We start from the raw sequence: 144,179 nt of genomic DNA on the forward strand, positions 1-144,179 counted from the left end.
ATCATCTCCTCCATACCTTGTGAAACACTTAAGTGGGACACTTAGAGGGTTCCTGGCATCTTCAGATAGGTATTGTTACAGTTTTCTTTAATTTGTAGAATAGCAATCGATGCCAAAATGTCAGGACTGGTAGCTTTGCGGTTTCCTCTGAAACGTTCCAGTTCAGTTCAGGGTGGTTGATGTAGGGATCCTGTGGGGGTCCGGGTATGTCAAGCTTGGCATTAGGATGCTTTGCTCTTTCTAGCATGATAACTTTGTAGTATATCATTCAAAGAAAGTGTCTCCATCAAAGCAAGCAGCCCATCCTTGACCTCGGTGCACTGGCCATTGTGACTCTGCCAAACCCATCCATTGGTTACTTTACCCCTTGCTACGACAAACAGCTAACAAAAGCAGCTTAAAGACCAGAGGGTTTTCTTTCTCTTAGCTCACAGCCTGCCAGGATCAAGGACACTGTGGAGGGGAAGTTAGTTACCTGGCAGCCAAGAGGGCTCATTGCATCTTCTCTTAGGAAACAATGGAGGGGGAAACACTGAAACTCAGCTTGCTGTTTTCTTTTTATTTATTATTCCATTTCATTTTATTTCAAGTACCAACCTATGGGATAGCACTGCCTGTATTCCAAGAGGGCCTTCCCTTCTTAGTTAAGCCTCTCTGGAGCCCCCTTTGCAGATGTGCTGTGTCTTCTGGGTCATTCTGTGTTGACAGAAACTTGACAGCCAGACACAGTGCTTCTAAATGGAAATATTCTACCCCGCCCCTTAAAGGGACATTTACTAGCTCATTCCAGCTAGTGAAATACATGCTAGTAAAATACATGCTAGTAAATGAAGTGGAAACTTAAGGGTTCTTTGGAAAGTCAGTTGGAAGGTGTTTTGCTGGGGCAAACACATGAAGGAATGTTTTGTTAAAGTGGACACAGGTGTGAAAGGCTAGGTAGACTCGTGGAGGAACGTTTTGCTGAAGCAGACACAGGAGAGATTTGTCAGGACTCAATAGAGAGAAAGAAACGCACCTCACCCCACCCCACCCCCAAAAAGTTCTGGTGGTGTGCTGCAGTTTGTTGCTGCTTCAGCAGACTCGAGCTGATTGGATGCATGCGCTGAGGCCAGGCACATGGAGGACATGTGACGTTTGGAGGGCATAAATAGAACCCCATGGAGTGATGGAGACAGAGCTCGGCTCGCTGGTACAACTAGCTTTGCAACGCATGTGGGTCTCCCATCTTAGATGATCCTCACTTCCCTGAGAGGCACAGCTGAGAACTTCTCCTGGTGTTCCTGCTGACTTGAGCCAAGGCTGAGGCCTGGCTGTCTCGGCTAGGTCATGTCACCACCTGTTGCTAAGCCACCTTTACAGAACTAGACTGCTGGTGTATCAGTGAGGTGTTTGCAAGTGGATCAAGCTACCACTGCCTACTAACCCATGAACTGAACTTCTGATTTCCAGACAACACAAATGATTCTAAACAGATCCACTTCCCCTGGTGGGTGGTGGGTTCCAAGGAAGGTTAAAACGTTTAAGTTACAAGTAAAATACATCCAAAAGCCTCTGTAGCATCCGCTAGTTCCTACATTGCTCAAAAGTCTGAAGTCTCTTCTTTGACTCAAGATAAATTTGTAACTTTGGGCCTCTATAAAAACTGGTAAACAAGTTACATGCTCCTGACATAAATGACACAGAATAATATTGCTGTTTCAAACGGGAGGGACAGGAGCATGGCAAAGAAGGATTGGGCCAATATGAGACCAACATGCAGCTGGGCAGACACTGAGTGTTGCAGCTCCGAGGCCTGGATGCAGCTGCCTTGGGCTCAGCTGCCCTGGACACAGCTGCCTTGGGCTCAGCTGCCCTGGACACAGCTGCCTTGGGCACAGCTGCCTTGGGCTCAGCTGCTTTGGGCACAGCTGCCTTGGGCTCAGCTGCTTTGGGCACAGCTGTCCTGGGCTCAGCTGCTTTGGGCACAGCTGTCCTGGGCTCAGCTGCTTTGGGCACAGCTGTCCTGGGCTCAGCTGCTTTGGGCACAGCTGTCCTGGGCTCAGCTGCTTTGGGCACAGCTGTCCTGGGCTCAGCTGCTTTGGGCACAGCTGTCCTGGGCTCAGCTGCTTTGGGCACAGCTGCCTTTCCCTCCAGCTCCCCACCTGTAGCAAACCTGGCCTTTCCCTTGAGGTCTCCACGCTGTGTGTGCAGCTTTCCATGGTGGACATACCAAGTTTGGGCATCTCCAGCATCCCAGGGTCTCTGCTCTGATTTAGGGTTCAGTGGTTTCTTAGGGCTTCCTGTAGGGAATCCAATCCTTCTGCCCATTCCCAAGCCTTGGTAACTTTCTGGAACTTGGGTGCAAACCTCTATATCCCATAACTTTTGCATTTCCCATGCCACAAAAATTGTCTCCAGGCAGATGCTGCTGCTGGGGTCTGTTGCCAGCTGGACATGCCATCTGGTATCTTTCTCCCACAGCGGCCGTGGCTTTCATGCACCGCAGCAGATGAACCTTGGAAAACACTTCCTTGAATAGATGTTTCTGAGTGGGGAAAGCCTTCCAGCAATGGCATCAGTTCAGTCTCTCCTTAAATAAGCTTGCATTTTTTACCAGCTGGCACATTCCTCTTGTTTTGGTATTTATTTTTATGTGTGTGAGTGTTTTGCCTGCTTATACGTGTATGCACTCTTTGTGTGCCTGGTGCCCAAGGAGGCCAACAGAGGGCATTGGATTTCTTAGAACTGGAGTTACAGACAGTTGTGAGCCATCACGTGGGTTCTGGGAATTGGACCCAGACTGGAAGAGCACCCAGTGTTCTTAACCACTGGTCCATCTCTCCAGCTCTTCCAGTTTCTCTTTAGAAGCTGTTTTGTCTGTATCCTTGTTGGAGTCTTTAAGCTCATCTCCACTCTTTGTATTTTCCAAACAGCACATCCCCCCACCTCCCCAATCTTTCTGTTCTCTTTCACTGTAGATCTGAGTGGTGAGCAATAGCCTTCCCACAGCCTGAATGTTGTACCATTTTATAACATTTCCTCCCCCAAACAACCCAGTCCCCCCGCCCTCACACTCTATTTTCTCCAGAGACAGGGTTGCTCTGTTTATCCCTGCCTGTCCTGGAACTCACTCTGTAGACCTGCCTGCCTCTGCATCTCAGTGCTGGGATTAAAGGAGTGTATTACCAGCACCCCACTCCATTGCTTTTAAATTTAGCTTCCCGAATATTTTTCAGCCAGGTTCTCTGCCTCTTTGTACTCCTCCCTGAAGTGCCGATAGTCCACATTTCTCTTAGTCCCTGGTCTTTGGAAGTCTCCTTCACATGGTTCATTAAACCCCAAGCTTCAAATTCTTCCACGTTTCCCCCACAACTGGGTCCAAAGGTCTATGGACCACATGATCGCACCCCCAGTCCTCCAGCACCTGGAGGAGCCTTAGTGACTTTCCCCATTTCTGCTGCAAAGCACCAGAAGAAAGCATTGAAAGAAGGGATGGGGGGTGTGTTTAAGATCACAGTTTGAGGCTGCAGTCCATGTAGGTGTGACTGTGCCAATGGCTTTGGCTGTGGAGGCAGCAATGTGAGTGGCCGGTCACATTGCATCAGTCAGGGAGCAGTGTTAATGCACAGCTCACTTTCCTCTTCCTGGCCAGAATCCCAGCCCATGGGACGATGCTGCTCACATTCAGGATGGATTTGCTGTCAGTCAATCCTTTCTGGAAGCGAGAATCTTGTGCATATCCCACTCCAACCAGTGACTCACTATTCTCAGACAGTATGAACAAGACAAATATCCACAGGTGATGGACTTTCATCAGGACAGCCTCCAGCGGGATGGAATCATCCAGAGATTCACTTGGAAAAGAATGTCATTTCTGCCGGATCCCGTTCGCTACAGACCTCACAGACTCGGCCTGTGCGAGGAGACCTTTGAGGGATCGTCTGTCCACAGCAATGGGAGGTTGGACCAATCAGTTCCTTTTAAAAGCCACTAGTCAGTGTCTGTTCAAGCTGCCTTAGCAGAACCCACAGACTGGGGAGCTCAAAAGACAAGGGCTTTGCCAGTGTTAGAGGTGCACACCTTTAATCCCAGTGCTCAAGAGGCAGAGGCAGCAAGGTTTCTGTGAGTTCAAGGCTAGCTGGGACTAGTGAGACACTGTCCGGGACTGTCGGACAGTCCCCCCAACCCATACGATCTATGGGTAAAGCCTTCTCTCAGCCCTCATCCTAGAGTTCATGTTTTTAATTTTCTTTATCAATCTTGTGGGAACTTGCTCAATACAACTCATTTTTAAAGTGACCACCTTTGGACTTTGCTTGTTTCTGTTTGTGACTTATTTTTCTATTTCTTATTGTGATTTTATTTTTACACTTATTTTTATACATTAAGTATGTGTGCCTCTCTGTGTGTAGTGTGTGTGTATGTGGTTGTGGTATGTGTATGTATGTATATATATATATATACATATATATATATATATGTCTGTGTATGTGTGTATGTACATGTGTATATGTATGTGTGTATGTCTGTGGTGTATGTCTGTGGTATGTGTATGTGTGTCTGTGATGTGTGTGTATGTATGTGTCTGTATATGTGTGTGTGGTATGTGGTGTGTGTGTGTGTGGTATGTGTATGTATGTGTGTATGTATGTGTGTTGTGTGTGTGAGGTGTGTGTATGAGTGTACGTACATATGTATGTATGTGTATGTGTTGTGTGTATGTGTATATGTGGTATGTGTGTGTGTGGAGGGGGGTGCACGTCCTCACATTGGACCTTCTAATCTGTTACCAGTGATGGTGTCTGAATGAGCCCTAACCAATAATTTTCTTGTGTTATTTTAAAAAACTATTCTGTCCATGATTGGTCACCCATTCAGGACATCTGATAGCCACGTGACTGAAGCTAACGTTTCATCAGTGAAAGCGAGCACTCTCCAGTAGTCACTGGCCTGCCTCCCACGAGTCCTCCTGCTCTGTTCCCACGACCCTGATATGCCAGCAGAGGGGCATGTGTGGCATTCCTGGGTGTCTACCTTCCCTGCCCTGTGCTGGAGTCCACATGGAGTTAGATCTGAGCCTTAGTGAGTCTCCCCACCCCTGGATGGAGAGACACAGCCCAGGGCCCAGGCTTCTTTTCTGAGCTCTTGCCTGTGCCCTCAGCTTGCATGCAGTTCCTTGGCCCAGCTCTTAGATAAAGGGAGACTCTGCTGTGTGTGTGGTGACTGTCCAGTCACAGCGTCCTTCTGTGACCATCCTGCCCCTTCCACTCACATGCCCAAAGGGATCAATGTATTCCCACTTATGCACCCTTGCCAACCTCCCCATCCTCCTCACTCCTCACACCAGGGGGTCGGTCCCATCTGAATTCAGATGGTGGTTCAGGGAGTACAGGTGACAACTTTCTTACTCATATCACAGCAGTGATGGGTCCCACACAGTGGTGGGACCACTTAGCTATGTCGGTGAAGCATGGGCTCCTTCCTCTTGGGTGCTGCTAAAAGATACACTTGGGTGAAGCCAGCCGTCTGATAACATGTCAAGGAAGCAAGGGAACACTGGCAACCACAAAGGGGACAATATCTCTAGGTGGACGGCACACTGTCAGACAGTGCCTGAGCCTAGCCACTTGGTTCATTGTCAGCCATTTAGCCTCCCCTTGTCCCTGTTGTCTTCCACATGTGGAGGCCGGGCCTGGCACACAACAGCATGATCCTCCCTATCCTCCATCCCCATGGTGTCTAATTCTCTGGCACTGCCCCAGGTTGTGAGCCTCACTTGACCACAACATGTGCAGCCCGGGGACAATCAAGCTAAAGAGTCCTGAGACAATTGCTGCTGTGTGAATCCTCTGGTTGTGGTGATGTCACACTAGGGGACAAAGCACACCCGAGGCACAATGACTTTGGACAAAGGGCCCTTTGATCATGCCCGCTCCTGTGTCAGGTCTGTGGAGAAGCAGCAACAGTGGACATGTCATCTAAAGAGACCCTTGGATGCGAGCTTACCCAAGATCACATGCACAAATGCTGAAAACCACAGAAACGTGGGTGCTGCGGACAGTAGCATCCACCATGGTGTTCTCAGATTTTTCAGCCCCGAGGGCTCTGGGGGCATGTGTTTTCTGCAGGTGGTGCCTTGTCAGACCTTTTAGAGGTATGTCTAGGCTGACACATCAGCAGCCCCTCGGCTATGCCATGCTGTTGCCCCTCAAACGATGGGCATGTGTAGGGACTTAAGAGTGTTATAGTTGCAGGTGGGGGAATGGTGTGGGCTCTCACACCAGCTTAGGAAGAAATCAGACTCTGGGGCCCAGGGGAAACAGACATCATCCTGTCCATCACACTTCCTCGTGTGTGGCTCCACCCAGATCTCACAGAGATCTGGTTGGGAAAACCAGTGAGGAGCTGAGGAAAGGTGAAGTTTTGAATTGTAAGACAACGGACTGGAAGCAGGTGTACTGGTGGTTTTAAGTCAGCTTGACACAAGCTGGAGTCATTAGAGAGGAGGGAGCCTCGGTTGAGGAAATACCGGCCCGAGACCCAGCTATAGGGCATTTTCTTAATAAGTGATCGATGGAGGAGGGCCCAGCCTATTGTAGGTGGCTCCATCCCTGGGCTAGTGGTCCTGGGTTCTATAAGAAAGCAGGCTGAGCAAGTCACGAGGAGCAAGCCAGTAAGCAGTACCTCTGCATGGTCTCTGCATCAGCTCCTGCCTCCAGGGTCCTGCCCTGGTTTGAGGTCCTATCCTGACTTCCTTTAATGATGAACAGCGATATGGAGGTGTAAGCTGAATAAACCCTTTCCTCCCCAACTTGCTTTTTGGCCAGAGAAACCCTAAGACAAGTTGGTACCAGGATAGTGGAGTATTGCTGTGATAGACCTAACATGTTGTTTTGGTAGAGAACTGGGAAAGGACTTTGGAACTTGGGGCTAGAAAAGTCATTGAGTGTTGAGAGCTTGGGGAAGTGTTCTGCAGGAACTTGGAAGATAAGAATATTGAGAGTAAAACACAATGGAGGTCTGGCTTGTGAAGTTTCAGACGAAGTAAAAACTTTACCAGGCCTTTTGTGTGAAGAACCTGCAGTTCTGGTTAGCTGGGGCTGGAGAATCAACTGTGATTAGCAAGATACCAGAACCACGAAAGTGAAACCTTTGCTTTGCTGGGATACTCGATGTTGGTCAGCTAGTGCTGAGAAATTAGCAGCGATTAAGAGAACAGCATCATTGAGGGGAAATCTTCTGGGAAGACAAAAAATTTAAAGTTGTCTTCCCCTCAGCCCCCCCCCCCTTTTTTAAGATAACATTTCTGTGTAGCCCTGACTGTCCTAGAACTCGATCTATGGACCAGGCTGGCCTTGAATCCTGGAGATCTGCTGGGATTAATGGTGTGTGTGCTGCCAACCTCCCAGCTGAGACTTTGAACACTTAAAAGAGATTTGGGGTTGTTAAAGAGATTGAATGTTGTAAAGAGACTGAACTTTTTAATGTGTTTGAATTTTTGAGACTTGTAGAACTTTTAAATTTATTTTTATACTATTATATTAATATTAATACTCCATCTTAGGGATAAGTGAGAAAGGGAAAGTTCTAATTAAAAAGTGATGTGTTTGTATGTCAACTTGACAAAGGGTCAGTTGTACTGGCTAGTTTTATGTCAGCTTGAGGCATCTGAGAGGAGGGAGCCTCAATTGAAGAAATGCCTTCATAAGATCCAACTGTAGAGCATTTTCTTAAGTAGTGATTGATGGGGGAGGGTACAGCCTGTTGTGGGTGATACTGTCCCTGGGCTGGTGGTCCTGGGTTCTATAAGAAAGCAGGCTGAGCAAGCCATGGGGAGCAAGCCATGGGGAGCAAGCCCGTAAGCAGCACTTTTCCAGGTAAGAATTCCAGGTTCCTGCTTTGTTTGAGTTCCTGTCCTGACTTCCTTCAATAATGAACAGTAATATGGAAGTGTAAGACAAATAAGCTCTTTCTTCTCTGAGTTGCTTTTTGGTCATGGTGTTTCATTGCAACAAGAGGAACCCTAAAATAGCAGTAGAGGGGTAAAAGAGCTTTGTATAGAGCACTCACCTGGCATGCATAATGCACCTGTTCCACTCCAGTACCGCCTCAGCCAGGTTTGAAGGCACACACCTGCAATCCCAGGATTCAGGGAATGGAGAGAGATCAGAGGATCAAGAACATGGTTGTCTGCATGCAGGGGCGGAGGCTCTCCTAGGAAGCATTGAACCTTGCCCCCAAAATAAAAATAGGGTGGAGAGCAAAGTGACGGTGGTATGTGACTTTAATTCCAGCACTCAGGAGGCAGAGACAGGCCTGGATCTCTTGAGTTTGAGACCAGACTGGTGAGCTAGTTCCAGGACAGCCAAAAAAAATCTACACCCACACACACACACAGAGTCTTGAAAAACAAACAAACAAAAAACCAAAACGACAGGCTGGAGAGTTGACTGTGCTTAGGAGTGCTTAGGACCCAAGTCTGGTTTCTAGCACCCTGGAGCCACTGAGTGCCTGTAACTCCTGCTCCAGGGTATCGGTGTCATTTTCTGGTCTCTGCAGGCACCCTCACATACAGACACATAAGTAACAACCATTTTTTTCTTTTTAAAATCTTAAGACAAAGAACACAGTAGGCCTGCTCTGTGTTTCTGAACAACGAAGTTATTGTGGGGAGGGCTGGAGCTACCTAGCTCTCTCGTACCAGCTGTCCTCGTTAGGCTTAATGACGCTGTGATGAAACACTGTGACCAACATCATCTGGGGGAGGAAAGGGTTAACTTGGCTTACACTTTCACATCAGTGTTCATCACTGAAGGAAGTCAGGACAGGAACTCAAACAAGGCAGGAACCTGGAGGCAGGCGCTGATGCAGAGGCTATAGAGGGGTGCTGCTTACTGGCTTGCTCTTCATGACTTTCTCAGCTTGCTTTCTATAGAACCCAGGACAACAAGCCTAGGGAATGGCACCACCCACAATGGGCTGGGCCTTTTCTCTTCAATCACTAAGAGAATGTCCAACAGACTTGTTTACTTACAGCCCAATTTTCTGAAGGGGTTTCTCAACTGAGGCTCCCTCCTCTTAGATGACTCTAGCTTGTGTCAAGTTGACATAAGACTAGCCAGCCAGCCCATCAGCCATCTCCAAGCCTGCCTGGTCTGAGGGTCTTCACATGGATTCTCAGGGGCATGCAGCAAGGTGACCACCGGCAGCTTGTGTGCTCAGTGGTGAGTGACTAGTGTTGTAGAGGGCAGAGGGGAAGGGGAGGAACTGGCCAGGTAGTGCAAGGGAACAGAAGGGATTGTAGGGTCCACTCTTTCCTTACCCGGTGACAGCTGTAAATGAGGCAGGGGCTGAAGAGCTGGATGAAGCCCTCGCCTAGGAGGCCCACAGGGCTTATATTCCTGTGGTCGGAGGCAGCAGTTAGTAAACAATGTGCAAATGGCATAGATTAGATGACATGTGCAGTGGGGGAAGAAACAGCAGATCAGGTTTCATTAGAGCCAGTGTTGGGCAGTGTGTGCGCCCAACTTGCCAGCAAAACAGACACCACAACAGGATCCTTCTGCACATGTTTATTGGGAGAGCATGATTGCAGAGGCAAAAAGACCCCGAGCCCCAGAACTGGCGCTGCTTATATAAGAGAGGCGTGTCTCATACCCAATTGGTTATGCTTTCAGTATCTCATTTACATGTCCACACCCGATTGGTCATACATTTAGTACCTCATTTACATACCTTGGGCCAGGCAGTGACTTGGCAAAAAACTCTACTGCACATGCGCACATTGATTGTTTACCCAAACTTATGGGTGGTGGTCAGCGGTAGCCAGCGCCACCTTGTAATGGCATATGTGGCTTCCCACAGGGCAGGACAAAATTAAATTAGGAACTCCCAAGTATTGTCACTGGGAAGGTGACTGAGCAAAGACTGCAGAAAGTGTCCCAATAAACACCTGTGGAGTCTGGCCAGGCAGAGGACAAGGGACCAGAGGACCTGAGCCACAAACCAGTCTAGAAGAGGCCTGGGAGAGGTAAGAGGAGGCAGATTAGTCCTTTAGGACTCTGCCTTCAGATAGGTTAAGACAGAAATGCATGGGGCCACTTGCCCTCTCTAGGGTGTAGACATGGTTAGGAGGCAGAGCCAGAGGAGTCAGGGTGTGACTCAGTGAGCACCAGCCCAGCATGGGACTGCCCAGAAGAGGAGCCAAAGATGACCCTGGCACCCTAGTCAGGTAGCATGAGGGTGTGTGTGTGTGTGTGTGTGTGTGTGTAGGTGTTTTGCTTATATGTGTGTATACCATGTGCATGCCTGGTGCCTGGGAGGCCAGGAAGCCAGAAGGAGGCGTTGGATGCCCTGGAAGTGGACTTACAGGCAGTTGTGAGCCACCATGTCGATGCTGGGAACTGAATGCTGGTCCTTCACAAGAGCAACAAGTGTTCTGACCCGCTGAGCCATCTCTCCAGCCCCAGGAGTGTTCCTAATAACATGAGCCTACTCTGGGTCCTGGGAGACTACCAAGCACTATCTTCTCAGTGCATGGCTGCGGAAAAGCTCCCCAAGAAGAGGGTCCTCAAAGACCTAGAAAGCTGGGATCATTGCAAGCACATCGCGCTGAATGAAGACTCGGAATGGTAGCGCCCAGGAACATAGCTGTAACAGCTCTGCCTGACAGACAGCTGAGTTCACAGTGGTTGCTTCCTCTGTTTCCACGTGAAAGAATAAGCCGTGTTGCTTGCATTTCCACAGTTAGCCTAAGTAGGTATGGAAGGGATGTTAGCAGTAGGCAATGCTCAGCAGCTTTCTGCAGTACGCCAGGTTGGGGGTGGGGTTGCAGATATGAACTATTGCCAAGCAGTTGAGAGCCAGCGTCTGATCCCAACATGAAAAGGAACACTGCTTAGGAAAAAAAGGATCCAAAAAGAGCAAGAAAGCTGTAGCTGGGAAAATTCAAGTCTCTCCAGAGGCAGAGAGAATGTGCCACAGGGCCGAAGACTGAGCCCAGGGCAGGCAGGACACACCAAGTCTCCTCCTGCACTCTTGTTGCTAGGGCTGCCTTGTTGTGACAACAGAGTGTCCTGAAGCCTGTGGTGAGTCTGCCTGAATGTGACTGTGGGACCCACAAGGTCCCAGCCTCATTGGGTGAGCACGGCTGAGATCCTTGGTATAGAGGTGGGTGGGATATGGAGGGAGGACCAGGCAGGAGGAGCTGGAGCACATACCTGCTCTCAGGGCATCTGGGCAGCAACTGCATGAGCCCAGAAAGACTCTGTGCTCTGATGAGTCTCTCTAGGGACTGGGGGTGGCAGGTCTGGGAGGTAAGGACATTGACAATAGCCCTGACTTTAGTGAGATGTAGAAGGCTTGGTACCTGGTGGGGAAAGGGGTCATTTGCAAAATTAAATCTAGCTACTGGTGTCAGATTGCCAACCCCTCTAATTTTCATGAAGACTCAGAAAAATCAGGGGGTGGGGTTATCGCCCATTTGACAGGGTGGGTTACTTAACTTGCATGAAACCCTTGATTTGATTCGCAGCACAGCATAAACTCCAAGGTCCCAAACCTGCCTTCCAAGTGCTGGGAGGATGCAGGCAGGGAGGATGCAAGCAGGGCAGATGCAGGCAGAGGAACATAATTGTCATGCTTGGCTGTATAAGGAATTAGAGGGCAGCCTGGGCTATATAAGACAGTATCAAAAATATTGTTTATTACATTCCTAGATTCTCTGGGTAGTTATGTGTGTGTCCCCACTCCCATTCTAATGACAAAGAGCGACAGTGTCAAGCCACTTTCCTTTCTTCCTATCTGTTCTGTGTGAGGGATGGACATGCTCTGCTCAGTCCTGGCTGGCTAAAAAAGCCAATGAACCCACCAACCTAGGCCAGCAGGCAGTGCGTCTGGTTCTAGGAGGGTGGCCGAGGCATGTCACTTGGCTCCGTAGTGAGTCTACCATATGAGGCACTTCCTAAGACACTGCCATTATAAGCTGTCTGAAGATATCCACCCAGGTAGCCTGTAGTCCCTGTTCTTCCTTCTCCACCCCTCGTGAAGACACAGTCTGGAGGAAATGTCCAAGTTTGGAGTATAAGGGGAGGGGTCAGAAAGTTCCAGAGAAAAACTAGTTCTCAATAAACCTGAAGAAAGATGCTGTCTGACTTCCTGCGTAGTTGAACCATCTCTAAAGCAGTGGTAAGGACTCAGGTAAACGAGGCTGATAAGGCGTCTGGATAGAATAACGCCCTTCCGCTTGCAGATAGGGGGCCCGAGGGTAGAACCGTGGACATTGACTCGGGACCTTAACAATTCCATTGGCAAATGATGCTTTAGGATCTACAGGGAGAAAGAGTGTCTTAAGGTGCTGGGTTCTCCTGAGAAGTTGTACTTTGTAGCCTGGTGGGTTTGCGCTCAGTAATTAAAGTCACATGGCGATAGATGAGGTGCCCGAGTCCAAGGGCTGTTGCCCTGAGGGCTCCCCATCTCCTGTAGCTGCTCTCTTCAGTCAGGTGACTTCATTCCCTCCCCACAGCCATAGGCTGGGCCGAGGCCTGCCTGTGCTAAGTGTGTTCTGTCTTCGCAGAGCACACCCACAGGCCTCCACACTTACCACAGGGGCTTGAATCCGCCGCTCCTGAGTAGCCGCCTAGCACAAGGCCCTTGCTGACAGGTAATTGCTTTGATGAGCAGCCAGAGAGGATAAGAAACTCTATCTAAGCGGAAGGGACAAGTGTGTCCATGACTGGAGCCTGCGGAGAATCCTAGTTGTTCTAGCTCTTGGCCACAGAGGTGACATACTCAAGTAAATGTTAACACAGCTAAAACTCCTTATAGTCAAGTGCGTGCGTGTGTGTGTGTGTGTGTGTAAGAACCAAACTTGACTTCATGGTCCAAAAGAGTTTCAGCAAAACTGAGAAATCAAAATCCTGTTCTAGTTAGGCCCCTCCTTGTCGGGGCACACGCCTTCCAGTGGTGTGGTGAGTTCAGATGGAGGAGGAGGAGGAAGAGGAGGAGGGGGAAGCAGAGGAGGAATCAGAAGAAGAGGGATGAGGGAGAGAAACCTGAGGAGGGGAAAGGTGAGGGAGACTTGGAACTCCATTTGCCACCTCCAATCCTGGAGCCAGCTTCCCTCAGAAGGTGAGGCTCTGTTGCTCTGGCATGGCTGATGTGGCTTGGTGGCTCCACCAGTGAAAAAGCCACGAGGCATCTGCGTTTGTTCTTGGGGCTCCTCTTCCCATACTGCTCTGTCCAGGGTTCCTTTGAGATAGGAAAGCCTTAGGGACTCCTGTGTATCTGCTGCCCAGAATGCCTCTCATGGGACTACTTGACCCCTTCCTTCCTCTGTTCTGGAACATTCATATCTGAGGGTGCAGAGACCCAGAGTCTGTGGCACCTTTGGCCTTGTGGAAAGGAGCACGCAAGGGGGCAGCAGCCTGGCCTCAGATCTGGTGAATGGGAGTTTTCACAGAGGTACCCAGCCATGGCTCACAACCATCTATAACTCCAGTCTCTCTCTTCTGACCTCCTCAGGCACCAGGCATGCATTTGGTACACAAACTCACATGTAGGCAAAGCACCCATACACACCCAAAAAAAATAATTTTTAAAAAGAAGAGACCCAGGGAGATAGCAAACAAACAACTAGCAGCCCTCCTAGTTATTAACATTTGCAACACACAATCATGGGGAGAAATGTCCGTGGCGCGCCTTAGAGCAGCAGCCCCACCCTGGCTTCTGCAGGGGCAAGAGAGTTGAAATTAAAAGGCACAGTAGAGCACACACCTTTGGAGGCAGCAAACAAACATGGTGGCTGTCTGTGTAGAGGGTGGTTTTGATGTTAAGGCACTGTTTTCTAATTGGTTTGTGATCAATCAAGATGTCAGGAGCCAATTGCTTAAAGCGGGGTAGATTTTAAAAAAATTATCCGCTCCATCTGTGGAGCTTGTGCTGTGAACTCCTCGGTGTGGATTTCGCAGTTGGAGCAGGCAGCAGACTTTAATGGCACTCCAAACCTGTATACCAATTATAGACAAATGGGAGGAACTGAGTGACCGCCTATGCTTGCTTTTTTTCTGTCTTTGGCTCAGCCATCGCTCAGATTTAGGAGGCATGTTGGTCTGGTTTCCACTGTCTGTTTCCAAGAGTCACATGACGTTTGGTCCCAGTAGAGGCCACCACACCCAGCCACCTCACTGCTCCATGGTCACAACACCAAGGATACTGGCCCACTGTTCCCACGGGATGTTGCTCCCTGACCCCCCTCCCACCTCCCTCTTCCTCTGAGGTTCTGCCGTCATCACCGGGGCACCCCCAACCAAGAGAGCTGGTGCCCAGGGGTCAGTAGAGGGCGCAGAGACAAACCATTCTGGAGACATCTTCAGGGACCACTGCTTTATTGTACACAAGCAACCACTCCAAGTGGGAGCTTATCAGCTGTGATCGATTAGCATAGTGCCTTGGGTTGGAGGGAAAGTAAGCTCTCAGACCACCAGGGTCTGTATGCTGATGAAGCACATTAAAGATGTGTGGTGTGCAGACTCACGTGAAGGCCAGCTACCAGCCACTAGCACTACTTAAGACTTCAGCGTTCTGACTTCAGGAGCAGGAGGCACTATGCTTCTTATTTCAAAGCACAGTGTGCCAAGTAGGCTGCCTGCCTGGTCATGCCCGCATCTTTTGCTACAACATTCTACTAGACGACCCTGCACCAGGGCCTGACCTTTTAGGCTGTTCTGGCCAAAGCTCTTTCTCCTCTTTGTTGCCAACTCAAATCCTGCAGGAGTCAGCTCAAGGCTTTCTGTGCCCATCTGAGGTTTTCCCTCATTCCGTTTCTTTCCATTGCTCCTCCAGACCCCAGGATAGCGACCAGTGCTCTTCTCTTACATCCTACCTGCCTTTTGCAAAAGCATAGGGAAAACTGGTCACAAAAAGAATAACCAAGAGCAAGAAAGGGCAGAGTGTTTGCTGAACTAGTCAAGGAGGCAACAGGTGAGTCCCAGACAGGGCAGCATGAGTGAGGGGCCCTGAGGGTTTAGAGCAGTTGAGGCAGATACTGGGTCTTGTTGCCTGGGGTCCACAGGGCATCACACTCTCTGATACGTGGTAATTCTTTGCTCTTCTTGAGACTTGCCATTTTGTTTCAGGCCATCAACAGGTCACTGGGAGTCAGGCTCAGACATCTGTGTAAGATGTTACTGTAGCAGTGAAATAGGAGCTGCCTGATGCTCCAAGAGGGTTGTGCCCGCCCAAGAGCTCTGGATTCACCAACAACACACACACACACACACACACACACCAGCTAATTTGGATAGCTCAATGGTTGGGCACTTCTGAACCGCCTCATAGCTAGCACGCACTCCCCTCTGGTATTTCCAGCTTAACACCTTCTAAATCTATTACTTCTGGGCAGCCTTCCCCAGCCCCCTGAGACCGCTTTCCCTTCCCACCTACATTGTTGGATACTTTCTCTCCTGCAGCACTTTTCTTTTCTTTTCTATTGCTATAATCACTTTTCTTTTTTATTCATGCACAGAATTCTTCAAAAACTTGTGTGTTTTGTATACGATGTTCAAAGACAAAATAAATAATATAAAATGTGCACAGGCTAAGTGCACAGGGCAAATCAAACAGAAATCAAATGTATGCAAACTTGTGGCAGTCATTGCAACATCTCATCATATATTACAAAAATCATTGCCTTCCCCAAATCTGGAAAAATCCCCAAATCCAAAATGTTCCTAAACAACTTGAGACAAGATATGCGCACACCATCTCCCTCAGGTATGAACACAGGTGGAATAGATGTGCCATCTGGACTCTGACATAGCTCAGTGGGTAAAGTCACTTGCAGCCAAGTTTCGAAGCCTGAGTTGGATCCAACCCCCAGATCCTCATGGTGGAAGGAGTCAGTCCTTCAGGTTGTCCTCTACACATGTGCACATGTACACATGCACACATCCAATGCACATTATATAATACAGCCGTATGTATATACACACATGCACCTCTAAAACACAAAAGCATCCAATTTTTCCTCACACTAAACTGGATTTGCACTGTGCATTCTTCATTGATCAGGGACATGGGCAGAATGGAAAGGTTTCCCTGTGATGGACAGCCTGTACAGACAACATTCACACGCCACGACTGGTATTCATGTTATCCATACATGTCAGCTCCACCAATCTGTCATTCTTTTAGTGTCCATGGCAACAGAAGCTGCATCTCTCAACAGTGAGTGCAGAAACTCTTCAAGTGGTCCACCTAGATCCTCGGATTCAAAAGCCCTACAGCATCTGCACCACTACAGCAAGTCTGCTGGCACTGTGCCCGAGCCCACATCTGGCATTTGGTGTCCTTAGACCAGGAATGCCAGCCAGGCTCATAGCACATGCTTAGAAATCCAGGTGCCATCACTGAGAACTGACATTAGCAACAGCTGCCATAGCAGTCAACTTCAGACTGTGGGACAGGCTATGTGCTGGAGACCTGTGTCCTGTGTCCCGCCCTTGCTTTAGGTGGTTTGGAGCAGCACTGTGGGGACTTCTGTGGTGGTCCACAGGCAGGAGCTCCCTGTCCTGGCATTGTGTAAGTGAAGACAGATGCTGGTGAAGTGAAGACAGATGCTGCAATGGGGATGGGAAGAGAACCATCCTTTCATGGCCTTCACCCAGAAGTGACCTCAGCATGTCAATCTACCATATATGCTGTCCAAACAGGAAAGGGAACTACCGAAAAACCAGAGCCCCGTGGAAGGACAGCCTTTAATCAAGGCTCAGAAAACCTGGTCTCAGCAGATGCACCAGCCAGGTGTAAAACATTCTAGAAAACACAGAGGGACAAAACACCAACAATCTAGCCTTTTGCCTTTTGCACCAGGGCAGGTTACTTGGTCCAGCGGACTCTGGGAATGTCATAGTGCTCGGTGAGTGTGTCCAGGTGTCACTGGAAGTCCTTCACTCTCTGCTTGTGGGTTTTTGACGCCTTCTTCAGGGTTCTTTCCTTTTGCCGCTCCTCCTGCATCTTTTCGAAGCCTGCCTGCACCAGCATGCGTTTGTCCAGGCAGCGCCTCTTCTCCTCCTCGCTCTTCTTGCATGTCCCCATGGCCTCCAGCATCTTGGCCTTGTCTTTGTCCTCATCCTCTTTCCTCCTCCTCCTCCCCTTCGTCACGTCAAGCTCTGCCACGGCCTTTCAACTTCAGGGGACCCTTCTGGACCTGCTTGTACACTTCCTTAGCACTCGCTGCCATAATCATTTTTCAAAGTGTCCCGTTTTCTTCCTGTGACTTCTACTAGCAGGTTGAAAGAGCCACACAGTTCCTGAATCTGTAGTCCAACTATCCCAACAACCAGCCGCTGTAGATGGGAAGTGCAAGAATCTAGTAGTTACTTGTTCTCAGGAGGCTGGTCTTCTGCAGAAGTAGGTTCCAACAGATGTACTGGCGAGTAAATTCGAGCAGGTGAGAAGATTATCCTGCAACCCTTAAATCTGATCTCTCTCCCTCCAAGTCATAGCACTTCTCCCCTCCTCTTCTGTCCCTTGCCCTCAAAATCTAAAATCCCGCCTCTGTCTCCCTGCCCAGCCACTGGCTGTGTGGCAATTCTTTGTTATCAATCAAAGCCAGCTGGGGGCAGGGACCCTCAGCGTCTGGAAGCTCAGGTTTTGGGAGCCAAATTAAGACCAAGCCTTAGAAGCAATCCCCAATCCATCACAGGTTATTAGGGGTCAAGACACAGCATCCGTGGCTTTGTTAAGTGTCAAAGTTTGCTTTTTTAAAGTTTCTGGTCTCTTGTATTTATGCTACCCACAGTGTCAAGTTACTGTTTAGCCATGGTTGGGGATTCTGTCTACTCTTACACCCTTGGGATCAGTAACGAACGCCAGATACTTGTGTTCACCACAGACCTGACATGCATAGAGATGACAGAAGCATGGAGGTCCCTCTAGAGGCCAAGGTCGGGAGAGAAGCAGGCTGCAGGGTTATGGGAGCCCAGAGCAAAACTGGTTCCTGTATCAAAGACCTGTGCATATTGTTGTTTATGCTTGTTTTATTTTTGTTTTTTCAGGTTTTTTTTAAATTTCTTTACTGGTATGTGTGTGTGTGTGTGTGTGTGTGTGTGAGAGAGAGAGAGAGAGAGACAGAGAGATGGGGGAGGAGGAGGAGGAAGAGGAGGAGAATGCAGATGATGCAGATGATGTAGATGTAGCAAGTATGGAGGTTAGGGGAAAGCTTGAAGTCGTTCCTTCTCTCTTCACCATGTGGGTCCCTAGGATAGAACTCAGGACATCAGGTTGTTAAGCCTGAGTGAAGAACATGGAGGCAGGGAAGGGGGAGGGGAATTAATGAAGGTTTCCAGGGGCAGAAAATGGCCCTCTATCAACTTTGACAGCTGAATGTCTGTATCTGGAGCCTAGGGATCCAAGATAACCCTTATGCCCCATCAAATGGAACATTTTGTTCTGCATCTTTACAGCCTTCTGTTCTCACTGCCTTTATTATTATTGCCCTATTGCCCTATTTCATTGACCTCGAGAGTTCTCACCTTACTGCTGTCTTATATTCTCACCCATCTCATCCACATTCCAGGGACATTACCCCCCCACACACACACACACCTCTCAATCAGGGTCTCTTGGAAGCTTCCAGGAACTATCTGCAGCAGGGTGGGGGCCAGGGAGGGGCTTCACTTGACTTAAGTCAGAACATTTAGGAATGGTGCCTTGGACTTCATTACTTTTAGCCAAGCTGGGGTTGGAAAAGGGGGCACAACAGGCCTGATAAAGAGTTACCCCACCTTCCTCAAAGGGTGGTGGCCTGGCCAGAAATAGCCGACCCCAGGGGAGCTGGACAATCGAAGACAGAGAATGCTTCTGCTCTCAAGGATGATCTTCACCTTGTGAGCTGTAGTTCTGCAGAGCTGTAAGGCCACGATTTCATTCCTGGGGAGTATGATCTCCAAACTCTTTGAGCCCTCCTCCTCTTCCTCCTCCTGCCCTTCCTCCTCCTCCCCTTCCTTTCTCCTTTTCCTCCTCCCCTTCCTCCTCTTCTCCTTTTCCTCCTTCTCCCCCCACCCCCCCACCTAACCTGGCTCCAGCTCCAGTCCTAAACCCTAGCTGTACTCGACTACAGTCCAGCACAGTGCAGCCTTGCCATCTGGCAGCATTTGCAATCTCACAGATGCATCCTCTTCTTTCTTTTCCCACTTACAGAACGCGATGGGTAGTCGCAGCTTTCTGAATGTGAAGTTTCAGCCACAGGTCCATGTGTTTGAACACTTGCTCCCCAGCTAGGGGCGCTGTTGGAGGAGGTTATGAAAGCTTTAGGCTTTGGGGAGGGCATGGTTGGTGGAGGTGGGTCATTGAAGGCAGGTCTTTGAGGGGCAGGCCCCCCCCCCCCGCTCTTCAGATCTCCTGTCTGTCGCTGAGATGTGGGGAGCCTCAAGTTCCACTGCCACTGACTCTAGCTGCTCCATCATGATGGCCCCTCTGAACCACGAGTCAAAATTAGGTGCTTCTATCAGGTATTTGACTGCAGCAAGGAAAGAGTTTGGTCCTGGACTGTCCCACGAGTCACTGACTAGGCTCACCGGTCACTCATGTCCCCTTCCCAGCCCATGTTCATGCTGCAGACTCTGATGCTGGTCCAGGGCCTGTGTCACAGGCTGTGGGTCATCCTCAGTGACATAAGCTCGCAGGACTTGGGATGACACCTTACTGCCGAAAGCTCTGTCTCTCCTTCCTGCCTCAAGTTACTGGTTTCCAGAGTCCCTCAGCCAGGAAGCATTCTGTCCCACGGAGAGTGCCGCTCCTGTACGGTCTACTGGGAGGTTCCAAATGTTTGATTGTGCTCGTTGGGGACTTTTGAAACTGGATTCCTGAACAGAGGCTAACCCCTTTGCCCTTGGTACTGCAGTGCCTCATACCGATGTGGCCAGCACTTATTGGCCCTTTGTCACCAGGCATGTAGCATTCATTCCGTGTGGGCAGCCCAGCTCCTGGGGTCACCTAGATTGTGCCTTCAGTTTCCAGGAGAGGCTATGGGTTGCTTATGGACAGCTCTGGGGGTGGAATGCAGAACTGTGTGCCTGTTAGTCAGAAATCACCCACTAAGTAGATTTCAAGGCCAGCTAAGTCTTTCACATGTCATTTCGTATAGTATTTATATGTTAAATTTATTTTATTTTAACCACATTTTAAATTTAGATGAAACAAGAAGCTTATAAAACACGCGTCAACTCTTCTTGGTATTAGCTATAGCAGAACGTTTCTCTGTTCAGTTTTCTGTGAACATTCCTAGTTCTGCCCATTTCTGTGCTTGCCTTTGTGAGACCACATGGAAAAGCATCTAAGTGAATGAAGCTCAGTCTGCCTCTCAGTGCGCATGTGTGTGCCGGTTTGTGCATATGTGTATGTGCATATGTATATGTGCATGTGTACATGCGTGTATATGCATGTGTGTGTGACTATGCATGTGTCTCTGTGTGCATATGCATGTAGACAGACTCTGGCTACTTTGTGGGTTCTTTTATCTTCCACCCTTCTCCACCCCTCTTCTTCCATACTCTCAACCCCCGAACACTAGGTAGGAGAGAAAAAAGGATAGAGAGGAAAGGGGGCGATGATACCATTAGACGACTTCCTGCTCATGTGTGAGTGCCTTGTGTGCACATGCATTTGTGTGGCTGTGTGTATGTGAGTGTGTACATGTGTGTGCCTATGTCTCTGTGTGCCTGTGTATGTGTTAGTGCAAATGCTTGTGTGGGGGATATCTTGATTCTTTCATACTTGCCTTTAAGATCAGAAAAACCTGCTCCTCTGTCTTATTATGTTTTACTGTGTGTATCTGTCTGTGTGTAAGTTCATGCGCATGAGTGCAGGGCCTGAGAGGCTAGAAGAGGCCATCAGATCCTCTGGAGCTGGGGTTGCAGGAGAGCATCAGCAGTCCTATGTGGGGGATGGGTCCTCTGCAAGACAGCAAGATGCACCTTAACTACTGAGCCATTTCTCCCTGTAAGAGGAGGCTTCAGCAGTCCCCTTCCCTCTCTTGCTTTCTGCTATTCAAGGATCCAGCCCGGCTGTGGACATCACCACATACTAGTGGCTCATTCTATTCTTGTATCCCAGGCCTCAGAACTGTTATGCGACAGACTTCTGTCCTTTGAGAACCAGCCAGTCTGTGTGATGCTGCTGTAGCCCCACAAATGGACCAAGAGAATCAGCGTGCACATGTATTGGATCTTTTCCTGGGGCCTTATCTCTTTTTGTTTTTCACTTAACTCTACCTGTCTTATTTTCCTTTGTAATTTTTCCAATGAAATGATTAATTTTTAAGACAGGTGTGGTAGTGTATGCTTTTAATCACAGCACTGGGGAGGGAGAGGCAGAGGCAGAGGCAGGTGGATATCTGAGATGGAGTCCAGTCTGGTCTGAAGCATGAGTTCCAGGACAACCAGACAACCAGAGCTGCAGAGAGAAACCCTGTTTCAGAAACAAACAAAGATTAGTTTCCAACAGCGCCCCTTTGTTCCCTCTGGACACTGATGTTAATGTGTGCAAGTGTGGGCTTGCCTGTTGGATGACCCATGCTTGGGTAAAGCTCCCAGCTTCAACTCTGTCTCAGAATCTGTTTGGGAATACACTTGGCTTGCTTTGGAGGAGTGAGCACACAGTCCTTGCTGCCCCACCAGACCTATAAGTACCACTGAACATGTTCATACCTGCCTGATTTGTGTACGGATGGATCCCTCTGCTTTCCCTCTGCATAACTTTTACTCAACAGATGTTTACTGTGTTCTTTCTAGTGGCAAGCACGTGAAAGAATCTGAGCTAACCCAGTCCCACTGTTTGGCTACACACAGTAGTGTTAACATCTGGATAAAACTTAAGTGTGTGTGTGTGTGTGTGTGTGTGTGTGTGAGTGTGAGTGTGAAATAGAAGTCTGCTAACTCACAGAGTGGGTGAGGGATCCAGGGAGCTTGCTCAGTGGTTAAGGCTGCTATTCCAGGGGAATCTCAATTCGATTCCAGCACCCACATGGCAGTTCGCAACTGCCTGTAACTCCACCTCCAGGGCACCTGACACCCTCACGCTGACACACATGCAGGCAAAATGCCAATGCACATACAATAAAAGTAAATCATTAAAATACTTTGTTTATGTGTATCAGTGTTTTTCCCTGCCTATCTGTGCACCACATTGTACGGATGTGGTGACCAATCTGGCTCAGAGTGACTTGGGTGGCCATTGCATTTCCAGAGCCCTTGTTCATTGTGTTAAACCCATCTAAGCCTGGAAGCAAGCTGTCACACTGAAACACCCTGTAAGAGAAGGGCTCAAGGAAGGGCGGAAGGAAGGATGCAGAACCCACAGGTCTGGATGCAGGCACAGCTGCAGCTCGCATTTTGCTTAAACATTTTCATTGCTGTTTTTGCTTTAAGAACCTGAGTTCTCTTCCCTCGGTGACTGAAACATCAGCATGCAAATGTGTCATGGGCGCGAGGCAGGGAATGGATGAAAGTCAGACCCTGATCCAAAAGCCAATCCCCCTTTCTGCTCTAGCCCCTGCAGCTGTCTCCGGTGTTCTCGAGGGGTGGCCTTTGTTCTCCTCGGAGCCCTTGAGTCACGGGGATCTTCTTCCTTTCTCTCTGTTCACTATTGCTGACTTGCAGGGAACTGGTTTGCATCTACTGCTGGGCCCTGGTCCAATTTCTGCTGTCACTGAGAAAGCCGGATGGTGTCCGCCCCCCCAACCCCCACCCGGGGTCTCTAGACCGGCCTCTGACACAAAGCAGAAGACCTGCCAGAGCAGGCTGCTAGGGCTAGGCCTGTGTAGCCCTGCTTGAGATACCTTTCCTCCTACCTGCCCTGTGGAGGTGGTGGTGACAACTGGAGGTTTGTGAGGGCTGGAGATTTGTGGAGACGGGGGGGGGGGGGGGGGGGGGCGGGGAAGGTGAGAGGGGGTGGTGGAGGAGGAGGGGACAAGGCAGCCAGTTTTCACAGCCAAACGAAGCAGCTTAGCTTAACGAGATAATGGTGACAGGCTGGGAAGATGTTGCTATGGCAACACAGCAGCAGGTCTCTCTTGGGATGCCGCGTCACATAGCATACACACTACAGATGACGTCGTCCGGTATCTTTTGGCCTCCTCGGGTCTGGCATATTTTCCCTCCTGCTCAGACTCACCTAAGATACTGAATTCTGCTTCAGGAGAAAATCCCGCCAGACACCTGGTGGGTGATCCGTCCTTGGTATGGCTATCTCACCATGGTGACACTACCTGATGCAGCCTCTGCTAAGCCCAGCAGGCTCTGCTCTTCAGATGCTAGCTTTGTTTCCAGAGCTAATTAACACCAGGCTACACCAGTGTGCTGTGAAGTTCCCCAAAGCTTCCTGGGCCCAACCACCTGCTCTTCCACCTCTTCCTGGTTTCCCTCCTTTCCTCAAGCAGGATACTGTTCAGACCTTGCCTGCGACCCAGCCCTCAATGCAAATGTATGCTACATAGTAATCATGTGTGTGTGTGTACTTGGAACAAAAGATGAATGAGACAATATTTACCCTCACTGTGTAAATGAAACTCTTTCCCATATTACACAGAACAGAGTACATTATTTTCTCTATCACATATGCTATTTGGACGGCCATACCTACTTGATTACACGACCCCAGTGGTTTCGTATTTGGGATGCCCTGTTCAAGTCATGTGCCTGACAAGTGATGGCTCAGACCCCTCTCTCCTCCCTCCCCATTCCAAGGCTGAATGGGAGGGGCTAGCTGATGTCATTCTTCCAGGGGGTATACCAAGATGATGCAGACAGGAAGTCCTCCTTCCCTCCCATTGTCCATAGGTTCGTAAGATCCTTACCTTCATTGTTTGGCCAGTGATCAAAAGAGGAGGACTTTGTAAGCCCGAATAACTCATTAAAAAGAACACAGCCAAACTCGTTTGTTAATATAGATCCATTTCTCTCTCTCTCTCTCTCTCTCTCTCTCTCTCTCTCTCTCTCTCTCTCTCTCTCTCTCTCTCTCTCCTTTCCTCCTCATCTCTGTCCCTTTCTTTTTATTAGAAGAATACTGGATATCCAACATAGGGCTTCATTTGTGCAAAGCAGAGGCTCTACCACAGCCTAGCATAAAAGTCTTGGAAGAAATTCAAGATAAAGCGTGTGGAAAGGATTAATATGTATCTACTTCTGATTCTTAGGTTAAGTCTTGTTTGGGACCAGGATACTAAATCAACACCTATTTCCCCCAAATCCACTAAGCTACTAGACTTTATCATCATGATGCAGTGATAATTGGGGGTGGGGTGGTGTGGTATACATTCAGCATCTGGGCTCTGGGCTCAGCCGAGTTGCTTCAAGTCGAAAGCTAACCTGGGCTACATAATGAAACCCTGTCTCGCTCGACCTAACAAACACATGGATGACAAAGGTTCAGTGGTGACTGCAGCAAATATTTTTAAAAGTTCAAATAAAAAGTTAGGAAGAGTTAAACCACACTTTGGAGAGAAGCAGAAATTTGATCTTGAGTTTGACAGTATACCTGTTTGATCATGAGTTAGTAGATCAGCTGGTATGGCTACAATCTCAGGCTTAGCATCTGTGTGAGTCACATAAAAACTCGGCCCTCAGGCACTGTGGTGCACATACATGCAGACAAAATACCCATCACATAAAATAAATCTAGCATTTTTGGTTTTGAGCCTAACCTTTAGTGGCTGAGCCATCTTTCCAGCCCCAAATAAATAAACAAACCAAAACCCCAAAACACTTAGTTGGCTGTTTTTGCTACTGGCTTCTGCCAGTCATAATTAGGATTTCTATTGCTTTGATGAAACACCATAACCAAAAAGGAAGTTGGTAGGGAATTATTTGGAATAACTCGGTATTCATCATGAAGGAAGTCAGGACAGGAGCTCAAACAGGGCAGGAACCTGGAGGCAGGAGCTGCTGCAGGGGCCATGGAGGGTGTTGCGTACTGGTTAACCTGCTTTCTTACAGAACACAGAACCACCAGCTCAGGGATGGCACCACCCACACTAGACTGGGCTCTCCCCACACTGATCACTAATTAAGAAAATGTCTTAAAGCTGGATCTTAGGGAGGCGATTTCTCAGTTAAGGTTTGCTCCTTACTCTAGCTTGTGTCTGGCTGACAGACGAGCCAGCCTGCACACTGCCCCTCCCCCACCGGATGCCCCAGCCTCACTCGCTCATGTGGCAGGCCCCATCTCAGTGATCCTGAGAGGCAGGAAGATGCTTTAGGGTTCCATCACTATGACAAAATACCCGTGGAAATAAGAAAGGAAAGATTTATCTGGGCTCCCAGTTTCATAGTGGAGCAGGGTATGTGGACAGCTGAACTTGTGCCGGGTCAGATGGCAGCAGAAGGGCCTGCCTGCAGAATGGAAGCCTCCCTTCTCAGCTGCTGCCATTCTTTTGCCACTCTCTTTGCTGGCAGCCCGTGCTCCTGGTGGCTCCTCATGCATGCGTGTGTCTGTGTAGCCACGTTTCCTCTCACAAGGACAGTGGGTTAGATCAGGGCCCATTCTGTGATCTCATTTAACTCAGTGGGCCTCTTTCAAGGACCTGTCTCCAAATGCAACCATATTCTGAGGTGCCGAGGTTGGGGCTTGAACTTGTGACTACTGGGGACCGCGACTCAGCCTGAGAATTCTCTAAAGCCAGGGCATAGATAAAGCTGCAGGTATTGGGATGCCGTGCTCCTTTTGGGGCAAGCAAAATGCTCACAGCTTGATTATGGTGATAACCGCACATCTCTGGAAAAACCCCACCGAAGCCCACTGAGTCACAGGCTTTCAGGGGGGGAGTTTTGAGTATATGAATCACATACCTCAATTTTTAAAACTATTTTTAATTATGTATATATATATATATATATATATATATATATATATATATATATATATATATATGTCTGTCTCTGTATGTTCTTGTGCATGCATTTGGAGGCCAGAAGGCATTAGATACCTCTGGAACTGGTGGTTGTGAGCTGGGTCCTCTGTAAGAGCATGCACTCTCGTAATCTCGGAGGTGTCTATCCAGTTCCTATTTCAACCTTCTATATAAGAAAGCATCCTGCAAAGGTCAAGAAGGGATTATATAGGTGGCTATGGGGAAAGAGAAGGGAAGGGAGGGTGGAATCCGAAGCCCTGTGATAGCCGTCTGCGATGACTGCCAGTCTCCCACATCAGCCCTAAGAATGCTCTGCCCCCATTGCCAGCATCTTTGACAAACCACCTGCCAGGGCTTTTTTCCACCACCCAACACCCCTCAGTCCCGTTGCTCAGCTACAGAAACCAGAGCATGGTTTGCTGCTGGGAATCACAAAGCCAAGAAACAGAAGGAGCACGCTTGGTGGGAGGGGGCTGGGCTGGAGGCGGAGCATGTGGCCAGCCAGAGCCAGGGAGCGGCAGTGGTCCTGTAGCCCCTCCCTGCCTAGAGGATGCGGCTGCTGGGCTTAGAAAAGCAACTTCCTTTCCAGGGGCGTCTGGGAGACTCAGAATTGTCTTGCCTGCTTCCTCACCTTCTGTAACTGTTCCTGTGGTGTGCCCACTTTGAGCCTCAGCCAGTTTGCAGCATCAAGGAGCTGCTGCTTCAGTGTACTTTGTGAAAGGGCTCTCTGTCCGTGTTTCCCAACTGCTTCCAGAACTGGCTTGTGCATCTTTTTGTTTTGGGGTACACACAGGCACAGGCAAGCTGACTGTCCAGCACGTCACAGTATAAAAAAATGTCTAACTCTGTTTTTAAAATGCTGTAATTCAAAATTTGACGCACATTTTTGTTGTTGTTGTTCCTGTGGACAGGATGGCCCAGATCTTGAGAGACCATTTTAAAACGCCAAAGAAACACAGGGGGCGTCACACCCAAGTGAAGGACAAAGAGAAGGCAGCACAACAGACCTTGCCGGAACAGGTAGCCACTATTTGTGTCGTTGTGATCAGAGGGAGCCAGTCTTGTCTTTGATCTTTTCTCTATTTAACGGCTCAGTACATATTCTGACCACAAAGCTACAATGAGCGGCGGGACATACCACTGCACACTTAGAACCGCAGTCAGTAGCTCCAGACAATTAAAACTGTAAGAACGTAAAATTACAACAAAGTTGTTTTTTTGTTTCTTAAAGTCAGTCTCAGTCTGTCATTCGAGGTCGCATGGTGAATGAAAATCGCCCAAAAGAATTATATGGAAAGTCTATGAACAAAGGCTCCTTGTTCTACGGCGCCCTCTGGTGGGGCTGAGAGGAAAAAGCATTTCTGAAGCGAGGGACACACGAGGCTTAAAACAGGACCCAAATGCTTCCCTGGCGTCCATTCCCGTCACTGACACCAAGGATCAAACTCTGCAAACCCTCCTGTGTTCTGTGAATCGTTTCTTTTTTATTTATTTATTTTTTTGGTTTTTCTTTTCGGGATAGGATTTTTTCTGTGTAGCTCGACTACCCTGAAACTCCCTTTGTAGACCAGGCTGGCCAAGAACTTACATTCACCTGCCTCAGTGCCACCCCCACCTGGCTTGCCTGCCTGCCTGCCTGCCTGCCTGCCTGCCTGCCTGCCTGCCTGCCTGCCTTCTGCCTTCCTTCCTTCCTATTTTAATTATTTTACCCTTGAGTTTCAAAATCCAGAAACTTGAGGTCTCGAGGGGAGATTGTGTATCTACCTCAGGTAGATACTGAGACCAAGGTTCTGAGTAGGAGGACCCTTCCCACTCCTCTGGATCGCCAGGTAATGAAGGGAGAGCAGGCCAGGCAGTTAGTTTTGGAGACTTGGTGGAGGGAACTTGGTTCCTTTGAAGGAGGCCAGTGGCCACTAAGGTGGGTGGTGGATGGGAGACACTGGGCAGCATCAGAAGTGGCTACTGCATGTATCGGGCAGCAATCAGGCTGCAGGGCACAGGGACACGGCTAAGTATGTGGGCAAGACCAGAGTGTAGAGACTCTTTCCTGGGACCTCGATTCTGCCGTTTGGGCCCAAGCAGTACCAATTCACCCCTCTGTTTGGTGGGTGAATGGGCTGAGGCTGTGCTAGGGACTCTGTGAGCTTAGGGCCTGTGCACCAGCGTAGACAGAAGAATGAGGGCTGGCAAAGACAGGGAAAGAATTGGAACCATGAAGCCATCTCAAGAGACTTAGTGCTCTAGGACAGGGAGTGGTCTTATTTGGGAAGGAATTCATTTGACCCATTTGGTACTCACCTGATACATCAAGGCATTTGAGACTCGTGGGGCACAATCACCAACTGTCCCAGATTTCTGTATCTCACGGCTGACTAGATTTCTAATTAAGCACAATGAAGAAAAACACCCCCTTCATTATTGTTCACAGATTAAAGGATACTAATGAGAGATCCATGGACTTCTAAAACAACCAAACCCCCATGGTTCAGTACCAGAAAACGCGTAGATTTAGTCTTCAATGCCACACACCCATCTCACAACTCCTGAAGGCCCACACACAGGCACACATACACAAACTGGAACACACAAAGACCAAGAAGACATTTTTTAAAAGATGGCCAAGCTGGGTGGTGGTGACATTTGATCCGAGCATTTGGTGGGGGAGAGGCAGGCAGATCTCTATAAGTTCAAGGCCAGCCTGGTCTACAGATTGAGTTCTAGGACTGCAAGGGATACACAGAGAAACCTTGTTTTGAAAAACCCAATAAGATTTAAAAAAAAAAAAAAAAAAGATGGCGAGACAGAAGCCAAGCTTCACGGTGTAGGGTGGAACCATGGGAGCTTCAGCGTGAACAGTCCCTGTTTAAAAAAAAAACACTTTGTACACTGGGGAGAGAGACAAGTGCTTTCTGCACAAGGATAAGCAGCCAGGTGTGAGCGCACACCTAACCTGTGATTGTAGCATTGGGAACGAGGGATGGCAGGATCCCTGGGGTTCACTGTCCTGCCAGCCTTGCCTGCTTGGTGTGTTCCAGGCTGTCCTGAGGGACAACACCCGGGGTTGACTGTGGCCTTCACATATACACACTGTGCACACACACACACACCCATACCACATCCACTCTTACACACTTATTTAATAGAGAGAGAAACAGGGCTGGAAAGATGGCTTGGTGGTTAAGAGCACTTGCTGTTCTCCCAGAGGACCTGGGCTTGAGTCCCAGCATCCTCCTGGTGGCTCATGACCATCCTTGACTCAAGTTCCAGGGGATCTGGCACTCTCTTTGGGTCTCTGCCACAACTGGAACACAAGTGGTGAATATATACACATGCTGGCTAAACGCCTTTCCATCATTATGGCTTCTATGGCTGTGTTGAAGCACAGTGGCCCAAACAGGGGCCATGAAAGAGTTGATTTATCTTACATCCTGCACTCCACCATCTACGGAAGCCATTGGCATGAAATTAGGGCTGGAATCTAGAGGCAGGAACTGGAGCGCATGCTACAGAGGAGCCTGGCTTGTTATGTTTTATAAAATGTGGTATGAAGGAGCAGGAGGGGAGGGGGTGCCTTGGTGGGCCCATGCAGATGGGCCTAGTATAAAAGGAAGTTTATTTGAGACCTGGGAAGGGGTATGGAGAAGGGAGTAGAGGCAGAGAAAGAAAGAGAGGAATAAAGGGGGAAGAGAGAGAGAGTAGATGGAAGGGAGGAGGAAAACAGAGGGAGGGGTAAGGGAAGGAGAGCCGGAGAGGGAGAGAGATTGACCCCATGAGCAGTCCTTATATGACTGGCTTACTGGCTTGTACCTCCAGATGCTAGGTAACTGTTAGGCAGAGCCTAGAGGAAATGCTAACACTGCTTACTGGCTTGATTCCCCATGGCTCAGCTCACTCAGTTTGCCTTAGAATACCCAGGACAACTGTCTTAGTTAGGGTTTTACTGCTGTGAACAGACACCATGACCAAGGCAAGTCTTATAAAAATCAACATTTAATTGGGGCTGGCTTACAGGTTCAGAGGTTCAGTCCATTATCATCAAGGTGGGAGCATGGCAGTATCCAGGCAGGCATGGCACAGGAGGAGCTGAGAGTTCTATGTCTTCATCCAAAGGCTGCTAGTGGAAGACTGACTTCCAGGCAACTAGGGTGAGGATCTTATACCCACACCCACAGTGACACACCCATTCCAACCAGGTCACACCTATTCCAACAAGGCCACACCTTCAGATGGTGCCACTCCCTGGTCCAAGGATATACAAACCATCACATTCCACTCCCTGGTCCCCATAGACTTGTTCAAAAACATGAGTCTATGGGGGCCATACTTAAACATAGCATAATGCAAAATGCATTTAGTGCAACTTTCAAAGTCCTCATAGTCTATAGCAGTTGCAACAATGTTAAAAGTCCAAAGTTCAAGGTCTCTTCTGAGATTCATTCAACTTAATTAACTATAATCCCCAAAGCAAGGCAGGAAACCAGCTGGGCAAACTCCAAACTCTGCATCTCCATGGTTGATGTATGTCAAAGTGGTCTTCAGATCTCCACTCCTTTTTCATCTTTTTTGACTGCAACAAACTGCTTCCTCCTGGGCTGGTTGCACTCCCTGTTAGCAGCTTTCCTCAGCATGTATCCCATGGCTCTGGCATCTTTAACATCTTTGAGTCTCCAAGGCAATTTCAATGTTACAGCTTCTTCTTTCAGTGTCTGGGATTCCACTTGATCTTTGGACTCCTCCTAAGGGCTAGCATCACTTCTCCATCTCTGTCCTCTGTAGCACTCTATGCTCAGGTTGATCCACTCCATTATGGCTGCTGTTCTTGGTGATCAGCCCATGGTACTGACATCTCCAATACACTGTGGTGTTCCACTCCAACTAGGCTTCACCAATAGCCTCTCATAGGCTCTCTTCAGGGTGCCAAGCCTCAAATCCTTTGCATGACCCCTTCAATCCTGGGCCATCAACTACAGCTGAGGCTTCACCTTCTCCAATGGGCTTCCCTGGCCTCTCACAGTGCTAAGCCTCAGCTTCTCTCCATGATCCCTTCATTCCTTCATAAGCAGTACCACCTGAGTGACTCTTACACATTGCCAAGTCCAGCTGCAGCATGAGGTACAACCTTGGGTATTTCTGAAACAGCTTCTTTGTGTCCCAGAAAACAATTTCCAGAAGATTTCACCTCAGTGATGCTGGTCTCTTCTTAATCACCGCTAATTCCTTAGCTCCAGCTAACCAGCATCAATTTTCCCAGTAGTTCCTTCCATTCTTAACTCTAGAGCCAGAGCCACATGGCTGAAGCTGCCGAGTTCTGCTGCTTACAGGAACTAGAACATGATCCCCTTGTATTATTACATTATCACTAGCTTTATGTTTTCTAAATCCTTCACTGCCTAAGCTTGGCTATCCTGGTTCTTGCTCTGTAGATTGACCTTGAATGTAGAGATCAGCATGCTTGTCTCATGGGATTAAAGGTGTGTACCACCATGCCTGGATCTAATTTAGCTGGGTAGGATCTTGCCCCAAGGTCCCACTCCCTTAATCTTTATCTCCTAGAACACAAGATTTTGCTCCATTTCACTTCCTGGTACCCCTTTAATCCTCGAACAATATATTTTATATTTTTCCTTTCTAAGCTTGCTATGCTTGTTCAAACTTCTCTTCATAAGACTTAACCAGAGAACAAAGTCTCTGCTGGGCTTTTTTGAAACTTCTTTTGTCAATGCAATTAATCCAAGTCTCTTCACCTTAGCCTCAGGCAAACTTTTCAGACAAGGGCAAAAAGTAGCCACATTCTTCACCAAAATACCACAAAACCAGTCTTTATGCCACATTCTGAAATTCTTCTCCTTTGAAATCTCTTGGGCCAGGTCAACACAGTTCAAATTACTCCCAGCAACAAAGTCTTCCATATTCCTACTAGGATGACCCATTAAGCCCCATTTAAAGCATTCCACTGCTTTCCAAATCCAAAGTCCCAAAATCCACACTCTTTCAAATAAAAGCATGGTCAGGCCTATCACAGCAATACCTCACTCCCAGTACCAACTTCTGTCTTAGTTAGGGTTTTACTGCTGTGAACAGACACCATGACAAGGCAAGACTTATAAAAATCAACATTTAATTGGGGCTGGCTTACAGGTTCAGAGGTTCAGTCCATTATCATCAAGGTGGGAGCATGGCAGTATCCAGGCAGGCATGGTGCAGGAGGAGCTGAGAGTTCTATGTCTTCATCCAAAGGCTGCTAGTGGAAGACTGACTTCCAGGCAACTAGGGTGAGGATCTTATACCCACACCCACAGTGACACACCCATTCCAACCAGGTCACACTTATTCCAACAAGGCCACACCTTCAGATGGTGCCACTCCCTGGTCCAAGGATATACAAACCATCACAACAACCAGCCAGGGCCGGCTCCACCCACATTAGTCATTAAGCAAGAAAATGTACCACAGGCTTGCCCACAGGCCAATCTAGTGTTTTCTCAGTTGAGATTTCCTCTCCCCAAATGACTCGAGCTTGTGACATAAAACTAGCTGGAACCATACGCATACCTATTATTATTATTAAAGTACAGGAGAAACAACTTAAAGACCTGGCCTACAGTGGTCAGCTGTGTGAGAGCTTGTCCCATCTCGTACAGGAGAGCCCTCTAAGAGCCACTCAGGCACAAAAATAAAACTACAACTGTCTGTAGCCTCCCAACTCAGCAACCTCACCTCTAGGGTTCTCTCCAGATATCGCTGGCAGAAGGGCAAAATGAGCTGAAGCCTGGGTTGTGGACGACAGGTTGAGCAGTGCGGCCACTCTGAAGTTTTACACATCTGAGAGAACAGTAAGCTTGGGCACTCTGGTCTCTAATGTGGTCCTTTCCAGCAGGAACCCCCCCCCAAGCTGCTACTGACCCCCCTGGGGTGGACCCCTCAAGCCCACCCTTGGGAGCACACTTAAGTTTATGAACCTTTACTGGGGCTGGGTGGGTAAGTAGCTCACACCTTTCCAACAGGTCACTGATATGGAAATAGTTCCTCCTGTCACCGGCTCTCCAGGCCCGAGTCAGTCCCCAAACCTGACGCAGAGATCTCCCACCTTCTCCCCCTCACCACCCCCAGATGGAATTAAAATACTCCTATGGCCTTCTGTTGACAGGATGACTTAGTGTCAAACGCTGCGGTCCTGGCAGGGGGGCAGGATTACCATTTGATTAGTATGCACATAAGATGTTGTCTGAGCCCAAATACACAAGTTGGGAAATCAAAGGGCTCCCCTTCACACCCCTTTCCAACTCCATCCTGAACGTTTATTTTGTTTTGAAACAACTTCCTCAGTTTCCTTCCTAAAAAAGAAAGGGGGAATCTCCATTTTAAAGTGAAACCCCCACCCCAAACACCCACACACCCACACACACACACACACACACACACACACACACAGTTGAGTGACAGCAATCAGCCCTTTCTGAGTCCCTCTCCACGGCTGAAGGTGAGACTCTCATATACATCCCCAGGAAATCTAGGAGCTACAAAGGGCTTGTGTTTTGTCTGGAATCTATATTAACACTCAAGTACTGTTTATGGGTTTGTGGTGTGTGTGTGTGTGAGTGTGTGATAATTACTAAAATATTGTATGCTCCCAATTACGTCCCCACAAATAAATGTACAATGTCTTTACCAAAATATTTGTGGGTATTGAATGAAGAGTGGGTTTCCTACTGGAAATTCCATCCATGGTTGTTTTAACTCTCTGCTACCCACAGAGTACAGACAGGAAAGACAGGACTGGCGGGGCGTGTGTTTTAAGGGCTTGATTACCCTCAGCAGACACACTGGACGGATTAATGGCTAAAGCTTCCAAGACACCAAAATGATTTGTTTGAGTGACAGTTTGCTTCTGAGACAGATTTATTCGAGACTTAAAGTTATAACAACTTGTTAGTGATCTCATTTTTCCCTCTTGACCCAAACAATGAAAACTTTATAGTTTTCAAGCAAGCAAACAAAAAAAAAAAAAACACTTTAAAAATATCCCACCCCTTTTTTTTTTTTTTTTTTTTTTTTGCTTTCCAACAAAGTGTCTAGGGAGTTGCCAGTGGCTGTGAGAAGGTGAAATCCCAGCCCAGATATTTTGAATGAAAAGCTTCATAAATGATTGCTTTTTGGAATACTATTCAACAATTTTTGTTCACTAAAGCCATCTGTTGTTTTGCAAATTAGCAGTGGTGCTTTCATGGCGCGTGTATATCTCAATCTGGGCTCTTCACATATCTCCTCCTTAATGGGTCTAATTAGCCCTGCTCTCTCTGTCTGTCTCTCTGTCTGTCTGTCTGTGTGTGTATATACACATGCACATCCGTCTGTCTTTGAGACAGAATCTGGCTAAGCAGCCCCTGGCTGGCCTGCGACTGTTCCTTCTCCTTCTTCATTTTGCTGTGTTGGTTAACCACAGGTGTTAGTCACTTTCGTTTGTTTGAAAAAATCTTCAGTAGAGTTTGAGCTCTATGTCAATGAAACCTTGGAGCCCAGATCTGAATTTCAGTATTTGAAAATTGAAGGTTCCTTGGCCTGTCACCCATTGCTAAGATGCATCATGTAAGGGGCGGGGTGCTGATGTACACAGGGAAATTGTGGACCAACTGTGGGGTGCATGGTCTCTGAGTCTCTCTTTATCACTTCCCACTTTACCAATGAGACTCAAAGGTCACGTGTTCCTGGCTCTTCCCAGGAGTGACCTGGGAAGTAACTTCCCAGGAGTTACTTTGGAGTGACCACCTTCAAAGACATTCTTAAGCTTGACATTTGAGAGACAGGCGTCACAGTCATTTTTGCAGGAGATGTAATTAAAGTGACCATCCCATGAGAAGTTGCAGGGTTTGAAGGATCAAGAGCTATATAAGGAAGTGAGAGGAACTCTTCCACTCTGATAGTTTTTCAATTGATTGGGATTTGGGGAGTAAAAACTAGGAGTAAAATCCCGGGGCCTGATGCTCTGTTCACATGCTCTGCCGAGTTCAATCCTTGGCCCAGAACTACCTCTAATGAAGATTTATTTTTATTTTATGTGTATGAGTGTTTTGCCTGCATGAAAACACACACACACACAAAACCACAAACTTGCATACCATGTACATACAGTGGTCATGGAGGCTAGGAGAGGTGTCAGCTCCCCAGAACTGACAGTTGTGAGCTGCCCTTTCGGTGTTGGGGACTAAACTGAGATCTTTTTCGAGAGCAGACAATACTCTTAACTGTGGAACTGTCTCTTCAGTCCCAAGAGCTAACTAACGCTGCAGAGCCCAGATGGTCCCCTGCCTCCAGTGTGTTACCATCGAACTGATAGGAACAGCACAAACTTGTGTTCATCTCGTAATTATACTGACGGCAGGAAAATCTCTTAGCACCTTAATGAACTTACTCTGTTCTCAATCAGCGGCAGTTTTTAAGTGGTTTATTTCCTTAGTAGTACATTGCATCGATGTCTCTCTCCAGACTTTTGACTTAAAGGCGCTATTCTGAGACTTATCAAGCAATGATGCCTTACGAGGAGACACCACAGGTTTGTGTGCCAAATCGCTCGTTTTAACTCTGCTTTCTCTTTTCCATGGTTCGTTATTTTTCTCCATTCAGCCAAAAGGAAAGGCTCAGGAGATAAAAACAGGGAGCCTGGCAGAGGAGAGGGGGCTGTGAGTGAGGAGAGAAAGCCAGGCTTGTCCTTATGATTGGGCTTGAGACCATTATTGCCACGGGGAAGCTTAGACGGGTGGCTGGAAGTCACCCAGGTATCCTGGGGCCTCTGCACCCCACAGCACCCTCAGAGACAGCTCTAGACTCCTGGAAGAGCAGTGAAGGGGTCTGAGTGCAGCATACATTGCAAGCCTGGGATACACAGCAGCAGAGAAGGGAGTGGTGTGGAGGTCCTGTGATCTCTCAGCTTTGCGGCTCACACACCGTATCCCAACCACGGGGAGGGGGGGGAGACGACAGCCACGGTTTAGTGTATGTATTTATTCTTGTGTGTTTATGCACGTGCGTGTGTACATGCACGCGCACCACAGTACAAAGGTGGAGCTCAGGGGAGAATTTAGGGAGCTGGTTATCCCTTCCCACCATGTGCGTCCCAGGGATTAGACTCGGATAGTCAGCTTGGCAGCTACCACCTTTACTCACTAAGCAGTCTTGCAGGCTCCCCAAAGTACCAAAAGCAAATTTTCTTTCTTTCTTGGTTTTTTTTTTTTTTTTTTTTTTTTTTTTTGGTTTTCTGAAACATGGTTTCTCTGTGTAGCCCTGGCTGTCCTGGAACTCACTCTGTAGACCAGGCTGGCTTCGAACTCAGAAATCCACCTGCCTCTGCCTCCCAAGTGCTAGGATCAAAGGTGTGTGCCACCACACCCTTTTTTTTTTTTTTTTTTAAGATTTATCTATTTTATGTATTGCTCTTTTCAGACACACTACAAGAGGGTATCAGACCCCATGACAGATGGTTGTGAGCCACCATGTAGTTGCTGGGAATCTGAAAGTGCAGTCAGTGCTCTTAACCGCTGAGCCATCTCTCCAGCCCCCAAAAGCAGGTTTTCAGTTTGCTCCTTTAAGTGTTGGAAGGGACCTCACTCACTTTTGTCTATTGGGGAATCGGATTTTAGGCTTCCCCAAAAAACATTATAAAGATTTTGGCTTTTGATGAAAACATCTTTACTATTTTAAAAAAGCCAATGAAATGTAAGAATGTAAACAAACCAAAACAAAACCAAAAACAATTAAATGTAAATGGAGCTGAGCAGTGGTGGCTCGAGCCTTTAGTCCTGTCACTGGGAGGCAAAGGTAGGCAGATTCTGTGAGTTCCAGGCCAGCCTCATCTACACAGATAGTTCCAGGACAGCCAGGGCTACACAAAAAAAAACCCTATCTCCAAAAACAAACAAACAAAAATAAAACAGTAAATGTGAAAACATGCTAAATTCTTAAAGTTGAATTGATACTAGTTGTACTGGCTGGTTTTGTGTCAACTTGTCACAGCTGGAGTTATCATAGAGAAAGGAGCTTCAGTTGAGGAAATGCCTCCATGAGATCCAACTGTAAGGCATTTCTCAATTAGTGGTCAAGGGGGAAAGGCCCCTTGTGGGTGGGACCATCTCTGGGCTGGTAATCTTGGTTCTATAAGAGAGCAGGCTGAGCAAGCCAGGGGAAGCAAGCCAGTAATGAACATCCTTCCATGGCCTCTGCATCAGCTCCTGCTTTCTGACCTGCTTGAGTTCCAGTCCTGACATCCTTTGGTGATGAACAGCAGTATGGAAGTGTAAGCTGAATAAACCCTTTCCTCCTCAACTTGCTTCTTGGTCATGATGTTTGTGCAGGAATAGAAACCCTGACTATGACACTGGTGTACAAACATTGTTGAGTAAATTCTCAAAGAATACTCAAAGAATATTCTCCATTCACAAAAACAGCATCAGATACATTGTTATCTTAACAGTGACAGGCTGCCTTAAGCTGAATAACCTGGGCTGCAGGGAGTGGGCTTCACTCTCCTCCTCTCATGGCAGCACCTGTAAGAGAACCCAGGGACAAGGAAGCAGAAACAACAGACTGCAACGCTTTGCAATTCTAGTATCTCTAATTGTCACTGTTCACAAAGCTGAAAACAGTTCCCACAGAAATAAAAACTAAACATGACAAGGACTGGAGAGACATCTTAGAGGGTAAGAACACTTGTTGCTCTTGCAAAGAACGTGGGTGATTCCCAGCATTTGTATGGTGGCTCACGATCATCTATAGCTGCAATTCCAGGAGATGCAACAGATGTATACATGGAACATATGCATGTAGAAGTTAGGCCTAAGCTGGGTGGTGGTGGTGCACGCCTTTAATCCCAGCACTCAGGAGGCAGAGGCAGGCAGATTTCTGAGTTCGAGGCCAGCCTTGTCTACAGAGTGATTTCCAGGACAGTCAGGGCTATACAGAGAAACCCTGTCTCGAAAAAAACAAAACAAAACAACAAAAAAAAAGTTAGGTCTAGTTTTTCCTCCCAGCCCCATGCTCCCAGAAATAAGACTCAGACTCAACATACATTTACAAATATCTTGGCCAAATATCTAGGCTCTTCTCTGACTAGATCATAACTAAAGATAACCATTTATTTTTAACCTACATTCTACAACATGACTGGCTACGGTACTCAGGCAACCCTATGCCCATCTCCTCCCATCTTTCCAGGGTAATCTTCCTGCAACTGGCTCTATCCCAGAATTCCTTCTCTCTCCAGGATGTCCCACCTCTATTTCCTGCCTAAGCCCTAGGCCATAGGCTTTTTAATTGACAGGTGATGCATCAACACACAATACACAAGATATTCTCTCTACAATTTCCCTTTTTAGTCCAATAAAAGGCTCCCTTTCTTTCAAATATATATTGAATACAACTATAATGATTATGAAACAATTATGAAATCTATACAGTATAATATACATTTATAATGTCCAATCCATAGTATTTGGCAATTAAGGAAATTTTTCTATTATTTATCCTATCTGGGTGTACTTACAGTTCTGCATCTAAATCAATTTCTATCCTAATTTGTATTATTAACTTAAAAATACTTTCTTAAACTTTTTTTTGGGGGGGGGGTGTTTGAGACAGGGTTCCTTTGTGTAGTCCTGGCTGTCCTGAAACTCACTCTGTAGCGCTGGCCTTGAACTCAGAAATCTGCCTGCCTCTGTCTCCCAAGTGCTGGGATTAAAGGCATGTGCCACCACTGCCCAACTTACTTTCTTAAACTTAAAACATCTTTTTAAATCCTAAACAACTCAAGCTTATAGTAAGACTATGACTATCTAGCCTTCAACCTCATCAGAGCCCTAAGAAGGAATAAATATTATCTGAGTATGTAGGAAGTGCTAGATCACAGCTTCCAAAAATAATAAAAATGACAGAGATTGCTGACTGCCTGGACAGTCCTCAATATTCTCTATAATGTTGGAGCATCTATCTTCAGCCTTCTGGCCCAGAATATCCAACAGACCTTTTGTGAAGCAGGAATTATAAAGGACTTGTTTACTGTGTCTTGGCAGAGTTAGGCAGTTGATTTCCCTGTGTCTGTTCTTTCTGGACAGCATTTTGTCTGTAGATGAAGTGAAGACATTTTCTTTGCCTAATGACTAGCTTGCCATAACTGAAGCAACTCAACATGGAAGTTATTAACGCTCATCATCATCTCTGAAATGGAATGAGGATACTGGCAGGAACAGACCTGACTCCTAGTTAAAAGATCTTATAATAATCAGATAGTTTTAAATGTCATATTCTGTGGATCTCTGAGGTTACTGATGCCCAGTTATCTATCTATATTATATCTGAATTGTCTAACATTGTTTATTCTTAGTTATATACTATCTGAATAACCTTGAAAACATTTTATTGTAACTAGCTAAACTAGTATCTAATATGACCATGAGTTTGACTATGACTATTAATTTGTATTTCTTAACCATTCCTAATAGTTCATAACTTGCATTTTATCATCTCTAACAGTTTGTAAAAGCAGCTTTCGAAAGTACTAGAACTTTATATTGCATCTTTAAGAATTATATAAGCACAATACCTCAAATAAATGTTAAAAACATATATACATTTCCCTCTTTTCTGTCCTAACATAGCATATCCCTGGTCTGGCAGTCTAAAGTCATTAAGAGTATGGATTGATTTAATCCAGCAGCCTTCTTCTTATATAGGTCTGCTCTATTTTGACCTCTCTCATAGGGGATTTGCAATACCATTACAACCATATAACTTATAACTATCTTCATTTTAATAATTTTAAACTAATTATTATTATTATTACTATTATTATCATAGTCAGGGTTTCTCTGTGTAGCCTGGGCTGATTTGGATTTGTAGATAGGATGTCATCAAACTCACAAGGTACCTATCTGTCCCTGCCTTATCTCCCAAGTACTGAGATCAAAGGCCAGGATTTGTTTATTTATTAGCTATGTAACCTTGAAAACAATTATACCAATTCCCATTTCTTTCTCCCTTCCTTGGAGATTAATATATATGTGGATAAATACACCTATATTCCCCTTGTTCTTTATATAAATTTAAGTTGATACATATTTATTTTTTTAATTATTAAGGATATTTTTACTTATTATTAAGCAAAAACATACATAGTATCCTTAAGGAAAAAAATGTGACAATTCTAATTTTAAACTGTCATTTGCAAGTGGCTGTATCTATCAGCAGTGTTGTGTAGACCAGGCTGGTCTAGAATTCCAGAGATTTGCCTGTCTCTGTCTCTTGTGTCTGCTGTTCTGTAGGGCTCAGAAGCTGTGCTGTGCCTAGCCACTCCCCTGTCCCTTTGTTTACAGGAGAAGGGTTTGGGCCTTCTGCGCAGCCAACCTAGGGCTGCATTTTTGCACACCATGAATGAATGCCTGGGAGAACCTGAAGTGGCTTATCCCACAGCTGAGGTCTCCTGGAAGTCTCCATGGATTTTGCCAAACGTTATGGGCTGCTTCCAGCCTGAGTGTACACAGGAGCCTCCCCCTTGGAGGCTGCTGTGCTCTGCCCTTGGGAGAAGCCTAACTTCTGTTCTGCCTTTAAACTTAGTAGGAGCTTCTTTTAAAAGCCACCTTCTATACTATCACTCTGTAGGCACCTGCTCCTTGGCTAAGCAACTTCCTTCCCATCTTGGAATGTTCTGGAAGGCTTTGGCTTTGATCTGCTTCCTTCCTTCCTTCCTTCCATCCTTCCCTCCCTCCTTCTTTTTAAGAGACCAGACCTCCTGTTCTGCTAGCCTCACTTTTTCCAGCTTTTTACTCTGGCCTTTTCAGGCTGTAAACGTGGGTTCTAACTGCTGTAAGCTGAACACCATTTTGTAGAACTTAGGCCTGGTTCTTCCTCCCAGCTCCATGCTCCCAGAGATAAGACTCAAGCTCAAAAAATATATTTACAATGCTAGGCTCTCCTCTGACTAGATCATAATTAAAGAGAACCACAAACTACAAGCTAAACCAATGTTCTCAGTCATCCTCCAGAACTTGACAGTAAGACCTTATGGCTGAGATACCAAGTAGCTGAGTCACAGACCACAAAAAGAGGCTAAGGAGACAGCCCAGTGGTTAAGAACACTCTATTCTTCTGGTGGTCCCAAGGTCAATTCCCAGCACCTACATGGTGACTCACAACCATCTCTAACTCCAGCTCCAGGGGTTCTACAACCCTCTCTGACATCCACAAGGACCACACACATGTGGTGTATATACATACGTGCAAGCAAACACTCATGTACATAAAGAAACATATATCTTTTAAAAAAATACTCAAAAGAACATGGAGAAATCATGCTGGTATTACCTTGGAAGCTTCGTCCGTACTGGATAGCTTTTATAGAGCTGGAAAGTGCTATGCTATGCTATGCTATGCTATGCTATGCTATGCTATGCTAACAGAGGAGGAAAGTAGTCGTCAGCCTTACCGAGCTGAGAACGAATGCTCTGAGATGTGGTAATAACTGGGCTGGCAAGACAATGCCCACTGGTGCAACAGACACACAAATGTTCTGGGAGTGATCGACTATTTTCTGATTGGATTGAAGTCCTACTCAATTCAAACCCCATACTGGAGCCAAGAACCTGTAGCTAGACAGGTCATGGGCTTCAGAGACATAGTATCTAACTGTCTCCTACAGATGCCTTTCCTTTGGAAAGCCACCCACAGATTAGTAGATTGGTCAGCCATCATGTGAGAAGCTTTTTATGGCAATCAATTAACAGCCAGCCACTACTGACCAATGTGCAGAGAATAAGAAATTCAGAAAGGCTTAACCCTGGGTGGGATGCCTTCATCACAACCCTTCCACCCAAGGAAGAGAGGGCAGAAGGATTATAGGAGCCATAGGTGGTGGATGACTACACAGAAACAATGCATTCTGGACACAGCAGAGCAGCTGCACATAAGAATCTACAGCCATTGAGGCTGTGCACAAAACTCGGGCTCAGACAAAATTACAGCACTGAGGAGAGGAGGTGGCATGTAGTCCCTCCCACCCCTAGCTAAAGGCTACTGGCAGCTGACCTTTGCTCGGAGAGACAGTCAGTTTTAAGGGTGTGGTTCCTGTGAATACGCTTGGCCCAGGGAGTGGCACTATTTGGAGGTGTGGCCTTGTTGGAGTAGGTGTGTCACTGTGGGTGTGGGCTTTAAGGCCCTGATCCTAGCTGCCTAGAAGCCAGTTTTCTCCTAGCCGCCTTCAGAACAAGAGGTGGAACTCTCAGCTCCTCCTGCACCATGCCTGCCTGGATGCTGCTATGCTCCCACCTTGATGATAATGGACTAAACCTCACAACCTGTAAGCCAGCCCCAAGTAAATGTTGTCCATTTAAGAGTTGTCTTGGTCATGGTGTTTCTTCAGAGCAGTAAAACCTTTGTCTTGCTGTGCCAAGACAAAGGGTGTGGCCCCTGGAGAGTAGGCCAGCTTCTAGTGAATGCCATAACTCTATGAGTGTATGGGCAGCAAAAAGTGTACTTCACAAATTAAAACAAACATACAAAAAACTAAAAAATAAAAACACAGAAGGCTGAGTGGGTAGAAAAGGGGGTGGGGTAAATATGACCCAAATGTATTGTATAAGACTCTGAAAGAACTAACCAAAATGAGAAAAGGAGTTTAAAGGAGTTGATAGATGAAGACTACATTGTGGTCAATAAGAGAAAGGTTGAATCATGCTTACCAATAATGTAAAACAGGTTATCATCCCACAAGACCAGAGCCCACAGCCTGTATAGTTGTATTTACACAACAAACGGGAAGGGAACCTGTCAAAAGTATACATCCAAAGGAGGGGAGGGCAGGGCAGGGGGAGGTGGGGATGCACACCCTTCTCTTGGATGGTAGTTATTCTTCTGTTCCTTGCCTGGTCACATGAAAGTGGACCACGGGAGAGTATGGTCCCTGTAAGTCTGCATGGGGGTGAGGTAGGGAATCTGATGTTTTAAGAATTCTAAGCACTTTGAGTTATTACAAACCACACACCTGTACTGTGATATCTTAAGTAAAATTATAGGAACTATGTCTCTTAGCTGAATTAGGGGCTGAAGAAGGCACTGAACCCAGGAATTCGAAAAGTTGTAGATTCAAATGTGTGTGTGTGTGTGTGTGTGTTTGTGTGTCCTGTATTAAATTCTTGCAGGTTCATTTAAAATTAATGTCAGGAGTTCCATTACAAACTGATAATATGCTGTTCTAATGTTCCAGTGCATGGCACATGAAATGTACAAATGAAAATATATTTGAATTTATTTTCATTGAGCAAAATGTATTGACAGGAATGTAAGCGAAGGCACGTGTGCAAGTATGCACACACTCAAGGACCCAGCAAGGTATGTGTGCACAGGCTCACTCAGGGACCCTAGGAGACACCCACTCTTTACCACAGTTCCTACTGGGGTCATTTAAAGTGATTTGTTGTGGATCTTTAAATATGAATAAGGTGTTTATGGTGATCTACTTATATGACACATCCCCATCTTCCCATAAACGATCATAAGTTTTAAGCGATTCTATACGTATACCTAGAGCCCCCCTGAAACTTATCCTCAGCTGGTTTTCCCACACACTTCCTGAACCATCTCAGATGCGAGGGCTTCAAAGGCTGGGAATTCCTAAATCTCTGTGTGTGTGTGGTCTGGGGAAAATGTCCTTGAGAAGGACCTGTGAGGCTGTCTAAGGTTCTGGGTACCCAGGCCTGGGGATTTCAGGTGCGAAGAATGGCCGCTGGGTGTCGCTGCTGTAAGGACAAGAAGGTGCGAGGACCTGCATCCCTGAGGATGCTCGAAATGTGCGCAAGAAGTAGGATGCCCCTACAGCGTCTGCAAGAGGCTGGGCCTGCCATGGAAGAATTCTAGCCCGGCAGTAAACATTTGGAAATCCCTTAGACAAGCTCCTTTAAGCAACCTGAAAGCATGGTTTACAAATTGGCAGAAACTGTGAGGAACGTTTGGGAAGTCAAATGACTTCTTTTAAAAGGAAAAACCGTTTCAAAAGACCCTGGAAGGTGGACCTAACACCTCTGGTCTCCCACCGTGGCCAGCAAAGGGTGTGTTGGGGGGTAGCGGGAAGGCAGTCCTTTACCTTGGAGTTGGAAGCCCATCTGCCCCCTGCAACTGCAGGTCCTGAGAAGAGATCACAGCATCCGATGGTCTTTCCTCCTCACCCCTAACGACACAAACTTGAAGGGGGAACCGATGGAGACTACAAACAGGTTTATAGCCTGCCAGCAGGGCTCTGGGCTCCAAATTGCCCAGCGAGGCAGTCCCCGGTGGTTTTGGCGGGGCGGGTGCGCAGGGCCCCGCCGCGCACTCATTAGCGCCCACTCTGCTTAATGGCTTCCTGTGGTTGCTTGTTTACTTCTTCCTTGCCTGAGGCTTTGTTCCTGGCCACCGCTCGCCTTGCCCACCACCTTTCTTTGCTTGTTTGCAGTCGCAGCCCGAAGCTTGGTCAGCATCCCCGCCCAAGGCTTCAACCAGGTTCCCTCCCAGGTCCAACGCCTACCTGGTAAGACAGAATCCGGGACGTGTACTCCTGTGAGCAGGAGCACGCTGAGCATCCCAAAGGCCCAGAAAAGGGGGCGCTGCTTCCTGCTGTGCTAGGCGGGCATTTGTCACAAATCCCTCCACCAGGGACCACCGCCAATCACCTGCCCAACAGGCAGAGGGGAGGGAGACCCAACACCTCTACCTAAGCTCTATACACCCGTGAGCCTCTCTAAGGATCTAAAGCTTGAGTAAGCAGCCCCCCACCCCTGCTGCCCCCAGCGCTGTTCCTTTTATCACTTCCTGTAGAGGGGGTAAGAGTTCTTCCTTTAGAAAGCCACAGCCTGAATCTGAGGTAGTCCATAGTCTCCACAAAAAATTAGCTTAGCCTGCCTCCCATTTCTGCATCAGGAATTAGATGGGGGTCGGGCAGTGTTTGTGGAATGCAAGGTGCGTTTTGATCATCCAAAACCAAACGAATGAACACCAACCTGTAGCTAGAGGGCAGTGCATGGCCGATTTTATTTTACTCTTGGATTTGTTAAATCTCAGGCCACATTGTTTTGCAGGGGAGCCTGCTCAGGCCCACCGCAGATCAAATGAAATCTAATGGTCTCTGTGCCAGGTGCATTGTTAGTTCATAGGCCACTCCACTAGGCTCCTCTCAGGGACCTAGCAGTGACGTACGCCATCCTCTGCCTAATGCCAGGTGCGCAGGTGCGGGCTCTGTATGAAAAGACTACCCAGCTCTTTCTGTTCTAGGCGTTCTCTCTCCCCCTTTCTTCTGTCCTCTGAATCCCCTTTCTCACCTTCTCTGCACCACTCTCTGCATGCGTCCTCCAGACTCGGCTTACTGCCTCTACCCTTCCCAGGTGTTACTCCTCTCTCTTCTCCCAGTAAGGCCCCTTTACACCAAATCTGTTGCCTGGTATAATTTCTCAGGGACATACCTTGGCATGGGCCCACCAGTTAGCCCCCCTCGCTGCATTATATTTCATAATAGTCATGAACTCCAGCTAAGCTCTGTGTCTGCCAGCTTCTTAAAGAGATTCCCTTACCCAAGGCCGCCCCAGAAGTCCGGGGGTTAATCTCTGCACAGAAAGTGACTTTGGAATGGCCTTTCCATTAAGCAGCTACGGGCTTGGTTGCTTGAGGGCTTGGTTGCTTGACGCTGGAATCACATACGAAAGCCATTCAGAATAGTCAACAGTAGCTGTTCCTCCATGTGTCTGAGACTCCTTTAAGAGTGGCCCTGGAGATGGACCCCTGTACCTATGAAGCAGAAGTGCATTTGAAAGGGGAAGCATCCCAAGGCCTCCTTTCTGCTAAACTGGCAAGCGCAGCAAATAGCATGCGCCTGTGTGGCAACTAGGATAGAGGGTGGTGGTCACAGAGGACAGATGATGTTAGGAGTGCACTTCTTCTGGTTGCCTTCAGACCAGCCCTCCCCCCAACCAAGCATCTGCTAGTGTTAACTTCAGGCTGCTACCAATTAGCTAAAAAAAAAAAAAAAAAAAAAAAAAAAAAAAAAAAAAAAACCTACCTATATGCCCAGTGTACTTATCTATATGCCCATTCTCTTTGGAAAAAAGATTATAGGGTTGCAAAACGAGCTGACCAAATGTGGGATCTTGAAGAGCATGAGCGATGACGAGGATTTCTGGAAACTGGTTCAGGAGGAAGCTCTTGGAGTGGGAACTAAAGAAAAGCTCCAGAAGATAAAACTTAAGTGTATGGATATTTCTTCCCCGCTCCCTGGGGGGTTTTGTCCCTTTGAGCATGCAGTTCTAGGAAGCAACTAGCGCTCTCTCTGTCTTCTTGGCCCTTAGCCATTATCTATATTTTAAAAAGAGCCAGGTGGATCCGGGAAGTCGGCTCAGCCAATGAGGTGCTTGCTGTGCAAGCATGAGGTGCTCAGTTCAGTCTCTAGCATTCATGTAAAAGCCAGGTGTGGAGCGGAACTTGTGATCCCCACATCAAGGAGACAGAGAGCAAGGATCCATAGGCTGGCTGCACAGCCAGGCTAGCTGAATTAGTGAACTCCCAGGCAGTGAGAGACTCTATTTTTTTTTTAAGGTGGAGAGTGATTGTGGCAGACCTGATAACAATCTCTGGCCTTCACATAAACCGTTACTTGTACACACACACATATACACACATACACACAAGCATGCATGCACACCTGAACACACATATGCATGCACACCCCCACATGTGCACACCTGCAGGCATGTACACACACACACACACACACACACAAAGCAGTGGCATCTTTTTTATTGCATCTCAATTGGACCCAGGAGCTCTCAATTGAACCCAGGTCTACAAGCACGTTGGACAAGTATTCTAACACTTACATCCTCAGCTCTTTATTTGAAACAAAGCACAAACAAAAGCAATAATAACCATTTTGAGGCAGTCTTATTAGGTTGCCCAAACTGATCTCAAACTTGCAGTCTACTACCAGCCCCTGCATTTTGAAAGACAAGATCTCCATATGTAGTGCAGCAAGCCACTCTCAAACCCCTGCCCTTTCTGTTGGCAGTTCCTCCTAAGCCTCCTGGGTACCAGGGATTCAGGTGTTGGATGCCACCCTTAGCTCCATAAATAAAAATATCCAATACCATATAGATATACCAATTAGATAAATGAAGGCTGAAATTCAGAAGTAAGTCTTGCATAGATAAAAAGCTTGCACATTTCCCGTTTTATGCTTAAGGGGACAGTCTGCTCAAGCCCCGAGCTGGATTTTTAATCCTAAGCAGCCCATCTCAACACAAGTTCACATTTTGCCTGCATATAGGATAATGGACATTTATACAGTACACATTTGGCTGCTGATAACCCTTTAGTCTCTCTCCCCAGTGATGAATCCCAGGCCCTGGCCACCAGCTGCTTCCAGGAGAAGGGAGACCAAGATGCTGGTCAGCAGTGATCAAGACAGTGGGGCACGCCAGGGAACACAGGTAAGAGTTTCTCCCAGGGGCTGGTGAGATGGCTCAGTGGGTAAGAGCACCCGACTGCTCTTCCGAAGGTCCAGAGTTCTAATCCCAGCAACCACATGGTGGCTCACAACCATCCGTAACGAGATCTGGCGCCCTCTTCTGAAGTGTCTGAAGACAGCTACAGTGTACTTACATGTAATAAATAAATAAATCTTTAAAAAAAAAAAAAGTTTCTCCCAGCATGAAAAATGCACTTTTTCAATGCAGTTTTTTTCTCTAGTAAGGAAAAAATGTTTCATGTCTACTACATTACAGTCCTGTTTGTTTGTTTGTTTGTTTGTTTAGCAGTAAAAGAACCGTTTAGGGAAGCAATTGGAGTGTCCTGCATTTTGAAATTCTTACTATTTGAAAATACTTTTACCTCACGTGCCTAATTTCATTTGAAGAATGTACAACAAGGACGTTCTTGATTCCTGTCTTCCAGGTGCATCTTGGGAGAAAAACAAAACAAAACATGGAATTGAAATGACTCAGGGAAGGGGACAGGTTAGCAAGAAAAGTGTGAGCTACTTTTAACAGAATACATCCTTACTGTGACTCTGTCCACCGAGGTGGGGGAGGGCATGGGGCTCATGTCTTCTAGAGCATGTGGTGGGGCAGCTCCGAACAGGAAGCTGAAATTAGCTGAACCTAAGGGGAACTTCAGAGCCCCATCCCTGGGGACCATACTGCCAACAGCCAGGCATAACTTTCTCAAATGATCCACAGTGTCTCCAATAAGGCCGGCAGCCAGGGAGTGAGGACCATGAGCCTGCATGGGGAGTATGTCATAATCAAACCACAACAGCAGCCAACTGGGAGCAATTGCTTGGAAAGAAAGTTATTTGGCTTTTTATTCTATAAACCCAGAATACAAGCCATTCAGGAAGCCCCGTTGGGGATGAGCAACCACTCAGTGGTTAGGAGAACTTGCTGCTTTTCCAGGAGGCCGCCAGTTCAGCTCCCAGCATCTACATCAGGTAGATTACAGCTACCTGCATTCCCACTCCAGGAAGCCTGACACACTGGCCTCTATGGGCACTTGTGTGCATGTGGGTAGACACACACACACACACACACACACACACACACACACGCACGCGCGTGCACGCGCGCCTCTTGTGATCTCACAGGGACTTGTTTTTGATGAGGGAGGACTCTGTTCTGTGGAGTGCAGGCTGTCCAGCTGGGCTGCATTCAGCTGCTGCCTTAGTGAGACACTTGGCTTTGCCTCTGTGCAGTGCCCAGCTTTGCTGTGGGACATGAAGCTGGTGATCTATCTGATCTACCACCAGCCTCCAGTCCCCACCCCACCCTGCTGTTCTGTGTATCTGCATTCCCTCCAGCTAAATGACACCATGCTAAGGAGCCTCAGGGCCACACTTTGGATATTGAAGACTGAAGGATCTCAGGAGTCAGTGTGGACCATGCATGCGTGTCCAGGCTGCACCGGTCAATGGTATTTCAATTTTACTTGCTTAAGTTTTAACTTACACACTTGTCGTGGTGATGGAGAAGCCTCGTCCTGGGGAAGGAAATCTGAACTTGACTTTTGACCTTGCTCCCTAACAGGTGGTTTGGATAGGGACCCCCGAGTCATGTCTTCTTAGAGGTACAGAAACAATGTCTGCCTAAAAGGGCCTCTTAAAATCAAGTGGTGGTAGCACAGAGTGGCCTTTAATCCCAGCACTTGGGAGGCAGGCAGATCTATGAGTTTGAAACCAGCCTATTCTACAAAGTGAGTTCCAGGACAGCCAAGGCTGCACAGCAAAACTCTGTCTCAAAAAAAAAAAAAAAAAAAAAAAAAAAAAAACAAGCAAATAAATCGATAAATAAGGTCCTTGTAGGAGGAGCCCACATGCAAAGGTCCTGGAATCAAGCTCTCCGAGGATAAGCATGAAGACTGAATTGTTACTGAGAATATTGTTTTCAACCACAGATGGTTGTGTGAACTTTGATTTTTTCTTTTCTTTTGGAGATAGGGGCTACATAGCCCTAGGTTGGACCTCAAAATTGCAATCCTCCTGTCTCAGTGTCCCAAATGCCAGGATTGTAGATGGGTGCCACTATACTAAGCTCAAATAATCTTATTAACTTAACCTGTTGAGTTTTGAACTTCTCTACTGGAAAGCTCTTTCAGCCCAAGAGGCAGCCAACACATTCTACCCTGCCCAGTCTGTGAGCAGAGCTGAGCCCGGCACTGGTGGAAGACTGCTTCACACTCAGGCGCAAGGAGCACCCAGTTTAAATTTGCTACACAGACCATATTGAGGAGGGGCAGTCTGTCAGGTGGCTGAACTTGGCTGAAGGTTTAATTTACTTATCAACTGCATTTGCTGGAGAGGACAGACCGGCCCTTGACTATAGACCACAGATGTGTCTAGCAATTTTGAAACAAAATAACTCTTAGAGTTCAGGAAAGGTGGTTTTCTCAATGAGCGGTAGAAACCGGCAACAACTGAAGACAATCGCCATCTTTATCATCTTTGTAGAAGTCTCAACAGTGGGGTTTGGAGGTCAGTGTGTGTGGGGTGACTGGGTTTAGGTGAGGGTGTGAGGTTATGAGGAACGTCCTCTTAAGGGGAGTCTTGGTGAGGCTTGCTCTCCCCATCCTCTACATGCCAGCATGTAGTGGGGAAGTGGCTGTCTCCATCCCTAAGACCTACTCTGTTGGCTCCATGATCTCTGACTTCCACCTTCGGAACTATGAGAAAACAGATTTCTGCTATTTAAACAGCCCAGCCTGTGATATATTCTATGTTATCCACTGGAACTAAGCCAGTAGTCCAATATATACATTATATGGTTCTTTCTTTATCCAGGGTAGCTTCAGAGACCAGAAAGAGGACCCATAGGAAGGTCAGGGAGTTTCGGATCAATATGGGTGGAGTTCTCTTTTGTTTATTGACAACTGGTGCACGCCTTTAATCCCAGCACTTGGAAGGCAGGCAGGTGGAGTGAGTTCTAGGACAGCTAGGGCTATGTAATGAGACTGTGTCTCAAAAAGGCGGGGGAGGAGGGGTGTCATTGGCCAGGCTGGCTTTGACACTCCCCTTCCCCCCCAGAGCATATTGTTATGACTCAAGATGTATAATAACTTAGATATAAAACAGAAGCGACTAGAAAAGTGAACACACAATGTGGTGACCTACTATACCTGTTTTAGCAGCTATAGATTACCTATATCTCTAGAGGTGGGACTTTGTGAGATTTTCCCCATTCATTTTGGCATGTTATATGGTGATGCCATCTTCATGTTGGCATGTCAGCTGGTGATGTCATCATTTGGTGAGGTGACCATATTGTTGAGACTTCCTTCATGGGTGCAGCTTCCCTGCCAAATATACAAGACTCAATCTTGCAGCAGATGTCCCGGCCTGAGGCCCTTCCACTCTCCCCACCCTGTTGTCCTGAGGCTCCTTAAGCTTTAGCTGTAGGAGCCATAGTGTAGATGTGTCAATCAGGGCTGGTCAGTTGTTATCTGTGTTTTGACCACTTGTGAATTTCTGAAATGGTCTCCACCTGCTGCAAGAAGCTTCATTGATGAGATATGTATATTTTCAAATAATTTATTTTTATTTTATATGCATTGGTGCTTTGCCTGCATGTATGTCTGTGTGAGGGTGTCAGGTCCCCGGAACTGGAGTTGTAGACAGCTGTGAACTACTGTGTGGGTGCTGGGAATTGAAACTGCTTCCTCTGGAAGAGCAGTCAGTGCTTTTAACTGCTGAGCCATCTGTCTCTCCAGTCCAAGATATATACTTCTTAATGCTATATTAGCCATTAATCAGTTTTTTAGATTTTTTTATTTAGTTTATATATGCAAGTGTTTTGACTGCATAGATGTGAGGACACCAGGAACATACACTGTCACACTGTCTATAGAGGCCAGAAGACCTGTCAGATCCTCTGGAAATGGATCACAAACACTTGGGAGCCTCTTTTGTTTTTCCGAGACAGGGTTTCTCTGTATAGCCCTGGCTGTCCTGGAACTCACTCTGTAGACCAGGCTGGCCTCGAACTCAGAAATCTGCCTGCTTCCCAAGTGCTGGGATTAGAGGCGTGTGCCACCACCGCCTGGCTTGTGAGCCTCTTAATGGGCTCTGAAAACCAAACCCAGGTCCTCTGGTGAAGTAGCAGCTGCCTTTAATATCTGAGTCATTTCTCCATCTCATGACCTCTAACCCTTTATCCTCTTGTCTTAGCTGGGATGACAGGGCTGTATCATCACCATATCCAACTTCAACTCCGTAGCTTTCTATGGGATGTTCATATTATTATAACCTCCGAATTTAAATGGGGGCTTACTTAAAGGACCATCTGTAATAATTAAAGGGCTTTGGGGAAAGACTCTGGATGATGAACTAGAAATAAGCAGTGTCCTGGGTAAGTGTTTGAAGAGCAGAAGCCTAGTCCTTGGACGCTGTCTTGGTTAATCTGCCCTCTAAGCCTGGGAAGTGGAGTACTTGAAATTTTTAGCAGACTCACATTAGAGGCAAAGAAAAGGATCATGGGACAAGCTGGTCACACATGTCACCATGTACCATGGGTACAGATTGGCCCTGGATCCAAACCCAGCCTACCACTAAACCCATAGGTTGGGCTATGTGCTGTCTCCCCAAACTGGGAGTTACCCAGCGCATGTAGGACACTTCTCATGGACAATGACTATGAGATTATGATTCAAACAATGTATTTGTTTATTTTATGTGTGTGAGTACACTGTCTCTGTCTTCAGACACACCAGAAGAGGGCATCAGATCTCATTAGAAGTGATTGTGAGCCACCATGTGGTTGCTGGGACTTAAACTCAAGACCTCTGGAAGAGTAGCCAGTGCTCTTAACCACTGAGCCCCATATTTGTGTATTTTTAAGAATGCATTTTATTGCTTATGTGTATGTGTGTTTCCATGTGCATATGCATGAGGGTGCCTGAGGAGGAGGCCAGGAGAGGGTGTCAGGTCCCCCAGAGCTGGACTCACAGTGTGTGCTGGGAACTAAACTCTGGTCCCTTAAAAGAACAGCAAGCTCTCTTAGCCACTGAGCCATCATTTTTCCAGTCTCCAAAGTCAAAATGTATGAGTAATTCATTGTCTTTTATGCCTGAGAGGCCTTCCTCAAATTGCTTTCTGCTGTGTGACTCTTTGCCTCCCTGCTGAGGAGAGTCAGGTGAATTTGAAATTAGTTTCCATACAGAGGCTGATGCAGCTCACACCAAACTGTGAGAAAGTGCCCCTCCCCTCCTTTAATCTGGCCTGGCCCACAGGAGGCCAAGCTCCTGTTTGGTCTGAAGGAGCAAGGCACACACATCTGCGATCCACATGGTGACTCAGGAGGCCGCCAGGAGGAGGGGATGGTTCACAGCAAGGTGAGAAAAAATAAAGCTGAAATGAGACTCTTTTAAACATGAAAAGGAGAAGAAGTGCCTCTGAAATTAAATCCAAAATGAATTTAAGGTAATGGCCGACATCTTGTCAACAAGCAGGACCATCCAGGGAGAGAACAGGAAGCTGTGGAGGATGGCCCGGAGGAGGAGAGGAAAAAACAGGGCCCGCACCAACCTGGCTTGGATCCACCCAAGCATCGAGGGGACACAGCGGTATGTTTTCACAGCGTGTGCACGTGTGTGCGCATGCGGGCTTACGAAGTTATCGAACCCCGTGGTGCTCGATGTGATGTGGTTTTGATTAGAGGTGTGGTTTGGAGATTCGGGTTGGTGTGTCCTGAAGTCGATGCTGAATGAGGTGTAGCCACCAAGACAGGGATCTTTTGAATTTGGGTTTCCATGGTGCCTGTAATGTGGGTGCACTTAAGCCTGACTGCGTGGACCAGAGGCAACATCTCACGGGGAAAGCCGTGTCTCCCCTCACCTGCAGAGATGCAGGCAAGATGCCAACGGAGTTGGTTCAGAAAGCCGGAAAGCAGCCCTCTGTCTATGCCACTGTGGAAAGATGGTACTTCCCGTTTCTTTTTTGTTCACGGGGACCACTGTCACCTCCTTGGTATTGCTTTGCTGTCAACAGTGTGCTCCCATTGACCATTGCCAGTTGAGGAGTCAATTTGACCTGTTAAAGGAGATAGCTGGCGTTTTTTGCAGCAAACCGCAGCTTGGGTCAGCTTAGGTGATGATCAAATGCAGGTCACCTCCTGGGGGTGTTCTCTACATACCTGTCCTAGAGCAGGTGGCCCTGTCACAGGAAAGTGGCACAGAGGGCTACTCTTCACACAGGTGGGACTGTAGGCCTAAAGTCTACCAATCCTATAGGACCTGCTACATGTATGACTGAGTGATATGAATTAGTAACCCTGGGTTGTGTTAGAATGTAAATCCTCAGGCCGTCCTCACTTCTGAGTCTGAAACTGTGGGCATGGGCCAACCTCCAGGGACTTCTGGTGTAAGAACTTAGCTTGAGACCCTAGCTAGGCTCCAGCTCAGCTCAGACATTAGACATCCGCATTGAATTGGGAGCTCTGCTCTGGAGCTGTTAGGACAGATTGCCTGACTTCTATGTTTTGCACACCAGCCCTGCCTGACACCTCAGGTTTTCCTGTCACCCTTCCCTGGCCTTGAATGGTGATCGGCAAAATATATCCACCTGACTTACTTGTTCACTGGCAGATTTCCCCCTACTCCACCCCACCCCCGCCCCGTCCTGGAACCTAGGGTTAATGGGACATACTAGGGAATTAATCAGTCGTCCTTACATTGGGTTTTGAGACAAAGGTCTCACTAGTCTGTCTCCCAGAATGGCCTTCTTGCCTCAGCCTCCTAAGTAGCTGGTACTGTGGGTGTGGCCCACCCCAGCAGTCTCTGCAAAAGACTCAGCAATGCTGGTGGCTTTGGTTTTCAATGGTAAGACCTCCCCTTGGTATCAAGTTGCTCTGTTACTGAACATATACATCAGTCATCATCCCCCCGGTACACATGAGGTCAAGTTGCTTTGTCGTGCTGAAGCTGTCTGTGAGCTTATATGGAATGTGTAAGGGACAGAGGCCACAGGTATTAAAAGACCCTAGTGTGGAAAGCAGAGGCAGACTTAGACTGTGTGTGTGTGTGTGTGTGTGTGTGTGAGAGAGAGAGAGAGAGAGAGAGAGAGAGAGATCGCTGCTGTAAGTCCATGTTGTGTTGCAGTCAAGGAATATCTGAGGCCCATTTCTCACACTTCTGAAGGCTGGGAGGTCCAAAGTCAAGGGTCATCCATTGCTCTTCGGAGGAAGATGAGAGAGAGAGAGAGAGAGATAGAGAGAGAGAGAGAGATTATGAGAGGGAGAAGGAAGAGAATAAGGCACCTGTGTGCACACACTAATCTCTGCCAGTTACCCATGCTCATGAGCCTGGTGGCCCGATTATGTCCCGATGAGTCCCACCTTTAGCAGCAGTTGTACCAGGCATTACCTCTAACAGGTGGATCTGACAGCCTGTTAGACCACAGCCACCGCCCTTCATCCCTCAGCCTGCAGGCACATGGCCTGAGCAGGAGGGACAATGACCATATGGTCACTAAAAGTGTACCAGTGTGCTTCCAAGTCAAATGGAGGGCCCGTCCCCTGGCTCAGACAGTTCCTAACTCCATCCCTTCGCCCCCACCCCTGGTTGATAAGCCAGCAAGGTCAGAGCACAGTGTGCCCTTGTCCTTTCCCAAATGGGTGTGTAGCTCAGACCGACAACTCTGCACAGAAGCTAGGCAGAGGTGAGAGGAGAATCTGGGGCCAGGAAAATTGGGCAAGAGATAAGGAGAAGACTGAAACAGAAGTAAGGCATTCAGAAAAGCCACTTGTCACTGAGAGACCTGTTGGCAGCTTCCTTCAGTTTGGCTTTGCTGTGTGTATGCATGTGTGTGTGTGTGTGTGTGTGTCTGTGTGTGTGTGTAAGCCTGTGAGGACTTGGAGTCTTAAGCAGTCACTCTCCACCTTACTTTTTGAGACAGACTCTCTGACTGATTGGGCTGGGCTGGCCAGTAGTGAGCCCGAGGGATCGATGTGGTTTTCCCTCCCCAGTGCTAGGATCGTTGGCACTGTGCTATTGTACACCAAGTTAGCTCCCATCCTGCCTGCGCAGTCAGCACTTACTGCACTGGCTTCCTGACAGAGGAGAGCTTGCTTGCAGAGAAGTCTGTTGGGGGCTCTTGAGGAGAAACTCTGGGATGACAGAACCTGTAGGTCATTTTATAAATTTGCCTATCTTCCTCCTAACCTCCAAGACAGGGTTTCTCTATGTAGCCCTGGTTGTCTGGAATTAACTCTGTAGACCAGGCTGGCCTCAAACTCACAGAGATCCATCCACCTGCCTCTTCGTCCCGATTGTTGGGCTTAAAAGCATGTACCACCACCAGCAGCAGCTAAACTTGCTTATCCTAACGCCAGATTTTACCCCGTTTTCTGGCTTTCTTCTTGTGGCTGGTCTCCCTTTTCCTTTATTTAATAGTTTATAGTTTATTGGAAATTCATTGTACAGTTATGGGTTTCATGAGGACAATTTCCTTTCAACTATAATTGTGTACTCAGAAAATGGTACTTAGCCAATTTGATGGGTTTGAAACTAAAAAAAAAAAAAAAAAAAAAATAGATCAACTTTTCTAATTATGTTATTTCCCGTGTTCATCCTTGTAATTTGTTCAACACTAAAAAACTATTTTCAATATTTTAAGCCAGGAGGCTGTGGTGCATGTCTTTAACCCCTGTACTTGGGAGGCAGAGGAAGGCAGATCTACACAGAGAAACCCTGTCTGGTGTGGGTGGGGAGAGGACTTTAAGTCCGCATACAGAGCCACAGGTGTCTTGTGGCATCTCCACACAATATAGCATTACACTGTGCTCTTGGCCATCTGACTCACTCCCCCTCCCCCTGACTGCCCTGTCCTCTCCCTATACAGTCCTCTCTCCTGTGCCCGTCCTCTCCCCATATAGTCCTCTCTTCTGTGCCCCAACCTCTCCCCATACAGTCCTCTCTTCTGTGCTTCTTGACTCAAAAATTCTATTACCCACCCCCACTCAGCCCTGAGAGCTCTTTCTTCTCTTCTGTTGGACCCCTTCTAGTCTCATGATACACACACACACTCTCTCTCTCTCTCTAGACACATACATGCTCTAGACACACACACATGTACTAGACACACACACATAAACACTAAACACATATGCACAGAAGACAGAAACACACACATACACACACATGCACATACATTACACACACACATACCAGATATACACACTCACAAATACAGAGACACACCAGATATACACATTTATACATATTAACACACACACACATAGACACACACAAATACACACACTGGACACACACACAAGCATTAGACACACATACACACACACACACACCAGACACAGACAGACACACAGACACATACACATATACACACATACACACATGTAGACACACACACCACATACACACCAGATATGCACATTCACATACAGCAGACACACACTAACACATAGACACACACACCAGACACACACAAAGACACACATACTGGGGACACACACCAGACATACACAGACACTCACAAACAGACATACATAGAATCACAGACACCCACATGCATACACATACTCACACACACTTACACACACAAACATACACAGTCAGACACACCAAAAATGGGGGGAAAAAAAAAGAAAAATTTTCCACTTGTGACCCATTATTGCTCAAGATCTTTTATATGATTCTGGGTATACACAATTCATTTGTGACTAGTAAATCATAGTCTGTATATTGAGATTTTACAGTCTCCAGTGCTGAAGACTTCACTAAGCATGTATATATGACAATGAAGCCTTGTCTTCAATGCTCAGGACCCACTAAGCACATATACATGAAGTATGTTGGCAGCCATTCTAAAACCATTCGGAGACTCTCCTCTAATCCCTAGTCAAATTTTATTTAATAATATTTTAAAGATGTCAAATTCAAGTCTCTCCTGGCTACCTGAATAGCTGCTTATCATCTTTCTAGGCATCCACATATCTACCTGCCTGCCTGCCTATCAGCCTCCCTATACACTCTTGTATAAATACCATGCCTTCATTCATTTACAGCCAGTGAAATTGCTCAGTGGTCAAAAAACACTGGTCCTGCAACCCCGGTGATCTGAGATCTGTCACTGTAAGTCACATAAGAAGCAACACTCAATGGCACACCTCTGCAGTCAATCCAATGCTCTGGTAGGCAGAGGCAGAACAACCCCCCACCCCAAAATACACATAAGAAGCAACACTCAATGGCACACCTCTGCAGTCCATCCAATGCTCTGGTAGGCAGAGGCAGAACAACCCCCCACCCCAAAATACACATTTAAAAATAATGTATCTTTAAAACCTCTCATTTAAAATAGATATGATACTGTAAGTTTATAATCCCACTTCATCCCTGCCCCCTCCCCCACCCCTACCATCCTACCCCACCCCTGCCTCTCCACCTCCTTCCTACCGCCCCACCCCACCCCTGCCTCCTCACCCTATCCCTGCCTCCATACTCCACCCCTGCCTCCCCAACCCACCCTTGCCTCCCTACCTCTGCCTCTTCACTGTCATCTGTTCTCCATGTCCAAGGCATCTCTGAACATTTGCCTTAGCTTATAAACACTACAACATGTTTTACTCTTAGCTTAAAGGTGATCCCATTTTGCCAGCAGAGGTCCCTCTGTTCAGTCTTCTTCCGTGACTCCTCAGGGCAGAGGTACTGACAGGAGAACCTCTGTTCCCTGCCTCACACAGACAGCTTGGGCCACTCTCTATTTGAGAAAAGCTGGGGTTCCAGGTCACTCAGGAGAGCACACTGTGTCCCAAGACCAGCTTGTGAGGCAGTGGAGGGGAGGTAGAGTGACACATGATTGGGATCTCACTGTTTGCTCCTACCTTGTGTGTGTGTGTGTGTGTGTGTGTGTGTGTGTGTGTGTGAGAGAGAGAGAGAGAGAGAGAGAGAGAGAGAGAGAGAGAGAGAGAGAGAGAGAAAGAGAAAGAGACAGAGAGGCAGAGAGAGAGAGAGAGAGGGATGTTGAATGTATGTGTGGTGTGTATATGGTGTCTATGTGCATGAGTGTGTGTGGTGTGTGTGAATGTGTCTGATGTGTAGTATGTGCATAGGTATAAGTGTATGTGGTGTGTATGTCATGAGTGTGTGGTATGTGTATATGTGTGTACATGTGTGTGATGTGTGTTGTGTGAGTGAGTGTGTGTGATGTGTGGTATATGAGTGTGTGTATGGTATGTATGTGAGTGTGCATGTGGTGTGGGTATGAGCATGTGTAATGTGTATGCTATGTGTGTGAGTATGTGTGATGTGTGTGTTGTGTGTGTGCTATGTGTGTGCTGTGTGTGTGTGTTCTGTGTGTGTGTTCTCTGTTCGAGTGTGATTGATTTTATATATATATATATATATATATATATATATATATATATATATATGTGAGAATATGTGATGCATGTGTGATTGTGTGTGTGTGTGTGTGCCCTGCAGAGCCTCCCTGGTACTTAGAGAAGGCCTGCAGAGGACTCAGTCTATCATATTTGCTCAGCTCATGTCTTTTATTAGGAATGGAGCTGAGCTGATGTCCTTGTGTGGGGAGATGAACTGAGAGTGTCTAAGCATACCTAACTCCACAGTGGAGAGTGAGGTCCCAATGCCTGTCCCTTTGAGGGTCTCACCTCCTAGTCCTCAGACCTTCTACTCTATTCCTATTAGCCGTCTGCTCCTTGTGGTCTCTGGCCAGCCCCTCAGTCCCTTGCTGTTCCTCACACATCCCGACACACATTCACTCGTGACCTCGTACATGCAGGTCCTTTGCCTGGGAGTCCCACGTGTCCCCACCCACTCCTTCCCTCCTTTGGTTCCTCCTCCATGTTGGGGGATGGGTGTCTATCTGTGGCTTTAATTTCCTTTTTAGCTTTTACCACTTCTGAACATAATTTATATTTTATTCTGTTTTCTTCATTTTTTGCATTATCACTGTATTTCCAGTGTGCCAAAACGGTCTAGTATTCAGCATTTGATATGTCATAAAGACCAGAGAGATTATAAGAAATGTTCCTTGATGATACCTTTATGTTCACATATATTGTGTCTGTATGCATGCATAAGATGTGTGCATAAGATACATTTCACATATATAACATGTCTACATGTATGCATAAGATAAATTTCTCATAGTATTGTGTCTGCATGTGTGCATAAGATAAATTTCACATATGTGCTGTGTCTGCATGTGTGCATAAGGTAAATTTCTCATATGTAACATGTCTGCATGTATGCATAAGGACACAGACAAGCTCAGCATGCAGGCAGGGCTTTCTGTCACCTGCTGCCCCAGGTGAAGCAGCTGTCCCCTGCCCTCTGCCTCCTGCTTGCTGTTGCTTCCTCTGCCCCTGCAGATGTCCTCCAGCCATGTTCATACCTTAGTGCCTCTGCAAGCCTTCCCAGCGGGCTACACTGTCTTCCCTCAAGGTTCTTGTGGTCCCTTGTTAGTGTGTGTGCCCCTTGTTTTCTGATGGGTCTTTTACAGCATCGTCCCAGAGTCGCCCAGAGCACGGTCCAAACACACTCCTTTGTTTGTTTGAAGACAGGGTTTCTCTGTATAGCCCTGGCTGTCCTGGAACTCACTCTGTAAACCAGGCTGACCTTGAATTCAGAGATTTGCCTGCCTCAGCCTCTGGAGTGGTCACTACCATCTGCTGGACTCCTTTATGTAGGGCATGCATGCTCCTGACCCTAGGTCCCCATCACTTGGTATGGTATCCAGGCTGGTTTAGCGTTGTTTGTTTCTGAGTTCTTTTTTATCTCTTGTTGCTTGTGCAAGGTCCTCCTTTTTACCCACACAATATTTCATCCTCAACCCATATCATCTGATTTAGATAAAATATCTCCAGGGCAGATTCTTCCTGCTGGTCCACCACCATATGCATCCCAGGGGCGGTTATTGAGAAGTGGTATTTCCAAGGTCATGGCCACTGGCTTTACCTTCCTCTGACTCTGGCTTGCTGGCTTCTCCCATCTACTCACAGTCAGTTACAGGGGAGCTCAGAAGGGACTAAGAGCATGTGGCTGGCTTTGTCTTTGTCAAGTGTGCAGTGTCCCTCTCAGATGTGTTGGTGAGCAGAGAATTGCTCAGAGTGGCCTCCTGTGCCCTAACACTCCTGTTCTTCATTTGCGGATGGAGCTTCCGTTGCTTTGATAATAGTGCCAAGCACAGCTCATAAGCTGTTAAACCCATAGCATTTATGACTATGAAGTAGAGGAGTTTGAGGAAGGAAGGAAGGAAGGAAGGAAGGAAGGAAGGGAGGGAGGGAGGGAGGGAGGGAGGGAGGGAAGAAGGAAGGAAGGAAGGAAGGAAGGAAGGAAGGAAGGAAGGAAGGAAGGAAGGAAGGCCCAGCCGCTTTATCTATCTACCCTTGTTCTTCCAGCAGGGTCTTGCAGACCTTGTGCAAAGCCTGATTCCTCCAGGGTTCAGTTTTCTCATGTCTAACTCAGGAACTAACTGGCCCTTTGAGGGTCTGAACTTCCACTGAGCTACTCTGTTTAATAAACACATTAAGTGATAGGAAGAGCATACAAAGTACTTTCTTTCGTAGTTATGCACCTTATTTCTTTTTTTTTTTCTTTTTTTTTTTTTTTTTGGTTTTTCGAGACAGGGTTTCTCTGTGTAGTCCTGGCTGTCCTTGCACTCACTTTGTAGACCAGGCTGGCCTCGAACTCAGAAATCCGCCTGCCTCTGCCTCCTGAGTGCTGGGATTAAAGGCGTGCGCCACCACGCGTGGCTGCACCTTATTTCAATGTCAAAGAAAGCCATGCAACATTCACAACTGCTTTTGGTTGGGCTGGGGAATGAAAAATGAAAGCAAAGTCAAGAGAGAGGTCTTTCAGGACCTCTCACCATCCCCCCCCTCCATATGCTGTGGTTAATTAGAAAAAAAAAAAAAAACAGTTTTCAGATAATGCCATAGCTGCTTCTATACTTAAGTCATAGCTTTAAAGGAGGACTACCTGTGACATTGGTCCCTTGGCCATTCCTTCCTATGGGAGCAGAGTGGAGAGTGCTGGTCGGAGGGCCTAAGAGGGCCTTACTGAGTCAAAAAGAAAGAAAGAAACAAACAAAAAACCAAAAAATAAAAATCCATGGCTTGACGTTTCAGCTTCCCACCCTGGCTCAGTTGGTCTCAGAGCTGTTGCTTCAAGGATGCAAGCCCAGCAGCCTGGCTGGTCAGATGCTCTAACACCAGTTCTCACAGGGCATTTAAGAAGTGAGTAGACGCCAGGTGTGGTGGCACACGCCTTTAGTCCCAGCACTTGGGAGGCAGAGGCAGGCAGATTTCTGAGTTTGAGGCCAGCCTGGTCTACAAAGTGAGTTCCAGGACAGTCAGGGCTATACAGAGAAACCCTGTCTCGAAAAACCAAAAAAAAAAAAAAAAAAAAAAGAAGTGAGTAGATGTAGGGCCCCGTGGATGCAACTGAACACTCACCGGGAATGTGTGGGGCCCTGGGGTCAATCCTTAGGACCATTTAAAGAAAAAGGGAATTTCACTCATGCTTCTGAATATCCGTACGCCACGCCCCCCCCCCCCCCCAATTCATAGATACAAAAGCCAGCTAGCAGCCTCCTGTGCCCTCGAGCCCACCCGGCAATGTCATGAATGGACAGACTATTTGGAAGTATGCCTTCTTTCCAAACCTGGAAACTCAATGGAACCCTGTGGGGCTGTTAAGATTGTACCGTAAGTTCTGTGCCAAGGGACAGGAATAGGCTTTGTGAAGATAGGGTAGTGGTCGCTTTAAGATCTGCTGGCACTTAACAAGATTTGAAGCCAGCTGTTGGTTCTCCCTCCCTCACAGCTGCTGTCCGGGGCTTTTATAGGCAGTCACCTAATTGTGGCGGACAAAATGCTCGGACTCAGACCCTGCAGGCCTATAACACTGTGCAACTCCATGCTGGATCCCAGGGCTCTGAGATGTACCATAGTCCTTCATAGTACAAATGGCACTAATGACCTGAAAAGACAGAAGCCAAATGGGGCTGTGGCTTTTAGGGACTTCTGGTATTCTGTTCTCAGACACAATGCTCATATGCCATCTGATCTCAGGAAACAGTTTTTGTTATGTTTGTATTTGGTGACTAGATGGTCAATAAAACCAGGAAGAGCCTCAAATAAGTTCCTTGTTTGATTTTCTTTTCTTTTTAGTGTCTCTGCTTCTGAGGATATAAAGGCTGATAGCTTTTCCCTTAGTTTCACAAAAATGTGGGACTCTCCACTCACTTCCAGTGTGCTTTAAGCTAATGAAAAAGGCACAAAGTTCCAGTGGCTGATTGTCCCCAAGTCATAGAAAGCTGAAGTGCAGACTGCTCAGCATTCATGGGTCGCTTCACACTCTGCTCCTGGCAGATACTGATGTAGTCTTGCTTAAGCTGTGCAGATGCAATGAATAAGCTGTGGCAAGTTTTGGTGTCAAACGGGCGTGTCCAAAGGTTTAGCTGAAATGTACCTTGTCCCTAAGGGAAACTGGCCTGGTGATTCCCTGCGGTTAGAAAGCGTGGAACTCATGAGTTCAGGTGATCTGGGTGTGGTAGTGCCACATTAGTCCCAGCATTCAGGAGGTGGAGGCAGGTGGATCATGGTTTGAGGCCAGCCTGGTCTGCAGAGCAAGCCTAGGGAGGCTAGGGGTTGGTGGAGGGGCTGGGGATGTGAGGGTGTTTGATGAGATTCAGATGACCCAAAATACGTTTGTTCGGATCATGTGGTCGGTCTGTGTGAGAATCAGGGCCTTGGCGAAATACTCACCAGACTGACGTTTTTATTAAGAAAAATGTCCCGTGTCTGAGGAAACAACAGAGCCAGTGAAGGACCTGGGCTCACGGAATAAAGAAGGCACTTGCTGTGGGGTAAAGCATGGGACAGAGCTCTGTACACCTACACCCGCATAACAGACGTATGTTTATCACATGCACATACAAGCAGAGCAAAACACACTTGGAAGGGTGTGTGTGTGTGTGTGTGTGTGTGTGTGTGTGAGTGTGAGACAGGCAATAATAATTATGGAATAAGAGGTTATCAGGCAATGGAGCTGGGAAGAAAAGGTAGAGGAGGGAGCAGAGGGTGGGGTGAATACACTGTATTAATGTGAAATTCTCAACAGAATATTAAAATTGCTTGGTGGTAGTGGTATGTGGCATTTGGAAAACAGAGGCAGGTGGATCTTTGTAAATATTCAAGGCCAACTTGGTCTACAGAGCAAGTTCCAGGACAGCCAGGACTACACACAGAGAAATCCTGTCTTTAAAAAACAACAACAACAACAACTAACAATTTATTATAATAAATAATAAATTTATAATAATAATAAATAAATATAAAGAAAATGTATACAAGAAGTAAACATGTTTAGGCTTTTGGGGTTTTTTTTTTTTTTTTGGTTTTTGGTTTTTTTTTTCGAGACAGGGTTTCTCTGTGTAGCACTGGCTGTCCTGGAACTCACTTTGTAGACCAGGCTGGCCTCGAACTCAGAAATCTGCCTGCCTTTGCCTCCCAAGTGCTGGGACTAAAGGCGTGTGCCACCGCTGCCTGACTCATGTTTAGTTTTTAATCTGCCCCATGTGAACCCTTTAATATCGCCATAAATAAATCAGTTTTCTCTTTTCCCCTTGTCTCCCTCAAGACATTGGTACAGATGAGCAAGATCTAATGATCGAGAATCCATCCACATTTTCTATTAGCAGGCTCATGCTTAGTCCATAATTACCAGTTTCTCTTTATTGAAAACAGGCAAAGTGTTCTGTGTGAGTAGCAACATAAGCCTGTTATCTTGGCAAACATACATATTTGATTTTTAAAATCTCTTTGTCTCTGTCTCTCTGTGTCTGTCTCTCTATGTCTCTGTCTCAGTCTGTGTGTGTGTGTGTGTGTGTGTGTGAGCACGCTCGCATCACACGCCCAGGCTAGTTTGGGGACTCATGTTCTTTCCTTTAACCTCCCAAGTGCTAGAATTAGGGGTTACCACTCCTTCAGCTCATTTCTCTTGGTGAGGAATGTAAATTCAGCACCGAGCTTGCTTGCTTGCATTGCATCTCAGAACCTGGACTGTGAAGCATCTGAGATCTCTGGCGGCAGCTGCTCCGCCTCCAGTGGTCTTTGACTCAGAGGTTTGCATGCAAGGGGTTTCTCCTGGGAGGCACACACAGGGCCTGCTGTGCCGGGGTGGAGTGTGGTGGGACGGGTGTAGAGCAGGGTTGAACCCAGCACATAGACGTGCAAGGTGTGTGCATGGTGCCTCTCCAGCCTCCCTAGGCCTGCCCCCCACCCCGTCCCCAGCCTTCACTAGGACACTTCTTTCCTCCCATTCCACACCTGTACCCACCTCCCTGCTGTAGTTTATGAGCCCAGGAGGAGGCAGGTTTGACACAGGGACACAGTCTCTGAGGACAGCTGCAGACAAGTTAGCTCCCCAGACAGTAAAATGTAAAGAGGGGGGAGGGGCGACCTTTGAAGTTTGCAGAAAAGCGTGACTTTGACCACTTCCTTCCCTCTTCCCTGGTGTCCCAGGGATTACAGGGAGAGCAATGGCCAGCGAGCTTTACAAGGAGGGATGCAGGTAGTCTGTGGAGAGCAACTGCCAGCGAGCTTTACAAGGAAGGATGCATTTCCGTCCCCAGGGGCTGAGTCCTTAGTGTTTAATACAGCTCTGAATGGCTGTCCACGGCACCGGAGCCCTGTGGTCACAGGAGCCCTGGGGCGGAGCACATGGGAACACTTGACTGGAGGTTCCAGAGCAGGGACCTAGGGACGTCCTTGTACAGGAGTGTGCAGAGAACACTCTGGAGTCAGAGTTTAAACTTTGACAATACCACTGGGCTTGCTTTCTTCCTGTATGTTTCCCATGGGTTTTCTCTGTACTTGGCCCTCCTTGAGCTCAGGAGGAGGGCTGATAACCAAGTGGACTGAACTGTGACACCACACACCACCACCACCACCACCCACCCACCCACCCCCCACCCCCCCCCCGCACCCTGCAATTTCTCCTCTCAATTTCATATCTGAGTTTTAGTCTCTGGTTGATTGCTTTTCTTTCCACAATGTTTGTAGTATTTTTCTGTTTATAGAAGAATTCCAGGAGTTTACTTTTCTTTGTCATGTTTTGACAGTTTACCATGAAATGTCTGGGGGGTGAGGGAAGAGGAGGGAGAGAGAGGGAGGGATAGAGAAAGAAGGAGGGGGAGGAGAGAGGGAGGAGGGGAGAGAGGGAGGGAGAAAGGGAGAGATGGAGGGAAGAGTGAGAGGGAGAAGAGGGAGGGAGGGATGTAGGAGAGAGAGGGAAGGATGGATGAGGAGAAGTGAAGGGGGAGGAAGGAAAGAGAGGGAGGGATAGAGAGAGGAGAGAGAGGGAGAAGAAGGTGGGAGGGAGGGGGAGGGAGAGAGCATACAACAAAACAACAAAACTTACATCTGGGAGCTGCTAACCTCAAGAAGCTGCGAGGTAAATCTGTATCTGACAGGTTATACAGCATCAGGAGGCCCTCATTCTCTGTCTCAGCCTATGTCAAAGAAGGCCAAGGGATGGAGTGTTGTGAGAATTAAATATGGGAGTATAAAGGGGTTGATCGGCAAGCCAAATGCCTGGGGCTTCCTTTCACCCTTGCTGATACTCCCCAGTGTGTGGTAAAATAACCTGGCTAAAGCAACTAAGTGCAGGTTAATTTTGGCTCATGATTTAAGGAGATATAGTTCATTATGGTGGGGAGGCATGGTGGCATGATCTGTTGACTGGTTGTGCGGGGTGGAGGGTAGGCTGGTGGGGATAGGGACATCTGGGCTGGTTTCTAGTTTGCTGAGGTTGTGTTTGTTTTAACCATGGGGGTGTGTGCTTACTTTTGTCCACGGTTGCTCATTTGCTCAAGTGTAATTGGTGGGAAAGAGTGTGCCTTTGTTATCACATGGGCACAGCTCACAGGTGCATTGTGGGAAAGGGTGTGCCTATATGCCCTTGTTATCACATGGGCAAGGTATACAGGTGCATTCTGAACGGTCTGTTTCTTCCGCCATTTATGTGTGTGTCTCTGCTACCTGTGTCATACGGTCCTCATCATTGACGCTTCCTGTTGGAAGGACGACACGTGTCCTTTTTATTCTGTTTCAGCTTTTTTTTCTCTTTCCGGCTTTTACTTTTCCATACAGATTAGAGTAACTAGTCTATGTTTATAAAGATTGAGCTGGCTGGGCATGGTGGCACACGCCTTTAATCCCAGCACTCGGGAGGCAGAGGCAGGCGAGTTTCTGAGTTCGAGGCCAGCCTGGTCTACAGAGTGAGTTCCAGGACAGCCAGGGTTACACAGAGAAACCCTGTCTTGAACAAACAAACAAAAAAGATTGAGCTGGAATCTTTTCAAAATTATTTGTGTATTTAGTGTGCGTGTGTGTGTGTGTGTATGTGTGTGCGCGCGCGCTTGGGCACATGTGCATGCCACAGAATGCATATGGATGTAACAGGGCAACTGACAGGAGCCGGTTCTTTTTGAGGCTGAGTCTTCCTTGTCTTGCTGCTGCTGTGCTGTATGCTCCAGGCTGTGTGGCCCATGGTTTCTGTCTTCCTGACTCCACCAACTGTTTTCCTGAAGCATGCTGGGATTACAGATGTGCACCCCCAAATACAAGCTTTGCATAGGAGTCCTGCTCCAGGATTTGAAGGAGGCTCATGAGGCTGATGCAGCTAGCTGCTTAACCCACTGAGACATTTCCTCAGCTCTTGGCTGGATGCTTGGTATGAATTGTGCTTACCTATAAATCTGTTTTACTAAATTGATCCAATCCATGAACACGATTGGCTGGTTTTTGTTTTTGTTTTTAATATTTACGATCTTTGATTTCTTCAGTGACATTGAAACATGTGTTCTGTGTGCTTCATTGAGTTTCTACAGAAGATCTATTTGTTCCTAAATGGATTGTTGGCCTTGTGTCGCGTATTCTCATTGAGTTCTCTTGCTTCAAGCTTCTCTTGCTTTTCCTCTTCCCTCCTCTACTCCCTTCTCTCACTGCTTCCCACTTTCTCTCTGATGTTCTGACTGAACATCTAGTCTGAGGTAGCCATCTTACTTCTCGCATTGGGGGCGGGGCTGTCTCGAGGTGACAGAGGTGGAGGGGCCAGCACATGGCTGCCAGGCTTGATGTAAAGGGCCCATTGGAGGACATTTGTGAGAAGACTTCTCTTGTTTTCTTCCAAGAGTCTTCTCGCTCGGCTCACGGAATGGAGAAAAAGATGCCAACAGCATGGAGCTGCCCAGAGGCTGCCTGGAGGACCTGAGGAGGTGAATGCGTGGGGCTCTGCCTCTTTGGGTGATCTCTTCACCTATTGAGCCTTGAGAACAACTTTAGTCCTGGCAAAGGGTAGAAGTCATAATGAGGAATGCCTATTACATACATATATACATATATACACACATGCATACATGTACACATACATACATACATGCATGCACACACATGCATACATACATATACACATGCATGCACACACATACACACATGCATGCACACATATACACATACATATGCATACACACATACATACATGCACACACACACACACACACACACACACACACACACACACACACGGTCATCTAGCTCAGGCTTAGGGGCTAGCACGCGCCCCCACCCCCCATCTCAGGCATTTCCTTCCTCTGTCCTTCCTCTTCAAGGGCCATTTTCTTATTTTTAGACCATCCTCCCATCTAGTAGTCTATTGTTTACAATTTAATTGTGTATAATTTTTGCTTTTGTTGTGTTTTAAGCAATTTCTGGCATGGGGACATAACCCAGTGTTTGAGTAGAGGTTTAGCATGCTTGAAGCCCTGGGTTTGATACCCCAGAACTGGGGGAAAAAGTAAATATTTAGATAAATATAAATATTTTTCTCACTTTTTAAAGAGTGGTGTAGTTCATAACAGTGTATTTAGGTTTTTCAAATACTATCCTAAAGGATGCACTGGCTGCTCCCTTCAGCCGTCATAAAAAAAAAAAAAAAGATGACATTTGTTCTTTCAGTGTCAGGCTGGTGTAGGCTCTCATGAGCTCCCTGGCACTCCATCTCCTGGTGCGGTCCTTTGAGATGAAGGCAGGATAGCTTAAGGACTGACATCACACCTCCAGGAGTGTGAGGCTGAGGAGGAAGGCGAGGGCGAAATGTCCACACACCACAGGCACTATCAACCAAAGCTAAGGAGAGTATGTATTACCACTTAACCACCATGCCAAGCAGGACGGGGGTGGGGGGTGGGGGAGCTACCGCATGTGGCTTGCTTGCAAGTGCACCAAGGTAGTACAGAGGTTCTGTGTTCCCATGCTTGACAAATTCAAATGCTAGCTGCTAGGTGGGTTGTGAGCGTAAGAGATGCACTCAGGGTGGCAAAATGCATCTTACAGAGCAAGACTATGTGTAAGACAAGGACGGATTCCCAAAGCAAGATGTATCTTAGCCGGTTGTATCGGATGTATTTCACCTCCCTTGCTAACATGGAATTCTCCAGAAAGTAAGTTCCCCTCCCCTGTGAGACGGGGTCTTGGGGGTTCACTCTGCAGCCCAAACTCAAAATCCCCCTGGATTATGATGTGAACCACTGCCCTTAGGGCTTTTTCTCCCTCCCCTCCCCTCTTCCTTCTTTGTTTCCTTCCTAACCACCCCCCACCCCTGCACCCCAAGCCTGACTAAGGGTTCACATAGGTCCTGGCCTTAGCATCTGCTTCTATGTCTCCTTACAGTCACCTTAACTGGTTTTTTTTTTTTTTTTTTCACATAGCCTCTAAGAAATTGTCATTACCAAACAACCTTCAAGCAGCCTCTTACAAAAGGCAGAGGGAGCATATGATCTAATCACGGGGGAGAACCTGGTATAGTGAAAGATGGAGACAAAGGCTCTGCCAGCCTGTGAGGCTGGGAAGGAATATAGGAAGGAGAAGGCAGAGGCGAGGCCAGGGCTCATCATCTACTCAGGATGGGGGTCAGTGAGGCTCCTTGGGGTGACCTTGCCTGAAGTACCCACTCTGGAGATGAGCACTTTCTACCAGGATGGACACAAACTTACCTGTCTGTGCTCCAGCAGGGTCTCTGTACACAGTCCCCTGGAGATCAGGCTGCTAAGTGGGGTGAAAGTATGTGAGGTCAAAGCGCACATAGTTTGTAAGTAACAGACAAGGCGGAGGGAAGGTAAATCATTTACCAGCAAACCCACTATTCTGAAGACAGAGGCAGCCTCTGCTTGGGCTGTATGCACTTTTCTGCAACAGCGAGTAGATGTGGGCATGGCCCTCCCTTTCCCCCACCTGACCAAGGATGCAGTGACCTCCAGTGTATGGTCTAGGACCTGGCCTGAGTTGCCACCTAGGAGTTGACCTTGGGCTGTCTGGTCTGACTCTGGCCTGCCCCGTGAGCTCAAGAAAACAAGCAGTTATGGTGGGCACTGCAGGCTGTGGATACCAGTGTGCATGACAGATAGGGAGGTGGCTCCCAGAGAGAGCCCACAGATGCGAGGCCATCAGAAATCTGTGATGAACTGAGGCTGTGGTCTTCCTCCTTGAAGCATTCAAACGCTCCATCCAACCTGTTAAAATGCCCTGTATTTGCTGCATAGGAGGTCTGTCCTACAGGAGACCAAGTTCTTTTCCAGTCAGAAGCTTGTGTGGATGGAGCTGACCCCCCAACCCCCACTCCGCTTCTTTGAAATCTGTTCTCCCACCCACTCCGGTGTTTCCCATGAAACATTTAACAGAGCATACACCTGGGAGAAGCTTAACAGATTCTGGTGGCAAAGAAGCCGCTAGCTGGTCATTTGTGGGGCGGTGGGTGGTGTTGGGGGAGTGTTTCCCTCATTTAGGGACCAATTCTGGCCCCACTATTAGCATTTGAATCAGGCAGCCTCGTTGTTTTGATTGAACCTAGAAGGCGAGCCTTTGTTGTTGCAATTTAAGGAGTAAGTTGTTCTCTGGTGTCCTTTAATCAGCTGAAATGAGGGAAATAGCAACTGCTGCCGTCTGGTCTGGGAGTGCTACCAGGTCCACCTCTAAGGCCCCCTCAGTGTGAGCCCCAGATCCAGCAGTGCTCTTGGGGTCTGTCCCTCCCCACTGCTGTCAGTTCCCTCAGAACTTCTTTCAGTGCCATCAAAATATTCTCTTTGTCTGGACCCAGCCAATCGGCATGGTTGTGGGAACACAGCAGATCCATGACCATAAAGCCAATCTGCAGATCCATCCCCAGTTCCCACACATGAGGGGCCCGAGGCCAAGGACAGGGCCACTTGAAGGCTGATATCCTGATAACTTCATGCTCGCAGCCCAACAGGTAAAAAGCCCCTTCAAGGGCATGGGAACTACATACAGCCAGCCCTCTGTAATATTTACTTTACACGACCTGCAAGTGTAAATTACTTCTATTACTTTGGTAAAGTAACAGAAATTTCAAGTTTTAGGTTAAAAAAACGGAAGTGTGCATACTCAGAAATCTTCTGTGTTCTTCCTTTTTTTAAAAATTTTTTAAGTTGGCACTACGGGTTATATTTTCTTTTTTTTTTTTTTTCTTACACTGAGCACAGAGGGACATAAAGACTGGGGATTCTCGAGAATGGAAGTGACCCCTGGTACCCCACTGAGGGAAAAAGGAAGCCGAGTTCTGTTCCAGTCAGAGCTTAACTTTGAGTGGCCGGTCAGCTTTGTCTCTGTGCCCGCATCTAAGCCGCTCTCTGGACAGCTCCTGCTGACATTTGTGCCTCCCTCCCTCCTTCCTCTCCCGGAAATGGGAGATGGCCACCCTCTGAGGCTGGCTTCTGCCTCTCAGAGACCTTGTGTGACGGGCCCTCTCCCACCCACCCCTGGTGCACACAGAGCGAGTAACCCTGGGACTCTTGACAGTGAGTTACACTCCCCAGCTGGAGCACCTCAAAAGAGCCACCCAGGCTCCTAATTAGCGAGCATCCTCCCAGGGGCGGGTCTTCTCCGAGGAAAGCAGTTTGTCAAACAGCTGTTCCCAACTGATTAAAGACTGTTTGCTTCTACCTAGGTGTTTGTTGTTCCCTGTGTACAAGGGCAGATGTCACCTGTCCTGTCCAAGCTCAGCAGAATTCTGCCCAGACTGCTTGGTGACCCCACAGATTAGCCCTGAGACCCCCAGCTGTGATGTGAGCTCAGCTGAGCCCCTTGGGCATGGGTGGCCCACTTCTTCGCTTCAGGTGCTCTGGGGACTCCAGGAGCAGCCCATGAGGCAGTGGAAGGCATCCATAGGCCTTGTCTATGGCCACACTCCACAGCCAGCAGCCAAGTAGTACAGTGTGGTTATTTATTGGTTCTTGAGCCTAGGACCTCAAAAACAATCCCACAGCCTGGCAGGGTAACATAGAGGCCTTTCATCCCAGCACTCCAGAGGCAGAAGCAGGCAGGTCTTTGTGAGTTTGAGGCCAGCTTGGTCTACATAGTTAGTACTAGGCCATCTGGGGCTATGTAGTAAGACCTTGTCTCATGAAAACTGACAGAAAAATTAGTCCCAGTTTGGTAACCCTGAATTCTCACAGAGCTGGTCTGAGAACCCCATAAGAGCTCCCAGGAGGACTGGTAATGGAGGCATGTTCCTGAGACTACACAATGAAGTCTATACTTGAACCTGGGACAGAGCCAAGTCCCCTGGTGTCTGGAGCTAGCCAAAGCTATTAAAGGAATTCCCTACCATGCGTATAGGTACACACATGGGTAAATACACACAAATGTATACACATGCTCGCACACACATGCAAACACTCATCCATGCACACATACTTGTGCACACATGTATACACACAGATGCACAGTATCCCATGTGTCTCTGCTCAGCACAGGTGAGGAACCCTGAGTGCCAGGAGCGCTTTTCCTTCATTACGAACAACAGTATGTGAGGTGCGCTTGTAACTGAGCACTTGTATAATGGCAGACATCCCTCATCACTCACTGCAGAGCTGAAACTAGGCTTAGGGAAGCTAGCAGGGTCCATTACAGAATGCAGTCGACCATCTCAGAGGGTACTATCCCATAAACCTGTTCCAGGAGCCTTCCCTCCACCACAGTGTGTTCCTTAGGCTGCAGGCTCTCCCGGAATAGGCCCATGTTTATGACAAACTTTATTTTTAATACATGGTAAAAAATGTCCTCTGAAATCCATGCCACTTGTTCTGCATAACTGCATGTTGTGTGTGAGCTGTCCTGTCAGCGCAGTGGCCTCCTGCAGGATGACCCAGCCAAGGGCGTCCAGCCTGAGGACATGTGACTGCAGCCTCTGTGTACTCAAGGGGTGCTGAGCCTGACAGCTTCCTCCGTGTTTGCTTTTCTCTGTTTGGTACCACCCGGGCAGACTGCTGGAAAGAGATGGCCGCTTTGCAGACATGGATGCTGAGCACAGGGCCCGAAGCCTGGTCAGTGTCCTGTGGGCCCAGGGGTAGCAGGCATCCCTCCTGCTTGGAAATAGATTTGGGAGGTACAGAGGGAGCAGGGATGGGAGGTATTTTGTCTTCTGGCTGCAAGATCCAGTTCTATTTTCCTGGAATTGTTACTCAAATCAGGGCCTTTTGTGGCAGTGGCCAGGGAAAGAAAGACAGGTCCATTTGGGTTGTAGTGAAGTAAACTCTGAAGTCTAGGGGTAGAGATTCACTGAGTTAATAGAGTATTTGCCTAGCATGCAGAAAACCTTGGGCTTAAATCCCAGCTTCATATGAACAGGGCATGGTGGCATGTACCTGTAATCTTAGCACTTGGAGGGCTAGAGGTAGGAAAATTGAGAGTTCAGAGTCACCCTAAGCTACACCATGAGTGTAAGGCCAGCCTGGGATACCTGAGGACTCTGTCTCAAAAGAAAATGACCAAATCCACCTTAAAAAACAGTATAGAGCCCAAACCACTTCACCTTCCTTCCTCTGGTCTTCTGCTTGTTCCTACACTGCACTGGGTCAATAGGACTGGTTATAGAGAAGAGATGGACTCATGTAGCAAGCATGAAAGTGGACCCAAGTGGTAGTTGTTGGTTATAAGGTACAGTTTTTTTTTATAGTGGCACATATTAGAAACCTTTCAAATATGAATATATAGATCATTACCACCCCAGTTCTGATCTAAAACCCACTTCTCATGTTCTCAATGAGGATGACAAAATGTAAGTGTTTTTTCTTCCCAAGATGGATTACATGGTCCCAAGAGAACGTACACAGGCAGATGTTCCACCAAGAGAACCAGGGGAGGAGGACTCCCCAGTTCCTGGGCAGCAACCTCAAACAGGACCTGTCCTCCGATTTCTGAAGTGCCAGAGCCCAGAAAGTCCACAGAGGCGTCCCCACCTGAAGACAGGAAGACACCGAGTGACCCTGTGTGGCATGTAAGTCATCAAAGTGATGAGAACAGGCCCAGGGAGATGGCTCAGTGGGCAGAAGGGCCTGTTACAGGCCTGATGACCTCAGATCCCTGGGGCACACATGGTGAGAGAAGAGAACCAACTCCCACAAGTCGCTTTCTGAATTCCACATATCCGTGTATAAATGCTGGTGTATACAGATTCACACACAGAGGCATGTGTACACATATGTGTCCATACACACATACACATACTTACACACATGCACATGCACACACATATGCATACACATATATATATGTATGCACATGCAGACATGTATACATGCACACCCATGTAGGCAGCACATACATAGGAATGCATGCACATACGTGTGCACACAAACACACACACAAGCACATACACATATGTATGCATGTGTGTGCATGCACACACATACACACACATATATGCGTATGCACACACATGTACATATGCATACACATGTACACACATGTGCACACACAGATACATACACATGCGTGCGAACACACACACAAAATAAATGTAAAAAATAGGTCAGAAATGAGGAACTTGCCAGCAAGTAAACAGTAGAACTATGAACAGAACTTTAGGGTGGCAGTAGAAGAATTTGGGGTGGGGGAGAAGTGACAAGTGGATATTTTGGATTTCATAGACCGGTTCCCTCTCACTTTGGGACTCTGCCAGCCTCAGATCACTTTCCCCACTGTCCTTCCAGGGGCCCTGGGGTGGGCAGGTGCCTATCCCTGCTGCCTCCAAACTCCATAACAAGATTTCATCCCTGAGTTAAAGTGTGTGACCAGCCATCTCCTGCCTGTCACCCCTACTCACCAGAGACACCCCGTGAGATTCTTGTAGTCTTAGAGAGGCCTGGTCTATGAAGTGAGTTCCAGGACAGTCAGAGTGACACAGGAAAACCCCGTCTTGGGGGGGGGTGTTATTAATTATTAATCAACTATTGATTAATTAATTATTGATTGAGTAATTTTAATTGTTATTACAGTGCTGGAGTTGAACCTAGAATCTTTCCAATATCAGACAAATGCTCTACCACAGAGCTATACCCCCGAGCCTGCAGTTTCTCTTCTGTACACATCCACTCCCTGGTCCCCAGGGAGGCATGGCTGGTGTTGCATGTTGACACAGGTGGACTCAGCTGTGCTTCCTTCTCCGATCTCAGTGAAGCTCAGTGTGTTTCATCTCCTTGTCCCGTGTGCATGATGACACCCGCACCTTGGGCTGTTGGAGGACTCAGGGATGTGAACGAGATGTCCTCCGTCACGTTTGTCTGTGACACCAGCTCTTTTAATGCCCTCCCCAGTTATGTATCAGTTGTGACTGGTATCTACTCCACACCCGGTTCCTCATTCTTCAGACCAGTAATCTCATAAGGCGGAAACGAGGGCTACAGGCTGTTAGTGAGTCCTCACTGGTCACACCAGGCTAGACCCAGCTCTCTGCTTGTCCTGTAGATCCTCCCAGTCTCAAGTGCTGTCAAGGCCCAGGCACCATGCAGGTGCTGATGGTGATGGTGAGGACCAGCGTTCCTGTCCATTCTAGAGCCACTCTCATCTCTGGTCTCCAAAATGACATAGACCTCATTCTTTTTTTTTTTTTTTTTTTTTTTTTTTTTGGTTTTTCGAGACAGGGTTTCTCTGTGTAGCCCTGGCTGTCATTCTTGTGGGCTCCTTTGCAGCAGCATGGCCGTGGCCAGGCAGGGCTGCCTGACTTTGTGAGGAGCCATCCTATGGTACTCTTCTCTAGGGGATCCCCGGGAGCCACCCACACAAAGTGACTTTAAATCTAAGCCAACATAACTGAGGGAAAATTCTCTCATTTCTTTGGATTTTCATGCAAGTTTCAGGACAGCTGATATTTACACAAACAAACACACATACACATACATACATATGCACAGATACACACATGCAGACATACACAGACACATACACAGACATACATAGAGACCCAAACACATGAAGAAACATACAGAACTCACACAGAAATACATGTGGACACACACACAGATACAAATAGATACATGCCCCCCCCCCCCCGATATACATAGATATATGCCCCCCCTCACACATGCACGCACGCACGCACATACACACACACACACAGAGATACACACATGCACACACTCATTCACACAGAGACACCTATACTCACACTTGCACACACCTGCCCTTGCTATTTGCCATTTGCTTCCATTTCCCTGATAAGAACCTTTGATGAGGATTGGAAGAAGGATCTAGAAGCAGGCACTGTCTTAGCATCTTTGGCTTTTCAAACCATCTGCCAGGGTGGTGCTGTGTTGAGGACAGAACGCCAAGCCAAACTTTATCGAATTTGTTAGGGTTAGGGTTATTGTGATTTTCTTCATGGTCAATTCCAGTTTGTGCTTAAATATCCTGTGGGTTCAAGTTATTCAGAAAGAAGTTAGAGAGTCCGTGGCTGTTATACTCCATGGCAGACACACCGGGAGAGCAATGGTTAGAGCGTAGTGAAAGAAGAACTGTGCGGGGAGTGAGATGGTTAAGTCTCATAGCCTTGTGGAGGCAGAACCCTCCTTAAAACATACCACATTTTATTGTGGATGCTATTGTCTTGGAGAGAGGACGCTAATGAATCTTTTTTTTTTTTTTTAATTGCGGTATTGACAGGGCTGGAGAGATGGCTCCACAGTTAAGAGCATCCACTGGCTGCTCTTACAGAGGACCCAGGTTCAATTCCCCACACCCACATGGCAGCTCATAACTACTTACTACTCCAGTTCCAGGGGATTCAGTGCCCTCTTCTGGCTTCCATGGGCACTGCATGCATGAGATTCATAATGCAGGCCAAGCATTCATTCACATTAAATTGTTTTTTAACTACATTGAGGAAATCTGTGTACTGGCTGGTTTTGTGTGTCAACTTGACACAGGCTGGAGTTATCACAGAGAAAGGAGCTTCAGTTGGGGAAATGCCTCCATGAGATCCAGCTGTGGGGCATTTTCTCAATTAGTGATCAAGGGGGGAGGATCCATTGTGGGTGGTGCCATCCCTGGGCTGGTAGTCTTGGGTTCTATAAGAAAGCAAGCTGAGCAAGCCAGGGGAAGCAAGCCAGTAAGAAACATCCCTCCATGGCCTCTGCATCAGCTCCTGCTTCCTGACCTGCTTGAGTTCCAGTCCTGACTTCCTTGGTGATGAACAGTAATGAAGTGTGAGCTGAATAAACCCTTTCCTCCCCAACTCACTTCTTGGTTATGGTGATGTTTTGTGTAGGAATAGAAACCTTGACAAAGGCAGTCTGTGATCCCAAAAAGTTAATGTCATAAAGATGAATAAAATGGGGGGAAAAGCCTTTTATTTGCAGAAAAAAAGTCTGCACTGATGTTAAGAGCATTTTGAGTTTGTGTACAGAAAACAGTCTGGATGTCACCTATGAGAGAATCTCTCCTCTCTTTCATTTAGGAGCAAGCTTTCCGAACACGAGAGGGGCACACTTGCTCCTGCCAGGGGGACCACAGAGCACCTGAGGGGCAAGCTTGCTCCTGCCAGGGGGACCCCAGATCCCAGACCTACAGCACCCCTGACCCTTGCACACGTGATCCAGACCCATCCTGTGGTGGTAGGTTCCTGTTTTCTCTCTGCCTGTGCTGGGCGGAGGCTGTAGCTCTCCATGAGATCAAAGGACTGATGAGAGCAGGAGATGGTGGAAGGCCAGGAGGTGGGGCAGAGCAGGATGCCAGCAAGTGTGAGATTTCTGAGGATTTCCGGGCTGGAGATTAGATGGGCCAGCAGCAGCAGTGAGAGATGAAGTATAGGAGATGTCAGCTAATGGTAGGCACCAGAGAGGAAGGAATAATTCTCTAATGGCTTTCAACTCCCTGGGTGAGTTGGCGCTGATAGCAAAGTTAGCGCACAGCGCAACCCTCAGAGTATATTGTTGAGAACAACTAAAGAGTTCACATAAATACCTGTTATTTTTTTTTCCATTCATTCACTGTAGGAGGCCAAGACAGCAAGTTGATACTGGGTGAACAATGTGGATGAAGAATAAGTTGTTTTTTGTTTTTTTTTTTTTAAACAGTCATTAGATAAAGTCCAAACAGGACATGACAGCTTTCTTTTTCTTTGGGTCTGCATTATGATAAGCAGCGAGGTTGGTATCCGGTAGAGATGCTCGTGCCTGACATGAGATGCCTGGCACTTCGTTCTTTCATTATTATTTTTTAAGATTTATTTATTTATTATATGTAAGTACACTGTAGCTGTCTTCAGACTCGTCAGAAGAGGGCATCAGACCTCATTACGGATGGTTGTGAGCCACCATGTGGTTGTTGGGATTTGAACGCAGGACTTTAGGAAGAACACTCAGTGCTCTTAACCGCTGAGCCATCTCTCCAGCCCTCGTTCTTTCGTTGTAAAGGTGACACCATCATGCAGAGCCCGAACCGTGAATTTGGATGATGGAGACGGTCAGACAGGCAGCACAGTGGGCAGCAGCAGCAGCGCTGAGCAGACTCAGACATGAGGCCATGGCTATTCACCACTTCTGACTCGTGGTCCTTCTGCCTGGTGCTCTCTTTGCAACGTCTTAAATAAAATAAGCTTGTTTTCTTTCTTAAAAATTGTTTAAACATTTATTTATCTATGTATATGAGTGCTCTATTTGTATGTATGCCAGCATGACAGAAAAGGACATCAGAACTCCTTAGGGATGGTTGTGAGCCACCATGTGGTTGCTGGGAATTGAACTCAGGACCTCTGGAAGAGCAGCCAGTGCTCTTAACTGCTGAGCCATTCCTCCTGCCCTTAAAAATTATTTTTAAAACAGCTTTCAAATTATGGGTAAGGATAAAGAGGCATGAAAGCAAGCCAAGGGTGTCTGATGAAGTGAAATGAGCGTTATAAGTAGAAAAATGTAAGGAGTGGAAGTAGATTCCAACAAGGGGTTGGATTAGGCATATCCGAAGATGGAATGTGTGAACCAGAGAGGCCAGAGATGTGATCAGATGTGAGCACCAGAGACAAAGTGCTGGCCTTTAATAGCCTAGCGGAGCTGAACCCCAGGTCCAGTAGTGATGGCGGAGAAGCTGTGGAAGGCACTGTGCTGAACAGAAAGGAATTTCCAGAAGGGGTGAAAAATATCAATCCTAATATTTAGGGAACCCCCAAAAAATCACAGACACTAGTAGAAATGACAGCATTGTCTGTGGATGTGGCTGAGTGGACGGCTGCTTTACTTGATGCTCAAGGCCCTGAGTTCAATCCCCAGTATTGCAAGAATACTAATAAAGGGGGTGGGGGAGGAGATGGCTCAGCACCCTGAACCCACATGGTGGCTCACAGCTGTGATTCCAGTGTCAGGGGACAGATGCTCTCTTCTGGCTACCGTGGGTACTGCATGCACATGGCACACAGCCATTCAAGCAGGCAAAACATACATGGAAAAGATGAATAGTTTAAAATTTTTTCATCCAGGTGTCGTGGTCCAGCACTCAGGAGGCAGAGGCAGGTGGATCTCTGAGTTTGAGACCACCCTGGTTTATAGAGGGAGTTCCCTTGGCTGGACAGGGAGGGGGGAGAACAATAAAAAAAAGAAAAAGGGGGGGGGGAAGGAAGGAAGGAAGGGAGAGAGGGAGGGAGGGAGGGAGGGAGGGAGGGATTTTAGAAGAACAATGGAGATGCTTAAAGGAGCCAAAGAAAAAGGCAGGTCTCACCAAGGGATAACACCCAAAGTGCAGACAGCTCCCTAGTGGAAGTAAGATCAGATTCTGAGAGAATCTTTTTAACCCTTAGGAGTCCTATAACAATTCAGCCAAGCCCTCCACTTTCTTTCTACCTCTAAGAAAATAAGAAAATGTTAGGCACACGGTTCAGCCATCGAAGCCTGCAGATGCAGAGGGAGGAGACAACAGAACTCAAACATAAATTCTCTAGAGAGAGGGCCTAAGGAGCAGTTCCCAGCTCCCCCTGGGAGGGCAGCGTATCCTGTCACAAAGCCAGAGCTACACAGTTGTTCCTCCCAACCCAGGCACCACTCCTAAAAACACAGTGGCAAACCAAATCTAGTAACGTTCTCCCCAACGCTGTAACTTCTTCCCACGAAAAAAAAAAAAAAAAAAAAACAACAGCAAAATTTGAAAGGAGGGGGAATCTTTGAACTAAGCCTGTGTTTAAATATATGTAAGAAACCTGTGTGTTCAACAGTGAGCTAGCGTGGCCTTTTCTCTTGAAGTTAGGGACGGCACCAGGCTCCACTTCATTTCCAGTCCTGTGCAATACTGTAGGAGAAGCTTGACCCACACAAGGGTGGGAAAAAAGGATAAACGCTATCATGGTTTATAAGTTTTAATTTTATCTTATGTGTACAGGTGTCTGTGTAGCACATACACACAGTGCCTGAGGAGTCCATAAGGGGATGAGGGATCCCCTAGGACTGTAACTACAAGTGTTTGTGAGCTGATGTGTCAGGGCTGAGAGTTTAGCCTGGGTCCCCTAGAAGAGCAGCCAGTAAGCTTAGCCTCTGAGCCATCTGTCTAGCCCCATTGTATTGTATACAGTTTAAATGCTACAGGGAAACATAGCTGTGTTGAACGTTTGCAAACATTTCCTCTATGAATAAACAGAATTTTTTAAAAAAATTAACTTTTAAATGTGTGTGTGTGTCCGTGTCCCTGTGATTGGCCAGACATGTCCAATCTCTTGGTGTTGCAATTATAGGTGGTTGTGAACTGGGGACTGTGTGGTTGCTGGAAACCAAACTTGGGTGCTCTCAAGAGCAAAGGTATTCTGCACCACTGAGCCATCTGTCCCATCTCTCCAGCCCAGTAAATAGAACTTTAAAGACACTTGAATACCTTTTAACTTTAGGTGAGACTCTTGTCTCAGTCTCAGAAGGTCCCGAGGAGGAGAAGACGAAGGTTCTGAACTGGCACTCGCAGTTTCCTCAGAAGGAAACAGAAGCTATGTTCCGGCCCTTGCTTTCTTGCCCACACCTTCTGAGGCATGTCACCACTGGCCACCTGGGAGCCAGCTGGTATTTCAGGAATACAGTTGCCCCCCACCCTCTTCATTTTATAACCCTTCAAGGAGACAGGCTGTGCTTAACTTTAAGACACAGTAAGAAAAGCTGACACCTTGGAAAAGTATTATGAACTTGAAGGAACAATTATATAACTATGTAAGGAGGAAAGTGGACTGTCAAGTCATACTGGAAACAGAATTGTAATCTGTAGAAAAAGTATATGTTTCCATAGATGAGGTTGTCTGAACTCTTGGGAAAATCAGAAAGCTAGTTACAGGGTCGAGCTAGGCATGAGGTCAGAAAATAAGAAGGTCACAGAGTTTCTGCATCCCACACTGAAAAATACATTGAGTACAGTTAGCCTGTCGTTGGTGCAGTAAGGATACTCATGAGGTGTGTGTGTATGAGACAGAGGGGGGCAGGAAGGAGGGAGAGAGAAGAGAGAGAAAGAGAAGGAGGGAGGGAGAGGAAGGATGGATAGGGGAAAAGGGAGAGAGAAGAGAGTGGGAGGGAAAGAAAGAGAGGTGGGAGAGAAGAAAAGAGAGCAGAAGGGGGAGAGAGGAGAGGGAGAGTGAATAAGAACCTCAGATTTGCTGGGTGGTGGTGGCGCACGCCTTTAATCCCAGCACTTGGGAGGCAGAGGCAGGCGGATTTCTGAGTTTGAGACCAGCCTGGTCTACAGAGTGAGTTCCAGGACAGCCAGGACTACACAGAGAAATCCTGTCTAGAAAAACAAAAAACAAAACAAAAAAAAACAAAACAAAAAAAACAAAACAAAACAAAATCTCAGATTTTAGGGTGGTTGAGATGGGAAAAATATTTTGAGTTCATGACCAGCCTGGTCAACATGGTATTGAGGAAGGAGGGACAGAAGGAAGGACTGGGTGGGAGGAGCTGGAGGAAATGAAGGCAGGCTGCCACTTTCCTCATCAGCGGGTGAGCAAGAAGAGAACTGGTCTGAGTAAACACAGCCTGTTAGCACTGTTCTAACCAGCAGAGGTCTGCCTAGGCAGCACAGACCCCAGCAGGTGGGAAACTAGCCAAACCTGTTTAGACAAGTTAAGGATCCCTTGGCTAAAATGAAGTGTTTAAGACTTGAATCTTCAGCAAAATCTTGCTAGTGTATGCAGTGGTGTCAGCGTTTGGAGGCTGATTATGGGGTGGATCCCCGGATATGGCAGTCTCTAGATGGTCCATCCTTTTGTCTCAGCTCCAAACTGTGTCTCTGTAACTCCTTCCATGGGTGTTTTGTTCCCAATTCTAAGAAGGGGCAAAGTGTCCACACTTTGGTCTTCGTTCTTCTTGAGTCTCATGTGTTTTGCAAATTGTATCTTATATCTTGGGTATTCTAAGTTTCTGGGCTAATATAAAGGACCCTGATATAGCTGTCTCTTGTGAGACTATGCTGAGGCCTAGCAAACACAGAAGTGGATGCTCACAGTCAGCTATTGGATGGATCACAGGGCCCCCAATGGAGGAGCTAGAGAAAGTATCCAAGGAGCTAAAGGAATCTACAACCCTATAGGTGGAACAATAATATGAACTAACCACTACCCCCCGGAGCTCGTGTCTCTAGCTGCATATGTATCAAAAGATGGCCTAGTCGGCCATCAGTGGAGAGGCCCATTGGTCATGCAAAATTTATATGCCTCAGTACAGGGGAATGCCAGGGCCAAGAAGTGGGAGTGGGTGGGTAGGGGAGTGGGGGGGAGGGTATGGGGAATTTTTGGGATAGCATTGGAAATGTAAATGAGGAAAATACCCAATAAAAAAAAATACTTGAATCTTCTAGGTTTGGGAATATTTGACTTTAATGGTTGAGCATCTCTCAATATCTTTCTCTTAAATTCCTTGTAACTGAGGCTGGAGAGATGTCTTAGTGCATTTTTTTTTTTTTTTTGGTTGGGAGCTATTAAGACAACTCTATTGTCCTGATCTCTGAATTGGGCCTCTCCCCCCGAGAAGAAAAGGGGGTCAAAGTGGGCCACCGATGGACTGCTCTGAGAACAACCACAGATTGTTCCAGCCCTAAGTCAGCACAGGATGTCCTGACCACAAGATGTACCCTGATACCACCAAGTTTCTGCTTCCCTGTGTAGTCGCCAAAAGAAAAATTTCTGCTGCCCCATTCCTCTTGCTAAGAAGTACTTCCACTTTTGCTTGTGCACTTAAGCCTTGAGCCTTGCTGAATACAGTGACACCTTGATGCTATTCAGACTGGTTCTGTGTCGTTCCTCGCACTTGGTGTCCGTCTTTCTCTCCCCTCATTTGGTTCTTAGGAGAAGGTCCCCTCGAGACCCTCGAATAACTGGACCTGCTGGACGGGTCATTTTTTCTCTTGCAAAGGGCCATGGGTTCGATTCTCAGCACTCACATGATGGCTCACAACCATCTATAAGGCCAGTTCCAGAGGATCTGATGCCCTCTTCTGATCTCCATGGGCACTACACATGCAATATGCTTACATTTATGCAAGCAAAATATCCAAACCCATACAATAAAGTAAAATAAAATAGAAAATAATCACAACAACAAAACCCACTTTGTTGTGGCAGCATAAAGATAGCGGCTGGATAGGAGAGCAAAGCTAATCCTGTCCAGCCTCAGTGGACTCTCCTGACCCTGTTTCTGAAGACCTCTGGGTCCCCAGCTGCCATGGAGTTGGAGTCCCACATTTACCAGTGGCCTGGAGGGGTGACCATGGCCCTCTTTGGACTTTTGTGGTAAGATCATCATCTCAGGGACAGACTTCTAAGAGATGTTCCATAGTGGATTAAAACCAAAGCAGGAGGGGCTGGGGAGATGGCTCAGAGGTTAAGAACACAGTTGCTCTTTCAGAGAACTGGGTTCAAGTCCCAGATCACATGTGGCAGATCATAGCTGTCTATAGCTCAAGTTTCAGGGGATCCAAAGCTCTCCTCTGGGGTGTGTGAATTTGATTCCTGGAGTCCACATGCCAGAAGGAGAGATCTGACCCCCATAATTTGCACCCTCCGCTTCTATGGTGGGGGCTGTGCCCACACACATAAATACACACTTACATATGTGCACACAATGTTATGTTTCATTACATAGCTCTGGCTGGCTTGGAACTGGCTGTGTAGACCAGGCTTAGACTCGGCTCATAGAGATCTGCCTCCTCTCTGCTACCACGTGCACTGCCATGATTGAGAAACAAAACAAACAAATGATTTATTTTCTAAAATAAAGTCCTGGGGGACTGGAGAGAAGTTCAGTTTCCAGTGTCCAAGTTAGCGCAAAACTGCCTGTAGTTCCAGCTCCAGGGAGATCTGATGCCTCTGGCTTCTGTAGGTGCCCTATCATGCGTGCGTGTACACGTGCATGTGTGTGTGTATATGTGTGCACCACACCACACCACACCACACCACACCATACATTCACACACATACATACAGACCACATCATACACACACACACACACACACACACACACACACACACACACACACACACAAGGGTTCCAGGCCTGAGCAGGGTAAACATGGCACCAGCAGGCCTTGTCTTTCCCCTAAATGTTAGTTCACATTCCCGAAGCTAACCACCAAGGTCTATTCCCTTATTTGGCCACTTTCTTATACTGCCTCATTCCTGAAGCTGGTCACCTCACCAAAGCCCAGCAATCAAAAGCGTCCAGTTAGCTACCTTCATTAAAATCCGCAGTCAGAGCCTACCAACCCACCCCAGCTCATTCTAACACAGACCTCCCATTTTTTCCTCTTAAAATTAACTCCTACCAAGCTATTTGCAACTGTTCCTGCCAAATTCAGATTCAGCAACCTTGTCTCTTTGCCCTGCTTAATTAAGGATTACTCCATGTTGGAAATTGGTATTTGGGTGTGGTATGTGCCTAATCTGGGGCCCCTCCCACACACTGTTCAGGTACCATCACACATAATCAAAAATAAATTATAAAAGTAAAAAATCATGGTTAAGGGAGAAGACGGAGTTTCCTGCTGATGTCCTTTGAACTATCTCCAGTTGGCTTGTAAACTTGACACCTTTAGAGCCATCTAAGAGGAGGGAACCTCAGTTGAGAAAATGCTTCCATAAAATCAGCCTGTAGGCAAACCTTTAGGGCAAGTTCTTGATTAATAATTGATGTGGGAGGGTGAGGCTACCCCTGAGCTGGTGCCTGGCTGAGAAAGTCATACAGGAGCAAACCAGTAAGCCATACTCCTCCAAGGGCTCTGCTTCCTGGTCCTGCATTCAGACTCCTGCCCTGACCACCCTGGAGGTACAAGTTACAAGTGAAATAAACCATTTCTCCCCAGACTGGGTTTGCCCTTCTGTTTTATCCCAACGATAAACTCTAACTACTATAGAAATTGGTACAGAGTGGGGGTTTGCTGCAGGGAGATGATGGTGGCATTTGAATTTGGGGCTGGAAAAGCCATGGAACACTCAAGAGGGCTGCTCTGTGGGAGCCTGGAACAGTAGTGCATATGACGACAGTCCTGGCTTGTCAAGTTTCAGAGGGAGGCAAAAACTGTTCTGGCCATTTATTTGATGTTTTGAATGAAGATTCTGTGGTTCAGGTCGGTGGGGCTGAAGAATCAGCTGTGATTAAGAAGAGACCAGCATCACTGAGGTGGAATCTTCTGATGCGCTGGGATTGTTTCCTTGGGGACAGCATAGACTGGGTCACTGGTAGCTGGGTAGTGGTGGCACAGGCTTTTAATCTCAGCACTGGAGAGGCAGAAGCAGATGGATTTTTGTGAGTTTGAGGCCAGCCTGGTCTACAGAGCGAGTTCCAGGACAGCCAGGGTTATAGAGAGAAACCCTATCTTGAAAAACCAAAAATAAATAAATAAATAAATACATACATACATACATACATAAATAAACGGAGTCGATGGACATGATGGGAAAGATCCGTAATCATAGAATTCAGGAAGCAGTGGCAGTTCAAGGCCAGCCTGGTTTGTGTAGTGAGTTTCAGGCTGGCCTGGGCTACATAGTGGGACCTTGCCTTAAAAAAAAGTGTCCAAGTCTATCCCCTTTACCTTCCTTAGGTCAAATTCCTTTTGTAACTTTTTGTGTGAACGTGGTGAGCTAGCAGAGGGAAAAGCAAAGAAACCCCACTTTTACTTTCTACATACTTAAGGTGTTTCAGTAGAAATTTAATAGACTTAAATGAAGATAAACCCGAAATCAAAACTTCTCATTTTCCACTCTTTTCTGCGAGCTTCGGGTGCCTTATCCACAGAAAGACTGCTACCCCTCTACGGGGTTGTTCCTCTAAATGACCTGTGCCTACTTCTTCCCTGCATACAATATAGGCTTTCTGGTATTCGGAGGTGGGACTGGTGTCTGGAAGCCGGATTGTGGGTCGTGGCTTGCGCTAATGCAGACTTCCAAGTGGGCTTTCCTTTCTGGGATCTTCAGCTTGGTGGAGTCTGGGGTTGGGAGCCTCTCATTCTGAATCGGTTCTCAGGAGTGTGTTAAGAGCCCCCTCCCCATTTTTTTTTATCAGGCTTGCCCTTGATATGTGCGGAGATTTATCTTAACCTTCCCGCTTCCTGCGGCAAAGCTCCCCCGGGGCCATTCGCTAGCTCACCTCCTCTTCGCCTCTTCCTGTTGCTTAGCTGTCAGCAGGTGGGCGCAGCCTCCTTCCTCACACCCACTCCTCCTGGAAGCGGCCAGCGGGTTTCTGCCCCACCTCCCCCGCTGGTCGCCGACCTGGGATACTGACACAAGTTCATCATCCCCCTGCTCCTGTTACTGTCTTTCCCTCGAATGCTCCCTGGAAATTCCTATTAAAAGCCTCTAAATCAGTGTTCTTCCAGAATTTTTATGGGACTTCAAATTCTTTCTACCAGGACTCTGGAGATCACCAAATCTCCCCCTGTCTAAGAAGCCTGATAGGCATCTGCCCTCTCAGAGTCCTCCTTTGGACTCATCCCTCTGCCTTCTTGTTCTTTATCAGCTCTGAAAAGTCTCACAAAAAATGCCTGCAGCTCTGACCTCTGACCTCCCCTCCGTGGTTCTTTTGTAGTAGCTGCTGAGTCTTCTCTGTCATTTAAATTACACTCTGTCTCAGTTTGCGGTTCTCCTCCCAGGGTCCTTGCTTTCAGCTTTCACAAGCCCTCTGGGCGGTGAGGATTCCAGTGGTCCGTAGATCTGGGGAAGCTATATACACTTGACCCAGGTTCTCCGGGGGGAGCTTGGTATACTCTCCTGTTATCTCCGCTGTCCTAGGTGAATGTCAGGTACTAGCTGGAGCCAAGAGCCTGCTGTGATGTGTGATTTGGATATAATGGAGGGAGAAGAGGGAGAGGAGAGGAGAGGAGAGGAGAGGAGAGGAGAGGAGAGAGAGAGAGAGAGAGAGAGAGAGAAAGAAAATACACCTCCTGTACAAATGACCTGTATACAACCACTCACTAAATGAGCGCCTGTAATGATTTCTGGAGTAACTCCGAGCCTGCCTCTGTCTACCTCTGCTTTCTCTGAGATAGCTTTCTTGAGGGCTCAGTTAAATAGGAAACAGAACAACACAGATGGGAAAAAAAAAATGCCCAGACTGCTGTGGCACCTGACTTTAGAAGGTGTGCAGGGCCACCAGGTCTGGGTCGTCCAGTAGTTCACACACCACAGCAGTGCGGTGGCTGCTGCTCCTCCTGGACACAGTGACATCTATCTGCCTTCCATGACCATCCCTGAGTTCAAGAAGATGAGAGATGAGGCATCTGCGTAAGATTCTCTATGTCAGACTTAGGCAGGGTTGAGCGGAGGAAGGAGAAAGAACATGGAGTCTCCAGCAAAGGGCTGAAGGCTGATGGAGACTAGCCCAAGACTAGAAAGAAAGAACCAACAGTAGTCACCTGAAAACAGCTGTCAGGCCCAAGTATAAGGCAGAGCCTGGTGGCCTCTAGGAAACACAAATACAAAAGGCTGCCACAGAAGACCGTGGAATAGCATGGCAGAAACTCAGGGGAAGGGGGGCACTGCCTGAAACTCAAAGGGACAAGGACGAAATAAAATCTGCCTGGAAGGGAGTAAAACCCAAGAGTGACTTAGAGACAAATTGACAGGGTGGCGTGGCGCACGTACTTCACACACCATTCAATCCATGCAGAAGGACCAGAGATGAAACACCTCGGGAGAAGCAGGAGAAATGGAAAATAGGCAGGGCCCGTCATTTCCAGGCACCGCTGACCTGGAGGCTTGCCTAGAGACCCCTACCAAGACAAGAATGAGGCACTAGACCTTTCCTTGACTCACTTCTGACCGGGCACGGAAAGCTTAGGTGTGGAAGCTATAGAGACTCAAACTACCCACCCTAGAAGGTACCAAACCAGTGGCCAGAGTCCCTCTTGAGTCTTGGATCCAAAGAGCTGGGAGGTTTCTGGAGAAATGTTGGCTGGTTTGTTTGTTTTCAATGTGTCAACTCCTGTCCCTAAAGCACCAGAACTCTGGCTCATGAGGACATCTAGAATAGGATTGGACCTGAGAACACCTTCAGCTGCCCCTCACCCAGGGCAGCACCTCCCTCCTGCTTGCAGCTTAGAACCTCTAGAGCTGGTGATTCTCTTTCCACAGTCACGGTGACCAGTGACGTATAGTCCTGCTGGCTCGTTTCAAAGGCCCTTCTATTTTCTTTTTACAAAACCCCGGCCACCAAAGACAACCTAATGTCCCTTTTAAAGTTCAATGTTAAGCAGTCTAAAGAATTGTGCCCCTTTTAAAAGCCCATACTGAAGCCACCATTTTCTTTCATTGTTTGATGACAGAATTGTTTTCATTGAAGATGTCTCTGCACTGATCTGGGATTTGGGGATCCTGTGTCGTCTGCCTGGTCAGCTTGGGGAAACAGGAAGTGGAGCAGGGCTAGGTTGGTATACTGGAACCTGGAGTTACTAGGGCTCATGTACCTGTGTTCTGCAATATGGATATAATATAATATAATATAATATTATATTATATATTATCCCCTCCCCTCCCCTTCTTTCAAGAAAGAAGACTCCGGGAGTTGTGAGGTCAGGACCCAGGATGGCTCCTCTCCTCTGTACCAGCTCCAAAGGAAAGAGGGCTTTGTTGTCTCAAATAGGGTGAGACTAGGGAAACTCCCCGTAGGAATTGTCACGGGCATACATTTATGGTTCCTGGGCCTTTTCCTTTGTTTGCTCTTGGTGGGAATGTTGCCTTGCAGAGGCTCAGGCACGAAGCTTTCCTGGGATAGTTGAGGCTTCTCCAGGACTGGCCAACTGGAGAGAGAAGCAGCGAGCAGTGCCCAGGCCACGCCTCTCCCAGGGAAGCGCAGGTTACTAACTGGGAATTCTTTACAGCTGGCCTGGAGGATGGTTTTGGCTGTAAAGTGTCATGGCACCCCAACCCTCCTTGAAAAGGCCGAGGACAACTTTCTGGGGACAAAGATCAGAAATTAATCACAGAAAAGGGTAGGGACAGAATAGCTAAGCCCTGAAAGAGTCGCTTCTAGCTCGGAAACCAGGGATGTGGCTTCACTGACACGCTGTGGAGTGGAGAGATTCCACTGCTCAAGGTAGAGAAAGTAACACCATTTATTTGCCTCCTCCTCTTTGGAGAACAGTTCCAGAGCAATCTTCCACCAGCTTCCTGAACGATGATGAAAATCCACTTTTGACCAACAACATTCCCAGGACCGGCTCCGCCTTCACACCAGAGGTTAGACACGTCAGTGACATATATTAGTGACCCAGCCTTCCTTGACTTTCATGTCCCCCTCCACCGAGATTTATTCCTAGTTCCAGGGAGTCTCAGGCCTTAGCGTCTCCGAGGGAGAAAAGGTGAAATCTCCCCTGTATACTTCTGCAAACCCACAACACAAACTGGCTGGTGCTCATTGCAGGAGGGTCGGGGTTGGGCGCAAATGAGAGCCTTTTGGTGTCTGTAGAAAGAAGTGTCCCACTCCTCTAGCCAGAGATTTCTTTATATCCTAGACCACAGAAAAGCAAACGAGCACCCCAGTAGTCAGTGGGAAAGGGCAGAGGAGGGTAGTCTAGGGCATCCCACTTCGGAGTACCTTCCCTAGAGGTTGGCTCCTGGAAAACCGTCTCTCCCAGAAGTAGGGGCAGGTAGAACCCACAACTCCGACCCCAAAGACTTCCCAGGGAGACTCTCAGAGAGACAACGAACTCAGAATTGAGTGCCCCCACCTGATTCAGGGGCCTCTTCCAAGGAGCTTCGGGGTGGGATAGGAGAGTGGAAGACGGGGAAACGGAGGCTGGAACCCAGACTCTCATTAAAGAGCTGGGCGCGAGCTCTGGCTTCCTTCCCGCTTCCTGGGCTCCCGTTTTAGAGGAATGTTATTGTTTAAAGAGACCCCATTGAACTATTTCCTGCTCTTTGTCACCTTCCCCTCACTCTCCCGGCAGAGGTTCTCACCGAGAGGCAATAAACCAACTGCTGCCCACACCGCATGGCGAGGCGGGTAGGGAAACGCGCGCAGCGTGCGTTCCAACAATCCCCGGCGCAGAGACCAGGGACTCCCGGGGCCACATTCGGTGCAGGCGCATCTACCGTCAAAGTCCAGCTTTTATGTGGGACGCGAGGACACCTCCTACTAGGGTCGCTATCTGTTCGTCTATTTCCCTCTCTGGACAGATCCGCATTGAGCTTCCCTCTCCACGCAGGTGAAGGTCGTGGGGGACCTGGACGCCGAGGTGGGAGTTAGTGGCAGTCCACGGGGCGAGGGGACGTGTCCAAACGCTGCCACACCTGGGGAGGCTGAGGCTTTGGAGAGGTCAAGGAAACCCGGGAGACGCCGATCCGCCGAAGTCCCTCTCAGGTGCGCGCAGCGTGGACACTCCGCGGGGCAAAGTCGCAGGCGCCGGTGTGCGCTTGGACAGCGCGTGGGAGTGGAGAGTTTAGCAGTGGCTCTGGGAGCCAGGGTCCTGGGTGGCTCCAGCCCGGCTTCTCGCCCCCCCTCCCCCAGGGTCCGCCCCGCCGCTTTGATGGAGGTGCAAACATTTGGGGGAGGGCGGGGGTGTCGGGACTGCGCCCGACGCTTTCCTTACAGGAAGCGCGCGCGGGAGCCCATTGTTGGCCCCCAGCCTCCGGGCCCGCCCGGCCAGTCTGATATGGCCGCGCACCGCCAATGGGCAGCTGCTCGGTACTTCAAAGGGTGTCCCGCCCAATCCGCCGTGCCCCCCTGCGAGGCCACCTCGGCTGTATTTATGGGGAGGGGACCCATTTTTCTCTCCCCCTGAGACTTACTCTTGTCGCGCCTTGCGGGAGTTCAAGTGGAGCCACGGCTCCCCAGGCCCTCTCCCCCATCCCCGCCCCCTTCCCCCCTCATCGGATCCCGGTGCTCCCTTGGCCAATGTGCTGGGACCCAGGTGTAATCTTTGGGCTCCGCCGAGTGACCCTTTTTCTTGGAAAAGCTGTGGCGAGAGAAGTGAAGGTGGCTGTTGGGTAGGGAGTCAAGACTCCTGGAAGGTGGAGAGGGTGGCGGGAGGATGAGCTCGCCGGGCACAGAGAGCGCAGGGAAGAGCCTGCAGTACCGAGTGGACCACCTGCTCAGCGCCGTGGAGAGCGAGCTGCAGGCGGGCAGCGAGAAGGGAGACCCCACCGAACGCGAACTGCGAGTGGGCCTGGAGGAGAGCGAGCTGTGGCTGCGCTTCAAAGAGCTAACTAACGAGATGATTGTGACCAAGAACGGCAGGTAGGTGCGTGCTGGAAGCCGGCACTCTGGGGCTGGAGAGTGCTCCTCGCCTCGGGGAGAGCACCTTTTCTTCCCAACCGGCCGACTTTGTTTCTTCCCGCTGAGCTAACAGCTCCCCAGGGGATTCCTAAACCCTGGTTTCTCAGGAACTTTTCCCCCCAACGAAACTTGAGGAGGAAGGAGGCATTCGAACTCTAGGGTTCCTAGGTGTACACTGGTAGGACCAGGTTTGCCTAGGGGGCCGAAACCCTTGGCTAGATTTGTTCCCTCTGCTGTCTCAAGAACCCGTGGGCTTAGTGGGGGAGATGATTTGGTTCCAGAACTGAGAAAGTTCAGGCAAAGATGCTTGCGAGACCGGTTGCCGGGGTCCTCCTCTTTGGCCGGCATCGAACACTTAGTGCAGGCTCCCCCTCTCCAACGGATGGGTCCTCCTGCCGTGCGCTGTCTTTTCCAGGAGGATGTTCCCGGTGCTGAAGGTAAATGTGTCAGGCCTGGACCCCAATGCCATGTACTCTTTCTTGCTGGACTTCGTGACGGCTGACAATCACCGCTGGAAGTATGTGAACGGGGAGTGGGTACCTGGGGGCAAACCAGAGCCTCAGGCGCCCAGCTGCGTCTACATCCACCCAGACTCGCCCAATTTTGGGGCCCACTGGATGAAGGCGCCTGTGTCTTTCAGTAAAGTCAAACTCACCAACAAGCTCAATGGAGGGGGACAGGTAAGCCAGTGCGGAAGACAGCCAGCCGCTGGGCCCCAGGCCTGAGGGAAGAGCCTGGCTGGGAGCTTAGAAAGACACCACCAGCCTTTGTCAGCCCCACAGAAGCCACCGCGGCCTTCCCCAATTAAATCTTTAGTACTGTTTATATTAAGCTGATGAGGGTTAAGCAGGGCCTGGCAAAGGGAACTGGGAGTTCTCGCTCACCTTGGGAGGGTGGAAGAAGGCCTGCCGCTTGGGAACTGGCTCTGGCCATAGGTGAGCCTTGATTCCGAATCCTCAGTCACTTTAAAGTCAAGGGAACACTGGCTACTCTGCACAAATGTGCACGTTCCACCCTTCTGAAAAGTCTTTAATTGGGGCCTGTTTCCAAGAAAACTCACTCCAAGTTGCCACCAAGCCAGGCATTTAAAGTTGTTTGTGGCTTTATGCCGGCAGGGTTTAATGGTGTATAGCATATCTCCCATCCCAGTTCCAGACCATCTGTGGGAAGCAGATGTGTAAAATGGACCCCATGCCCTCCATACTGCTGGCAGTTTCCTGGAGACTTTCTGTGGCTGGATCCACCTTTCTTCCTAGGCAGTTCCTGTGGATGCTGCTGCGGTATTAAGGTAGGCCTGCACGCAGGTCTGCATTCTTGCTCTGTATCTCCTGCAGATCATGTTAAACTCCTTGCATAAGTATGAACCTCGGATTCACATCGTGAGAGTTGGGGGCCCGCAACGCATGATCACCAGCCACTGCTTTCCCGAGACCCAGTTCATAGCTGTGACTGCCTACCAGAACGAGGAGGTGAGGCTCCGGAAGGGAGTCCCCCTACCCTGCCTGTCCTGGGAACTGGGAGATAGAACCACAGTACTGAAGACAGGCGAGATTTAGTTCAGATTTACCACTTCTGTGGCTAAGAGGAAAAAACTTTAAAATACTCATTCCAGCATGTTGCTAATCTCAAATGATCGAACACGCATCTATGATGCGCTGAAAAAAGCATGAACCACAACTTCATGGTTTTAAGATCTGGAGAGGCGAGGGGACAGCCCTTGATCTCAGCAACGGGAAAGTCCTGGCAAAGGCTGTCAAGGGTTCTTACTTCTAACCCTAAATCATAGAAAATGTGTTATCAGTCCCCTGGGGCTGCCGCTGACCTTAACTCCACAGCAACTCCAGGCTATGTTGGGACTGTCATGATATCTAGCCTTGAGAGCAATTATGTTAAATTGGCGTTTCACTTAGAAATTGCTTCTCTTTGCAATTTCTCATCCCTTTCAGACACAGATAGAAAAACAAAGACCGATTCATTCTAACTTGGCTCTGTTCTTTTTTTCTTCTCAGTTTCCTTTGCTCTTCTTCCCCACCCCCATTTGATGCTTGCTATGTAGCCCAGGATGTCCTTCAGTTCACAGTCCCCTTACCTCAGCATCGTAATCCCTGGGCTGATAGGCCTAGGATGCTTCTCCATCCCCCCCGCCCCCCCCCCCCCCCCGCCCCCATCAAATCCTCCGGTAATTAGCATTGTATTGTTAGTAAATACACTTTCTCCTTTTTCAGATTACAGCCCTTAAAATTAAATATAACCCGTTTGCTAAAGCCTTCCTTGATGCCAAAGAAAGGTGAGAGTTCTAACCTAAGGACCATGTGGAGAGAAGGCTGGTTACCTACCGCCTCTGGGCAGGCCTCCTTTTGACCATCCTGAATACTTTTTGGCAGAAACGACCACAAAGATGTAATGGAGGAACCGGGGGACTGCCAGCAGCCGGGGTATTCCCAATGTACGGTTTGTTGCACCCCCATATTCCTTTGCCTTGTTTCAGGCCTAGACTTGCTAAAACCAGAACCCATAGGGAGGCTTTGGGTTTCTGGGAATAGTGGGGGTGGCAGGATGGCTCTGCTTTGTGCCCTGGGCAAAGCATGCCCTTTGCTTTGAAAGCTGCCTAACCATCTTGGGCTTTGGACACAGGCAGGCAAAAGAACTCTTGATTTGTTTGTTTTTCTGCAGCAGCCAGGGTGGAGTGGACTCCTGGGAGTTTAGACTTGGGTGTGATGAGGGTTCAGCTATCCCCCTCCCCCACCTTGGAGATGGCTTCCACTTGTTAGTGGCTGAAAACTGAATGGCTATCTTTGGAGACACACATGAGCGACCTTCCTGCTCAGTTCCTGTGGCTCCTGATTTTGGTGGCTTATATGGTGGCTAGTTCTTTTAAAATATCTCTTTAGGAGGTCTCCTAGGCAGTAATGGGTAGAGATCTATTCAGGCTCACAGGGAGAGAAAAGGCCTGGCCTCGTCGCTTTTTCCAAGGAGGGATTTTCAGGTATTGAAGCCGTTGCTGAGGGGTAGAAGGATCTTGCAGGCCATTTCGGTGGCTGCCAGACCAGCCTAGCACTCGGTCCCTAAACGATCAGCTATTTTAATACCATCTTTTAAACAAATTTAACAAATGAATTTAACGAACGGGGCCCCTATTGTGGCTCATCAGGTAGTCACCTGACCAGGAAGAAATGGACGGTGTATGGGGCCTGTGTGGACACATGTGTGCTCCTCAAGTACTGTCTGAAGAACTGTCTCTTAAAGTAGAGAGCAAAATTAGTTTCAGTGGATAGATCTATCTTGGAGGTGTAGTGGAAAGAATGTGGGAGAGTCAAAACAGAAGGGAGTAGATAGGAAATGGACCCATTAGCTATTCTTGAGGCAGGGGCATGACTACTGGCCTCAGTAGCTGGGGAGTGGGGAGCTGTCCGGAGCAGTGTGAGTCCTACCTGTGGCCCACTGGGTTCCTCTCCCTTCATTCTAGATCATTCTAGATAACATATCACTCCTGCTCATTTGGTAGAAAGCCACCGGTCTGCAGAACCGAAATTTCACAAAGGTTAGGAGAGGTCTTAGGTCTAATCCTGTAAGACAGGGCTATGGGCCGAGCTCAGGCCTCTCAAGAGCGCTGGCATCCCAGGTGCCACAGGGACACTTTGAAACTTGGCTGCACTGAGGGAGGGATACTGGTTATTCTTCAGTTCCAGAGTCCCTGGGTTAGAGCTAGGACAGGACTGAGTCTCAAGCAAGGGCCAGTTACCCAGCATGCTTTTCTCACAGCAGGGGGGTGGCTCGTTCCTGGTGCTGGCACCCTCTGCCCGCCTGCCAGCTCCCACCCTCAGTTTGGAGGCTCGCTCTCTCTCCCCTCCACACACGGCTGTGAGAGGTACCCGGCTCTAAGGAACCACCGGTCATCGCCCTACCCCAGCCCCTATGCTCATCGGAACAACTCTCCAAGTAGGTCCTGTACATCCACTCACCAGCTGGGGGAGGGGTGCCAGGGTGGGGCGGATCCCTCCGGAGAGGCATTTCTATAGGGGTGCAAGATAGGGAACCCAGCTTCTTGTGGCTCCTGGAGAGACTTGGTCAAGATGCTGGTTTAACCAGGGGTCCCCAAGGAGGCTTTCATTTCAATATCCATGTGCCTCAGAACATGCCCTGGGCTTTTCAAAAGACAGCTGTCTGGGCCTTTCCAAGGAGCCATAGCTTGAGCCCCAGAATGGAGCCCTGGTTTGATGAACATCAAGGTTCCACGAACCTCTAAAGTGACTCGATTTGATTAGCCAGGTACAAACATTCCCGACCAGATCAAAGACTCTCCAGGTGCAGAACCCAAGCCCTCAGTGTGGGTGTCACCGGAGAACCAGGCACATTTAGGTCCACCCTGGACCCAGAAGATGGACCTAGGCGCAGGACAGACCTCTGGCAGATTCTTTAACTCTTGTCTGTTTGGACCAACCTTTGTCTGCTCCAAAGGGAGGGGAAAATGGCTAAAGAACACCATAAAACAATTAAGCAATTACAACTGATTCAAAATGAAAGGCCTCAGTCTTGGAGACTCCTCCATCAGAGGCTGGGCTCTAAGGCGGGGGAGATCATATTTTTAATTTGGTGAGGACATGGTTGCCATAGCCTCTCCGAGCCTTGCGGAATCGCCATTATGGAAAAGGTGAGCTAACGTGGCAGATATTTTTTATTTGCTTTTAAAATTAAGCATTCCAGGTTAGGGTGTCACACAGTGGCTCAGCACTTGCCTAGGGTTTGAGAGGCTCTGAGTCAGATCCCCAATGCTACAAAAATAATAAATAAATAGCATAAAAAATAAAGGTCAATACCACAATACCACTGTCTGAAGGACATCTCCTTGTGGGATGATAAGAGACACCTTAGGTTAAGTGGGATATATTTTCTAATAATTGACACTGACAATAAATATTGCTGTGCTGATGAGCTAAGCAGGCTAGGGGCTTGCTCTCCGCATCTACCCAGGTAACTCTTGTTTGCAGTGTTGGGTTCGGTTGGTATCATTTTATTCTTTTTGAAAGACCTGTCAGGTAACTTCCCCTCTCCGCATCCCTCAGCCTATGCGGACAATTCATCTGCATGCCTGTCCATGCTGCAGTCCCATGATAACTGGTCTAGCCTCGGAGTGCCTGGCCACACCAGCATGCTGCCTGTGAGTCATAACGCCAGCCCACCTACTGGCTCTAGGTATGTATGTCTGGGGAGCGACTGTATGTAAAAAGATATTAAGCAGCTCAGGCCTCAGTCTGTGTGTCTCTCAGGCTGATGGGTAGTTTAAAGAAACAGTGTAGACCCTTTAGTCACTGGAGGCAACACATTGGCTTTTCCTGTGGACAAAGAAATAGAAAGTCCTTAGTGCCTCCAGTGCTGAGAACCAGTGAAGGATGAAGACTGTTTGCCTGTCCTGCAGGCTATAGACTAGGCTGCTGGGGATACATTCCCTTCAGGCTTGTTAACCCTCCAGGGTACTGAAACAACAGTGAAGAACTGCAAAGCTAGATGCCAATACTCCATCCCCAGTGAGGAAAGGGACCTGAAGATACTGATTCTGGGTCAGTGTGATGATGAACTGTCCGTTCTCAGAGGAGTGAGCCTGCCATCATGCAACCTTGACCCCAAATGTCTGAACCAGTGGCCCTCAACCTTCCCAGTGCTATGACCCTTTAACACAGTTCCTCATGTTGTGCTGACTCCCAACCATAGAATTACTTTGTTGCTACTTCATAACTATAATTTTTCGGTTATGAAGCATAGTATAAATATCTGATATGCAGGATATCTGATAAAGGGGTTGCAATCCACAGATTGATCAGTAGTGGTCTAGAACATTAAACATTTAGCTAAGGCCCTAGCTGTCTTGGTTTTGGAGCTCGCTCTTCACTAATAAGAATTTAGTTCCGTGTTTCTTTGTTTGGTTTTTGACATAGGGTCTCAGGCTGGCATTGAACTCACTACACAGTCCAGAGCTCAAGGTCTTGATTCTCCTGCCTCAGCCTCTTTAGTTGTTGGGGTTGTTGGTAGGTATCACTAATTCCACTTTAACCTGCTCTTAAGGCGAACACACATAAGATGACAAACTTCTCAATGGCCCTGAGGACTTGGCTTAAGGAGTCAAGTGATCGGCAGGCAGCCAAGTGCTGATCACTCGTTCCAATTTGGTGTCTTAGTCTGAAACAGTAATCTGCCTTGATTTACCCAGGCTTGCTCTAGAGTCCGATGCCTTTGTAGATGCCAGAGGGTTTAACACTCATTTCAGCATCCTCATCTTATATCCTGAAAACCAGTCATGGGGCAAGATCAAGATGCAGAACTGGTCTTCAGCCCAGCTCTGGGGTCCCTGGTGTATTGCCCCATGCTGACACGCTAATCCCCTGTCCACTGGACAAGCCTGTGACAGCAATGATGGCTTTCTTAAAGAATATGCATTCTGTGAATGCAGGGATTGGTGGGGTGGGGTTGGGAACACATTGCTCTGAGCCTTGGTGCTCAGTGCAAATCTGTATGCCAATGAGCACAGAGCTACTTGCCAGAGTCCTTTTTAGGAGGACTCGGCACACTAAACAGTCACTGTGCTTATGGGCACCTTATTGGTTTTGTTTGATGGAGTCTATCCCTGTGGTCATAATGAAAAAAAAAATAGTCTGCAAAGCCCAGTGATGCAATTAAGTACTGATCCCTCCCCCATATCTCATCATAGCTCATTTGCAGGCCCCTGATGTCTGTTTTCTCTATTTCAGCCAGTACCCCAGTCTCTGGTCTGTGAGCAATGGTACCATCACCCCAGGCTCCCAGACAGCTGGGGTGTCCAACGGGCTGGGAGCTCAGTTCTTTCGAGGCTCCCCTGCACATTACACACCACTGACGCACACGGTCTCAGCTGCCACGTCCTCGTCTTCTGGTTCTCCGATGTATGAAGGGGCTGCTACAGTCACAGACATTTCTGACAGCCAGTATGACACGGCCCAAAGCCTCCTCATAGCCTCGTGGACACCTGTGTCACCCCCATCCATGTGAATTGAACTCCATGTGCTGAGACTTGTAACAACCGGTGTCAACTGGATCTTCTAGGCTCAAAGTGGCAGGCTCTTGGGACAAGGAAAAAATAAATAAAAGCTAGATACTAACAATTCCATTTTCAAATAAGAGCAATAATACATGTCCTATAATCACGTTCTACAGCCTCTTGTTTGATACCTACAGTAGTGATACGTGTCCTATGTTATGAAGCCAAGGACAGAGAGGCGGCTGTGGTCCAGTTTCTTGTGACTGGCAGTTAATCAGAGTCCTTTGCTAGGTAGGGTCCTATATCTTGTGTTTCTCTACAACATATATGTGACTTTGAAATCCTGGAATTCGTCCACCCCCTGTCCTACTTTAGTGAGTTACAAGGTACACTTCCAATGTCCTCCCTTGTTGCCTTAGAGTAGTTAACTTTGAGGACAGAAAAAGCATAGCCAGAAGATTGTAATGGAACTGTAAACTGTTCTGCCCTCTGGAACATGCCTACTTTAAGCACACGTAGCTTTTTGTGTCGGGACGTCAACTGTATGGATACTTTTCTGTTGACAAAGTAGCCAAAGACAATCTGCAGAAAGGGTTTTCTGCACAATAAAGGCAATATACAGCACCTGGGCTTTGTGGGTTATTCTCTACACGGCTCCTTTTGGGAAAGGCTTTCTTCCCCAGATGTATTTTAGTCAGCTATGAACGTTAATGTTGTAGCCAAATCTGTTGCAGAACTGAGGGTTTGCATTTTGTGTACCTATGCAATCTAAGGCTAAAAACTACCCCCCCAAAAAAACCAAAAATCAAAAAACAAACAAAAAAAAGTGAAATGATGTAACTAAGTAACATTGAATCATAGATGAATGTGCATGACCAAATTGAAACCTGCTAATGTCCTAAAGTCCAGGATTGACACCTGATATGAGCCACTGATACATAAATGAGTTGATAAAAGTTGGTTACTATTAAGTATAGTTGCCATAGGTACCTGTCTGCCCATGGCTCTTGGACTCACTGGCTCTTTTCCATCAGTGGGGAGATGCTGCAGTGTCCTGGGGGTAATCTCTCTGGTGGTAGTATTCATAGTCTGACTCTAGTTTTGGTTTAATCTAAACCTCTGCTTTCTTAAGGCTGCAGATGGCCAGTTTGTTCATCAGTAAAGCAGGAGTCCTACTTGGAGAGTGTGCACACCAAGTATGAGATAGGAAGAGGCTGAGGCTTGGGGGACATCCCTCAGCGTTGACTTCTCCAGACCACATGCTGAGGATGGCAAGTGGCTGCTTTCTTGAAGAGGGGGGGGGGTTAAGTGTAAACGGCTGTGTTATTGTGTGTGTGTGTGTGTGTGTGTGTGTGTGTAATTTGCATCCATTTCTGAGAGGCCTGTGCTTACAAGCATGCTGTGGAACTCCCCACGCCCAGGTGGTAGGTGAGTATTTTCAGAATTCATCCACTGCCAGAATTGGGAAACAAAACAGACCCTATGCTTGACTGTTGTTCCTCACCGGAGCAGGTGCTAAGACTGGGTATGGCTTGGGGGATGCTGAGCAGGAGCAGGTGCCACACTGTGGCATCTCCCACCCTGTGATGGAGTCCCAACTTGTGATCATGCTCTTGACTGTGTGGATGGGAGTGTGGTTTTGTATTCCAAGGACCGGACCGTCACTGTCCCAATGGTGTCTGCTGGGGCTGAAGGGCCAGCAGGCCATTCCTAGGGATATAGGCTGAAGGGACTGAGCCCTCTTATCTCCTCTGAGATGAACCTTGTGTCATAGTGGGGCAAGTTCGATGCACAGCCTTGGATGACTCCCAGCCTGCTTGATGTCATAAACATATTTAGATTTCAATTATAGAAGTAGTATTTTAATAATCCAATCTTCCTGGTAATAAAGTGGAAACGGAAGGGGCCATGAAATGAAAAGAGCCTGGATTTGAGTTCAACAACCTTCCTTCATCCACAGGCAATATGATGTAAGATCTGTTAGAAGACTGAAACATGGGTGGTGTGAGTACATATGGTTCTCCCCAATGCATCTGTCTATCCGTCTGTCTGTCCATCCATTGATCCACCCACCCATCCAAAACTAGGCATTGCAAGAGATTAACAAACATAAAAATAAAAGTGAACAGTTATCACAGTACATTATAACAAAGTCACCACCACTCACTTGCTGCATTGAGTGACATTTAGTCATTAGCGCTGTGTTGGTATGTCCGGTAACCTTGATGTCTACACAGATGTATAAGAGGGGGCTGGGTAGGGTGTAAGGCTGGGTTCCCTGGACAGAAGGAAGATTCATCCCAGTGTGATGGATCAGGCTTGTGCAAGATTGCTTTTTTTATTTTTAATTCACTTTTATGATTATGAGTGCTTGACTTGCATGCATGTCTGTATGCCATGTGTTCACAGTACCCACAGCGGCCACAAGTGAGTGTTACATCTGGAATTGGAGTTCCAGATGGTTGTGAGCCACCATGCAGGTGCTGAGAACTGAACCCAGGTCCTCTGCAGGAGGACTAACTGCTAAGCCATCTCTCCATCCCCAACCCAAGCAAGATCTTAATCACATTACTCAAAGCACTGGACAATTTAAACCTTATAAATGGTTTATTTCTGAAAATTTCCACTGACTTCTTTAGGTTGAGATTGATGTGGGCAGGGGCCTCTGTGACTGAGGGAGGAGTGCCCTGTGACTGAGGGAGGAGTGCCATGTTAATTTGCTTTACTTGGTGGAGACCTGAGGAGGTTAGTCTTCTCCCAAACTTCAGGTTCTTCACAAGTGACAGTGGAGAAAGTACTTAGCATGCCTGGGAGAAGCGAGAGAGGTTTTGGAGAGCAGGCAGAAGGCCAGGTGGGCCTTGGTGTTGTAGAATTTTGACACCAGGACAACTGCAAGTCCAGCTCTGTTGATGGGGTCTTGGGATGAGATACCGCTGACTGGACTCTCAGGCCAGCGAAGCCACCTGAGATACCCAGGAGACTGACAGATGTCTAAGGCCCAGGAGGATGCTGGGAACTGAGCCTGCATGACCTGTAAGAGCAGCAGGTGCTCCTGACCCTGGAGCCACCTTTCTGGTCCCTAAACTTGATTCTAAAAACAAGGAAAACAAATTAGTGATGTTTACTAACATGGATAGAAAAATTCTTTTAAAAACAATACAAAGACTGGCGAGATAGCTCAGTGGTTAAGAGCCTCTGCTGCTCTTCCAGAGGTCCTGAGTTCAATTCCCAGCAACCACATCGTGGCTCACAACCATCTGTATTGGGATCGGAAGCCCTATTCTGGTGTGTCTGAAGACAGCTACAGTGTACTCATAGACATAAATAAGTAAATAAATAAATATCAATCTTTAAAAAAATAAGAACAATACAAATGAAAGCAAATGCGAATCGGATCACAGAGGGGAACCCAGGGACAAGGGCTGGGTGTGTTTTCCCTGCACAAGGATGAGGGAGAGGCTTCATCTGGTAGAATATTTTCTCTGCTGAAAGGTTTATCAGAATTGAGTTTTCAGAGCCTTATATCAAAGTATACACTCTTCCTAAGCCTTATGTACCTCAGGGGTTTTGAGGTTTTTCCCAAGCCTCCCTGCTGACTTTTACTTGAGAGGAATCCTGTCCTCTTGGAGACTCCAGTGCACCTGCCTGGGGCAGAATAAACTCTTTCCAACAGCCCTCACCGGGATGTTTCAACATCCTGCTGCCAGCTCAAGAAACAGCTGAGTTGCTTTCCATCAAACTGTAGTGGCCTCTGAGTGTCGGTGGCTGAACCCCCAAACCATTCCTCTATGTGGCTGGTTTCTAGCAAGGTGCCCTGGAGTCTTTTTGTTGCTGTTTTGTTTTGTTTTGTTTGTTTGTTTGTTTGTTTGTTTGTTTCAGGCACTCTCAAATGAATTTGCATTTTTATACCCTGAGACTTTTGATGGCAATCTATCCTCTCAATGATATCATTAATCTTTTTTTTAAAAAAGGATTTATTTATTTTATGTATATGAGTGCTTTATCTGCATGTACAACTGTACACTAGAAGAGGGCATCAGATCCCATTATAGATGGCTGTGAGCCACTATATGGCTGCTGGGAATTGAACTCAGGACCTCTGGAAGAGCAAACAGTGCTCTTAACCACTTAACCCTATCATTAATCTTTTTAACAATTACACTTTTCTATAGTCTTGATAACTCCCATTTTCAAATTCTTTTGTTCATCTTTTCCCTCTTGATTCTCATTATAAGCATGTCTAAAAGCAGCCTGCTGTAACTGTGCCCAGTTACTGTCTTAAAACTTATTCTATCACAAATGAATCCATTGTTTTGAATTCTGCCTCCCTTTTTAGACAGACATAAGATAGCTAGATCCTATGTCAGGACATAATGTGAGTAGCCTGTAGTACAACTTGCAGTAGAGTCATGTTCCATCTGAAACCTTATGAGCAGTCTTTGCTACACATTGATGCTGGCAGTCTCATTACCCAGAACCCACCAAAATTTCCCATAAAGCTTTGCATCCAGCATTCCAGGGCTGTTCTAGTCTGCATTTCTTAAGTCTTCCATATTATTCTCACAGGCAGTTCCCAAATGTCTATAGAACACACATTTAGGCTTATCACAACAAGAACAAGAACAACAACACTTGTAAGCGCTTCCTGTATGAGTTACTCTTCTTGCTGCCATTTCAAAATATTGGACAGAATTACTTAAGAGAGAATAGGTTTATTTTGGATCGTGGTTTCTGAGTTCCTCATGGTGGGAAAGGCATGGTGACTGTCATGTTTCAGTACAAGCTCGTATGAGTATGAGGCAGAGCTCTTCATGTGGCAGAAGTCTGGAGAGAGTGCAAGCTGGAACCAGGGGTGGCTTTAGCCTTCAAAGCTTCACCCCTGCTGGCCTATTCCTAACAGCCATACCCTGTGTCATAAAGTCTTCCCAACTGAAATGCCACCACCTTCTGGGGGACAAGCATTTCAACCATAAGCCTATAGTTACATCTCAGATCCAACTCAGAATGGTTGGTGATGGTGTGTGTGTGTGTGTGTGCCTGTGTTTGCCCGGATATATATCCCTGTGTGTATACATATTAGTTTACATATGGGAGCCGTAGTCCTAGGTGGCTTCTCTTTGTGGTGGGTCCATCATAATTCATCTCAAAGGATCTGTAAAAGGCTGAACAAGCTACATATAAATTCCATTTATATATAAATAAACGTATAAATATAAATTTTTTTCTAGTGATCAGAGTAGTCATCTACGTCATGTCTGTGTGCTTGCTTGTGACCCCAACACCATAGCGGTGACCTTTGCCTTTCATTCCTTCTGTAGATGGTAATTTTATGTGGAGGCTTCATTCTCAATCTTTTTTAAAATTTCTTTGATGAATTATCTCATTTCTTGATACAAAAAACTCTACCTTATTCTACCTCTTAGTAACTTTGTTTACTAATATGTTAGAAGCCAAATTAAAACGATTTGCAACATTATTACATAAAGACTAGAGACGGGTTTTTTTTTTAATCACCTTGGTCTGAGGATAATTATTTTTCAGCCCAGATTTTACCTTCTTCTAGCCAAATTTCCTTAGAAAATAATAAACCTGAGATTTTCTGTCTAATATGTGGAAATACCACTTTTCTGTTGAAGACTAAAATTTTGTTATGCACATTTTGTTGGTTTGTACTGCTGTGGTGAGGAAGTGTCCCAAACAGAGACAAAGGTCCCTCTGTGAGCCTTGCGGGTCTGGCAGTGCAGTGAGCACACTCTGTCATGTGGCCCTGGCTTCATGCCCCCGTCTGGGATTCAGGCAGCCGCCTCCTGAGGCTGGTTCTGTGTGCTCTGTTCTTCGAGGCCAACTGTGGAAAATGCATGACATTCCTCATCTAGGTAGGAGAATGTCCTCCAGGACGCACAGTTCAGAGGGCACTGAGGAAAATTCCTGTGTCCGAGTGATTGATGGAAGGCAGACCGGGAAGCAGTCTTGGACGCAGCAGCGATAGTATTTTTTGATTTATTTCTGGTTGGATAATTAAGCACGGCTTGCACAGTGATTTGTATTTGCTGGTTTGGTGAAATGTCTCTCACGGAGGCTGCAAACGAACACTTGTGTGGCCTGTTTTGATCTTTCACTTCAGGTTGGGAGAAGGTTTTGAATAGTATGTGTACCTTCAAGAAGATGTCCAGAGACTAATATTTCTGTGAACTAAAATGATCATAATTTGGTTGTATATTGTCATCTAATATATTGAGATGAGGTTAAAGAAAGAGCACACTTAAATTTTATTATAATCAGGGATAATCTAGTTTTGTTTTTTCCCAAGAGTGCTACTAGATTGAGGACATTAAAAAACAAAACAGAATCGAAGTAAAGAAAGCTTACACTATAAACATAGCGCTTACAGGAAAACTGTGAATTGTTATATACATCTGCATGCCAGAAGAGGGCATCAGACTCCCTTATAGATGGTTGTGAGCCACAAAGTGGTTGTTGGGAGTTGATTTCAGGACCTCTTAACTGCTGAGCCATCTCACCAGCCCTGTAGTTTTAAATTTTATTATCTGACCAGTAATCACCTACTTTGAATGGTTTGAGTGCGGGACTTTGGAAACAGGTCCACACCATGTGCGAAAGCTTTGCAAGGAGTGTATTGGCCTATGGTCTAGATTGCAGTGAATCGCTTTCTGTGCCTCGCTACATTTCTGGACCACTGAGGACAAGGACAGCTGGGTGCACCTGTGTCTTCTATCTTTGGTGCTCATTTCCTTCATAGCCCATGCCTCTCTCTGACACAATGTCTTTCCATAATAAACACTTACCTCGAAGTCCTCTGATATTTCCAGAGCAGCCCTTTGGCAATTTGATTTTCTATTTGCATGATACATTTTATATGGAGGGTACCTTTAGTATTTATTTTGTTACTTTCATTGATTTTTATGTTACTTTGTATTTTTTCTTATATAAAGTGTATTTTTCACTAAGTTGACCTGTGTTTGTTATTTTTTTTTCTATGAAATGCATATACTTCTTGGACACTGGGCATTTGTGGTTTTACTTCTGCAGTTCATTTTATTATGCAATTTTTGACAGGCCATTCAGCTTTGGTGAGGATAGTTTTATTCTATGCATGGATATCATGGAAGATATATTATCTAATACAATTTCCAGTGTCACTGTGGTCTTTTGCATCTCCATTTGAAGTTTAGAATTAACTTTTCTTTATTGTCAAAGTAACCTGCTGGGATTTGATTGTTTTCTCTTTCAACATTTCAACAGTTCGGCTGGATAGAAAACTCTGCTGTCGCCGGGTGGTGGTGGCACACGCCATTAATACCAGCACTTGGGAGGCAGAGGCAGGTGGATTTCTGAGTTTGAGGCCAGCCTGGTCTACAAAGTGAGTTCCAGGACAGCCAGGGCTACACAAAGAAACTCTGTCTCAAAACCAAACCAAACCAAACCAAACCAAACCAAACCAAACCAAACCAAACCAAACCACCAACCTCCACTGTCCAGGAAGAGCCTGTTCTCTGGTGGGGCATCTGTAGATCTTGCTCCACTGATATACAGCAGGGAACATCCCTGGTCATCAATTTAGGCACAGGAGGATAGCTCTTACAGGTAACTTAACAATTTTGATTAGCCAATTTTTTTTTATTCTTTCCAACTATTTTCCAGTATTTTATGGGTTATTGAGTCAATTTTTTTGGTGTCTACTGTGGGCTTCTCAATGTAAAGAGCACACTTTCAAAACAGAATTTCATTTCATGTTTTCATGTTCTTTGTTCTCTCTTTACTATACAGTTGGATCTAGTTGTGAGAGCTCATCTTTTCCATTCTTCAGGTTTTTGGTGTTTTTGTTTGTTTGTTTTTTTTTCAAGACAGGGTTTCTTTCTGTAGCCCTGGCTGTCCTGGACTTGCTTTGTAGGTCTGGCTGGCCTTGAACTCACAGAGACTCACCTACCTTTGCCTCCTGAGTGCTGGGATTAAAAGGGTGCACACCATGATCAGCCACTCTTCACTCTTTACCGGATGACCCTTCCCATTTACTTTCCTTGGTTGGGCCCTTCCCCCATCCCTGCCTCAGACATTTACTGCACTTGAGCAGCCTCTCTCCCATCCTTTATTCTTCAGTTTTCTTTCTCTAATTAGGATGAACTGATGGAAGCCCCAGTGGTTTTGTTATTTTAAGTCTTTATATGTGGGTAAGGATGATGTATGTGTTGTGTGATTATGTGTGAATTCTGGCATGTGCATATGTGAAGTCAGAAGACAATGCCAGACATTCATCTCCCCTTCTACCTGGTTTGAGACAAGGTCTCTTGCTATCAACTGTCACAGACATCGGGGGAGCTGTTTCTGATCTCCTCATCTCCATCTCCCATCTTACCATAGGAGTGCTGACATTACAAACATGCTACCATGTTCAGTTTCATGTCAGTTCTGGGGATTTGAACTCAGCTCCCGACACTTGCACACCAGGTACCTTGAACCTTACCCCCTGAGCCACATAAGGGTCATTTTTGCTAAGCTTGGAGCCATATAAGGATGATAGAGAAGGGATACAGAAGGACAGACTCTCTCAAGTGTGCTTTAAAACTATCCAGTTTGGGGCTGGAGAGATGGCTCAGTGGTTAAGAGCACTGACTGCTCTTCCAGAGGTCCTGAGTTCAATTCCCAGCAACCACATGGTGGCTCACAGCCATCTGTAACCGGATCTGATGCCCTCTTCTGGTGTCTGAAGAGAGTGTACTCACATACATAAAATAAATGAATATATCCTTAAAAAACAAACTATCTAGTTCAGGAGTAGAGAAAATTAAACTTCAATCCATCTAACCTGCTTCTATTTTATCTGATGGATACAACACAATCTGCATCACCTAACTGTGAAATTTGCCATATTTGTAAAGCCTGCGGTAAAATATTTCTGATGAACTTAACTGGAGATTTGGGTCGATCAAGAAAACAATGAGGGCAAAGAAGAAGAATTGCTAATAATTAAATAAAATGGCTCTGGATTCTGGGACTGATGGAGGATGGCTGCAGTCTAAGTACATTCTAGAAAATCCTTGGTGGTTTTGAAAAATATTAAGAGCTGTCTACCTCATGGCTCATTTTCTCTACTCTTAGACACTGTCCTGGTTATTTATTTATTTTTCTGTCAACTTGACACAACTTAGAGTCATTTGAGAAGGGGAAACCTCAATTTAAAAAGTGCCCCCACCAGACTTGTCTCCCCAAGTTGCTTTGGGTTGTGGTGTTTTTTACGATAGCAATACAAACCATAATTAAGAAATAAATTGAATTGGGCCCTGCACCTTGCCTGGGCAACACAGTGGAGCTGACTCTGAAGCTGACACAGGCATGGGTGAGCCAGCTCTGATGGTGTGAACTAGAGAGGTGGCTCAGCCCCTCACAGGCTGCAGGACTTGGGAGAGTGGGCCCCATGCCTTGACTGGGTAGCACAGTGGAGCTGGCTCTGAAGGTGTGGGTGCTGGTGAGGGCATGAGACCAGGAGAGCTGGCCCTGACTTCTGCCAATGGTGGTGTCTTAGTCAGGGTTTCTATTCCTGCACAAACATCATGACCAAGAAGCAAGTTGGGGAGGAAAGGGTTTATTTGGCTAACACTTCCACATTGCTGTTCATCACTGAAGGAAGTCAGGACTGGAACTCAAGCAGGTCAGGAAGCAGGAACTGATGCAGAGGCCATGAAGGGATGTTCCTTACTGGCTGGCTTCCCCTGGCTTGCTCAGCCTGCTCTCTTATAGAACTAAGACTCCCAGCCCAGAGATGGCACCACCCACAAGGGGCCTTTCCTCCTTGATCACTAATTGAGAAAATGCCTTGCAGCTGGATCTCATGAAGGCATTTCCCCAACTGAAGCTCCTTTCTCCGTGATAACTCCAGCCTGTGTCAAGTTGATGCAAAACCAGCCAGTACAGGTGCCCTGGTGTTTCAGGTGCAGGATTGATCACTGGCAGACTGACCAACTCAGCTACCACCCAGGTCCAGGTCTTTGAGTTGGCCTACCCCCAAAACTACCTGGCTTCTGTGACACCATCAGTATTGGATCCTCATTGGGACTCCTCCCAGTTGCTTCAAACACTCTGAATTACTCATACATTTGACACTGGAGGCTGGAAAGATGGCTCAGTGGCTAAGAGAGCTTGCTCTTCTTATAAGGGGCCAAAGTCCAGTTCCCAGCACACACTGTGAGTCCAGCTCTGGGGGACCTGACACCCTCTTCTGGTCTCCACCTCAGGCACCCTCATGCATATGCACATGGAAACACACATACACATAAGCAATAAAATGCATCCTTAAAAATACACAAATATGGGGATGGAGAGATGGTTCAGTGGCTAAGAGCAGTGGCTGTTCTTTCAGAGGTCCTGAGTTCAAGTCCCAACAACCACATGGTGGCTCACAATCATATGTAATGGGATCCAATACCCTCTTCTGGTGTGTGTCTGAAGACAGCTACAGTGTGTTCATATAAATACAAATAAATATATCTTTAAAAAATCTTAATAATATATAAATAAATAATCTTTAAAAGATTTTTTTTCCTTTGAAAAGACAACTGTGTGTGTTTAATGTTCCTGGTCTCCCTAGTGCTAACTAGGGAGAGCCCAAGAATCTCTGTGCTCCCAACATGAAGTGTTTTATTTTGTGATGTTAATATTAACATGAAATATTAGAATGGGTAAGAAAGGAAAGGCTATGGCTTAACAGTAATGTGTCTGTGCGATAAGCTGACACAAGCCGGTGAGACGAGGAACCTCCGTTGAAAAATGCCTCCATAAGATTGTCCTCTGGGCAAGTCCGTAGAGCATCTTCTTGATTGATGTGGGAGGGGCCAGCCCATTGTGGGCGGTGCTACCCTTGGTCTGGCAGTCCTGGTTGGTATAAGCAAGCCATGTCTTCTGCTTCTCTAGGCTTCAGCCTTGACTTTCTTAGTGATAGAATGCCACCCTTTCTTCCCCAAGTTGCTTTTGGTCATGGTGTTTCATCACAGTAATAGAAGCCCTGACTAAGACATCTACCCAAAAGAAATGGGAATTTTACTTTCCAGAAACAGTAGCACACACACGTTCCACAACCCTTTGGCACACTCAGCCCCCAAACCAGCCTCAATCTCCATCACAGACAGACAGCTAAGCCTACTTTGTTATACCCACACAGTAAAATACTACTTAGTAGTGAGAAAGGACAGAGGGTTGATGTTTGCAACAAAGGGAGGAATCTCAAGGTGATGAGCTTGTGTGTACAAAGCTATACAGTATAACATACATGTTGTCATGTCTGTCTAACGTTGCATAAAATGCAAGCTCCTTTGGTTGAGATGACATACGTGGTAGCTTGCAGAGCATGATGGGAGGAAAGATGGGTCATGGGAGAGTGTGCTTGGGTGTGAGGGATGTGTTCATGTTTGACTGCAACCTTCTGGGAGTACACACCATCAGACTTGTGAAAGCATGCATTTAATTATATGTCATTTAGATACACATTTGATTAATTATATGCCATTGTCTTCATTACATGTCTCTGTCATGTCTCTGTATGTCATTGTTGGAGTCTCCATTGCTGTGATAAAAATACTATGACCAAAGCAACATTTCCATCATTGGAGGAAGTCAGGACAGGAACTCAGACAGGGCAGGAACCTGGAGGCAGGAGCTGATGTGGAGGCCATGGAGGGATGCTGCTTACTGGCTTGCTCCTCATGGCTTGCTCAGCCTGCTTTCTTATAGAACCCAGAACCACCAACCCAGGGATGGCACCACCCACAATAAGTTGGGCCCTCCCCATCAATCACTGATTAAGACAATGCCCTACAGGCTTGCCTACCACCCGATGTTATGGAGACTTTTTTATAACTGAGATTCCTTCCCTCCGCTCAGATGGCTTTAGCTTATGTCCTGTTGACATAGAATGAGCCAGCACAGTGATACCTGTATCAATACAGCTGTGAAAGTTTAAATGTAAAGGGTTTAGAGAGCGGTGGGTGAAGGCAGGCAAAGAACAGAGACCAGCAGGAGAGTGAGTGAGCTAGGATGTGAGGGGTAAGAGGACCAGCTTTGGGGGCTTCTCTGGGGGAGGTGGCAGCCAGGCCAAGCTTAAGCACCCAGGTACATGTCTGTTCCTATTTCCTGCAGAGATTGCTCTGCCCATCAAAGGATGGCACAGCCCCTCAGGTCTCTCTCAGGGAGGCCGGGAGGGAAAGGCTTCACTGTATGAAGAGCTGTGGATGCTTTACACACACATCTATGTGTACACAACACACATTTCACACATGCATGCACATACACAATCATATACTCATATAGACATATATTCACGTGAACATGCGCACTTCATCCACATTAGTACATATATTCATGTTAACATACACATTTATATAGGCACATATATATGCCCTTATGTGAACATGAACACTATTCATATTAATACATACACATGCATTCATTTTGAAGTACACATTTAAATATTCACCCATATACAATATACATGCACATATGTGCATGCCCATATACATATTTATATGTTATATACATACAATTGTATATCTAGAACTGTCTGAACTGCTGTGTGTGATTTTGGGGCCCAGATGGAGCAGGCTACAAGGGAATGGTCATATGTGTGTATATGCACACATTTACGTGTGTAAACACACACACTTTTTTTTTAAAGATTTATTTATTTATTATATGCAAGTACACTGTAGCTGTCTTCAGACACTCCAGAAGAGGGCGCCAGATCTCGTTGCGGATGGTTGTGAGCCACCATGTGGTTGCTGGGATTTGAACTCTGGACCTTCGGAAGAGCAGTCGGGTGCTCTTACCCACTGAGCCATCTCACCAGCCCCAACACACACACTTTTATGCACACATAGCACCCACTGGGCTTCTTTTATTTCAATAAATATAAATCTAGAAGTGCATATATAATCTACACACATGTATATTGATAGAATGTTCACACATATACATGTATACACATTTATATTTATATACGTATATAATATACATTAGCATATAGGACACTTGTGGTCTTTAATGGCCGTACTCAGATGCACAAAAATAATATACATCTTCACATACACACATGATTTCTTCCTATCCCATTTTGCCAATGAGAAAAACATCTCAGAGAGGGACAGCTGCTCACTAACAATGCATAATCAATGTGAACTGAGAAGTGGGACATGCAATCTATAACCCACATCTGAGTCCAGACCCTTCATTGTCATCCCTCCCTGGGTGCAGCCTGGGCTGCCTCTTGTCTGTCACAGACCTCCCAGCTCACAAAGGGCCCTTGTGCAAGGCCTCCAGTCTTCATCTCCTTCCTGTCTCCCTTTGGTATCCTCAGCACCTGGTATGTGTCGCATACCCTCCACCTCCCAGAAGTGACTAGGTTTCTCTATTTCAGGTCTGTGCTCGGCACGGCCGAGTGACAGTGTGTGGCTCTGTGTGGCCTTTGTCCTGCGCTGCTGTCCCTGCTGTAGATGCTCTCTCAGGAGCTTCTGAGACACAGCGTGTACTTAGCCTAAGTTTAATTTTGCCATTGCATACTGTCCTTCAATCCTCTTAGATTTAGGTGATTAGAATTGGTGTTGGGAGGAGAGTGGCTTTGCCTAGCAATGAGGGAAGGTGCTAATTCTCACACTGTGGTCACTGGTCATCTCTGGAAGCCCTTACTCAAGGAAGGAGACGGAATGTTGTCCACTTAAGCGGAAAATCCTTAGTGTGGATCAGTGAGGGGCATTACTCTGTTGATGACTCATGTCTACTTGCTCCAGACACTCCCTCCCTTGCCTTGCAGGCTCCCTGCTGACTCTCAGAGACTCCCTGAGAGGTACCCTCAGTACTATAGCCTATCTCGATGGCCCCAGCGGCTGGAGCCTTGGGCAGCAACACCCAGCTAGTATTCTCTCCTCTGGCTTCTGTGCAGCGACTGTGGTGGAGGGGTGTGGAAAGATTCCTCCATGGCTTGTTCCCTGGACCAGGAAGGCTTTCTCTTAAGCAGGAAACCTATGGAAGGAGAGAGGAGAAACACTGGAGGTCCCCAAATCTAAGGAAAACCTTGTAGGAGTCAGCTCCTGCCAGGAATCTACTTGTGCTCTAAAGGATAATTATCCAAGTGAGATGCAGGGTGCACAGTCTCTTCCTGATGCTGATGTCAGAGAGCCAATGAGATGCCCAGAAGGCAAGATTCACAGTCCCAGTCCCATAGGAGACTGAGGCGGGGGGTGGGGTGGGGGATCGGGGGTGGGGACCTGGATCTGTGTCCTGGCAAACCTTGCTCTAAGCCACAGTCTTAGTCTGGTTCCCTCCATGACTTCTGGTCTCTAATGCTCGCTCATACTAGCACCAGGTCTGCCAAGAGGTGCAGGTAGGCAGAGGCACACTATGGTGTGCTGGAGAAGGAGAGAATGTTAGGGGACTCTATATAGGCAGCAAGTTCAAGGCTAATGGGCCCACCATCTAGGTTTTTATGTGGGTTTTGGGAATCTGAACTCAGGTTCTTATCGTTGGGTGGCAGGCACTTTGCCCACTGAACAATCTCCCCAGTGGAAATTTGGGGTGTGTTGGGAGGTTAGAGAACGGAAAGCCTTGTAGGCAGACTTCCGTAGTATACTGAGACGAGGAATTGGCATGAAAGCCCCCGGAAACAGGAAGAAAGTGATTAAGAGGGGTAAAGAGACAACTCAAGCTGATAGGCTGAGAGCTGACGGGAAGGGGAGGGACTTCATCAAGGAAAGGAGAGGGTGCTAATGTGAGCACTAGGAGCCAGAGATTATGGCAGGAGCCACAGTAAGACAGGCTTAGACCAAGGCTTGCCAGGACACAGCGGCAGGCTCCTCCTGCGAAGTCTCCTAAATGACTGTCGCGGTGAATCTTGCCTTCTGTGTTTCTCTTTGTGTGTCTGTGTCTGTCATTGGATCTTTGACATGAGTATCAGGAAGAAACCGTGCTCTCTGTACTCCACTTGGCTTATTATCCTTTGGGGTCCACGTAGGTTCCTGGCAGGAGCTGACTCCCTTAGGCTTCCCTTAGGCTTCCAAGAACACAGAAGTGGCCTGGTTATCTGCAGCTCTGCGTCCACTGCTGCTTCCTGGCTTTGACTCAGTACACATGAGCCTATGCTGACCAGATAAGGGAAATGCTGGGGCTTTCTGTCTAGTTCACACAAAGACCTAAGCAGAAAAGAAGCTGTCTCTGCAGGGCAACTGTAGATGTCTAGGGAAAATGATGTGTGGTTGCTAGGGACTAGCTACTGTTTCCAAGGAATCTATGAATCACCTGTGCTGAGAAAAAAACCATTCACACTAGTACGGGCCAGAGTGAGGGTCTCCTTCTTGAATGGCAGATGGTGTCTTCATGAAAGAAGAGCAATCTAGTCGTGTGACAAATGGTCCTTGGGGGTCTACCTCTGGGTCTCACCTGATTTCTTTTCCTTCTAGTGACAGAACAGCATAGCAGGCAGAGTGATACTGTCAGCCGTGAGGTGGTTCAGGAGCCTCTGAGCAACAAACTGACTCTGGAAACTCAGGGCAGATTTAGGGAGATGTACTCGAGCATGCAGGCTCGGCGGGATCTTGGTGCTGCATTTTCCATATGTTTCCCTTTCAACAACTTATTATAAAATGAATCTAAGCAGCATTTTCAAAGAATCGTGTAATGAGCACTTGGCGAGGTGAATGTGAAACGATACAAGTCATTTCCACCATGACACACACAAACACACACACAGACACACACACAGACACCCCACAGACAACCCCCACCACCACCACCACATAGAAACGGACAGACAGGGACACACAGACACCCACAGACACAGATAGGGACATATAGACACATACATAGACACACACACAGACACAAACAAACACATACACATACACACACAGGAGCTCCTTTCTCCTCCCTACTTAGATGTGTCTGCTATTCAGAGATACACATTTTTACAGCACATATCTCTCTATGTTACTTTGTATGTTTAGTTTTTGACAATGTTGCAAGAATAACAAAGAAACTGTCCCCAGCTTTGCCTCAGAGTAACAGGCCAGGAAGCTCACAGGATAGCCCTATGGACTAAACTACAGACTGTACTCAGATTCTGTGGTTTAACCGCTTATATTTATAGATCAGAATGATCTATATTAACACAGACATTTGCCAATCCCCCTTTCCACCTCAAGGTGTGAGATTTATTTTCCAGAAATCAGTGACAATGAAAACATTTAAACAACATAATTTAAAAAATGCATCATGAAAGCTAAACTTCAACTCATGCTGTTAATATAATAAACATCCAGAGGAAATTATTTTTATCATATTATATATTTTGATTATATTTTCCCCCTCCCCTGACTCCTTCCAGACCTCCCTGCCCACCCAACTTCCCTATTCTTTCTCTAGCTCCCTTTCAAAAAATAAAAAAGGGAAAACAGCAAAAAATAAGAAATGAAAACCAAGTGGTGGCACACCTTTAATCCCAGCACTTGGGAGGCAGAGGCAGGTGGATTTCTGAGTTCGAGGCCAGCCTGGTCTACAAAGTGAGTTCCAGGACAGCCAGGGCTACACAGAGAAACCCTGTCTCGAAAAACAAAAACAAAAACAAACAAACAAAAAGAAATGAAAACCAAAATAAACAAAAAGCTAGAATACATTAAGATGAAAACTACCCAAATAAAAAGCACACACAAAGAAACCGTGGAGTCTGTTTTGTTTCATTGCCCCTCCCTATGCCTGACCTGGCTAGGTCTTTTGTTGGTTTTGCCAGTGTTACACAGCTAGCTAGAGGAAAATCAGAAGAGCAACCTTGCTGAGAAAAGGTTTCCATCACAGTGCCTATAGACAAGCCTGGAGTGCATTTTCTTGATTGCCAATTGCTAAAGAAGGACCCAAGCCACCGCAGGTGGTGCCATTCGTGGGCAGGGGGCACTGGGGTATATAAGGCCGGCTGAGCAAGCCATGGGGAGTAAGTCACTAAACAATGTTTCTCCATGGTCTCTGCTTCAGTTCCTGCTTCCAGATTCCAGCCTCAAGTTCCTGACCCTGCCTCGCTTCAGGACAAAACTACAACTGTAAGCTGAAATGAGCATTGGCTTCTTTTGGTCATGGCATTTATCACAGCAATAGGAGACCAAACTAAAACAATACCCATTGTGGATACTTCTCATCAACAGAATCATCTAGTGTATAGTCTCTTGTCACTGGCCTCTCTCTTTTGACATTTCCAAAATTCGCTCAAATCGTAGTATGTAACAGAATACCACCTCTTCTTACTGAGTATTTCACTTCATGGATACATTGTATTTTGTCTGTCTCCAACTCCCCTGGATGGAGATTTGAGCCATTTCTACTTTGGGGCATCACAAACATTGTATCTGTGAACATTTGTATAGATTGTTCTGTGAACGTGAATGTTTACCTTCCTTTTTTTTGGGTTTATTTCTAGGAGTAGAGATCATGAGCCAAACAGTGACTGTTTAATATTTAGAGGAATTCCTGAGAGCTTTTCTAAGCTCTGCTCTGTTTTTCATCCCATTGCCAACGCAGGGGGCTTCTGGCTTACACACATCCTCACCCAGAATTCTTTCTCCTTCGCTCTAATGATACCAGTGTACCTGGGTGGCACATCATCCTGGCTTTGATAGTGTGGCCCTATTGGCCAGTGAGACTGATGTCTCCCTGGGCCCTTAGTGGCTGTGTCTACATTACCTGTGGAGGAATGGCTGCCCATTCAAACCCTTTACTGACCTGAAAACCTGGTTTTATTGTTGAGTTCTCAGGACTCTTTATATACTCTGAGTAAAAATACCTCATTGGGCATATGATTTGCAGATGTTTCTCTGATTTTATAGTTTATTATTTTTCTTTTTTGGTGGTCTATTTTAAAAAATGAAAAACGTGTGTGTGTGTGTGTGTGTAGGTCAGAGAGCAATTGTTGAAGTTGGCTCTCTCCTTCAAAGCGGGTTAAGCTCAGGTTGTCTTTACCGGCTGAGCCAGCTCACCGGCCCTGGGGGGTTCTTTTGATGTATGAGGTTTTAAATTCTAACAAGGTCTAATTTATTATTTTTCTTTAAAACTTATTTTTTAAAAGAAGATTTTGTGTATGGGTGTGAAAAACATATAAGTTCTAGCTAGCCCATACAATCCAGGTATTTTATTTAGAAGCTGTGAGCCTAGACTGGGCAAATTAGGAGCCATTCTAACTTACCTCCCAGCCATATGTCCCTTGTCACTTGTGGTTTCTCTTGGCCACGTGCTCATGGTCCATCTCTTCTCACGGTGGTCTCCTCCTCCTTTGATGTCCTTTCTTCTTTCTCCCTGTTTCTACCTGTAACCCCTAGCCAGGTAACTGAAAACTTGCCCATTTCTATCTATTGCCCAATCACAGGCTTTAGTCTTTTATTAACCAATTAACTTGGGGGAATCAAGGTTCACACAACAAAAGCTGGTGGATGTGAGAATATCCTCATGGGGGCAGTCAGATCTTGGGGGCCAGTATTTAGTATTTGAATACATAGCAGCACCGGACCAACCCCCTACATATGGGCATTTTTCTCCCCTGCATCAGTATTTTGTCTGTGAATATACATGTATGTCAGTGTGCCACATGTGGTACCTGGTGCTTGTAGAGGCAAGAAGAAGGTGCCAGATGCTCTGGGACTGGAGTTACCGATGGTTGTGAAGCAGCCTTTGGGTCCCGGGAATTACTCCCAGGTCCTCTAGAAGAGCAGAGGCACTCTTAGCCACTGAGCCAATCTCTAGCCCTTTAAAATAAATACAATGAACTATTATTGTGTTATTATTGTGTGTGCGCATGTGCCACAGTGTGAGTGTGGAGGTCAGAGGATAACTTTTTGGAGTTTGTTTTCTCCTCTCACATTCATGTAGGTTCCAAGGATGGAACTCAGAGCGCCATACTTGTATGGCAAGCGTCTTCATCACCGAACTGTCTCATAACTCTGAGATTTTTTTATTCCCATTCGTTTCTTGTGCTTCTGGTGTCTAAGACACCACTGCCCAAGTCGTGAGGATTTACTTCAGTGTTTTCCACAAGAGATTGGAGCCTTTATATTTTGATTAAGATGTGTCTGTTTCAGTTGATTTTTGTGTGGTGTATGGAAAGGATCCGAACATCCGGTAAGCAATGGGTATCTGTCTGTCCTAGCACTGTTTGCTGAAAATAACCATTCTTCATTTTATCGGCTTGGAATCCTTGGTAAAAACAAACAGGAAAGTCATTTGATTGCTTGATCGCACAGATGCATGGCTGCACGGAGTTCCTCTAATGCTTTCTTCTTCATGATTTTGTAGCTTGTGTTTGGTTTGCAGTACACCCTTTGCATTTCACCTGGACAGTTGGCCTTTTATTGGCAGGAGGATAGAGGGATGGAGAACACACACTGTTAGCAGGAACCCACTGAAAGGTATGCACAAAAGTCTTTCCTAAAAAAGCCCACGAAACACTTGCACACATCACTGCCGAAGTTTGAAAGTAACTTGAGGATATTGGGTAGTTTCCTTGAATAATACTTGATTTGCAAGGGTCCTTTTATTTGATCTGCCTCAGAGATTGTCCACTGGAATATCTTGATCCCCAGAGCATCGGTCAAAACCAGCAGTGGTTATAAATACAAGTTGCTTAGATCCACAGACAAAATACTCGTGCAGGAGAAGAAAAAAAAAAGATTCACCATGGTGCCAATGAAAACATGGTGGACATTGTGACCCAGGGCAGCTGGGGCCAGCACCTGAGAGCTGAGGGCTGTTACAGGATGCTCGCCAGAATGGAATAATTTCAGGGCAATGTCTACAGAGAACTCCAACCTGGCAGGGAGAACGAACAGCATCAGGTGAAAGGTATGCATCATCTGTTACTACACACACAGAGCCAGCTTCAAAAGCAACCCTGGTCAGGGAGAGTTCCTTGGCAGCACCCAGATCACAGCTGCCTGTAACTCCAGCTCTGGGGCATCTGTCGCCCTCTGCTGGCCACCCTAGATACTTTCACACATGTGGCAGTCTCTCATAAAATAAATCTTAAAACAAAAAAGCCCCTTACATTCCAATAAATTGAGACTGTTTATAAGAACCAGATAAAGTCTGAATATATATAAACTACCAAAGTTAAAATCAAAAGATACAATAAACAACTTAAACAAATGGGTAATGATCACTGAGATGGACACAGGCATAGTCTCCCAGCTGCAGAAAGCCCAAGCCTGCAGAGCATAGCTGCTCAATTTTGTCAGCCCTTAAAGAGTAACACGGGGCTTCTCAGGTTACTACATGAGGAAAGATAAAGAATTCCAGGGAGTACTTCTACAGAGCCAGTGTTTCTCTGACACCAAAGCGAACCAAGGAGACAACAGAAAACCGTAGGTGCCGGAGAGATGGCCCAGCAGTTACAAGTGCAGAGGACCCAGGTTCAAGTCCCAGCATGCACACTGGGTGGCTTCCGACTTGCCTGCAACTCTGGCCTCCATGGATATCTGTCCCTGGGTGCACAAACACCCACACAGGCATACATATAACTAAAAATAAAATTTTAAATCCCAAAGATGACAGTGGTGGCGCACATCTTTAATCCCAGTACCTGGGAGGCAGAGGTAGACAGATCCCTGAGTTTGTGGTTAGTCTGGTCTACAGAGAGAGTTCCAGGACATCCAGGGCTACACAGAGAAACCCTGCCTCAAACAAACAAACAAACAAACAAACAAACCAAAAACCCAAACAAACAAAACCAAAACCAAAACTCCAAAATCTCAAGAACCACACCTCTGAGATAGATGCATGCAGAAATGAACAAGTGAAAGTTGCAAACAGAATCGAACAACATATTATTATGTGTGGTGTCATTCCAGGGATGCAAAGATGGAATGACAAAGACAATCAATGTAAGAGGACAGGAAGGAGTTAAAGTCAAATAATAATCTCAGTAGATACAGGAGAGGTCGAAGGCCAACATCCTCTCATAATAAAAACCTGGACCGGGGCTGGTGAGATGGCTCAGTGGGTAAGAGCACCCAACTGCTCTTCAAAAGGTCCGGAGTTCAAATCCCAGCAACCACATGGTGGCTCACAACCATCCGTAACGAGATCTGACTCTCTCTTCTGGAGTGTCTGAAGACAGATACAGTGTACTTACATATAATCAATAAATAAATCTTAAAAAAAAAAAAACCTGGACCACTAGGAGAAGGAAGGGCCGCACCTCAATGTAATAAAGGGAATTTACAAGACAAACCCACAGAGACCGTTGTACTAAATGGGGAAAACCTGAACGCATCTCCTATAAAGTCAGAGGAGAGGGCGAGCGGCAAGAAAAGAAATGAGAGATACAGGAAAGGAAAAGATAAGGTATCATTAGTTGTTGGTGATATGATTCTATAATGGAGGGAGGGACCTTCCATTTCCCCCCCAATACTCCACCAGAAAACTGTTACATCTGATATGTGGTATAGAATGGACTCATGAAGCCCATATGTTCTGCACAGGAAATAAGTCTCAATTAAAAGAAAAAGAGTTGTGTGTAAGCCTGATGTGGTGGCACACATCTGTAACCCAGCGTTCAGGAGGCTGAGGCTGTGTGCACAAGGCTTCAGCTATTCCCAAAATGAAGATGTAGATGTGGAATATAAATGGGTGGAACTGAAGTTACGAACTCAGCGGGTAGGCCCAGGAGACAGTAGGGAGAGTGAACGTAAGTGACAGCTAGGGGAGAAAGGTGGGGAAACAGAATGTTCCTAAAGCTCAGAGATGGGCATCGTAGAAAACTAACACCTCAGTGGACTGACCAGGCATCTGGGAGTTCCTTCAAATACTGCAGGTGCACAGAGATAAAAAGGAGTTACAAAACATCTCAGTCTGCCTGGCAACAAAACCAGAGAGTCTGGATTTTGTGTGTTGCAGTAGTATCAAGAGGCTGCTTTTCATACTTATCAGAAGTGTGTGAATTTGAGGAGGAGGGAAAGACCTAGGTACTGAATTAACAGGCATTAGCACCCAGGTGCTATGGGCCAACAAAACACACACACACACACACACACACACACACACACACACACACACACACACACACACAAACTTCTGTTCCCAGGTTAAATACAGTACAGCCGGCCCAAAGCTGCAGAAGTTCATATGGCCACACGATGGCGATGGTGAACCTGTCTTGTGAAGCATCATGCCCTTCAGGGCTTTGTCTTGCTAATAATTTTAGTCTTTGGAGTGTGATGGCTGCTGGCATGTCTAGTTGGGCTAATACACCATTGTGGTGTGCCAGGTAGACTTCTGGGAAACCTGAGCAGGAAGTAAGGGATATTGCAGACTATCCTGAGGACACGATCAAGGCATTCTCAATTTATTTTATGTATGTGTTTTGTCCGCATGTATGTATATGCACCATGTGCATGCCTATGCCTCAGAGGTCAGGAGGGCATTGGATCCCATGGAGTTAAAGGTACCAATGGCTGTAAGGTAGGTAATGGGAAGTGGGTCTGTGTCTCCTGCAAGGGCAGTAAGTGCTATCCACTGCTGGGCCAGCATCTCTCTAAACCCACAACTATGCATTCTAGAGACCAAGTTGTCTGGCAGGGACCTGGATTGAGTTCTTTACAGAGCCTTGGAGGTGAGCAGACAGAGCAGAGTCTCTGGTGGGTGATGATGGGAATGGATGGCAGGAGAGGATTCTGGGAGCTGCCTTGAGGGAAGAATGTCTTGCTGCTGTCTGAAGAGAAGAAACCTCTGTTGTGAGGATATGGGGAAGAGAGGAGTGGTCAGAGCCTTGGTTGGGATGGTGGTGAGGAACCTTGGGGAGATGTGCTTTGTGACTGGGGAAAGCTACAGGAGGTCAGCCTAGAAGAGAGGGGTAAGAACTCTGGCATATCCCATCTGGGTAGAGCTGTGCTGCCCTCTGTGTGGGGGAACTGCCAGAGTCCCGTGGGTCATCGACTCCCAGGGTCAAGACCAAACCCTAGACAGTGGCTACCCAAAATGAATTCAGAGTTCCCTCATCACCGTGGAATTCTCTGATTTCTAAGAGATTGAGATTGTCAGAGTAGGGAGAAGTCCCGGGGAATCTGGTGGAAGAATGACTTTAATCAGAACAGGATCAGGAGCAGGGAGTCTGCAGGGGAGGACTGAGAGCTGGGCTGCCCAGAGGTGCTCCATGCCATCAGAGTTGGAGGGATGCAAGATTGACACCTGTCACCAGGATGCCTCTATCTCATTACCACCGGAAGACTTAAAGCCAGACTGCCGGAGGCCAAGGAGAGCTGGACTCAGGCTGGTGTCAGATGGTGGGCCAGTTCTAACAGAAGTATGGGCAGGGAAGGAGCAGAGGCAGGCAGGAAGGGAACACTGCTCCCTCAGAACCTGTGCCGATGTCTTTGGCGGTGCATTGCTGTGGCAGAACCCCTGACAAAAGAGACTTTAGGAAGGACCGGTTTGGTTTAACCCCAGTCTAATGGAGCAACACACCGTTGTGAGGGAGTCAGAACAGCAGCAGGAGCATGGGGCGGCTGGTTTCACAGGGTCCACAGTCAGGCTAGTACCATAGCCCGTGGGATGGTACCATTCACACTCAAGAGTAGATCTTCCCTCCACAGTTAAACCTCTCTGGAAATACCTCATAGACAACCCCACCTCCAGCCCGGGTGATCAAGGAAAATTGACAAGGAAGAAAATCAGCGTCAGTAGTGGAAAGCTCAAACTGTAAATGTGTTGATGTTATCTGTGATGTTACCATGGCTAGACAAATGGGCAGGGAGGGACTTGAGATTTAAACAAAGCCAAACCTGTATCGAGCCTTTGCGGCTCAGCAACACAGATGTGAAGGCGAGATCACCCACATCACTGGATACTTACTGCATGTGTGCCCACTCCAGCACACCACTCTTGAATGGTCTCCCCACACAATGGCACACAGGGTGGTTGTTCTGCACAGCTAGGATAATGGTTTCCTGGGGCTACAAAATATATGCTGTGCTCAGCTCTCTCCAGGAAGGGGCAGCACTTGCTCTCAAAGTTGTTTTAAGAGTTAAAATTGACAGCCGGGTGGTGGTGGCAGCGGCGGCGGCGGCAGCGCATGCCTTTAATCCTAGCACTTGTGAGGCAGAGGCAGGTGGATTTCTGAGTTTGAGGCCAGCCTGGTCTACAGAGTGAGTTCCAGGACAGCCCGGGTTACACAGAAAAACCCTGTCTCAAAAAAACAAAACAACCCCCAAAATAAACAAACAAACACAAACCAACAAACACAAACCAACAAAAAGAATGAAAATTGATGAGTCCCACAAGAGCAGTGAGACAGGGGATTCTGGCTTTTGGGTCTGACACACAAGGCTCTGTTAATGCAACCCCACACTGTGGGCAACTGTGCTTCACTGTTAAGACATGATGAACTTAACTTGGCACATTCAGCTGTGTGAAAGAAGCCATGTGACAGGCTCATTGTAAATCCCTCAGAAAATAAAGAAAATAGAAAAATTTTCCTGTCACCGGTGTGAAGCTATCTCACACATGCTAGACAGATATAAAGTGTTTCTAGGGGGAAAAAGAATGTCAGAGATCACTCCCGTAATAAATATCAGAGATCACATATGTAATGTCAGGGAGATCATTAGGGTAACTCCAGCACTGGAGAAGCTGAGGCAGAAGGATTTCAAGTAGGTGACCAGCATGGGCTACAGGGTAAAGCTTATCTCAACCAAAGCATATGAGAGGAGACAGACAGAGAGAGAGAGACAGAGAGAGAGAGACAGAGAGACAGAGAGAGAGAGACAGAGACAGAGACAGAGAGAAAGAGACTCAGAGGAGGAGGTGGAGGAGGAGGAGGAGGAGGAGGAGGAGGAGGAGGAGGAGGAGGAGGGGGAAAGACATCTTACTACTATTAGCTGTATGCTGTCTCATCCTGCCCCCAAATGTTTCTGATTGTCTTGTTTTCTCTCTTCCAGCCACCTGACATCTTTTCTTCTAGAGCTTTCCACAGATCCTTTGCCTCTGCATCTGGGAGGTGATAAAAGTGGAGATTCTGTTCTTTCCTCATGGCATTGACCACAGGCCTAAGAAACCCCTGCATGTCTCAGCAATGGGCTGGTATCCTGTAGACCCTGAGCCCTGGGACCACGCACAGGCCGCTGACTCTGTTTGCTTTTCTGTCTTTCTGTACAGCTTTGAAAGCTGCTGAGGTTTGCTAGGGGCTTGCCAACTGAAACCACAGTACCTTGTCAGATCACACTGCCATGCCAGCCTTCCAGTCGCCTAGACAAGCTCACCTGGCTCACGATGCCTGCTCATGCGCAGTCCCGGCCTTTCCGCCCTGACCAGGAAACATCAGTTCATTGCTTCAAAGATCCGAGGGTAAGAAACACAGCCTGATGCTGGCGCTGTAAATCAGGCTTACCACAGGCACATCCCTCTGCTCACTTAGGTCCTACCTGTGAACACCTCGCCAGGTGATCAGGGAGAGGGTGGACCACGTGAAGTGAAGCACAGGCTTAGTCTGCAGAGGCCAGTGGGCGGGGCCGGGGCCTGTCAATCACCCCACAGGGATCCCAGGTTTTCACTGTGGTGATATGGAGCAGAGGATAGAGTAGATACAGTATCTCAGAGTGGGGGTGACCTCATCCAGAGCCGGAACAGCAGGGCACTGAAGAAGAGCTGGGGGCTTCGAGGACCCTGAGTCTCTCTCTCTCTCTCTCTCTCTCTCTCTCTCTCTCTCTCTCTCTCTCTCTCTCTCTCTCTCTCTCTCTCTCTCTCTCTCTCGTTAGGAGACAGAGTCTCCCTGGAGCTCTGGCAGCCTGGAGCTCACTATGTAGACCAGGCTGGCTTTGAACTCATAGAGATCTGCCTGCCTTGTCCTCTCTAGTGCTGGCATGCACCACAGGTCTAGCTGACTTGTGGATCCTTACAGAACCCCAGTGCCTTGTTTCTCTGGCTGTGTTTTCTTGGTTTATTTCTCACTGGTTTCTTCTGGGAGAAGGTAGCCTGTGGCCTGTACTCCCTGAGGTAGCTAGCCATCCCTCCAGTTTTCAGTAGGACTTTCCCCAGCTGCTATGCTCTGAGGAGATACTTCATGAAAATTGTACTCAATCACTTTATTTTAAAGTAATATAAAGCAACTTATTTGAATTATGTATCTATGTGAAAAATCAAATGAGATGAAGAAGTTGAAATTAACTTAAAAAAGAAATTTGGTGTTTTTGTTAAATCCTCAACAAACGTTTTTCCCAGATCTCTTTGCACCTGCATGGGTCTGTGAATACACCTCATGGGTGGCCTGCCTTCTTCACACGACACTGAACAAGCATTGAGGAGAGCAGCCTCTGTGCCCCCTGTGCGACAGGTGCCCTGGTAGATTACCACCTGTGTGGGTAGACATGGATAGAAGTCATTTCTTGTTTCCCATTCATTCCAGGATGTTGCTAACACTAAGGTCTCCCTCTGTGCATCCTTCCTTTGACTGAGTGTCCCAAACCCTTGCTGAAGCAGGAGCTTCACTGACTGGGCTGGACAGGCTGTCCTGAGAGCACATGTCTTCCTGGCTGTATGTCCCTGGTGTTAGGATTGCAGATGCACACAGCTGTGCTCAGCAGTTTTTTTTTTTTTTTTGTATTGGTTCTGGGGGTTTGAACTAGGGTCACTGTGTTTGTAGGGCAAGTGCCTTACTGACTGAACTGTCTCCCTGGCTGAAACTTATGGATAATTAATGATTAAGTTTGTGAAAAGGTCCATCCTTCTGTCCGGCTTCACAGGGGATATTCTGCTTCAGGGTGGGGGCAGGGGAAAGAGGGAGAGGAGAGGGGAGCTGTGTTCCCAACTGGAAAAAACAGGCCCAGGTTTCCTGCTTTGGGAAGATTCAAAACCTGGCCAGGGTGATGGTACACATCTGTTAGCTCAGAACCAAGGAGGTAGAGGCAGGAGGATTGCCTTGAATTAGAGGCTAGCTTGGGTTTATCTTGTCTCAAAGCAAAATAAATGATAAACCAAAGGTTGAGCCCCAGGGCCTTATCAGGAGACAGCTGGCTTTCTTCCACCCCAGTCCTGTGTTGTGGAGAAGAGCCCACCTGCTGGAAGAGCAGTGGGAGTCTTGGTTGAACTGGGGTTCCACGAAAGGATGGAGTAGAGGCGACTGGATACCCAACCAGGACCAGGAGGCCCTTGCTCCAGGAGTCCTAACCCAAGGTTACAGATATCTGGTAGGGACTTTGTGCTATGTTGGTGAGAACCACCCTCCCGGGCTTCCTGATCGCTTTTTCAGACGGGCTGAGCTGCTGGATTCCGTGGGATCAGTGTTATTGATTCCTCGAAGGAGGCACGTTTATCAGCTGTCTCAGACCTCAGTCCAATCGGGATGGAGCCTGAGGTCTGTGGACCTCAGCGACATTTCGGAAGAAGCCACCAGAGGGCGCCTCAGGACGCTCTGCAGGCCCGGGTCCTGTGGATGAGGCTGGAGCCACAGGAGAGCCTATCTAAGGCATAGAGAAAGATGCTGTGCTAGATAGCAGCATCATGAGTGATGAACTGCAGGGCAGGACTAGAAGGCCATAGCTGGAATTGATAAGTCTCCGCTGTGAGGACACGGAGATTGCTATCCAGCCTGGAGGCTTTGCAGGAAGTGTAAGGGACTGCAGGGTCAGGTCTGAGCTGGGATACAGAGAGAAACCGGGCTTAACCTGTTGAGACTGTCTGGGACTCCAGTACCCACTGAGATGAACTCAGATTCAAGAGCCAACCCAGCTCAGTTTTCACTAGATCTTGAGGCTGGTTGGTCAGAGGAATTCAGAGGAAGATTATCAAGTTTGGAGCTCTTCAGCTTTTTAACAAATGTGCATTTTGAGTCAGATCCCTTGTGTTTTGCCGTCGAGCTGTTGAGATCTGTGGATTCACAGTCAGGCCGACAGTACAGAGAGGTTTTCGTCTTCTGTGAATGTCTCTGTAGTCTGTGTGTTGAACCTTTTCTTGTACAGAGCTTTAGGGTTTGGTTTTCAACTTTTGCTTTTGCTGTCTGTGTCTTGGGATCATATTAAAAAACCGTCTGCATAATCAGTCTTTTCAAGGGATAGCCACCTCTTTACTAGTTTTCCAACACCAAGTGGTCAGCCCTAAAAACACATTCCTACAAGCAATATGAGAGTGACTGGTGGGACCAGGAGACAGCTACCAGCATGGAAAGACTGGTTAGGTGTTGGGACTAGCCTCCAGATGATGAGGCTAGCCTGGACTACACAGTGACCTCCAGGACACCTACAAGTCGCCCTACTTCACAAGAACAAACACATAAGAAAAGGACATTTAGGATATTTTAAGAATATTAACACAGGGCTGGAGAGATGGCTCAGTGGTTAAGAACTCTGACTGCTCTTCCAGAGATCCTGAGTTCAAATCCCAGCAACCACAGGGTGGCTCACAACGGTCTGTAACTTGAGTTCCAGGCGATCATCTACAGACATATGTATAGACAATGCACATAAAATAAAAACAAATAAGTTACTGTAAAAATTAATTAACTCGTCAATTTACCAACACATTACAGACATATGTATAGACAATGCACATAAAATAAAAACAAATAAGTTACTGTAAAAATTAATTAACTCGTCAACTTACCAACACATTGTGTCTTTTCTTTTTTTTTTGGTTTTTGGTGCCCTTTTTAATTTCTTTTGTCTGTATTGGGTAAGTTGCACTATAAAGGACATCCACTTCTGGATTATATTTCTCCCCAGGTAGTTTAATACTTCCTGCCACCATGATGAATGAGACTGCTCTCCGGATGCTTTTCTCAGTGTTGTTACCGGGATATAAAAACTTGTTAATCCGCATGCTGACTTTATGTTTATTAACCTTCTTCTTAAATTTGTAGGTCAAATTCTAATTATTTTAGTTTTTATAGACACGATTGCTTATTATTATAAACCCTTACTATCCAGATCACTTCCTTTCTCTTGTCTTATGGCTCTGGCCCAGTACACACTGATAAATGTGTCCCTTTGACCATGCTCCATAACTCTCATAAACATTCTTAATTTTTTTCTTTAAATAATTTTTGCTAGATAGTTATATAAAATATTCCAAGGCTCATAAGAGTATTTAGGATTTTTTTTGTTTTGTTTTGTTTTGTTTTGTTTTTCGAGACAGGGTTTCTCTGTATAGCCCTGGCTGTCCTGGAGCTGACTTTGTAGACCAGGCTGGCCTTGAACTCAGAAATCTGCCTGCCTCTGCCTTCCAAGTGCTGGGATTAAAGGCGTGCGCCACCACTACCTGGTTTAGGATTTTTATTTATTGGCTTCTTCAGCTCCAAGATTTCTGTTTGATTCTTCTTTAATGGTCTCTGTTATCATCTCTCTTTCTCTCAACTTTCTTTCTTTCTTTCTTTCTTTCTTTCTTTCTTTCTTTCTTTCTTTCTTCCCTTTCCCTTTCCCTTTCCCTTTCCCTTTCCCTTTCCCTTTCCCTTTCCCTTTCCCTTTCCCTTTCCCTTTCCCTTTCCCTTTCCCTTTCCCTTTCCCTTTCCCTTTCCCTTTCCCTTTCCCTTTCCCTTTCCCTTTCCCTTTCCCTTTCCCTTTTTTTCCTTTTCCTTTCCTTTTCTTTTCTTTTCTTTTCTTTTCTTTTCTTTTCTTTTCTTTTCTTTTCTTTTCTTTCTTTCTTCAAAAGTTTGTTTGTTTGTTTGTTTGTTTGTTTATTTATATGAGTACACTGTTACTGTCTTCAGACACACCAGAAGAGGGCATCAGATCCCATTACAGATGGTTGTGAGCCACCATGTGGTTGCTGGGAATTGCACTCAGGACCTCTGGAAGAACAGTCTTAGCCACTGAGCCATCTCTCCAGCCCCCTCTCCATTTCTTAAAATTAATTATTTTGAATTCTTTGTCAGGTAGTTCAACAGCTTCTTTCCTCCGAGGTGCATTATTATGGGGTTATTGTACCTTTTGGACTTTCATTCTTTTCCTGTCTCTACGGTGACCCTTGCACATTTGGATCAGCTGCCAATGTCCTAGAAAGACTTTCCTAGTAAATGACCCTCTCCTGGTTAAGTATCCTTAGAAGCTGGTTTGGATATGATGGGTTGGCTTTTGCTTTTGGGGGGGAGACTTAGTGTAGCAGCTTTTTCTGCATTAGCAGTGTCTGACTCAGTGGGGTTTTACTGGGAGGCAGCTTTCTTAGGTGGGTCAGGCTTATTGGGGGCTTTGGGAACTGTGTGCTCAGCTGCGGGCATGGAGTTCCTGCCAGTTTCCAAGGGCCAAATAGGTTGCAAGGCTGCTCTTGAGGGCTTGTGTAGGGGAGCTGGCATGGCCACGGAGCTTTGGTGGCTCTAGGTTTCTGAGAACAGTATTTCCGATGCTTCTTCAGGTTTCAGGAGGGTTGGTGGTTCCATCCCACTGCTTTCTAGGGCAGCAAGAGGGTGGGAGCAGCCACCCGATTTTCACAGGAGACACTGTATCAAGCGGATCCAGGTAGGTTGTCCGGATGCTCACAAGTCTTTGGGAAGGTAGGCAGGTGATCGGGACAGTTCTCAGAGTGGTGCTGGCTGAGCTGTTGCCTGTGTAGCCACAGCTTGACTGTGTCAGGGATGCTAGGGGTTGAACATCAGATGGGTCTGTGTTGTAGGCACCTGAGTGGGGGAAAGGTACAGTATGCCATAGGGTTTTCTTCCAGGAAATAGAGTGCAGTGCCTCAGCAGATCCTCCTGCTGAGCTCAGACAGGGAGGGCTAACAACTTTTGGGTAGCCAGTGCTCTTGCTGCCCACACTATGAGGGGGTGCAGCTATGGTCTCCTGCATTCTCTTGTGACACTGCTTTGGGGTTGACCTAGACAGATAGAAGGACAGTGGCTTTGAGCCCTTCTATGTCAGGTCAATCACACATCTCTGTGCTCTCTGACATGGCTGCCACATCCCTTCTGCACCTCCGGATTCTTCCATGGACACCCCAGCTGCTGTTTTTCTGTCTGGGTCCTTTGTTTGGAGGGAAATGTCCCAGGCATCTCTACTCACCCATTGATCTGGCATCCTGAAATAGAATTATTTTTAAGTAAAAAAAGATTGTCTACTTATTTTTAAATTTGTATTTGGATGTACCAGATGCATGCAGATGCCTGAGGAGGCCAGTAAAGGGTGTTGGATCACACAGAACTGGCACTACAGGTGGTTGTGGCTGCCATGTGGGTATTAGAAACTGGTTGCAGGTTCTCTGCAAGATCACTCAGTACTTTTAACCACTGAGCCATCTCTCCAGATCCTTAATATAGAATGCTCGACTCTTCTTTTTTAGTGCTGTTAATACAGTGCTTCAGAACATGCCAGAACCATTTACTGCAAGCCGGGCAGCCATGCTGGGCTCCTCTCTTGTCCTTTCTTCAGTAAGTCCATATTAAAGTGCTCTACCTTCTTCTACCTCCATGGCTACCATCTTTGTCTTCAACACCAGGTAAGAAGGTGCGGATGGATGTTTGGTTAAGGAGAGAGTCTTAGTTAAAGGAGAGAGAACAGACAGACTCCTTGAGTCTCAGATAACATGTCCCAGAGAAGCTATTTACCAACTCTGAGGTACAGTATAACTCTGGGATTCTTGTGACTTGGAATTATAAATTTCTTCATTATGTTCTATTTTGAGTCCCCTCAGATCACGCTATCCTTTGTGGCGAACTTGCTATAATTTTGATCATAGGTTTTTGTTATTGTTACCTGGGACTGGAAACACTCTGACTGATCTTAGCGTAGATGTTTAAATGCAGCTTTGGATGAGTAAAAACACGCTTCTATACAAATGGTATTACTTCATTTCAAGTAAATTTGTTGATGATTTAAAAATGTACATGTATGCTTTGTAAACAGATGTCAATGGTTTTTGCCATCAGGATCAATCTATGATATATTAAGATCTATGAATATATGCATAATAAGTGAAATATACACAGACTTCCCCTCAGCAGTTTCATAATTATTCCTGGACACTGCTTAATTTGATATGTTTTATCCTATGAAGTGCAATTCTTATTGTCAAAGATAAAGATTTTCCTCCACTCTCTAAGTATTTGTTAAGCTCTCCCCATATGCATGAGGCATTGTGCTGGAAGCTGGGGTCGGTGTTCACTGAGTTGGTCTGAGCTTAGTCTTCACTGAATGTTCCTAGATGGGTGAGTGTCTAAGACAGTGTGACAGGGCCCGAGATGAACTTCCTGCTGGTGTGTAATGCTGAGAAGATGACTCTTATGGGCAGTTTAGATAAAAGGATTGCAGACAGAGGATGGCGCCTCCGGTTAGGAAAATGGTTTGGTGTATTTTAGAGATTGGCGAAGTGTCCTGTAAGAGACAGCAGGTGATGATCCAAAGGAGCCAGGAAAGGGCTTGCAAGTCATCCACAGATAGGACAGCCATGGTGTGGAAATCAGGGCATTTCTGAACAGCTTCCAGGGAAGAAAAGAGATGGGTTGGAGGGATGGCTCAGTGGTTAAGAGCACTGATGTCTCCTGAGAGGCTCTGCCAGAGCCTGGCATATACAGAGGCGGATGCTTGCAGCCAACCATCGAACTGATCATGGGGTCCTCAATGGAGGAGTTAGAGAAAGGACTGAAGGAGCAGAAGGAATTTGCAACCCCATAGGAAGAACAACAATATCAGTCAACCAGAGCTCCCAGGGTACAAGGAGTACACCATCAAGCAAGGAGTACACATGGAGGGACCCATGGCTCCAGCCACATATGTAGCAGAGGATGGCCTTGCCAGCTATCAATGGGAGAAGAGGCCCTTGGTTCTGTGAAGTCTCAATGCCCTAGTGTAGGGGAATTTGAGGAGGAGGGAATGGGTGCGTGGGTGGGGGCACACCCTTATAGAAGCAGGATGAGGGAGAGGGCACACCCTCATGGAAGCAGGAGGAGGGAGGGTGGGATAGGGTGCTTCTGGGGGAGATCGGGAAAGGGGAGAACATTTGAAATGTAAATAAAGAAAATATTTAATAAAAAAGAAAAAGAGATGGACTAGTGGGCTAGAAGACAGTGATCAACAGAAAGACTTGTTAGATGCTAGGATTAAAAGTGGGACTTGTTAGTTGCTAGGATTAAAAGTGGGACTTGTTAGATATCAGGATTAAAAGTGGGACTTGTTAGATGTCAGGATTAAAAGTGGGACTTGCTCTGTAGTACAGCTTTAGGTCAGACATGGTGATTCCACTGGAGGCTTTTTTTTTATCCTTGAGCAGAGTTTTTGCTATCCTAGGTTTTTTGTTATTCCAGATGAATTTGCAGATTGCCCTTTCTAATTCGTTGAAGAATTGAGTTGGGATTTTGATGGGGATTGCATTGAATCTGTAGATTGCTTTTGGCAGGATAGCCATTTTTACTATATTGATCCTGCCAATCCATGAGCATGGGAGATCTTTCCATCTGCTGAGATCTTCTTTAATTTCTTTCTTCAGAGACTTGAAGTTCTTATCATACAGATCTTTCACTTCCTTAGTTAGAGTTTCGCCAAGGTATTTTATATTATTTGTGACTATTGAGAAGGGTGTTGTTTCCCTAATTTCTTTCTCAGCCTGTTTATCCTTTGTGTACAGAAAGGCCATTAACTTGTTTGAGTTAATTTTATATCCAGCTACTTCACTGAAGCTGTTTATCAGGTTAGGAGTTCTCTGGTGGAATATTTAGGGTCACTTATATATACACTATCATATCATCTGCAAAAAGTGATATTTTGACTTCTTCCTTGCCAATTTGTATCCCCTTGATCTCCTTTTGTTGTCGAATTGCTCTGGCTAGGACTTTAAGTACAATGTTGAATAGGTAGGGAGAGAGTGGACAGCCTTGGCTAGTCCCTGATTTTAGTGGGATTGCTTCCAGCTTCTCACCATTTACTTTGATGTTGGCTACTGGTTTGCTGTAGATTGCTTTTATCATGTTTAGGTATGGGCCTTGAATTCCTGATCTTTCCAAGACTTTTTATCATGAATGGGTGTTGGATTTTGTCAAATGCTTTCTCCGCATCTAACGAGATGACCATGTGGTTTTTGTCTTTGAGTTTATTTATATAATGGATTACATTGATGGGTTTCCGTATATTGAACCATCCCTGCATCCCTGGAATGAAACCTACTTGGTCAGGATGGATGATTGTTTTGATCTGTTCTTGGATTCGGTTAGTGAGAACTTTATTAAGGATTTTTTTTTTATTTATTATATGTAAGTACACTGTATCTGTCTTCAGACACTCCAGAAGAGGGAGTCAGATCTCGTTATGGATGGTTATGGATGGTTGTGAGCCACCATGTGGTTGCTGGGATTTGAACTCCGGACCTTCGGAAGAGCAGTCGGGTGCTCTTACCCACTGAGCCATCTCACCAGCCCTATTAAGGATTTTTGCATCGATATTCATAAGGAAAATTGGTCTGAAGTTCTCTATCTTTGTTGGGTCTTTCTGTGGTTTAGGTATCAGAGTAATTGTGGCTTCATAGAATGAGTTGGGTAGAGTACCTTCTGCTTCTATTTTGTGGAATACTTTGTGAAGAACTGGGATTAGATCTTCTTTGAAAGTCTGATAGAACTCTGCACTAAACCCATCTGGTTCTGGGCTTTTTTTTGGTTGGGAGACTATTAATGACTGCTTCTATTTCTTTAGGGGATATAGGACTGTTTAGATCATTAACCTGATCTTGATTTAACTTTGGTACCTGGTATCTATCTAGAAATTTGTCCATTTCGTCCAGGTTTTCCAGTTTTGTTGAGTATAGCCTTTTGTAGAAGGATCTGATGGTGCTTTTGATTTCTTCAGGATCTGTTGTTATGTCTCCCTTTTCGTTTCTGATTTTGTTAATTAGGATGCTGTCCCTGTGCCCTCTAGTGAGTCTGGTTAGCATGGTACTGGTATAGCGACAGACAAGTAGACCAATGTAATAGAATTGAAGACCTAGAAATGAACCCACACACCTATGGTCACTTAATCTTTGACAAGGGAGCAAAAACTATCCAGTGGAAAAAAGACAGCATTTTCAACAAATGGTGCTGGCACAACTGGCGGTTATCATGTAGAAGAATGCGAATTGATCCATTCCTATCTCCTTGCACTAAGGTCAAATCTAAGTGGATTAAGGAACTCCATATAAAACCAGAGACACTGAAACTTATAGAGGAGAAAGTAGGGAAAATCCTAGAAGATATGGGCACAGGGAAAAAAATTCCTGAATAAACAGGCTTGTGCTGTAAGATCAAGAATCGACAAATGGGACCTCATAAAATTGCAAAGCTTCTGCAAGGCAAAAGACACCGTCAATAAGACAAAAAGGGCATCAACAGATTGGGAAAGCATCTTTACCTATCCTAAATCAGATAGGGGACTAATATCCAATATATATAAAAACTCAAGAAGGTGGAAGGTGGACTCCAGAAAATCAAATAACCCCATTAAAAATGGGGCTCAGAGCTAAACAAAGAATTCTCACCTGAGGAATACCAAATGGCTGAGAACTACCTGAAAAAAATGTTCAACATCCTTAATCATCAGGGAAATGCAAATCAAAACAACCCTGAGATTCCACCTCACACCAGTCAGAATGGCTAAGTTCAAAAATTCAGGTGACAGCAGATGCTGGGCAGGATGTGGAGAAAGAGGAACACTTCTCCATTGTTGGTGGGATTGCAAACTTGTACAACCACTCTGGAAATCAGTCTGGTGGTCCCTCAGAAAATTGGACATAGTACTACCGGAGGATCCCGCAATACCTCTCCTGGGCATATATCCAGAAGATGTTCCAACCGGTAAGAAGAACACATGCTCCACTATGTTCATAGCAGCCTTATTTATAATAGCCAGAAGCTGGAAAGAACCCAGATGTCCCTCAATAGAGGAATGGATACAGAAAATGTGGTACATTTACACAATGGACTACTACTCAGCTATTAAAAAGAATGAATTTATGAAATTCCTAGGCAAATGGATGGACCTGGAGGGAATCATCCTGAGTGAGGTAACCCAATCACAAAGGAACTCACACAATATGTACTCACTGATAAGTGGATTTTATTCCAGAAACTTAGAATACCCAAGATATAAGATACAATTTGCAAAACACAGGAAACTCAAGAAGAATGAAGACCAAAGTATGGACACTTTGCCCCTTCTATAATTGGGAACAAAACACCCAGGGAAGGAGTTACAGAAACAAAGTTTGGAGCTGAGACGAAAGGATGGACCATCTAGAAACTGCCATATCTGGGGATCCATCCCATAATCAGCTTCCAAACGCTGACACCATTGCATACACTATCAAGATTTTGCTGAAAGGACCCAGATATAGCTGTCTCTTGTGAGACTATGCCGGGGCCTAGCAAAGCCAGAAGTGGATGCGCACAGTCAGCTATTGGATGGATCACAGGGCTCCCAATGGAGGATCTAGAGAAAGTAACCAATGAGCTAAAGGGGTCTGCAACCGTACAGGTGGAACAACAATATGAACTAACCAGTACCCCCCCGGAGCTCTTGACTCTAGCTGCATATGTATCAGAAGATGGCCTAGTGGAAAGAGAGGCCCATTGGTCATGCAGACTTTATATGCTTCAGTACAGGGGAACGTCAGGGCCAAGAAGTAGGAGTGGGTGGGTGGGGGAGTTGGGTGGGTGGTGGAGTGTGTGGGGGAGCGTGTGGGGGACTTTTGGGATAGCATTGGAAATGTAAATGAAATAAATACCTAATTAAAAATAATAAAAATAGTGGGACTTGTTAGATGCTAGGATTAAAAGTGGGACTTGTTAGATGTCAGGATTAAAAGTGGGACTTGTTAGATGCTAGGAGAGATTATCCTCCATGATGATGGGACCCATGCTGGAGCCCCTAGCTGGCCCTGGGTCCTGGCCTGACAGCATTTCAGAATCTATGGACTAGATGTTTGTGGAACTGGATGTAAGCACTGAAAGGAGAGGATCTTGTGTCCAGTGCTGCTTCCGTCTGGGCAGGCTGAGGGCTTCGTGGGTGAGGAGGGGGTCAGGGTATGCACATCAGGCACCTACTATGTGTTCAGGTTGAAGCCTGGCTAGAGCTTAGCACTCGGAAGCCAGGCTCTAACGGTGGTTGTCAAATCCCTCAAAAGGAAGGCAGATTAGGGTTGCATTGTACTTTGGGTCAAGATGGATGGAGAGTCTCTGTGAGATGATGACTGGCCAGCTGGCCATGTAGAAGGAACCCTAGGAAAGCAACCTGGAGGGACGCTCCAGGGAGGAGAGCATCAGCCTCAGGGAGCCTGCTCTGGGTGAGACTGACATTACATCTGAGAATTCCAAGACGGTGTAAGAAAAACAGTGGGCATGGAAACCAGCTTAAAAGATGCTGCAGAGGCCAGAGGAGGGTACCAGATACCACAAATTTGGAGTTACAGACAGTTGTGAGCATACATGATAGCTGCTGGGAATTGAACCTGGGTCCTCTGGAAGAGCAGCCCATGCTCTTAACCACTGAGCCATCTCTGCAGCCTGTAGTAACACTCTCTAAAGCTGTATTTGTCACGACAAGACATTCAACAGGGGAGGTTGAATTCCAAATATTTGTCCAGTGGAAAGTGTGCAAATCTGAGAGTGTATGTCAGGGTGGCCTGTGCCTCTTAACTCCGGGAGAGGTAAGAACAGGCTCCTCTGCTGGCCACAGGAGGACAGCCACCCACAGCTGTGGGATCCTCTGTTGATTCCTGTCTTTCTGGTTTATGTCTGTCTGTGTTTAAGTCATTTGCTCTATCTTGGATGTCACCTAAGATTTTTTTCCCCAAAAGTGGCTTTTTTCAGAATGCAAATTAAATTTCCAAAGCCCTTTCCATCCATTGGCTTAATTCTTTCAAACTAAAAGAAATAAAATCACTGTTTGCTTGAATACACAGACTTTTTTTTTTTTAATATATAGCAGGGTTCTTATTTCACACACAAGCCCACACAGACCGAAAACACAACTAGGATCTGTTTCAATTTAAGACTAGAAATGAAGGCTGTTCACATCAGATGGAGGGAGTTCTGCCTTGGCCCATGGACCAGTGTGGCAGCTTGAATTTAAGCTGGAAGTCGTGCCACATCAGTTGGCCATCAAAGAGCACCTTTGCCCTCCATTACAAAAGCAAACCAAACGTCGTGGTGTTGTCAATGAATTTTTCTGTATGGCTACTGCTATGATTTGCATGACTCCCTCAAGGATCAGGGGCTGAGAACCTGATCCCTTGTATCTTTGCTGGGGAAAGGGGTGCCTAGTGGAAGAGCTGAGATGATCAGGGATTTGTGCTAGGTACCAAGCGCTGGGGAGATGGCCAGCCTGGCTCTTTTATTCTCTCACTTAGAAGATGTCTTTACCATGGAGTGGCCAGGCAAGGGGGCCTCCCCAGAGGCTGCCCTCTGGCTTGCCGAGGAATAAGTTTATTTTCTTTATAAGTTGCTCAGTTACGATGCTCAGCGATAGAAATAAGCAGCAGACTGCTACATGTCCCTTATTCAGAAGTAACTGAAAGCAGCTGATGGGAAACCTCGCTGGCACGAGAATCTTAGGGGTTTGTTGTTTCTGTGGCCACACACACACACACACACACACACACACACACACACGGCACAGGAGTATACACAAATGCCAGCAAGCCATGCATATACCTGTCTAGGCAATCTGGCTGGACAATGTACAACAATGGCCTATATCTGCAATGTTGAGGGGTGAGAGGAGAACAAACCTTTGGAATTCTGCTCTTTCTCTAATCAACAGCTTACTGACATTTTCCAAGTCTTCATTGTCTCTATAAACTAGAGACGTAGCCCTCTGGTGGTCATCACAGGAGGTCTCACTAGTGAGCCAGTCTCATCCCATGTGGCTAGAGTGCTAAAGACTCTCCATACTGGCCACTCTCTGTCCTATGAATCCAGAGGGCACAGGATGGAGGCTCAGGGTCTGAACCACAAGGAGGGTTGATGAGCAGCTAATTTCTGGCTTACCAGTGACATTCCACAGCGGGAACCCCGGGAAGCCCACCAAAACTAATTCAGCCACCATATTTTCTGAATCAAGAATAAAGGTTTACGATCCCACAGAAGGTGCTAGACGGAACAGCCTTTGAACTGAGGCCCATTCCGGAAAAATACAGGACATAACATTCCAATCCACTGCCTGTTGATTTACTTGGCTCTCTCTAATTGAGCAGCGTAGGCTGGGAGGAATGAGTTGGATGCTGACCACAAGGAGACACAATGAAGACAAACTGAACAAACTTAGGAGTTCTCTTCACAACAGACAGACAGACAGACAGATACCCTCCCTCAGTGCAGTCAGACTCTCAGGTGTCACTTTGCAGTTATATTCTGGTTTACGTCAAGGTGCACATACCATCATTTTTCCTAATCAGGTGACTCTGGCTGCCCCCAACAGCTGAGACTGCTGCTCAGTCACCATGTTCCTGGAAGAATCAACCTCTCTTGGGAGCGGGCTAGACTCTTGGTTTCTCCCAGAACTACTCTGTCAGTACCTACACTCTCACAAACTTTAGTGATGCAAAGGCTTGTAGGCATGCTAAATGTGAGCCCGTAACATCATCTTCTGCCTTACCACAGACTACCACGATACAGTACCTGGTCATCCAAGAAACGTATGCATTCAAGCTTGAAACCCCAGCCCAGTCAGAGGTATGTGGCTTGCTGCAGTTTGATTCTCTGTCTAGGGAACAAAAAGGAAGAGAAAAAGAAATCACATCAATGAGAAATGTATTCCCTTCCAGAACATGGCTTTGCCTGGGGCTTTCCTTCTTTCCTTCTTTCTTTCTTTCTTTCTTTCTTTCTTTCTTTCTTTCTTTCTTTCTTTCTTTCTTTCTTTCTTTCTAAAACAATCCATTTTATTAGATTGCGCATCTGGCATGAACTGAAATCAACTTCTGTCATTCCTTCAAATAGAAAAGCAACAGCCGTGGACAATATCGAGCTGGTTTGTAACGTTGGGAGACAAGGTACTGATGTGTCTAGGTGCCTGGAAGTCCTTGTCCTCACCAGCTCTCCTGATCTGGCTCTGAAGTGCTTCTCTGACCTAGTGCGAGCCTGGAGTGACCAGCGCCTCTTTCCTCTTGACCGGGACTCATAAATCTAACCCTTGGATTGTCTGCAGGGTGCCATTGTCACCGTTCACATTTTTATTGCTGGCTTTTGCCGGTTGCTGCTGACGTGGGAGACACCTCCCCAAATGGGACACCTGAGGAATGGGACCCCGGCACTTGATTACTGCCATCTGTGTGCAGAGCCGAGGGGCATTCTCTACCTCATCACCACAAAGAGAAGGCTTGGTATAGTGGCACACGCCTTCAATCCCACTTTTAACCCCAGCACCAAGGAGGCAGGGCCAGGATCTCTGAGTTCCAGGCCAATCTGGTTTATAGAGAAAGTTCCAGGGTAGCCCAGGGCTACACAGAGAAACCTGTCTTTAAAAAACAGAAAATAGGGTGGGGGTAAATGTGGGGTGCTTATGGTATTATTCAGGTTTTCTATAAGAATAGAACTGATAGAAAAAAAATATATATGTGCATATATATAATAGAGTATATATAAATACACTAGTATGTATGTGTGTGTGTGTGTGTGTGTGTGTGTGTGTGTGTGTGCTTGTGTGTGTATGCTGAGAGTTTATTTGATTGGTTTACAAGGTGTGATCTGGGTAGTTCCATGGCTATGTTGTTCCATTCTGTAACTGAAGGCCTAGAAGATGCCTGGAGAGTTTCAGTATTCAGGCTATGTTGGAATCCCTAAGAGGGAGGACCAACCACCGGTGAAGGAGGGCTCAGCAACAGGAAAGAGGAATTCGCCATCGAGAGTCAGGGCAAGTGGTCAAAGAACAGTTTCCTACTCCTGTGACCTTTCTCCATGGCTGCCACCAGAAAATGCCACCATACTTCATGTGACTCTTCCAGCAGCAAATGATTCAACCAAGAGAGATCCCCTTGCAGGAGTACCCAGCAACTTATGTTTTAGTTGCCGCCAGACGTAGTCTAGTTGACAACCAGGATTAGCCATCACATTTAGGCTGTGGCCAGTTTCTACTTTTTTTTTTTTTGATTTTTCGAGGCAGGGTTTCTCTGTATAGCCCTGGCTATCCTAGAACTCACTTTGTAGACTAGGCTGGCCTCAAACTCAGAAATCCGCCTGCCTCTGCCCCACAAGTGCTGGGATTAAAGGCGTGCGCCACCACCGCCCAGCCAGTTTCTACTTTTAAATCAGCCCTGAAAATGTCTTGGGAAGGCTGCAAAGTGGCTGGTTAACCATGTGACACGAACGGTTTGGCGGGAGCCTGGCTTCTTTACTTTTCCAAGTGGATATTACAGCTACGGTCGTGGAAAAGCCCCACAGTCATGTCTCTCAAAGCTCAGATCCCATTTCCTCTACAAAAAAGCTCCAGCCAGTGAGTCCCCATTCATACTAGGTATGGGCAAGCATTTAGAGCAGCGAGGAAGAGGCACATTTTACAGCGTTGACGCCAACACTCAAGAGTTTTTCCAAAGCTGTTTTAACAGCCAATAAAATTAGTCAGCGGAGCCTGTTAAGCATCGCGGCCTCACTGGTTAAGAGGCTGGAAGGTTCTGGAGTCTGACAGAAAAGGGCAGAAAATAAAAGGAGAAAACCAGAGGAGACAAAGGACCATTGGGGACAACAGAAATCCCATAATAAGCATGACCTTCCCTGTACCCCCACTTACGTCTACTCTGTCCTCAAGTTTCATGAGATGCTCAGGCTTTCTGATCTTAACAATCTTGGGAAAGAGAGATTACTTCCACTCACACTACAGCTGCGAACAGAGAAGAAAACCAAATCTCTCCCCTAGGCACTAGGAGCTGAGCCAGTGTCCCCGCCCTGCCTAAGTGCTACGGACAGACTTCTCTTCAAATTTTAATTTTTGTTTATCTATTGGTATTATAAAAGAGAAGATGTTCATTTAAAAGTTCAGAAGAATGTGACTGGCAGGATGGCTGAGTGGTTAAGGTCACTGGCTGCTCCTCCTACTGGACCTAGGGTTCCCTTCCCAGGACCCCCACAGTGACTCACAACCATTCTCGTTCTAGGTGATCTGATACCCTCTTCTGAATTTATATATATATTCTAGAGGAAAAAATATATATTCTCTAGTGCCCATGTGGCCTACTTGTGGTCAATGGGTAGTACAGTCCAGCAACCAAAAATTGAAGGAAAAACGGTTGTTAACCAAAGTCTGCGGAGACCTCATCAGGCCCTGTGGCAGCATGGTCCCAGTCTCAGCATCCCAGAGTCTCTTCTTGTTTGTTCTCAGTGCCCATTAGGTGCCGCTGAGCTGTGTGTCTTGGGTCCCACAGGGACAGTTTCAGATTTAGAATGCTTATTTGTGTGACTCATCGAGCGGTCCTCAGGACTTCTGCGTCTGTTCTTTCATGGGGGTGGACGATCCTGTCTCAGGAGATGATGGAACCTGACCCAGAGAGGGGGTTCAGTGTCTGCTCTATTCATGCTTGTCTTTCACAAGTCTCAAAAATCTCTCACACCAAAAATATCTACTGTGCAGTACTCGGATGAAAGAAATATAGGTCAGAGCTCCTTGCAGATTCTAGTCAAGAAGGAAAGGCCTAGATACAAGAGGGACAGGAGACAGTATCGACAGCTGGATTGGGATGGAGGCTGTGGCAGCTTTTCTATTGGTGCAGGGACTGGATAAGGTCATCTCTGAGAAAGTGACATTCAGGCTTCTCCTTACCATAGGGCAGGCGCTGCCAAAACAGATGGACAGCTGGATAGACAGGCAGATGAATGGACAGATACATGCATGCTCAGATACTTCGTGTTGTAGGATTTCTTCCTTTCCAACAAAAGAAGGTTTTTGCCTTCTAGATTTTAAGTGCTTTAATGTCACCTACCTGATCATGAGTAATCTATTTTATACTGATAAGAACAGATATCACACTTGATCTTAGCCTATTGGCCCCAAACAAGAGAGGACAATTTGTTTTGTTTGTTTGTTTGTTTATATTTCTGAGACAAGGTTTTGCTGTGTGGTTTAGCTAGTTCGGAACTTTACATGTAGACTAGCCTCAGTCTCTATAGGCTGGCTTCAAACCTATAGAGATTTGCTTGCTTCTGTCTCTGGAATACTGGGATTAATGGCTTGTGCCACCTTGCCCAGTAGTGCCTGACAATTGGTTTTAAATGCATGGGATGTAAAAGAAGCTAAACAAGTGGACAGTACACCTTCCTACAGAGGTCAGTGTTTAGTTAAGAAATAGACCTGTAGCCTCGCTCAACTGGCAGTCTGTCCAGTGAATCACTGTGCTGGGTGAGGCATGTTTACAGCGATAGCCACCTGTGCCAGTTACCATTGGTACTTATGCATCAGTGGCTGCCAAAATACCCAAGAGTCTCCTTTGGTTCCAGATCCCCTACTAAATAACAGTCCTGGACAAACATCACACGTGTGCCAAACTGCAGGGCTGGGAAGGGATGTTGGGCAGTGGGGATGAAAGAGAATTCATAAATAAAAACATAGATAGGGCCCTAAATAAAACAAGAGAAAGGCTTTGGGTGGGTAGTGATGTGTCAAGAAGCAGTGTGTTCCTAACTTAGCCTTTTTTTGCCAAAGACTCTGATGAAAAACCTTAAACACACAATGCTGAGCCTGATTCCTGGGTGTTCCCAGAGAAGAGACCCAAGCGAAGTGTGTGTGTGTGTAGGGTTTTGTGTAGCTTCACCTAAAATAAGCAAAAGCTGGGACAATTCCAAATGGTCATGAGCCGGGAACAGATAAACAGATTAGGTTTCAACGCAATGAAGTATGACTCAGTGACAGACGGCACTGAGGCATGCATCAGAGGTGAATCTTCAGAAAAAGCAAAGACCAACCGTATGCCAGCCAAAGCAAACCCATGAGAGCTCACACGATGCTGTTCTGGGTCCTGCAGATCTACTCTGTGTGTGTGTGTGTGTGTGTGTGTGTGTGTGTGTGTGTGTGTGAAAGAGAGAGAGAGAGAGAGAGAGAGAGAGAGACAGAGAGAGAGAGAGAGACAGAGAGAGAGAGAGAAAGAAAGAGAAAACAGAAAGAGAGAGAGAGGTTGGGTCTGGGTCTGGCATGCATGGGCTTTTGAAATCTCAAAACTCACTTCCAGTGACATAGTTTGTCCAGCAAGGCCACATCTCCTAATCCTTTTATCCATTTAAACATTTCCATTACTTGGTGACCAATCATTCGAATATATGAACATGAGGGGGCCACTCTTATTCAAACCACTACAGTTAGGTTGTCTGGCCACCTTATCCCAGTGATCCATCTGCCTCTGTCTTCTCAGTGCTGAAATTACAAACATATGCCCCAAGGCCTGATTTTTATTTTATTTTGTTTTATTTTATTTTATTATTTTACATGGAGTCAGGGGATTGAACTTTGTCCTCATGCTTGAGAAGCAAGCATTTTACAACTGAGCTGTGCCTCAGCCAGGCTACACATTTTACTGCATTAAAATCTTGAACTGCTTGAAAGCAGATATTGTGCTTCCTCCTGTTTCTTTTCTGCCCCCCTAAACTTTATTTTCTGTGTGAGGTTTTGCCTGCATGTATGTATAAGCATGCCTGGTATCCTTGGAAGGCAGAAGAGGGCAACAGATCCCCTGGAACTGCAGTTGTGTGTGGCTGTGAGCCAATGTGCTAGAAATTGAACCAAGGTCTTCTGCAAAAGCAGTCAGTGCCCCCAAGGCCCATGGCATTTCTCCAGTCCCTTGTTTTGCCCCTTTGAAGCTGAAAAACCACCAACTAATTCATCCTTTCCTTCCCATGGCTTCCTGGATGCTCACAGGTGTACGCCACTTTGCCAGTATCTCTTGAAGAGGGTGTGGAGGGAATCCCACCATGGTGGTTTTGGCTGCCTCAGGACCAGCTGCGCTCAACTTTGTTGAAACTCCTTCAATATGTCCAGTGTGTACTCAGTTGCATTCTGGGGAATTATGGTGCTGGATCCTTTGGAATTTCAAAATTTGTAAATCTTTAAGCTGCTATTAGTTGACCGACACAGTAAGATACTTAGTAGATACATAGTAAGTTCTCATAGAACTTAGAAATGGATCAAGGGAGAGGTTGGTATCTCTGATAAGGGTTTGTTGTTTTTTTTTTCCCCTGGGGGGGTCTCTGTGTGATTTTAAATCTAATCTGCACAGTTATTATCCAACAAAGCATTTTATCTTGAATGAATGTGTCAAGCAGACGACTCTCTTCTGAGACCTAAGACTGCCCTAGAGGCCCCATAACGTCCAACCAGAGTTCTTTCCCATGTGGCCTTGTCCTATCACAGAATCTGAATTTTGACAGATCAGCCTAACTGATCATGCTAACTATGTTAACTATGGTCATCCAGTCTTAAAAAAGTGCCTTCCATCCAGAGATAATGGCTATGAATGAACAGAGATCACATGTATCGAGGGATAAGTCTCACAATAGCTAATGTGATTTCCACCCACCCCCCAATCCCTTAAGGCAAATTTTCTTTCTATAGCAGCGCATGTCTGAAATGATCAATAAAGTTAACAAGAAAAATGTGGCAAACTTTTATCCACAAGTGCCTTTTCAGACAGGACACGTGATGACACATAGACAAATCTGGTGAGAAGGAGCTGAAACTAGGGTACCTCTGAGGTTTAGGGGAGTCAGGTCCATGGAGCACATGGGCAGCCGATGCGTGGGAGGCAGGGGGAGCCTCTG

At 46.8% G+C, this 144,179-nt stretch overlaps 2 protein-coding genes and 1 pseudogene across 6 annotated transcripts; 2 read left to right on the forward strand and 1 right to left on the reverse strand.

Moving 5' to 3' along the window:
- Window positions 1-11,051: 11,051 nt before the first annotated feature.
- On the forward strand, window positions 11,052-78,336 carry LOC110284396 (uncharacterized). Of its 3 annotated transcripts, none has more exons than XM_085832750.1 (12): window positions 11,052-11,118; window positions 26,797-26,905; window positions 44,352-44,426; window positions 45,997-46,135; window positions 47,270-47,370; window positions 52,871-52,987; window positions 67,608-67,691; window positions 68,809-68,915; window positions 72,752-72,812; window positions 73,569-73,765; window positions 77,222-77,378; window positions 78,180-78,336. In XM_085832750.1, exons 2-12 carry the CDS (start codon window positions 26,798-26,800, stop codon window positions 78,282-78,284), a joined length of 1,251 nt encoding a protein of 416 aa, XP_085688876.1. In that variant the 5' UTR covers window positions 11,052-11,118; window position 26,797; the 3' UTR covers window positions 78,285-78,336. The 3 variants fall into 3 exon arrangements, with proteins under 3 accessions (XP_085688876.1, XP_085688877.1, XP_085688878.1); XM_085832751.1 differs by having other exon boundaries at window positions 52,874-52,987; XM_085832752.1 differs by having other exon boundaries at window positions 77,760-78,291.
- LOC110312144 (protein FAM32A pseudogene) lies at window positions 16,440-17,218 on the reverse strand (annotated as a pseudogene).
- A 12,901-nt stretch (window positions 78,337-91,237) lies between the features above and the next one.
- Tbxt (T-box transcription factor T) lies at window positions 91,238-98,502 on the forward strand. Of its 3 annotated transcripts, none has more exons than XM_029471605.2 (8): window positions 91,238-91,443; window positions 91,898-92,162; window positions 92,817-92,951; window positions 93,708-93,769; window positions 93,867-93,928; window positions 95,245-95,421; window positions 96,546-96,675; window positions 98,226-98,502. In XM_029471605.2, the coding sequence occupies exons 1-8, from the start codon at window positions 91,238-91,240 to the stop codon at window positions 98,500-98,502; spliced, it is 1,314 nt and encodes a 437-aa protein (XP_029327465.1). The 3 variants fall into 3 exon arrangements, with proteins under 3 accessions (XP_029327465.1, XP_021005520.1, XP_021005521.1); XM_021149861.2 differs by having other exon boundaries at window positions 95,248-95,421; XM_021149862.2 differs by lacking the exon at window positions 95,245-95,421.
- Window positions 98,503-144,179: the final 45,677 nt, after the last annotated feature.

Source organism: Mus caroli, unplaced genomic scaffold, assembly GCF_978045245.1.
Source record: "Mus caroli unplaced genomic scaffold, Mus_caroli_1 scaffold_18, whole genome shotgun sequence".
NCBI lineage: Eukaryota > Metazoa > Chordata > Mammalia > Rodentia > Muridae > Mus > Mus caroli.

Bases quoted from the DNA above. Each gene is read 5' to 3' on its own strand.
- LOC110284396 (XM_085832750.1), top strand. From the start codon at position 26,798: ATGGCCCAGATCTTGAGAGACCATTTTAAAACGCCAAAGAAACACAGG. The intron at 46,136-47,269 runs GTATGGATATTT...CTCTCTCCCCAG, and splicing joins CCAGAAGATAAAACTTAAGT to TGATGAATCCCAGGCCCTGG. The intron at 72,813-73,568 runs GTCAGTGTCCTG...TTTCTTCCCAAG, and splicing joins AGCACAGGGCCCGAAGCCTG to ATGGATTACATGGTCCCAAG.
- Tbxt (XM_029471605.2), top strand. From the start codon at position 91,238: ATGAGCTCGCCGGGCACAGAGAGCGCAGGGAAGAGCCTGCAGTACCGA. The intron at 92,163-92,816 runs GTAAGCCAGTGC...TATCTCCTGCAG, and splicing joins AGCTCAATGGAGGGGGACAG to ATCATGTTAAACTCCTTGCA. The intron at 96,676-98,225 runs GTATGTATGTCT...TCTCTATTTCAG, and splicing joins AGCCCACCTACTGGCTCTAG to CCAGTACCCCAGTCTCTGGT.